Source organism: Armigeres subalbatus, chromosome 1, assembly GCF_024139115.2.
Source record: "Armigeres subalbatus isolate Guangzhou_Male chromosome 1, GZ_Asu_2, whole genome shotgun sequence".
Classification (NCBI taxonomy): Eukaryota; Metazoa; Arthropoda; class Insecta; order Diptera; family Culicidae; genus Armigeres; species Armigeres subalbatus.
Window position 1 is genome coordinate 63,062,180 of NC_085139.1, and position 120,408 is coordinate 63,182,587.

The following is a 120,408-nucleotide window of genomic DNA, read 5'->3' on the forward strand; positions in this document are numbered from 1 at the left end:
TTGAAAAATTTACCCAACTGTTTTCTTTGTGCCCAATATCACAGGCATAGAACTGAAACATCCCGAACAAAAGATTACGGCAGAATAGATATACGTATAAAAATAGAAGCATAACTCATCAATCGCAGCAAGCGGATGACGAGACACACCGTTATCGTACTTCAGCACTTGTAGGCGTTGATAATGATAATGCTTGAAAGGGAGGATTCAATAACCATGTCACGCAAAAGTTGACCATTTGAATATCCCTTCCTCTAACACCAAACAATTGATTCAAAAGTATAAGATTGCTAATGTCGTTCCTGTTCGCGTGACTAACATCTAGGTTACTTCGACCTGGCAGCCAAAGTACCGGTACTACAAGTGTCAAACCGACGTTGGTGATGAAACCAAACATGCACTACAGCATGATGCACAAATTATGGCCAGTTGAAGCTTGTTGAAGCCTAATGTTGCAAAATAATTTAAATGACTACAGCGCCATTAGCGTTCTAGTACTTATGCTTCTACTCACCGAACTTTCATTAAAGAAGTCCCTCAAAATTTTATAGACCCATGGCCAACCATTTTTTTTCCTTGAAATACATAACATAATTTATAAACGTTCCGTAAACCAATGACAGCAAAACATAGCTCCGGTCGCCATATTGTTTTTGCTTTCCTTGCGATTGAGTTGAGCCAACGAACTTCTCTGGGAAAACCCTAAATATCGTCATCAACACCGTTGTTGCTCCGATGCGACAACGACACGGGTGCCTACAGGAGAAATATGCGAGCGATAAGGGATACGGGGCCTCCAGTTAGCTTTGCGAGCAAATGCGAAGAATTGCCAATCCGGACACGGTGAGTTCGATTCTCGGATCGGTCTAGGATGTTTTCGGTTGGAAACATTCTCGATTTCCTGAGAAGATTGTATCCATTGTATTTGCCAGTGCCACACAAGATGCATGTTTATCCCATGGAAAGCATAGAAAAGCTTTAAAATTAATCACTGTGAAGAAGCTATTAGTACATTAAGTTGGAAGGCAGCACAAAGCAGGCCAAGTTCCAGTGGGAACGTAGAGCCAGAAGAAGCACTTCCAATCAGGGTGCGGAGGTACGATAAGGGTTGATAGGGTACAATCATTTATCTTGGAAATTTGTGTATTGCATGGGTGTAACAGTTATTTGTCCCCAAACATCAAGTCGTTACTTTGTTCATGCATGTAAGATTTTATTAATCAGTGATAATTTAAAAATCTATATTCATTCACCTATCAGCGATTCTACCCACCCGTAATTAGCCAAGAAACAGCCCTTTAGATACGAATACAGAATTTTCGTCATAATTGATTTGTAACTTGCAGGAAGAAATAAAAAAATCTGTCACTTATCATCTCTGTATGCACTCCCGGTGTGTAGAGTAACAAACTAATTCGTGTATTTGGGCTAACTGGTGACTGCCGCAAACGACATCAGCAGACAAATTCGGAGACGCATCGTGGCAGGAAATCGTACATACTTTGGACTCGGCAAAACGCTCCGATCGAATCGAGTTCACCGCCGTACCAGACCGATAGTTTATTGGGATTTCTGTTCCAATGGAATTAAAATGCAACGATAGTTTAATTAACGAACTTGGAATATATTGACTTTAATATGAAAAACAGCGTTTACACAGCGAGAGCGCATTTGAATTTGAAAATGGCGCAAAGGCGCGAACACTTTCCTGCTGACGTTTCCTGTGTTGCCACTGATGATTTGCTTGCAGGTATGTACACGCAAACCACACATATGAAGGGGTGGCACAACTATTGCAACTCCAACACTCCTCCTCAACCTTTGCTGCCACCACTTGTAGACAACCCCATCATCTCTGAGAACTTCCTCTGCTTAACTGTACCAAGAGGCTAAGTCAAAATATCTGCAGCCATATCTTCAGTCGGACAATACTTTAACTTAAGCACTCCATCTTGGCACAACTCTCGGACATAATTCTCCCACGTCTCAATATGCTTCGAACGTCGGCTCACACGTAGACCTGGCGAATGTTATACATATCTAGTTTTCCTCCATCACTGTTACATGTCCCTCGTTTGTTTCACCAAAATCATTGAGTAGCTTCTATAGCCATACCAATTCCTGGCTTGCTTCACTTAGTGCCACATACTCCGACTCCATCGAAGACAGTGTGACTCTCGACTGCTTTCTGCTACACCACGATATTGCACCGCCAGCATACAGGTACACAAAACCGGTGGTTGATTTCCTGGAATGAATATCATAAGCCCAATCTGCATCAGAATATCCGACCAGATCACCACCAGCTTTGTTATACTGCAACCGCCAATCCTTTGTTGCTTTTAGGTAAAGAACGACTCGCTTCGCTGCTACCCAATCCGCCTCGGTAGGCGCACTCACCTTTCGCCCAAGTATCGATGCACTCACAGCTACATCCGGCCGAGCACAGACCGCTACATACAACAGTGTACCGACTATACTGCAAAACTTATTTTGATCCAACAAAGCACTACTTTTGTCTCCCTCTTTCACGTATCCCGTTTCCATGGGAGTTTTCGACCCTTTGGCATCGCGAAGTCCAAATTTTTCAACCACTCGATCAATATATCCTTCTACCGATACATTATACTCGCATGCTTCTTTGCGAATTTCCATGCCGAGAAAATAACTTAAGTCACCGAGATCAGTCATATCAAAATGCTTCTTAAGTTGTTCATACGCCATGCCAATTTGCTTTTCGTCCACACAATCGACAAGAATGTCATCAACATACACAAGCAGATTCACATATTTCCCATCAACATTCTTCGTGTACAAACAGTTATCCGCTTTGCTCTGCCTAAATCCCAAACTTTTCAAAACATCATCCAGTCGCTTGTTCCAGCATCTTGCGGACTGTTTTAGCCCGTAAATATTCCAGAGCTGAGCAGAATGGATACGTTTGCGTGCGTTTTGACAGTTTTACCATGGGAAAACTGTCAAAACGTACGCAAACGTATCCATTTTGCTCAGCTCTTCCTCCTCCAGCGACACATCAAGTTTTGTTTGCCTTGGATCACATGTCCGGGCGGCTGCACCATGTACAATAGACCTCTTCATGTTTTCAAAAAATATCACAAATTCAAACAGTCAGCCCAGAATCACAATTCTTATGCTAAAATAAGTCTCCTGTCAAATTTTCAGCTAATTCGGATAAAATTTCGAGGTGGCTCAAGTCGATTTAGTGGTTTTGGGCTATTTTCAATTTTGGAAAAAATCTAACAAGAGACATGAACGTCGAAAACTATCGCAACAACATCTATACGGAAGCTTTTGGTGTGTTTTACAAGTCTTGTGAACATTGCGATTCGTTCCGTTCACGTTTTGTCCATGTTAAAGTGATTTTTAAGCTTTTAAGTGCATAAAAATACTGTTTCGCTCAAAAGTCGTTGTACTACAAAATTCTTCAGTTTATGACAAATGATTGTTAATTTATTATATAATTATTCCTCTTCTTTTCCTGAGAATTTGAGTTATATAATTGACCATGTGCGATTTTCCGTTAAATTCTTAAAAATCAAAAGCTGAACATTTGTCATAAATTTGCACGTTAGGATTTCTTCAAGCAAGTTGTTCGAACAAAACATAAATAAATATGATATTTGATGCTTACAACAAACGACTTCCAAATTTTGTTAATTTCATCGTATGTCTGCATGCTTTTAACATTGAGTGCATCGTAGTAACAAGTGAAATCGAAGCTTCTTTGGTTAAGCAACTTGTTTGAAGAAATCTCAGCGTGCAAAATTATGACAAATGTTCAGCTTCTGATTTTTAAGAATTTAACGGTAAATCGCACATAATGAATTATATTATTCAAATTTTCAGGGAAGAAAGAGAAATAATAATATGATAAATTAACAATCATTTGTAATAAACTCAAGAATTTTGTAGTACAACGACTTTCGGGGGAGACAGTTTTTTTATGCACTTAAAAGCTTGAAAATCACTTTAACATGTACAAAACGTGAACGGAACGAATCGCAATGTTCACAAGACTTGTAGTGCACACCAAAAGCTTCCGTATAGAGGTTGTTGCGATAGTTTTCGACGTTTATATCTCTTGTTAGATTTTTTCCAAAATTGAAAATAGCCCAAAAACACTGAATCGATTTGAGCCACCTCGAAATTTTATCCGAATTAGCTGAAAATTTGACAGGAGACTTCTTTTAACATAAGAATTGTGATTCTGGGCTGACCGGTTGAATTTTTGATATATTTTGAAAACATGAAGAGGTCTAATGTACAACTCCTCATCAAGTTGGCAATGTATGTAGGCGGTTTTAACGTCAAAATGCTTCAACACCATTCCCATTTTGCTAGCCAGCGCCAAGAGAAGTCGAAACGTCGTGTGTGTGGTAACCGGAGCAAATACCTCGTCGTAGTCCTCTCCGAACTTCTGAGAGAAACCTTGCGCTACCAAACGTGCTTTGTGTATCGTTACCTGACCATCTGCATTTCGTTTTAACTTGAAGACCAACCGGCAACCAACAGGCTTTCGTCCAGCAGGTAGGTTTACTAGTTTCCACGTTCCGTTTTCGGAGTGCGATTTCGGTTCGTCTTCCATCACAGCTATCCACTCTTGCTTCCGCCTACAAGTCAATGCTTCCTTCAGATTCTTAGGCTCCACTTCATCTTCCAAAACAATTTTTTTGGATTAAACAATGTTTGTTCCTCGTACAAACTGGCGGTCTGGCAACACTGTACCCAAAAGTTGTCGGTTCGCAAATTGACCACATGGGTACTAGATGTTAGTGTATGTGTTTTTGATGACAAGACAACTATAGAGAAATGTAAATAAACATATATTTTTATTATGCCACCATGACTCGTACCGCGTAGTTGTTTTTATTTCGTTGTCCCCGTGAAAGTTCCCGTATTGTGTTTTTCTTTCTCCCGCGGCCGGTTCCGTTTGTGTTTACCCGTTGCGCTGTGTCCACCTCTGCCCAACAAGTTTCAGCTGCCATGATTTCCTCAATCAGCCTGTTAGGTGGAACACCTTTCGTTGAACGACGAGAGCGCCGAGTGATTTCGTCCAGTGGAAATCCGGGAAACAAGTTTTCACTTTCCGAAGCACTACCATAAAACGTATCATCCAAATCTTCTTCAGACATTACACTATTTTTTTCCGACAACTCATCTATTTCTTCTTCCATGGTCTGTTCACTCGATGGCAGTAACTAGGGCACATCAAAAACTCCTCGTGAAGCTACAGGCTCCGCACGAGCGGCTTCCTTCACACTGCACAGTTCAAGAAACTTGGCATCTCTACTGATGGTGATAAGGCCTGTCTGCACATTCAAAAAACGATATGTTTTTCGCCCTTACATTCTGTTGCGGCGAACATCTCCTGAACAATTCCATTGTCCGCGAAAAACCTCCTCAACGAGCTACCGCAATACTCGCCACCTCCATCCGAACGAATGCACTTCGGGAAACGGCCAAACTGATTCTTCATCATATTGCAGTTGTCCAAATCGCTATGGACGAGTTCACCAACTTCACTTGTTCGGCTCTTCGATGCCTTTCACGCACTATTTTCGTCACAGCTCGCGAATCGCGGTGTCCCAAACGACGATGCCACAGGTGTTCACATTTCTCACTGTGTTTTGTTTCGGTCAAGAGCACTTTTTCCGAAAATTGCGTCAAATGATACAAGCCATTCTTCCGTTGGCCAACCAGTACCACCTTGTCGTCCTTGAACACTTTGCAACCGGATTTCTCGAACAACACAGTGAGACCCAAATCAGCAATCTTACCAATAGAGAGAAAGTTGCTAGCAAGCGATGGAACATGAAAAACGTTCCCGAGATTCAATTTCACTAGCGCACCATCACCATTCACACAAGAAATCTTCCCAGAACCAGCACCGGTCGATTTGATGGTTTTCCCATCCGCCAAGCAAATAGACCCCCCTGGGATCTGTCAAGCTCTTCCAGAAAAGACACGTCATGTGTGAGGTGGCACCTGAGTCAAGGTACCAAACACCTGATTTACCTGGCTTTCCAGCAGCCAAACACATTTCGAACTGCTTACCACGTTCGGCAACCACATTGGCCTTTTCTTTTTCACGGCGATACGATGCAAGCTTGCGACAATCACAACGGAAATGACCTTCTTTCTTACAATAGTGGCACACTTTATCTTTCACTGCCCTCGGCCTTGCACTTGATGGCTTACTATGCTCAGCCAGTGGCGTAACGAACACTTTTTCTTCTTCGGGATTCTTCTCCATTCGACGACGGCCTTCGACGACGATCGTCATCTGGCCGACTCTCTAGAGCCATGATCAGGCCATCATACGACGCAGGCAGACTTGACAACATTCGCGACTACGAAGGTAAATGCTTCACGCACAGTCTGACAGTTCCTTATGGGATTTTACTGTGGAGGAACAAGAATGGGTGATTGGCGGCCATGTTTCACGCACAGTCTGACAGATAGCAATGAGATTTTGCCATAAGAGTGAGTAGAGGCATTACTTTCGTATTCGCGAATCAAAGCCACAAACCAGTGATCTTTGACATCCTCTCCCAAAGTAGACAAGCGGAGTCGTAACGCCGTCATCTGCTTGAGGTGCTCAGTCATGTTCCCACCTTCTGGCATCCAAATGACGACATCCCACCTTGTGACGGTCGTTAACCGTAACATGTACTATTTGCAAATAATGAAAGGGACTAAGTACATCACGGAAGACGAGGAGTTCAAAATCACTAATTTTGCTACGTTATGCATTAAATAAAAATTTGCTTTCCTATGTAATGTCCAGATCAAAAGGTGTGAAAAAATCCATGCCAGCGATGCTCTGGACTGGCAGATATTCTACTATTATTTATTTATTTCTCAGACTAAGGAGTGGCCTGAACAGTAAATAAAACTCTTCTCCATTCAACTCGGTCCATGGCTGTACGTCGCCAGCCGCGCAGTCTGCGGAGGGTCCGCAAATTGTCTCCCACCTGATCGATCCATTCTGCTCGCTGCGCACCTCGCCTATCTGTGCCAGTCAGATTGTGGTCGAAAACCATTTTCACCGGGTTATTGTCTGACATTCCGGCTACATGCCCGGCCCGCCGCAGTCTTCCAATTTTTCCGATATGAACGATGTATGGTTCTCCCAACAGAAGTTGCAACTCGTGGTTCATTCGTCTCCTCCATGTATCGTCTTCTATATGCATAGTGCACGTTGGTCGTCCCCGAGCATTTTCCAGGTCTCGTGTCTATAGAGGACAACCCTGCCCATGATCGCATTTTTGTAACATCTGCATTTTGGTTGATTTTGTAAATTGTTTGTCAATCCTCCCCACAAACTTAATCATTTCCAGCGTACCACAGATAAGCAAGAGAGTAAACCCTATTTTACTGTTGTGCGATTAGATGCAGTAAATTGAGCTTTCTGAACGATTTACAGGCTTTTTACACAATGAACAAATTTGCGATCATGAGCAGTACCAGTCTAATGAGCGTTATGTAGATAGTCAGTTTGGTACGGCAGCGAACTCTATTCGATCGGAGCGTGTTGCGGGGTCCAAAATACGTACGATTTCCTGCCATGATGCGTGGCTGGTCAATGGCGCAGACGCATGAATCACGAGTTGTACCAAGTGTACAAAAATACAGACATCGACAGGTTGATAACATACGGCAAATTGCAGTGGGCTGGACAAGTAGTGCGTATGTCAGAAGAAAGACCAGCAAAAGTCATACTTAGCAGATAACCTGGAAGAGGACGTCGGTTCTGGGGCTGTGGCGACTGGCGGCCCAAGAAAGAGCGACCTGCAATAAAATTACATTCGGTTTTGATACGAACAACACGAAGTGTACGACAATCATTATGATAGGTATAGGTACATATTCAAGGGGCTTTCGGTAGTTTTTTATTGGAATTAAAAAAGACATCGTATTACAAATCAACAGAAGGGGTAACGAAAATTGCTGACCTGAACATTGGCACACCTATTATACAAAACTAACAAAAATCAACTCCAAACTTCAATGAATTCGGCCGGTATATCATCCCGACAATGAACGTAGCCATTCTTGGTCTTGTACAGCGTGTGTCCCGGCGGCGGTTTGATCCTCAGAACCCGATACCGCACGGCTGTTTTCTGCGGTGGATTATCGTACATGTGAATATAATGGCGACCCATTCTTTTCAGCGCCCCTGCCATGATCAGCGGTAGGGCCTTATCGTTGGTGGCATGATACAGGAATTCCGGCCTACGATCATCTGCTATCACCTCGAGATCCGCACAAAAATGAACACTATGCCCGTTGACGGCCCGAACCTCTTCGCCACGCACTTCGTACCGTCCCTTTTGGTCCTGGGCTATCAACTCCAACATTCGGGTCTTGTCAGCGCCACTGATTTGCTGCAGCACGTCGAATCCAACGAATGCTTCGGAATCCATATGTTCGGCCACTGCAGCCGAATGTCTCAGAAGCCAGGAGAATTTCTGTGGAGTCAATGGGTGGTGGGATTGCGTATTACCGAATGCACGATGCGAATTCCGTTGACGGTGGTTTCCATGTTGAGAGATTTTATTTTTATTTGAAACTAACGTACTATTCATTGTGTAATACGGGCTAAAATATAAATTAGAGTTATGTATTAAGGGAAATATATTTAGAATTGTATTGAAGTACGAGAGTCATCTAGCAATAATCGCGATGTTAAGTTTTTACTTCAAACAAATGACTTATTCAAGAAAGTGAAGTTTGATGAGCATCCCATCAGCATTTTGAGGGTTCTGACTCCATTGTGGAACTCTTCCAACTATGTCCTTAAAGGTACCAAGCGACACGATTCAACATTGGCCAATTTTATTCAAATTCAGCTACACGCGGAAACTACATCACATTGAAAAACTGAAAATTGCAGATTTGAATATAGGGTAACCTCACCCTTAATGGAGGTAGTCCGGATTTAATGAGGTTTTTTTGTAACTATGCACTTTACGATGATTTCAGTAGATGCATTGTGATATATTTGCTATGTCCAGGGAATCGAGAATGTTCATCCTAACTGGAGACCCCAGTACTATAAATATGCTGTTAAATCCAGCTTATCCTGAGATTTTGCTTAAACGAACTATTGAAAACAATGATTTTCCTTAATAAAAATGACTCCCTTGTACCTATAGGGCAGCAACTGTACCAATAATGGCGAGTCTCATAAAAATCAATGGAAAGCACTGCTATGGGAACCAAAGTTAGCTGCGAGACGGCAATCCCCCACTGTAATGCCAACAACAAGAAGAAGAGGAAATCATAAATCAACATTTTCAACTCACCCTAAAAATAAGAAATCCGAAGCGTAGATTCAATAAATTAGTGACACAGATGATATTATGATGATGATGAGTATTAAATACTGTTAGAGATTCTGTTTTGACTTTTGAGTTCTGATTGATTGCTGAATACTTATAAACTTTAGTTAGTTTCACAATTAGTGATTCTTCTCTTCCGAATTTTGAACCCGAACTGAGAGTAGATATATTGACCGGTATTGTGAAATACTAAAATAAACAACCTATGAAGTAACAACATGCTCAGCCAAAAGAGAATTATAGCTTACCCATGTGTACGCATATATGGTGTATTTGTATTTTTACGCAGGTTGACAGAACTGTGAAGATGTACGCTGTATCGACAGTGGGTTTGAATTGCACGTTTAATGATTTATGCATCGAATGTAAAAAATAATACGGCACTGTGAAAGTTGGACTTCCTGTACCCAGAAGTGCTACGATCATTTAATCCGAGCTTTACTCTCAATCACACATTTCAGAGGCAGAATGTTTGAATGTGATGTTTGGTTTACATAGCGACTTACTCTTCACAATTCGGAGCGTATAATCATTTTCCGTAATCTACTACACAGACTGAGACCACTTCAAGAGTTCATCGTTGGCAAATAGTCAATTTTTGTTAGGGTTTCGATAAAGTACAGTACAACTTGGCACATCATGATTTTCCGGCGCTACTAATTGTGGGCTTTTCAAAAATGTCCCAAAATTTTCACTACCATGTCTATTGGGCTGCAAAACGGTGGGTTGACATCAAGAAAGGAGCGCCCAACATGGCTCTGGTCCTCACAAGTTCATATCTCACGCTTCCACGGGTCGACCGATGACAAAAGACCGCCAGCTAAGAGTTGTCTACTTTTTGTTGTTGAGGAGCATGGGCACTGTTGTCCTTCTGACATCAGCTATAGTGAGAAGGTACGCCTCGAGCATCTGTTCACCAGGAGGTGCGGCTCAAACAACGTTTGTCTGGTACCCAGCGACTGATTAGGGAAACGTTGTATCGCGTCAGTCAGCTATACCTGAGGTGGCAGCCCTATCAGCGACCTCGGTAAATTAGCTTGCTAAAGCCTCTCAATTACCACGAAAAATGGAGATAAAAGAAAACGAGAACGGTATTTTTGACTACCCGGCAACGAAATAAGGACTATGATTGGAAACTCGGTACCTGGAATGTCAGGACCCTAAATAAACCTGAACGAATGAGCCTTCTGGTTCGTGAACTGCAGAAGGTTGTAGTAAATGTGGCCGCTATCCAAGAAGTCCGATGGACTAGATCCGGAGAACGTGAATTCAGAGCCGTTGACCCCATAACCAACACTGCATTCAAATATAAGATCATTAACAGCGGCGGCGAAAAAGCAGAGCTTGGAGTTGGTTTCGTAGTGATAGGCAAGCAGGTTATGAGGAGGAAATCCATTAGCAATCGAATCTGTGTGTTGATGACACGGGGAAAATTCTTCAATTACAGCCTAATCAACGTTTACCCACCGACAAACGATAAATCTGACGACGTGAAGGGCACGTTTTATGAATGTTGTCTTGATAAAGCCTATGGAGACTACACAAAGCATGACGTGAAAAATGTTATCGGAGACGCTAACGCTCAGGTCGGTAGAGAGGACTTTTTTCATAATCGGTAGGGAGAGCCTTCACTACGCTACCAATGATAATGGCCTACGGTTAATAAATTTCACTGCTGCCAGAGGGATGGCCATCAGTAGCACCTACTTTGCACGAAAGAACATCCGAAAGCACATCTGTAGACATCCAAATGATGAAACTTGCAACCAGATAGACCAGTTAGTTCTGGTGGATGAGCGCCATTTCTCGGATGTTATCGATGTGTGGACATTCAGAGGTCCGAACATTGACCGAACAAGTGCAATCAACGTTAGCGACAACATCAACGATATATATGGGAGTCGATCCATGAAGCGGGAAGCACAACTGCGCGAGAAGTGGTAGGCACTGCACAGAGGCGTCCCAGGACGGGTTGGTTTGATGTGGAGTGTCAGAGAATGACTGACGAGAAGACCGTTGCCAGAAGCCGGATGTTAGTGTCGGGTACCCGATCGCATTAGAGATCGTTACACCGAAGCAAGAGCAGTCGAAAAACGAACCGCAGGAAGAGAAAAGAATATGAAGAACAAGTGATTAGTAAGACGCAGAAAAGAATGGAGGAGAATGATATGCGGAGGTTTTATGAAATTGTCAATGGCGTGCGAAAATAGACAGCGCCATCTCCCGTCATGTGCAACGACCAAGATAAAACCGAAGTGGCTGCCAGGTGGAAGCAACACTTCGAGACTTTGTTGAATAGTGGAAGTGACGGTGCATCGGTGAACAGAATAAATATTAGCAACGATGGACAAGCTGTGCAGTCGCCTACACTAGATGAGGTTGGAAAAGCTATCAAATAGCTGAAAAACAATTAGGCTGCGGGAAAGGACCAGCTCCCGGCTGAACTTCTCAAACATGGCAGTGAGCAGCTTTATGAAGTTCTGCACCATATTATGTCGAAAATATGGGGAGATGAGGAATTGCCTGCTAGCTGGTTGGACGGCCTCATTTGTCCTCTCCTTAGGAAATGGCACATACTGGAGTGCGCTTGAAGAGTCCTTTGTCTGCGGATACCTGGCAGGTTTTTGTTAGGGCCGATAAACGACAGATCAAATGTTTACCCTGAGACAAATCCTTGAAAGATTCCGGAAGTACAACTTACAGAAACATCATCTGTTTATTGTTTTCAAGGCGGCGTACGTTTCAGTGAAACGGAATGAATTATGGCAAATTATGCTAGAACATAGTTTTTCGGCGAAACTGGCTGATTCGTACAACGTTGGACGGATCGAAATCAAGTGTAAGGATTGCGGATGAAATATCGACGTCATTTGTTACCTTATATGGATTGAAGCAGGGTGATGCACTCTCGAATCTACTATTCAATATATCGCTCGAGGGAGCGATTAGGAGAGCTGGTGTGCAAAGAAGCGGTACCATTATCACAAGATCGCATATGCTCCTGGGATTTGCGGACGATATCGACTTTATCGGGATTAATCGCCGTGCAGTGAAAGTGGCTTTTGCGCCTTTTAAGAGGGAGACAGCGAGGATTGGACTCACGATCAATACCAGCAAAACGAAATACATGGTCACTGGCAATCAACGTGGGTTCATTAGTAGTGGTGGTAGTGAAATGGTGCCTTGATGATGAAAAATTTGAAGTGGTATAAGAATTTGTGTATCTTGGAACATTAGTGACGTGCGATAATGATGTAACCCGCGAGTATACTACTATGATTCTTCCGGTGGCCTTATACGGCCATGAAACATGGACGTTAAAGGAGGTTGATCGGAGAGCTTTCGGAGAGTTTCAGCGTAAGGTACTGCGGACAAAACTCAGCGGTAAACCGGAGAGCGGTATCTGGCGGCGTCGCATGAATCACGAGTTGTACAAGATGAATAAAGGGCTGGATACAATACGGCAGAATACGGTGGGCTGGACACGTTGTTCGTATACCGGAAGAGTGTCAAGGGAAGATAATATTTAGTAGAGAACCCGGAAAGCCGCGTACACGATGGCTTTTTGCAGTTGAAAGGAACCTGAGGACGTTCAACATTCAGTTTCCTTGTTCCTTTTTCTTTTTTCCCGTTTCCTTTTTCTTCCTTTAACCATTGTTTCTCTATCTTCTATCTTCTTCCGTGTTTTTTTCCTGTTTCTATTTCTTTCAACTTTCTCTTCTATCAACCTTGTTCCATCATCCTTCTTTCTTTATCCTTCTTCCTTTTTGTTTCTTTCTTCTTCCTTCTCATACATTGTTCTCCTGACTTTGTTTTTCTTTCATTTTTCCTCTTTTGTTTCCTGTCTATCTTCTTCCTACTTTCTTCTTCTTTCTTTTTTCTTACTTCTTACTTTTCCTTCTTCCTTTTTCCTTTTTATTTCTTCATTCTTCCCTCTTCCTTCATTCTCCTTCCTCCTTCTTTCAACCTTCTTTCTCCTTCATTCCTTCTTATTTATTCCTTCAATCTTCTTAATTCATTCTTCTTATCTCTTTCTTCTTGCTTTCTCCTTTTTCCTCGTTCCATCATCCGTCTTCTTCCTGTGTCTGCTTCCTTCTCCATTTTTTTCATTCTCATTTCTTGTTCCTTTTTTCTTCTTCCTTTTTTCTTCCTTTTACTTTTTCCTATTCCTTGTTCCTTCTTCTTTCTTTCTTATTCGTTCTTCCATTTTTCTTCTTCCTCCTTCCAAATACCCTCTTCAATCTTTCATTTTTCTTCCTTGGTTCTTCTCTCTTGTTTTTTCGTCCTTATTCCTTCTTCCAGCTTTCTTCTTCCTTCTTCCCTGTACTTTTTCTTCCTTACTTATTCTTTATTCCTGTTATTCATTTTCTTCCTTATTTCTTCTTCCATTTTCTTTCTTCCTTTATCCTGCTTCCTTTTTTTCTTCTTGCTGGTTCCTACTGTCCTCTTTCTTTTTTCCTTTTTATTGCTTGTTTCTTCCTCATTCCTTCTTCCTTACTCGAATTATTTTCTTTTTTTCCTATTTTTTCTCCCTTCTTTCTTCTTTATTTTTGTTTTTTCTTTCTTTATAATTTATTCTTACTTCTTTGATCTTTTAAATTCCTTATTATTTATACTTTATTTTTGTTTCTTCATAATTTATTAACTATTCAACCACTCAACGTGTCATTGCATCGCATCTATTTCAGCCTTTCGATACATTTAAGTCTTCTGATAATTTCAGCCTTTCGAGATTGCAGCTCTTTGAGTTCAGCCTCATCTTTTCATAGCACCCCTGCTACCAAATAGTTTAGAATAGGTGTTCAATTGTTCATACATCGCGAAACAATAAATCGCTCGGGGTATGGGAATGGGATTGTGCATTTGAATTTGTACTAAGAATACAAATATTAAGAAAATAACCCACCTTATAACTCGACCCGATGGAGTGGTGATGAACTTGTATCACAGCATTAAGCACACATTTGGAAGAGTACCACGATGACAGTCAATATGGCACCAGTGGGAAGAAGGCGAAGTAGTCAAGAATACTTGCACCGATGTTATAAAAATTCTGGTAAAAGTCAGTTAAAATATTACAGTAGACGTTCGATAACTGCAAGTCATTTAACTGCAATGCTTTTTAACTGCAATTCGATAGTTGCAACAGTTTTGCAGTTATCGGACCGCTAAACTTCAAACTGATGTCAGACTCAATGACAGCTGCATTGCGCTGCACATTTAGATGCACTTTTATTGCATCTGACGTCGATTGACAACCGTTTGACATCTAGAATGCATTGCAGTTATCGAACGGCATTCGTTAACTGAAAAGTAAATATTTTGCCGTTATCGAACGGCTACTGTAGTTTTGTGTTTGAGATATTTTAAGGCAAATTTTGGGCTGTGCAACATTTCAGCACGAATCAACCATCCAAGCAACCGTCAGCCCAAAACGTCAGGCCCATATCCAGCATTTCGCGCGCGGTAATGGCTCAAGGCAATATGCAATATTAGGCAATATTGGGCTCAAGGAGCTAGACTAGACTAGCTCCTTGGTAATGGCTGCCGTTTTTTTACACTTTTTGACTTTTTGACAGACCGAAAATGTTGAGGAAGCATTTTTCATCTAATTTTAAAATTTCGAATTAAACAATGTTCCTTCCGATTTTTCAGTCGAAAGAAAAACTAACGCGTTCAGGATGATTAACTTCATCGTACCCTGAAAGAAAATCGATTCTTCATTTTAGGACCCAATTACAGGCGTACGGGGCCCTTGTATGGCATCGGCCAGCAACGGATCAATCCCACCTCTCTCCTACCAACATTCGAATGCATCGAATTGCGTCGAAAGAAAGTTTAATATTCGAATTACTAACTTGTCCACAGGATATGAAATCACTTACCGTGATAATGAACATATTTCTTCAAGGAGTCCTATTGTGACAACATCCCTTCAGGATTTGGTGGGGTGCACTTCACTTCTTCTCACAGGGCATTTAAGAATAATTCGAATAATTCGCACAAATTCGTAGGTGGTACAAGCCAAGACTATAATTGTATGAGAGTATAGCATCACTTTCATCCGTTACCACAGATATTGATTTGGGACTAATCACTATCTCTTAGATGGAAGCAATGCACTCGCTCCAATAGTCGAGATCTGTCCTGGCCACGTCCTTGCGAATGCTGAGGAAGGGGAAGGATGGTTAGTTAGACACCTACTTAAGAAAGATGCAGAGAACTCTACGACCTCTCATAGGTGCCACGGGAGATTTTGGGATTGTGTGGAAGGTTATAACAGTAGGAATCGTTTTGGTAGAACGTGAAACACAGAAAGAACTAAGATAGAAATACAAAGTAGGAAAGGGACGAGCCTGGAATTGAACCCACGACCTCCTGCTTATAAGGCAGAAGTGGTAGCCACTAGACCACCAAGCTCGTCATGCTGATGGCAAATCAATCTCCACTTTTTAAAATCAGTTACTTGTTTGAAGTGAAAACTTAAAATAAATCGCTATTTTTGACTAAAAAACACTATTAGAAAATCGGCTTTACCGGCAGAGGTAGTAGCAAACTAATAATTAGAGTGGTTCAATTTAAAATAGATTTTAGCTCAGTCGATTATGTTACATGCGCATGTTTCGGATGTCGTCCGATGGCTGGTTTGGATATAAAGGTTTGACCAAGATGAATACACCACTAGGTATTCCACTAGGTATTCCAATCTGCCAAATTCACGATTCAGCCATCCCCATAAAACATTTGACAGATGGGAAATTTGCTGGTACACCGACGAAGTCGGGTGCCGACGAAATCAACTGTTTTTATCACCGACGAAATCGGGTCCTGACCTTGGTGTCGACGAAACCAACTGTTTTTACCACCGACGAAATCGGGTGTCGTTCAAATCAACCTTCATAAATACCAACTAAATCTGGTGCCAACCAAATCATTTGTATTGACAACCTATTTAATCGGTTGGCTCATAGACATCATCTAGATCGACGTATCAATCGACAGATTAAGTAGTGTTTATATACCGATTTAATCGGGATTATAGATAATAGATTGCATTTGTTTAGTGTAGTGTTTACTTTTGCAGCTGTTGTGTTTATAGAACAAAAATTTATTATTGAAATTAGTGAATATCTATATTGTGTAAATTGAAATGTATAGCGAAGTTCAATGGCAAGTACAGGGGGAGGCAAAAAGGTTGAGATAGACAAAATTTTGTCAAAATTTGAATCAGCATATAACTTTGCTTAGCACAGTCCGATTTCAATAAAATCGAGACCATAGGACGCGAAAATTCTTCTAGTATTCTGTTCTTACTCAAAATCTTAGATCGTTTTTTGGCACCGGATGTTTTATGTTTTATGCTTTCCCCAAACTCAATATGCCGACCGATGCTAATTGTATATTGAAAATCCGTCAGATATACGCAGAGATATGGCCACCCGAGCAGCACAAGTCAGACAAAAATGGTTGCAGCAACTTACTTGTGACTGAATTCGATCACTTATGAGTTGCACTAACCTATGTGGAACATGTGTGCTACTAGGGCATCTCCATGTATAAATGTTTGTGCCCAAAAAGTATCGCCCATTTTTCCGGAACCAATCCTTAACCCGCAACAAGTTTCGACGGGAAATTCTGTTTCTTATTTAATGTGAAATTTAGCATGATAAACCAGTTCTAGACTACAACTTTTTATACAATAACGCGTAAAAAAGTCTCGCCAATTTTTGGATACTTATCTTTATACTATACTCTTTTACCTCCATCTGATTTGCTCAAAGGAAGTTGCATTCGACGAGGAATCCTATCCCATCGTTTCCTGAGGTAAAATGGCTGGATCAGACAGGGTCCAAATAAATAATGCAACAAGCACGTCAACAAGTTTCTGCCAGATTATGGAGGCTGAATTGACCAGTTTTCTATATACTTTCTGTAAAGTAAGGCCGAGGTAAGGTTAAATTGTTGTCTTCAAAAATATTGAATTTTTGTGCGTATTTGTTTTTGAACTATTGATCAATCACCTTTTAATTATTTCCGTTCGTTTTTCATCGGATTATTTTCCAACGAGTGACAACTATTGACACCAGAAGACGACCCCCATGCCTGGACCTTGCATGTTGCACTTATTAGCACATCAACGCCGGGTCCTAAGGCTATAGCCAATAGCGCCGATCAGAATCTCGGCATACTGTCAACATCTCGGTCAACATAGTATAGTGTAAGGCAGGCTCTGCTAAACAACTTTTCGCTTAATTTATTTAGTTTACATCTAAACAGAGACCACTGAATCAACAATTCGACGCCACAATGCACGGTTCGAGGCCACATCTGTCCATCCTCGAATGCGCCCCACGCTCGCCAAGTCGTTTTGCACCTTGTCTGCCCACCTTGCTCGCTGTGCTCCACGCTTATCAACTAAATCTAGTAATATCGTATATCAACTAAATCTAGTAATAAAAATCAACTGTATTAATAATAAAAATAAATGACCATATTACATCTAGCTATGATTGCTTTCCGATTTAAAGATCCGATTTACAACTTAATTTAGTAGAACAAAAACAACCGATTTCATCGGGAATCGTCTGCTATTCATTAGAATACAATTACTAATCGAGCTATTTTATTGATTTTCATCGACCGATTTCGTCGGCTATACTTTATAATTTAACTGAATCAACTAATCAATCATGCGATACTTAAGATTTTCGTAGGTCGATTTCGTCGGTTTAGTTGTTTTTTGTGCTATACTACGTTAGCCGACTAATCAACCAACTAAATTGGTTTAAATCTATTGATTTGGTAGGTCGATTTAATGTATTGTTTAATCGCTAAACGCACCTGTTAAGCTCCCATAAGCGTCTGTGCAACAAACAACCGATTAGTCGGCTACAAAGTAGGCCGATCCGACCGACGAAAACCGACTAAGTCGGGGGAAAAGTCGGTAGGATGTTTTATGGGGATCTTGGATTTTAGTATGGGAGAGCCAGCCGGTTTGTTTTCGTTTTGCACTGAAAATTAACTTTTCACCCCCGCCGTCTTCTCTCCCATAAACTTGGCAGAATGGAGCACCTAGTAATGTATCAGGGTGTCTATTCATCTGTAAAAACAAAATTCCCTGATTTTTCCAGGTGTTTTACATTAATTTCCAGGTAAAAACAAACGTGCCATATATAGATTTTAGCAACAAAATATAGCGAAAAAGTAAATATAGCGAAAATTTTTTTAGAAAAATATATAGAGTTCTTCTAGTGGAATGTATTCAACCGTCTAAGACGAGTTAAGTACTCTCCATTTAATTCCACCAATTATTTTCGATATCTTTGCAGATACGTATTTCGACCACAACTGCGTGGTCGTCTTCAGTGTCTCGTACTTGACTAGAGCATCATTATCGGTCGCGAGCATTCTAATCATCCGCGCAGCGCTGCCATTTTAGTTTCGTCACTTGTTTCCGTATCGGACACTATTTTCGGCTCTCAATTTGGTTGCTGTATTCCGTACCGGTGACGTTTGACAGTTGACAGTTCATCAAATAGCAGCGCTCTTATCGTGCTACCAAATTTGATCACCTGTCAGTCGCGCTACTGTTACAGCAGCGCATTCAATAGCGACTAGCAAAGTGTCAAATAATGATACTGCGTGGCAAAACGGCTTAAACTCACCACCGGTAATCTTGCTCTTATGTCGTGGGCTGTTTTTGGGCCATTTTATGCTTAACATCCTTTATGCATAACGTCCTTAAACCTGTTCGCGTGACCAACAACTAGTTTGTGACCAACATCTGGTTTGCTCGGACCAAGCAACCAAGGTGCCTACTATACTATCAAACGGCCAAGTTACAGGCCTATTCAGATTACGCCATTTATGATCATTAATATTATGATAAACAACAACCTGATGCCATCCCCATACATTCGTTCTCAGCTTTAACTCGATATTTATTGCGATAAATAATCTAATCGTAATCTGAATATGCTATTAAGCTTAATGGCAGAATAATTTCAATGGTTATAGCGCCACTAGCGTTCTATTACTGCTTTACTGTAAAAATCTTCGGAAAATGCTTCGGATATTCTTTTGAAACTCCTTGGGATTTTTAGGAACTCATTCAGAAGAATCTTGAGGAAAATTTTAGAAAACACCTGGAGGAGTTTTTCGGGATATTTTGTTTTTAACCCTTTATAAGGCAGACATATCTAAACAATAAATAACAAAAACAACAATAGGACATAATGCTGACATGGTATTAAACTCAAATGTATGTTTGTTATACATTAAACAGTTCAGAAACATTGAACAATTGGTGGCAATATAGTTGCCACTGCCCGTCAAGCGGGAAAACATTGGTGGCAATGTTGTTGCCACTGCCCGGTAAGCGGGGACACAGTCAACAACAAAAATAAATAACAGATTTTGAAAAATTAGGTTTTACATAAAACCAGTCAAATCAAGGCACGTTACATTTCTTAATGAAGAATCCGAGTCGGAAAACGCATTACACGTGAAAAAAAATTTTTTGCGCTTTCGTTCCCTAGGGGGGACCCTTGGAAAAAAACACAATTTCGTCAAACATCTAAAAACCAAATATACAGAAAGGCAAAACTTTTTTCACGCTAATAACGCCATAATCTAACACATGAAATTCAAAATAATTAATACAAACGAGAAAACATATATCTTTGTCTTTTTTTTAATGAATTATAAATGGAAATCCTTCTTCCACTCGAAACTTACGATCTGTTCGTAAAAATAATGTTCTCAAATTGACATTATAATTTTTTTATGGCTCAAATTCATCTGGGGGATTATTAGGTAGCCAATAAATCCACTACATAGAAAATAATAATTAGGCAATATAGTTGCCACTGCCTTATAAAGGGTTAAGAATTCTTTGAAATTCTTCGAGAATACCTTTAGAAACTCCTTTGAAAAATCCATACGGGATTCGGCTATTCTTTCAACAATTCCTTCAGCAAAAACCCTTCACAAATCACTTCTCACTCTTTTTTTTTTAATTCCGTCGGGGATTAATTATTTATTAAAGGGGAATTTTTTAAAGAAACCGTACGAAAAATCGCCCGGAAATTCGTTTTGAAATTCCTCCGGGAGTTCTTTTCGGTTTTTATGTTGGAAATTCCTCCATAAATAATTTAGAAAATTGCTAATCATTCTTACAAACACTCTTTTAGTGATTTCTTTGAAAAATTTCTTGGAAAACTGATCCCGAAATTCCTTCGGAAGTTCCTCCAGAAATTTCTTTGAAAAATTCTAACTTACTTAGTATTTTTTAATATATTCATAAAGAATTTCCGACGGAATACTCAAAAAATGTACAAAGTAATAATCCCCAATTGATTTTCCGAATAAATTCCTAGATTTCACCAAGAATAGCTTCGGAAATTGTCCAGGAATTCATTGGACGATGGCAAAACGTTTTTTTGCGGAACGGAACAGTATTAACGTTCACTAAAATTTCAATAGATTTGATTGGTATATTTATTCAAACATTTTTAATAATTTTTTTTTTATCTTTTGAAAGAATTTCACTCATGATCACCGGGTATTGAAATTTCCCTGATTATGACAGGAATTCCATGATAATTCCAGGTATTTTCCAGGTTGGGAGATATTCCCTGATAATTCCAGGTTTTCCGGGTTTTTCCAGGTAGTAGACACCCTGTGTATTCATCTTGGGTTTGACCGTGCACAGGCCCTTTTCAGGTTTGTAAGTGAGTTAATATGAGGAGGTTTATGGAAGATTATAACAGTAGGGAATCGTTAAGGTAGAACGTGAAACACAGTAAGAACTAAGATAGAAATACAAAGTAGGAAAGGGACGAGCCTGAAAATGAACCCTCGACCTCCTGTTTGTACGGTAGAAGCGGTAGCCACTAGGCCACCGTGCTCTTCAGTTCGAAAATATGAGCTATCCGTTCATATACATTTTATCCGATCCACGATCCAACAAACATTAAATAAGCTCCTTAGGGGCCATCCACAAAGTACGTCACGCATCTAGGGTGGAGGGTGGTTCAGAGCAGCGTGACGATCCATACAAAAATTTTAGAGATTTGTTACAAAAAGTTTGACGAAGGGGGGAGGGGGGTTGAAAGTGACGTACTTCATGGATCTTCCCTTTCCTATCTTGCAACCACGCACGCTCGATGTTTTTTTCTAAAACTCCCGGTCATCATAGTGACGAAGAGAAATATAAAATAACGTTATTTAAATCTTTATTTGTATTATTATAAAACAATAGTTATTCTAACTTGAAATTCAGGATGTTCGAATGAAAAAAAAAACACGGTCAAGGGGTTTACAAATTTCGAATTTTGGCTCTACCAAAAATAACCCTATTCAAATGTTCCAGTCTCATGACGATTTATACGCCGAAAAGTCCACATGTTTATATACATTCGAGAATGTTAGTTTTGAATGTTAAATACTTTCCAGAAATGAATTAACAGAGCAATTGATAATTAAAGGCGCACTATAAAATAAATCAGAGTCTAGAAATTTATAACTAAGGTTTTGATATTTGAAATAAACAGATTCGACTCGAATGTCGAGAAATATACACGAATATTGTCACAGAACGTGACAATTTTGTCAGCTTCCTCTTATAGCATCAGATTTTAACAATTACCATCGGCCCCCTCCACTGCGCCCTCCGCCGCCTCCTCCACCACGTCTTCCACCCCCTTGTCGGCCAAAGGCACCCTTTTCGCGGCTCTCGCGCTCTTTCTTGGCCGCGAATCGTTCGGCCATGCTACGGATCTCCTCCGGCACTTCTTGTTCAGCTTCCTCTAGGATTTTGATCAAATCACCCGCAACTGCCCAATCACTACGTGTGAAGAAACTCAACGAAACTCCGCTCCGACCGGCACGGCCGGTACGTCCCACTCTGTGCACATACTCTTCAATATTGCGGGGAAAATCGTAGTTCACAACGTGCGAAATATCCTCAATGTCAAGTCCACGGGATGCCACATCGGTAGCAATAAGCACTCGCACATCGCCGGATTTGATGTCCTCCAGAGCTTGTTCACGGTCGGCTTGTTCCCGATCGCCGTGTAGACTGGTGCAGTTGATACCCGACAGAACAAATTCACTGGAAAGGTCATCTGCTCGTGTTTTCCTCCCACAGAAAATAATGACTTTGTCGTTCGGTCCCATGTTCTTTACAAAATTTAAAACCCTCACGTATTTGTCTTCCTCGTCGATCATCTCGATCTGTTGGGTGACTGTGTGCGTGGCAGGCAGATCTAGCGTTCCCACGTACACCTGAACGGGATTGTTCATATAGCTTTGCGCCAGTCGGCGGACGCCCGGTGGCCACGTCGCACTGGTCATGATAGTCTGCCGATCGGGACGGATGTCCAGTAGAAGTTTTCGAATTTGCGGTTCGAATCCCATGTCGAGCATACGATCCGCCTCGTCCAATACCAGATAGGTAATGCTGGTAATATCGATGACGTTGGCGGCAACCAGATCGTTCAACCGACCTGGCGTAGCGATGATGATTTCCACACCGCCCTTCACCTGTGGTGATAGATAATATTAGATTCATATTTAACAACTGTGCATTTGTTTTGCTTTATGTATTAGGATGCAAATCGAACCATATGATGCCCAAATACTGTAATGTAACATTGCAATCAAGGTTTAAATAAATGTTAATGAGCATTATAAGATTTCGTCAGTATATAAATTAATTCATAAGCCTACTAATGAACTACTCGATTCCACTTACCTTATTGATCTGCGTTCGGCGATCGCCTCCACCGTACAAACATATTGCTTTGATGTCCCGGAATTGGTACTTGAACACCTCTTTCTCAATTTGGAGGGCCAGCTCGCGGGTTGGTGCCATTACCAAGACATTTGGACCGCCACGTGGCTCCCCCCGCGGTACCGGTTGACCTTCGATGTGGATGAACGCCGGCAACAGGAAAGCCAATGTCTTTCCGGTTCCGGTTTGCGCGATTCCGATCAAATCTTCACCTTTGAGCAGCACGGGCCAGGCCTGTGCTTGGATTGGCGATGGTTTGGTAAACCCTGCCTTCTTGATTTCCTCCAGCAGTTCAGGGTACTCATGGAAGGCATGTTCGAAGGTTTGTACCGGATTTGGGATTGGATCAGATGGTTTGCCCGTATCTTTGAAAGTTCGATCTACGACTATGTTATTGTTTGAACATCTAAATTCATTGACCTCCTCCGGCGTCATGTTGGACACTTCCGGCAGTTCTTTATAGAAATTTTTGATCATCTTTGGACACTTAGCCCACTGTTTTGCAGTGGCCTCATCGCACTGTTTATTCAGCGCATCCCAATCGATCAAATCAGGGCTCTTGGCGCGACCGTTTTGCTGCTGTCCAAAGTTATTCGAGGTGGAACCAGTCCCCCCTCCTCCGCTACCAAAGTTAGAGTTATAGAAGTCGTTACCTCCCCGATCTCGATTACGATTGCCTCCGCCAGATCCGGAATTATGGAAATCGTTACTGTCACGATCCTGATCCCGATGATCACGATTACTGCCGCCTGATCCGGAGTTGTAGAAATCGCGACTACCATAAGTGCGGTCGCGATCCCGGCCGTAGCCACCACGACCACCACCGCCACCTCCTCCGCCACCGAAATTGTTAGACCGATCATGAAACGGAGCACTTCCACCACTTTCTGCCCGATCGCCTCTTCTTTCGTTCAAAATTCCGAAAATTGCATCCCGTGCACGAGACACATCGTTGGGGGCTCCTTGAAGATGTATCGTTGAACGGCCATTACCGGGGTTCTTGTCATCTGGAGAAAACAAGCATAAGGAAATAAGGAACGTGCTATCAAGCATTTATGGATCATTAGGACAAAGTGGGAATCAATCATAGAAAGAATATACATATTAATTCTGTTATTATTCTGTTATTGTATTCATAGAAAGAATAAATTCTCGCTTAACTTTTCAAAAGGTCCTAAGTAACATTTTTTTCATGAATTAATTTGAATAGCGCAATCAACAGAACAACATGAAATCTATTGATTGCAGCATTCAAATTAATTCATGAAAAAAATGTTACTTAGGTCCTTTTGAAAAGTTAAGCGAGAATTCATTGTCATAAAATCTGCATACACAAAATTCATTCGCAAAATTCGAGTTTTTATCCGATTATCACAAAACTTTCAGGGAATAAAAAAACAATTGAATATAGTTTTAACATCATTCATTTAATTTATTACACCTTGAAATCCTAATGCGCGAACCTTGACCTTAGCCTCCAGCCTCCAGCGACAATGTTTTGTCGCTAATATTCTGTGCACTTTGACACTAAAATAAACTGACCAGATGGCCCGGATTATGCGGGACAGTCCCCTATCCAGCATACCTGTTCCGCTTTATCAGGTGTCCCGGAAAACGTCCCGGATTTTATGATAAACCTGTCAAGTCTAGAAAATCTGTGGAATCCTTAGGGAATAGAATGTCTAGAAAATCTGTAACAGATTCGAACAATCAGAAGGAAAAAATGAACTTTAGAGGGTCTACTGAACCTGGAGAATAAAATTTTGATTACACCCAGGTTTTTTTTACACGGGGTGTATAAACTTGGGTGTATTTTAAAGGATCTGGTCTACTACGAAAGGCCGAATCACAAAAAGCCGAATCACGAATGGCCGAATTACAAAAGGCCGAAAGCAAAAAAGGCCGAATGCACAAAAGGCCGAATAAAATCGGCAGACCAACAAAGTGGACCGGAGCGCGCGCGTGATTTCTCAGTGAAGTCTTGTGAAGTCAGTTTCGTTTCTCTTAAATTGGGAGAAAATGATATGCATTGAGGAACACCGCGTTACCGCAAGTTATACAGCTTTTGGTCAAAAGCATAAGAATTGAAAAAAGTCTATTTTGTTTAGCTTCTGATGTCGCAATTAGATCATGAGTAGTATCAGAACGTCGGCTCCAGGGGCACGATTTGGGAATTTAACTTGATTACTACGTCAACAAAGGAAGAAAAAAGAGAGCTCTCGGATTACTCCGTTACTTTAAAGTGATAATATTTATACGTATGTTCATGCTTTCATTACTGCAATGAAGATTGATCTATTATGCAATATATAAGGAATCAAATTGACTCTGTAAACACCGTCATACAACTTCTTTCAATTGAAAGATTGAGCTTCGACGTTGAACTGACGTTAAATACCTCAACTTGTTGTTGGTATTTTGTAGTTGCAAAATACGTGGACAAGTTTTTCTTAATGGGGCAGCATAATAAAAGTAAACGTAATTTTTTTTTTTTTTTTTTTTTTTTTTTTTTCGAGAGTTGACCAGTTGTAGTCTTAATAGACTGGTATCTCGGCTGGGCTCTCCATGTGATACACAATACTAGCAGACGACTCAAGCTATGTTGCTCACTAGGTCACTGCGGCCTGGGTTTGTATTGTGATCATACCGATACATTATTCTTTCTATCTACAGTCTGTCAATTATAAACCGAACAAATAATGGAAGCTCAACATGTACATAGATGTTTTCTGAATAAGTAGTTAACATGTAAATTTAATTATTAGTTACTTGGAGCCGACATTCAATACCTAATAGTAGTCTATGTTGACAACGGGTGGTACTGTTGCCATTTCCAAGTAACAATTTCGAATAAAGATGTAATGATATCATTCTGGTAGGGTAGTTTCAAAATAGATTAATTTAAGTACTATTGTAATAAATGGACACATTGAAGAGCTTCCCTTATTTTAACACGGTTGAGTATCGGATGTTTGTCAATACGTCGTCGAGTTAATTGTATCCTATCAGTCACAGTAATGTCATATGTTAAAGTTTCAGTAGTCTAATAGTGATCATTATACAAAATTTCTGTCCAGTTGTTCCGTAATTGCTTTTTTGGTCAAGTTCTATTCCCTTTTCTAATATTCAAACCTTTATTATTTATTAAAATAATGAGGTCTAAAGTTCAGTTATTCAGATTCAGGGTATACAATATTCAATATAATAGTGGATGAACGCATCATATGGTCTATCCTCATTTCCGTAAGTGGTCAAGTTATTAGTCTTGTAGCAATAATAGTGGTACTAGTTATTCTCTATCTTGTGAGTGCAATGGTCTCAATTAACTATTCTAAACAGAACTCTGTCTCTTGTCTTTCTGTCCACCGATGGTCATGTATTTATTTTCGTTTTTTATTATTTATTTGATATCTTTAAATTTCAGTCATTTATTTTACTATCGGTCATTTATTTTATTATAAGGTAAAGGTCATCGAATTTGTCTTAATACGAGAAACACTAAGTCATGTACCCTATATATCCGCTAATTTTTCTAACTAACCTAATAGAAGGAAAAGAGAAACAGTTTTTTTTTGCGTTGATCCATGCAGCTAGAGAGACTAAAATAAAAAGATTATCGAGAAGATATAATAGATACATTCACTATCTCCAATGCCAAATTAGTAAATCTACAAATTCTACTTTTCACTACTAAAATTCTACTTCAGCTATACGGGTACAAAATGAATTATTGTTAGCTACTACTACAAGTATAAATAGATGTATGCTATTTGGATAAGCGTTTGTTTCAGGGTCTTGTTAGTATTAGAGTTATGTTAGTTAGACCCTACTGAGCCTGCCGGCACCTCCAAATTTACCAATAGGCAGTTGTTGTTAGATCGTGCGACACTAACCATTAGTTAACTTGGAGGCATGGTACCTCAAGTGTTTGGTATAACTGTTGACCTTATTTAAGTAAGATGTGATAAAAGTTTCTCTACGGAGCTTATTTTCAAACCATTACCATTAAAATAACGATATTCTTGTGAAAGAGAAAAATGGAAAAATATCTTAATTTTTTAATTTAGTGTTGAACTTAACCTTTGTTTGAAAAAAGCACTCTATTAAACAACAAAAATAAAAATAAAATAAAAATCTTTTTAAGACACTTGAAATATCAACGTCAAGCCCCTTATCCATGGACAGGGAATAAAAGTAAACGTAAATTTGTGAATATTCCAAGTTCTCTTAATTGAAAGATTGAAACATTTTGTAATGATTCGGCCTTTTGTGTTATTCGGCCTTTTGTATCATTCGGCCTTTCGTGGTTCGGCCTTCTGGGATTTCGGCCTTTTGTGGTATGCTAGAACATTTTCGGCCTTTTGTGATTCGGCCTTCTGTGGTTCGGCCTTTTGTGATTCGGCCTTTTGTACTGATCCCATCTAGACAGTGTTCGTACACTCAGAAATACAAAAAACCTATAATAGTATAAAAACAAATCTATTTAAGTTCATGCGAAGTTTATTCTAGGCATAGTTTAAAAAGTAATCTATTCAAAATTATAACCTTATCTACCATCGACTTGGGCAACACTATGTTACTAATGCATTAATCGCCTTGTAATATTTGTTGAAGTCATATTTTTCTCCATGTGCTGCAAACATTTTCTTATTTTCGGTACCTAATCGTTTTCAGCAGAATTGGCTGAATCCGGATCTGTTTCGGCATTATTAACTGCCACCGAATCAACAATAATATTCGCGGTAATAAAATAAAATTGAATTATTATCTAAAAACCGGTATATAAGAAAGTTCTTGAAGACGCAAGTTGAAGGTAAGTTCAAAAAATGGGTTACTTCAAATATATCGCCTGATGTGCTTTGATTTTAGAAAAAGATGACACTTCCGGAACGTTGTTCATTCCAAAACGTTTTCGGTGGATCCGTAAGAGTCAACTATAAAGGTGTTATGCTGATAGTCACCCACGGAAAGACAGGAAACATCCTACGCCATCCAAAAAATGACGTGGAGCTGTCGGGATAATTGGATTTCGATGCCAGAAGATGAATCTGCGGCGCTCTGACCAACAAAATATAAATTAGTCGTTTGTTTTGTGGCGTTGGTTCACTCGGTTGCTCATATTGCATCGGCAATTTTTTTTTGCTAACACATTTAAAGTAGGTACCGTTTATCTTGTTGCTAGTATAGTTGTTGGGCTGGCCCAGAGTCTATTATATAGAGTTGCGCAAAGAGGATCTTCTTACTCTTATTCTGAATGATGCTCTTGTTATTATGTTGAAAACTTTCATTTTTGTTCAACCCTTCAAGTGACTTCACGGGAGTGATTACTTCTAAAGGTTTTTAATTCGATAACCAAAGTCACCTACAGAGTGCAAACACGTGAGTTTCTTGTTGCAACTTTATTGGGGGGTGTATTGAAGTTTTTTGAAGCTGTTTCTAGAACAAATCTAATACATTTCAATTCATGAATTTTAATTCGCCATAATAATCATCAGGCGATAACAATACTTCCGCCTTACCAACAATCATTTGTTTACTTTGCTCGATAGGTAGACGGTTTGACAGTTCAATAGGTAGATTTGGCTTCACTCTTTGCGTAACTCTATATATAATAGACTCTGGGCTGGCCAAGTATTTTCGTATACACCCAATATTTTTTTTACACGGTTGGTGTTCTTTAATTTCCCGGTTAACCTGATTTTTCACAACCTTTTAAATACACCTGAATTTTCTTTGATTTTTTTGTAAATTTTTTCATGCGGTTAACTCATAGTTTCATTAACGCTCAAGGTCGTAATCAACTAAAACCCACCCGTGTAAAAAAAGAACTGGGTGTACCCCATTGAAGAATAAAATGTTTGAAAAAAATGTTTTCCGACTGTCTGTTATTTTGGTAAACAGTTGAAAATTCAAAACAAAAATAAAATTGAGTCGACAAATACTATTTTCGATATTATCGCTTTATACTATTGCCTTATATATGAAAGTTATACTAACCGAGTATAGCCTGAACATATACGAAGACGGGGTCAACCAGGCGAATAGCGATTTAGAATGACTTTAAATCTATTTAGTATAGATTTTTCTCAGAGTGTAAGTAGAAAAGAATCTAGGGATTCTGGAGGATCAACAAAAGATAAGTTGATTTCTTAGTCTCTGGACGTAGAAATATTAGGATTCTGAAGCATGTGAATAACCTGGATTGTCTAGAGAATGCGGAAATATTAGGAATTTGTATGATCTACAGTATCAAAAATATCTGTAGATATTCTGAAAAGATTAAGTCATGACAATGATCTGAAAAGTAAGGACTTGTGAGTTAGCTCCAGAAACTGGAAGAATTGAATATCAGAATATGTGTAACATCTGACTTCAGACATACTTTAGGAAATAATCGAGTATGATTGCATACCCACCAATGCTAAGCGAAATAAAAAAAATAACTCAGGTGAACGTATGTCTGACGAAAAAAAAGATCGAAGTGAAGGTACCTATGTCTGAGTCCCAAGTAAACGTATGTTTTTCCTATCGCTATAGCAACTTGTTCGGTATGTGCATAAAGAGTCGTGTATGCACCGATAGCTTCAGTTTATTGACAGATGCGGATGGACTCGGATTGGAGAACCAGTACCAGGTTGAACAACTTTTTGAACTATCGTGGGAGCTTCTAGAAATCCTTCTAAATCCGTTAAAAAACTTACGGGTTAGGTATTTTTGTAGACATCGAGAAACCTCCATTGGGTCTCAAGAATACTTACGAAGTAAGAATTCTTATTCACTCTCTGTGGGGTTAAAGGACTTCTAAAAATAATCACGAACGCTGCAATCTTCAAGATAATCAAGATTACAATCCCCACAAGATCACATAAATCCATGCAGCACTTACAGCCCAGAAAAACATTCTAGCCATGCAATACTTTAAATATGTTGGTCTGAATACACTCAGGTCGTTTAATATTTGTCGATTGTGGCCTTTGCCAATATCCCCATGGAAAAATATAAAAAAGGTCTTGATATGGAAATGCTATTATCCAAACTTAGACGTGCATGTTCATGATATACTTAGAGGCGAAAGTATAGAATTGATAGTTCCGTTAGGATACGGCAGGCATGAAGAATGTTTTTATAGAAGTCGATTTGGAAGCGAGCGGAGGGCAATATTTGTGATGGCACATATCATATGACCTTCCTTCTGCCAAGCTCCCGTATGAAGGGGGAGGAAAGAATATCAGTGTGGAAGCTGATATATCTCCACTGGAAAAAGGAAGGTGGTTTGATTTGCTCATATGCCATCGCGTGCGGAAGGATTTTCTATCGACAAGTACTGTCTCCAAATTTCTAATATGAAATCAGCATTTTTCAGCAAAAGGTCTTGTTTGTGAAGAAGTGCCATAACTAGTCTCATATGCTGAGGAGTGCTACACCTACTCAATTTATTTTATCGAATGTTAGTTGTTTGCCAAAAGTGAATCGATTGTCTTGGAATTCCAGGATTGTTTTATTTATAAAAAGTTCAGCTACTATCAACTAGATGTCAGACAAGTACAACAAGCAATGAAACTTTATAAGGAACATCTAATGGAGTTTGGAAACATGTTTGAAGATTCCTTGGCATATTTTTCGTATGAATACTTCCACGAAGACATTTCAATTCAAATTTGAATAACACCATAGACGAATTTCGCGCCAACTATTCTATGGGGCTGGCAGCACCATCTCAGAATCGAATGAAACTTGGTGGGCATAAAGATATGGTATTTCTAAGCAAAAATTGTCAAGAGTAACATTTGATGAGGGCCTAATTTTTTTTTTCATGGATTTTTTATAAATCGATGTAACTCTAAAATGACAAGACCTACAAAAAAGTGTTGTATGGCGGACTGTCGTGAAATTCCCAGAAGTTTTTTTGGAAAAATATCCAAAAAATAAAATACCAATTTCTACACTGGAAAAAATTAGTTTTAAAAATTAAAATCGATATTACAAAAAAACCTCATCTCAGAATCCGATGAAATTTTTTCTGCAAATAGGTATTTTAATTATCTAACTTTTCTGGGAATAATGTTCCTGTGACATATTTAAGGAAAAAAAGTTTTTCTAACAAAAACTTTTTTCATGTCCATATTGAGTGAAAATTTATCAGCGTGTTTTATGCCTACAGCGCCAATTATAGGTTCAGCAGCCTATCATCGACCAACGACACATTTTGGACGTATGAAAATTTGTTTGGGAAGCAATTTAGCATAATCTAACATAATTGTGGACCAACATTTGAAAAGGGTTTATGTTTTATTTGACTTTTTGTATCGAAGTAACTGAAAAACAATTACAAAAAAATAATTACTTTGGAAACGGGCAATGTTGCCGAAACGAAACTGAAGTGATATTTAATTGTAATAGTGGAAAAGAAGATGTTGTTTTTCAGCAAAGGCCAACCACTGTACGGTGTAATTTAGAAACCGATATAAAGCCTGTAAATGATTTTGTATCGTATTTTATTGAAAAAATTGATAAACTTATAACTTATGACATTATTTTCAAACAACAATACACTTGTACTGTTAGATTTATCTGAAAATTATCCATTCATTATCCAAAATGCTGCTCAAGGTTGGAATAATTCCCACGCAACAATACATCCATTCTAAGTTTACTTTAAAAGAAACGGCTAATTAGAAAACGTTAGCTTTATTAATCAGAAGTAATGACCCATGACACAAAAGCTGTTCACTTATTCATTTCAAAATTAATTGACTTTTTGAAACAGTTGATCGATTTTACAAAAATTACTTTTGTGTCTGGGTGAGCTGCAGCACATTATAAAAATAAAAGGAACTTTGCAAGTCTGTGTAATTTAAATTCAAAACATGGCTTAGAAGCAGAATGGCACTTTTTTACAACATCGCCCGGAAAAGGCCCTTTTGTCTCAAACGAATGGCAAAACGAGCAACTCTTGCCAAAGATTATGGAAATACTATCAAGACTCCTCGGGAGTTGTACGAATGGGCACGTTTTCAATCAAACAAAAATATCACTATATTACATTTCTGTTATATCACGAATGAGCAATACCGCCATCGGGGGTGGCAATAGGTCTGGGGGTGAGAATGGGTCATCGCTCTCACCGCGAGCATGGAGGGCGTAGAGCAAAATCGTTCAAAAAGGTCTCTTATATTTTTGTCTTCTTGTCCTCAGATACATCCATTCTACAAGCATTCTAAGTAGTTGACAGAGTGACCCATTCTCACCCCCATTTGACCCATTGTCACCCCCGACGACGGTACTCAACAAAAGTATGATGAACTTTTCAAAAAAGCAAAAACTATAATTGGCACACAAAAGCTTCATTCTTTTATACCAATCGCTCATAATAAAATCCTGGCTCAAAATATTCCAACTCAGATGAAGACCCAAAAGTCTTTGAATTGTTCGACTAAATTTACAAATTAAATTAAACAAATAAAATTGAAGAAAAAATTTAAAAAATGCGGAAAATTTATTATTCTTTAAATGTGCGTTTACCGGAAATCCCCCTAATGAAATTACCTACCGAGCTTCATCGTTTGGAATCAAAATGTTTATTTGATAAAAAAAATCGACCTCCAATTTTTATTTTTGCTAAACCAATTTTAATCTTTACATTCATTAATTTATTTTCTCGGTGAACGAAACGCTCTTTTATGTTTCAGACTTCATAGTTCAGACAAATTTACAATAGTGCATCAAACATCACAATTTTGTAAATCTGGTCATTTGTGTGTAACATTGATATAAGCAATCTAGGAAAATATACGCCCTTTCCAAATGTTGGTCCACATTAATGTTAGATTATGCTAAATTGCTTCCTAAACAATTTTTTATACTTCCAAAATGTGTCGTTGGTTGATGATAGGCTGCTGAACTTATAATTGGCGCTGTAGGCATAAAACACGTTGATAAATTTTCACTCAATATGGACATGAAAAAAGTTTTTATTAGAAAAACTTTTTTTCCTTAAATATGTCACAGGAACATTATTCCCAGAAAAGTTAGATAATTAAAATACCTATCTGCAGCAAAAATTTCATCAATTTCTGAGATGAGGTTTTTTTGTAATATCGATTTTAATTTTTAAAACTAATTTTTTTCAGTGTAGAAATCGGTATTTTATTTTTTGGATATTTTTCCAAAAAAACTTCTGGGAATTTCACGACAGTCCACCATACAACACTTTTTTGTAGGTCTTGTCATTTTAGAGTTACATCGATTTATAAAAAATCCATGAAAAAAATTAGGCCCTCATCAAATGTTACTCTTGACAATTTTTGAAAAACTAAGTATGCAGAGTGGCTTATAAATACCATATCTTCATGCGCACCAAGTTTAATTCGATTCTGAGATGGTGCTGCCAACCGCTGGTCGAGTTGGCGCGAAATTCGTCAACAAGCTAGCAAGTTTTTGGAGCGGAGCTTTGAAAAAAAAATCTATTAAACATCCATCAAGGAGCTGCAGGATTAAACTATTGAGCGAGCTCTTGGAAATCCACTAGGATTTTTCTTTATGTTTCAGTGAGAAGTAATTTAGAAAATTTTCTGAAGGGAATAATTATTTTCACAAGATATCCTAAAGCATTTTCACTGGAGTAATTTCTGGACAAAATTCGCAAAGATCAACCAGAATGTTTCCTGATAAAATTGTTTTATAAACATCAGAAGGAGCGAATGTAAAACTGAAACATTTCCATTTACAAAAACATTATCCTCTTCTTGCGTCCGACTATGGTTATGGAGTATCGAGAAAACGTCTTATTGAGACCATCGCCACCTACGTACATGAGGTAGATTATATGATGCTTTAAGGACATAGTTGGAAGAGTACCATTATGGCCGTCAATATGGCACCTGACCCTCCACGGGTCAACCCCACACCTCCCGCACTCCTCTCCCACAAACATTAGAATGCATCGAACAGCTTCGAACAAAAGTTCAATATTCGAATTACTAACCTGTTCACAGCATATTTATTCACTTCCCGTGACAATGAACATGTTTCTCCGAAGAATCCCATGTATTTCGGCTCGAATTATATCATAAATCAGCAATCTTGTGCCAATTTAATAGCCGTTCGCGATTCACTGCACTTCACTTCTGCTCAAAGGGCATTGGAAAAATTAAGTTTTTACTCACTTCTTCGCACATGAGCAACCCGAAATGTTGATGGAATGCAAGTGAAACATCACTTTTTGAAATCAGTCACTTGTTTGAACCGAAAACTTTATAAAAACTGCTATTTTTGCCCGAAAAAAAACTATGAAAAACTGATCGCGGAGCGAATGTAAACACCAGCGGCACCGATAGCAGCTAACTAATAACTAGGGTGGTTCAAAAATGATTTTGCTCCGCCAGGCTCAGTCGATTATGTTTCATATTTTGGGTGTCGTTCGATGGTTTGGGCTGGTTTAAATAGGGGCTTATCGTGCACAGGTCGTTTCAGGTTTGTATGACTGACAGTTGATATGGCGAGGTTGAATTTTACATTATTCTGATTGTGGCACTCCGTCATTGGGCGCTGGCGAGGGAGGAGACCATATGACTGGATGAAATTCACCATTTAATTGTACCTTGACAGATACGTATTTCGACCTCCACAGTAAGGTCGTCTTCAGTGTCTCGTTCTTGCCCGACTAAGTGGTGGAATTAAATGGGATTGTACAAACTCGTCTTATGACAAGTGAAAACATTCCAATAAAAAGCTCAAAATAATTTTCTTAACAAAATTGATGAAATATTCAAGAGCTTTAACTCCATACACAATGCATATTGAATGGTCGTTCCAATAGTTGGAAGTCGATTTTAATCGAGGTTGCGAGTCTTTAGCATCAAGGATGTTATCGATCATTTAGTAATTTGCATTCGATCCACTAGTAACGTAGTTACAGCAATATTTTCAGCAACTTAGACTAAATGATAACGAAATTTCAATAATTTAGTTTAAGTTACTGCTACTAGCGGTGTAGCTCCGTTATTAGTTGAATTCTAACAACAAACCATCAGGCAGAGTTGTAGAAAAACCTTCGCACTAGAAGTCCACCATACAACACATTTTGAAAATCAGCTTCTGGAATAAGTTATTGACAAAATACTAAATGATCGAACGCAAATTACTTAACGATCGATAACATCCTTGTTTAGCATAATAATCAGGCTTCTCAGAAGGAATCAGTGAAACGTGTAATTCAACAAAATAGCCAGAATTTGTCTGCGATATCTGCACCAGGGGCAGATACTTCGTACAGAAAGTGTGACATGGGGGTGAGTGGGATATAAAATGCTATTTTTTGCGTAACGTAATCAATGGTTCTTTCCTGCGGTGCGAATTTCGTTCAGTGAAGTCTCTGGAATGTTGCTTTCAGCTATGTGGGTTCTCTTTTCACCAGCGCACATTGGGCCACGTCGTAAAATTAGGAGGAAAAAATTATTTTCACCATAATAATAATATTTTAGGATCAAAGTGTCTTCAGCAAAGTCAAAGCTTATTATTTAAGCTTTATTTTGAAGTTTGTTGCAATAGGGTGGCCCCACTACATTTTGAGATAAAATTTTGAACTTCTATATTTCTAATTTTAGCATTGTACGATGTTCTAGAAAGTTGTTCCTTATTTAATTTTGAGGCACTTTGCTGAAGAAACCATTTTTGTACGTCGTTTGTATCATTTGTTATGATAATTTTAAATAATTATGTTAGGGTGACCCTAAAAAATCAATATTTTGATTGTAACTTTTTAGTTTTAATTTTTATCGAATTGACGTCTTCTACAAAGTTTTAGAGCATAAAAAATGCACGTTTTGGTTACATAACCAAGTAAATTCATTGGTGGATTGCAGAGATATCACTGTTTTTCTTGAAAAAATCCGTTGTTTTCAAATGCTTGTATTTTTGAATGGGGGAAAAAGGGGGATCCATTTTTCCCTGGGTTAGACAGAGGAAGGACTAAGGATTACTCTGCATATTTTGGTATTGAGGAATTTGAGGGAATTTGAGGTTTTTCCATCATTTGAAACTTGACAACTTCACTGAACAGACCGTAATCGTAGGTTGTTTACATCACTCGTTCAATCGATTTTACTTTTAAATCGCTAGGGTGGTACGGAAAATTAGGTTTTTTTTGTGTATTTTTTATTTAATTTTTATCTAGATATATATTAGGGTGGTTCAAAAGTTCGATTTTTCTCCACACCGATCACTCAATTCTGTCCCATGTTCTTAGTGTCCTCCGCGAATTTGAGCGAAATTGGATAACAATTGATTTAGCACGAGCTGTTTCAAGTTTGCATGGGAATTAGTATGGGTAAGTGGATTTTTCATCCTACTGATTATGGCGCTTCCCCATACAGCGAAAAAAGAACCCACATGGCCAAAATCGCATGTTGATTAATCGTTCTAATAATTAGTTATCGGTTTTAATCCAGCTTGCGAATCTTTGGTTATGGTTATTGAACTTCTTCTTTTGTCAGTGCTATCTTTCGCGCCAAGAGCAGCAATGTTGCCTGTGAAGTAGTTTCGCGATAAGCTCCAAAGAACTACAACATAAATTAAAATCGATTACTAAATATTCGAACGATTATCCAAGTGATAATTCTTTAGGGCTCCTTTTGGCTATGTTGGTTCTGTTTTCGCCAGCGCCTAATTGGAAAGTGCCATAATCAGTATGATGAAAAGTTCACTTTGCCCATACTAATTCCCAAGCAAATTTAAACGGCTCGTGCTAAATCAATTCGCGGAGGACACTCAGAACATGGGACAGAATTGAGTGATCGGTGTGGAGAAAAATAGAATTTTTGAACCACCCTAATATATATCTAGATAAAAATTAAATAAAAAATACACAAAAAAAACCTAATTTTCCGTACCACCCTAGCGATTTAAAAGTAAAATCGATTGAACGAGTGATGTAAACAACCTACGATTACGGTCTGTTCAGTGAAGTTGTCACGTTGATAAGCGTTGATATTATTGAACATGTTATCCTACCAATCGGTATATTGAGTGAAGATGCGCTGGAAATATATATATATATATATATATATATATATATATATATATATATATATATATATATATATATATATATATATATATATATATATATATATATATATATATATAAGGAAGTTATGGTTACTATACACATTTTGTTTTTGACGAATTGGGCGGAATTTTCGGTTTTAAAACACTTCTAGAACTGATGATTTTGATTTCCTCGTACATAAAGCCATTTTTTCAAATGATGGAAAAACCTCAAATTCCCTCAAATTCCCCAATACCAAAATATGCAGAGCAATCCTTAGTCCTTGTTCTGTCTAACCCAGGGAAAAATGGATCCCCCTTTTTCCCCCATTCAAAAATACAAGCATTTGAAAACAACGGATTTTTTCAAGAAAAACAGTGATATCTCTGCAATCCACCAATGAATTTACTTGGTTATGTAACCAAAACGTGCATTTTTTTATGCTCTAAAACTTTGTAGAAGACGTCAATTCGATAAAAATTAAAACTAAAAAGTTACAATCAAAATATTGATTTTTTAGGGTCACCCTAACATAATTATTTAAAATTATCATAACAAATGATACAAACGACGTACAAAAATGGTTTCTTCAGCAAAGTGCCTCAAAATTAAATAAGGAACAACTTTCTAGAACATCGTACAATGCTAAAATTAGAAATATAGAAGTTAAAAATTTTATCTCAAAATGTAGTGGGGCCACCCTATTGCAACAAACTTCAAAATAAAGCTTAAATAATAAGCTTTGACTTTGCTGAAGACACTTTGATCCTAAAAAATTATCATTATGGTGAAAATATTTTTTTCCTCCTAATTCCACGACGTGGCCCACTGTGCAGCGTTTGGAGGGGAGGCGCTGTAGCTAGTGTAGTGAAAGGTTTAGTTTCACATACTAGTTTTCATACAAACTTGAACCGGCTTGTGCTCACCCAGGTTTTGTTCGATTCGGTTTTTGGAGGACACTCGGAGCATGGGACGGAATCGAGTGAGCGTGTTGGAGCTGGGTCGTTTTTTGAACCACCCTACTAATATTTTATGTTTTTTATAAATACGACACCAATACTACTACAGTATAGTTTTTATTTATTTATCTTTTTTTTTTTTTTTTTTTTCGAGAGTTGACCAGTTGTAGTCTTAATAGACTGGTATCTCGGCTGGGCTCTCCATGTGATACACAATACTAGCAGACGACTCAAGCTATGTTGCTCACTACCCGGTAAAAATCGTTTACTCATTAAGGCTCAAGACTCCGTAACTCTGTTTTGAAAATTAATGACGTTATTGCTTTTTAGTATTGGTGAGGCAACTTGTAAGAAAAAGTGACGAAAATTTGAGGTGGGTGGAAATGGGGTGGTAAAAGCTTGTCAGCTGCTGCATAATGTTGCCAGATGCAACAAAATGTTTATTTTTGAGCATTTATGAAATATTTATTATATGGAAACTTATTTTAAATTTCTTCGTACACCACTGGGCTTTCAACATACAGTGTTGGGGAAAGTACAGTAAAACACTTTGATTCTCCGAATATTTACATTTTATCCGGTAAAATTTCGTGCACTGAGCAGTCGAGCACACTGAGACAGTTTCCCAAATAAATGTAAGACGAAATTAAGTCTTTTTTATTCTTCATCCACAGACTGTTTGCTGCTGCGTGAGTCTCGTGCCATCCATCCACACTTTATTGTGCGCAGTGCAAATAGAACAGAATCGAGTTGAATTAGGCTGTGGCACACAGCCTTGAAAGAGTGCTAGCCACAGATACTGATTTATTAGTTCTAATCTGTAAAATGAGTAAGGAATAATGAAATGTATATTTGCCGGCACCAAAACCGGCTATACGTTGAGAAATTATTCTACGAAAACATTGATTGTGGGGGGAGAAAATAGTAAAAGTATGTGCTGCCGTCTGCTTGGTCGTGGCTGCTGCTGCGGTTGCCGTAGTTTTGTTTTGTTACTGCATGGTAGGACGAACGGTACGGTAAAATAAATGTCAACCATTCTTCACCCTGCCAACAGAAGCTTGCATAATCTTTTCTTTTTTTCTGATTGATTTGATTAATTCCAAACAAACCGCAATAATTATTTGATCAAATAAATCTGGCAACGATGAAATGATGATTCTTTTCTTGTATATGCATAAAGTTGTTTGCGTGTCGACTAGCATATTTGATGTATTGTTTTGATATTTCTTAGTTGCCTTGCCGAGATTTTGAGCGCACTATTTCACCTTATGCGGTAGTGAATTTGGGTTTTCCGAATTTTGCAACATTCACAATACGGCCGTCAAGTTTGTCTCTCACTTCAAATTTTTTAAAGCAGTTTTCGTTGGTTTTTCGACATGAAGTGACGAAATTGGTGTTCAACATCAAAGACAAAAGTGAAAGTTAGGTAGTGAATTATGTTTAGTTGTGATAAAATCAAGAAAACGGCGAGAAAAGAACAAGTGAAAAGCTGAGTGCATGTGTATGTGTGTGTCTCGATCGTTCGGAGTTGGTGTGTGTATAATTAGTATACGAAAATTTGTCTAGGAAAAAAGCAGTTTTAAGCGCTTTTCAGTTAATTAATTGATAATTAATTAGCTAGGTGAGTGAAAAATTCATATTAAAATACCATGAATATACGTTGACAGAGGTAAGTTGGTGAATAGCACTGAAATATTGAATTTTGGCTAAAATTGCATTAGTATTAGTGCGAATGAGAACAAAATCATCTTCATCATCAAATTGATTACGGTTTATAGAGCCTTAATGGGTACTTTTTGTCTGCTATCTCTTTCTCTCTGCTGAAAAATTTACCCATTTTGGAAGAATAAGTGGATTTACTCATTTAAATGAGTAGATCCACTTATTCTCTCAAAATGGGTAAATTTTTTATCAGAGGGAAAGAGATAGCAAAGAAAAAGTTCCCATTAATGAGTAAACGTGTTTCTCCGTGTAGGTCACTGCGGTCTGGGTTCGTATTGTGATCATACCGATACATTTCCCTCCCCGCAGTCTGTCAGTTTAAAAAACAAATAATAATAATAATGAAAGCTCATCACGCGCATGAATGTTTTCCGAATAATTAACATGTAAAGTTGATTTAATGTTTTCTTGGAGCCGACATTCAATACCGAATAGCAGTCTATGTTGACAACGGGTGGTACTGATGCCATCTCCAAGTAAAGGCCGTTCTACAGCGATTAACGCAACGGCGCATCTTGACAGTAATTCCACAGACAAACAGACGTAACACTAAAGAAATTTCCATCGACCATGACTTCAACGATCAATTTGAATTTGATCGATTGCGCGTTTCACAACTAGAGGCGCTAGCGTCGTAATCCTTCGAGTTTGACATTTCACTCCAGCGCCTTCTGGTGACAATGTCATACGAAACATTGTTTTGTGCAACATGCTCGCAAGATGGTGGTAGAGGAGATGGGCGATGGATTTTTCTGAAAAATGTTCAAACTGTTACGTCTGTTTGTCTGTGGTAATTCTGTATTCTCTGTCAAAACGCGTCACCGCGCCCACCACCGCAGCCGAGCCATAACACTCTGATGTAATGTGATGGGATCATACTAGTGGACTTTGTTTCAACATGGAATAATTTAAATGTTATCGTAAATATACAATCAATTAATTTAAGTACTATTGCAATAAATCGACATATTAATCTGAGAGCTTCCATTATTTTGGTGGTTGATCAAGATTATGGCGTCATATCCTTTACAGTACTGTCTGATATCATAAATTTTAGTAGTCAAATGATCATGTTCTATTCCGCTCTTCAAAATTCAAGTCTTTAAAGTCTGGTCCAAGATTCAGTTATCAATGGTATGGTAATGCTTCATTGCGTCTATTTCCTAGCTAAATGAATGAATTTTACGATTATGAAGCATTGATTTATATGAATAACATCATTAAAAATATGTACTACTCGTTGGATCTTTTGGTCACATAAAATACAATTATGTTGATGTGTATATGGTATAGGTATACACGATACACCTCGTTAAATTTGAATTGCTGACTATATTTCAAATAAACACCTTTCATGAAAACTTATTTTGAAACTAAAATATCGTATTAAAATTTGATGAATATCAATAATCGTCCAAAGTTTTGAAAATTATCTAGTGAAAGCAGTCGAAACTGAATCGAAAGACCATAATGGGTTACAGTTCAGAACCGTTTACCAAACAATCTTAAAAAAATTGAGCCTGCTTTTTTAACAACTACATATTTTAAACCATGTTCCAAGAAAACGCCTAATACTATCTTTGAGGACTTATGACGGCCTTGCATAGCATGGCTAAGGTCTCAGTTAAACGTGAATCTATCTCTTGTTTTACCGTCTAGTGCTGATCATGAGTTCATTCCCTATCGGTCATTTACTGTGTTATAAGGTAGTCAACTAATTTTATTTGTCTTTCAGAATACACTTAGTCACGTCTCCTATGTCCTTCAATCTTTCTTTAAATTGGAGTATGAATTATTTTCCTAACCCAAAAAAAAAAATTAAGAGCGAGACAGGTTTGTTTATACGTTGATCCATGCAGTAAAAGTAAGAGTAAAATAACAAAGATTACTGAGAAGAAATAACGGATACAATCACCGTATATAATGCAAAATTAGTAAATCTTCAGTATCTACTTTCACTACTTATTGTATACTGAACTATGAACTACAATTGGTGCAATGGATGATCGTTTGCTTCCTAGTCTTTTGTGTTACAGTCAAACCTCCATGAGTCGATATTGAAGGGACCATCGACTAATGGAAATATCGAGGAGTGGAGATGAAAATCCTTGGAAAGCTGTTTGAAGGGACCATCACAGTAACCCAGAAATATTTTTTTAGTATGGCATAATTTGCTTCCATGAGTCGATATCGAGTCATAGAACATCGACTCATGGAGGTTTGACTGTAGTATTTTGTTAGTTAAGACTGGTACTAGACCCTGCCGGAACCTCCGCAGCATATACTCAAGAAGATGTTGTTAGATCATGCGACACCTTCTCTAAGTATTTGCATGGAGGTATGATATATCAAGTGTTTAATTATTTTCTATATATTGGCAAAAAATACTCGACGCGTTTCTGTTAAATTGAAATGTTACCGGGATTAAAATACGTACTTCAGTACTGCTTATAGTGTAACCTTACTCGGATGCAATTAAATTCATCTCGTTTTCGTCTAACGGTAATGTGGTGAGTACTAATAATACTAGCAATGTGTACTATAAAACAACAAATTATTTCACAATTTTAACAATATGCAGACACTTGACTTATCAATGTTGACCCCATCATCCGTGGACAGGGAGTATATGACAGTTTTTATTGCACCAATACTTTCAAAGGTTTGTTTTGGTACTCAACCCACCTTCACCTTAATCCACTTTAATTCTCTCTACATGACTAGTACCTAAGGACGTGAGGATCGACCAATGACTTTAAAAGCCCATCATCAAATGAAAGTTTACAAAATGTTTTCAAAACAGTGAAAGTGGTTGTCGACTGTAACTGCCTCGGAGTATTGTTTTGTTTTTAGGCTATGCAGTCTGATTACCAGCTAAAACGCTATATTAATTCTGATCCGAAGTTTCGGTACTTTTATTCTCCTATTTCAATGGATTAAAATGGTTCAGCGTTTCATTGTCATAAGTGTATTGTGTATCATTGTCATAAGTGTGCATATTGCTCGAAATTTAAAAAAATTACTATAAGTTTTCAACATTGGGTTTTGTGATTTTTTCCCTGACCTCAGTCGAAATTACCTGACTTTCCCTGACATTCCAGGTCCAAATTGGAAATCCCTGACTTTCCCTAACTTTCCAGGTTTTTTTTCAGGTAGTCGACACCCTGTTGATGGATTGGACGAAGCTCGTTTGGTGGCTCGGATGGAGCCCGCTTGATGGCTCGGATGCAGCCCGCTTGGTGGCTCGGACGGAGCCCGCTTGGTGGCTCGGACGGAGTCCGCTTAATGGCTCGGACGGAGTCCGTTTGGTGGCTCTAATGGAGCCCACTTGGTGGCTCTAATGTTGCCCACTTGTTGGCTCAGACGGAGCCCGTTTGGTGGCTCGGATGGAGCCTGGTTGAGCACTCGGACCTAGGACTCAAGGTTTTTATAGTTACCCTCGCTGCGGCCAACAGGGTGATGTCAGGTGGCAGTGGATAGGCTGTGGCTCAAGTCGAGTGCCTTCCACTGTTGCTATTTCATTAAAACCGGATTGAAAATAGGCCGGTCGCGACAGGCCGCTGACTCTTTCCATGCGGCGTTTGATTCCAAAATGCACCATGAACGTGTCGTCAGTTATGAAAACTTCAAGTTTGTGGTTGGCAATGCAAAAAACAATGTTGACGTACTTGATATGCAAGCAAATGACTTCTTCAAAGCTCACCGTTTTAGAGTAAACGATAAACCACTGCAAACCACGCCCGTACGTGGATTCCATGCGAAAAATGGTATTTGAAAAAGGCCGTTATGAACTTGGATACGCAAACAATATCAACAGTAAGGACATTAAATACTGCAAGTTGTTTTCCAAGAAACAATTTATGTTGGTTGTAATGTATCCGTATTTCAGATTTTATATTTTTATTTAGAGAAAAAAGCATAATAGCGGTAAAATTAAGGGGTGCTCTTCTTGCCCCGCCCTCTGCTATAGCAAATCAACCAGCCAACCTTATATGGTTTGATTTTGTAATTTGTTTATTTTATTGGAAACGAAAGCCTGTTATTGTGACACTTTGGATCAGGTCAAGGATAAGTTTGCAGAATTTTGGATAACACAATGGATCCAGGATAAAACTAAACAAATACAAAACAATTAAAACACACGAACACTAACTAAATTAATAACAAACATGTCAAATTTAGTGCTATTTATCTTTGAGCTGCACTTTTGAAAGATGAGATTGATGGTTTCAGCTTCACTTCCAGTGGCAAGTTGTTCCAACATGAAACTCCTGCGATTAGAACACTTTCGCCGCTCTATGTCGTGTGCCTTGGGACAATGAGTGACCGCGTTCTTTATTGCTGTGCATGGACAATATGTTCTTGGACAATGTTGTGCATGGACAATATGACAATATGTACAACGAGTGGTTACATAAAGTAACGGTTTGAAGCACCGGAAGGTCCTTAGTGTATTGTATGCCTTTTGCACAACGTTGTTTACTTGGTATGACCAGGTCATGTTTTTGTTCATTTGGAGACCGAGGTTAGTCACATGGTCAGATAATGGAACAACTTCATCACAGAAAACAATATTCGTTTCCGGTACGACACATCATTTTCTTCCTGACTTTTGAACGCAATGACCACGTCGTATGCAACTTGTGCGAGAAAATCGATTAAGAATTACTTAGCTAATGTTTTTCGGTTTTTGTGTGCACACACATACACAGGGATAGAAAGAAATTTTGTTCAGCTCAAAGAGCTGAGTCATGGTTCTCCGAGCCTTCTAAAAACAAGTTAGATTTTGGAGTTAAATGATGTTGCCTTTCGGTACAACTACGAGAAAGGCAAAAGATCGGTTGTAACTTGTAGTTGTTTATCACATTCATTCAACTAATTGAATATGACTCGAAATCTACAAGCAGAGACAAGCTTTGGGCCGATTTAAACTCTAAACTCCAAAGATAGTGGAAAACTTCCACCATCCTAATAAAAAGGTCCAACAAATGTCCCAGTGGTATTGATGTTTGTGTCTAGAAAACGTAGTCTCTGAATATCTGATCAGAGCACGATTTATTTGGACACAGTATTTTGCAGCCCTGGACAATAAAAACAAACTTCTTAAAAACAGATCATTTAACTTTTTTTTCCAATTCTTTCCCACTGTTCACCGGGTTACTGTCCCGACCTACCCCATACACTTACCGATCTCAACCTGCGCCCGTGACTCCTTCCGGATCCGCTTGATGGTCGTTCCACCTTGACCGATAATTTTCGCGATGATGCGGGTGTTTACCTCAAACGAGCTCCGTTCACTCCCTCCCGAACCGCCGGTAAATCTGTCCGAATCATAGCCGCCACGCTTGGCATTCGCGTGTGGAGGGACGTAAACACCACCGCTGCCGCCACCTCCTCCTCCTCCACCGCCACCACCACCGTTGTAAGTGTCGTCATCCCAACATTCGTCCATCTTTAGCGAACTGCGGTGAATGATGTATCATCAAAAAATGCGAAAACGATACTTTCTTCGTGTAGGGTTTCTTGTGAAATTGGAAAATATACTCACCGTTCTCCTCCGGGCAAGTAGCGGCAGAACAAACCGTGAACCGAGCTTTTTCACTGCAGCTTAAAATTATTCTTTTATCACTTTCAACTCAGCAGGCTTTTCTGAAGCGTGTATCAAAAACAAGCTGCTGAGTTTGCCACAAACCGAGTTTAGTTCGACCAGTCTGCTCTAATTTCAAGTGAAAAATAATTCAATGTGGCGGCCCACGGCAGCGACGGCAAGTTTTGACTACTCGCACCAACGCAGGTTTATCAGGCCATCTCATTCACACAAATGTTAAAAGCAAATCACAAATGGCGATTTGACGGCAGATTTTTTTCATATGGATAGTGTGACGATTACTGTAGACAGAAAGAAAGAAGGCATTTTAATCGTGCGCTGGCTGACAAATAGCTATTGGTTTTTCCACAAGAGTAAATAGTGCATATAGGACTCAACATATCAGAACGAGAGACAAAGACTTTCTTTTTCTTACTTTTGTTGTTGTTCAAGTTTCGGATTTGACGAAACAAAATGTTTTCGTTGTTTTAGGAGTTCGTTCACCAAATTTATGGCGTTTGCCATACACAGCAAAAAAGAACCTGAAATTTTTTTTTGAAATATTGTCTATCCAGAACAAATTTATACCGCTTTTTATACCGAAATTGGATTTTTCTCCAGATACAGGCATTTTTCCCAACTTCGGAACTAGTGCGCTGGATTCACCTAAAGATGCGCTAAATAACGCATCAATTAGTTTGACAGATAAAACTTCGGAAGAAACTTCGGTTCGGAAGTCCCGACTTCCGAATTCTAAGTTGGTGCTACGCCGACAATACACTCAGGAAAATCGACACATACACCCAAAAAAATCTGCACGTTGTTTCCACCTGAAAAAACACGTACACTGACAAAAATCCAATCATATCCATTATGTGTGGCACACATAAATTTTGACTATAGCATTTCCCACATAACGGCTATTTGAATTCGCATAGCATATATGTGGAAACACACATAACCGTTATTAACTAATAACCTTAATGTGGATTTTCCTATAGCGGGTGGTTATTAACGCACACATAAAATTTATTTGTGAATTTCTTTGGATTTTTGCCAATAAAAATGTGTGGATTTTTATTAGTGTAGATTTTTTCCACCTGAAATTCACGTAACTTTTACCTGATTTTCCGGTAGAATTCTCATTCTACGTGATAATCAGGTAAGTTCTACCTGAGTTAGCAGATAGAATTCACTGGACACGTAACTTTCACCTGAATTTTCTGAAGCATTTTCCGTTACATGTGCACGTAAAATGTACCCGAAAATTCAGGTGGAAACAACGTTCAGATTATTTGGAGTGTACTTTATGGCAAAAATCCATGTATTTTAATATGCATATCATGCGTCGGCACATACTTAATAGGAGGTCGTCAGTTGCATTCTAGCAAAAATTCCGCTTGAGGCCCTTTCAAAACATTTTAACAACAGCCACTACACCGACAGGTAGTGGCTGCGTGTTTGTATGGTTTGTATCAATGTAATATTGCATATACACTAGTGACATCTGCTGTTCGATATCGTAAGTTTTCAATGTCTCCGGAGACGAGCCAGCCTCGGGCTGCAAGTCTCCTAAATAAAGACAAAAAAAAATGCTTTCAATGTTCCTTCCACTCACACGAGGTGGAGAACAGTCTTGAAGAAATTGAAAGTATACAGCTAGAATTTAGTATGGAGGTACAATGAAATGCTGAGCACAATGTTCCAAGCACACATTTTAAAGATTTTACTCACAAGTGAGGCACCGCGTGGCACACTTTTGACATTAGAGTGATCAGAATAGAAAATACTGGCAACATTGCTAAATTTTTGTTTTGACTTGAAACGAGTGTATAACATGACGTCACCTGACGTCATATGAGGACAATATTTACATTCTTTCGACCGCGTTTAAGGTGGTTATACAACAAATCCACAAATCGGCCATCTTGGAAACCACGTGTTTTTTCTAGTGATTTTTCAAGAGTACGAATTGAGAGAACCACAACGCCCATGGGGATGAAACATCCGTAGATCGTTTGCTTACTCATGCTAAACAATTGACTTTAATTTCAGCATTGTACGAAAATTACTACGCTAGATTTGAGTTTTTGATAATAGGAGTATAAATCGTGTGGTTAATTTAAAATTCACTACCTGGCTTGATTGTACACGTAAAAAAATAACCTTATATCACAGACAAACAGACATAACACTCGTCAAATTTCCATCGTTCACTGATTAACTGGTCAATTCAAATAATCATTAGTTGGCCAATCGATCACTCGTGGCGCGCGCGTCGGATTTGCTCTAGTTTGACGTTTGCTCAATACCGCCATCTGGTTCGTGATTTGCCCAACTAACAGAAATCAACAGATGCCGTTAGTGTTTAAATGACGATGAATTTGATGAGTGAATGTTCAATGTGTTATGTCTGTTTGTCTGTGCTTATATGTTATGGCAAAAAACCATTCGAAAATACTTATACTCTTCATTATGCCACCTAATGAATGATCCCATATTAAAAAGCTAATAACATTAATAAGCTAATGAAAAGTATAAGTTTCGGAATGTATGTGACTAATGCGATGTATAAGTTTTTTCTTATACATATCATTAGGCGCCTGCTTTGGCAAAAAAGTATTAGAAATCTTAATAATAAATAACATTAAATTTTTTTACGTGTATTATCACCTTAAATACGAGTGAATCGAGTGAATTCACACGAGGGCAATGTTTACAATTCTTTATATGGAGCATTGGGAACAAAATTATTAAAGAGAAGGAAGTAAATAAAAATATAGTGTAGATGTTTGCCTTTGTGTTTCAATGCTCGAAGTTTGAATGAGCCGATGTTTGAAAATTACAAATCAGTCGATCATGCAAATCACATATTTTCATAAAAGAAAATCGTTTTGCCAAAAGTACTGTGCTTTTGCTCAACAAGCAACAGACAACATAATATTGGCGTATTTGTTCGAAATGATACCTTTAACTGGGGAAATACGTAACGCTAAAAATGGCAGATTTTAACCCCTTTTCCTTCAATCACACTTTTTGCATGAATCATCTGAACAATTTGTATGGATCGTCACAGTTCAGGCAACCCCCTCCTCCCTCTAAGCGTTACGTAATTAATGGTGTTCCTTTGTGTCCTTTTGAGCCTATATTTTTGCCACTGCCAAATCATTAGGATATGTACTGCTACCGATGCTTATAAAGGGGAGTTTTTCTTTATAATAATTGTGTAGCAGTAATTTCTTTGATTGTGTAGCAGCGGTACACCATATCTTCTTCCGAATTACCGTTACCTGTTCCGTTCTATTGTGTGCGAGGCTCAAGGAAGCACCACAAAATGATCGCTGTTTCCGTTTGATTTCTTTGATGCGCTACAACATTTTACTTTTTGCTATGATTCCAATCCTGTAGTCGATGATTTTGATTTTTCCCCCATCACGGCAAGCACTCAAGCAGTTCAGAATTATCGCGGATGACAGGCATTTCACTCTCTTGATGTTTAGGGTGAAGCCAGAGTAAACGCGACGTGCGATGCGACGCGACGCGACAGTGCAATTTGACAGCCTGTTGATAATGATTGTTATTCTTTTACGTGAGTCGCGTCGCGTCGCATCGCACGTCGCGCTTACTCTGGCAGGCACCTTACAGTCGCTAGTGTTGCCAGATATTTCTGACTGTCAATATGACAATGTACCATACTTAAGGTGAGGCACAATTTATGGCACACTGTGGCACCAAGAATTACAAGAAGTGTAATGAACACAAATTAAACTGTGCTCAGCGACCCACCCCTTGGTTCGACATCATTCTCCGGCTAAAATGAAAAGTAGTGTTGAATATAATAATAATTATTTCCATTTTAAATGTACAAATCTCGAGCAACATATGATGACGGCCGAAAAGCCAACAATGCTGAACCGAGAAAAATGAGGTTCAAGTTTTCTAGGACTAATTTAATTCATTTATTGAAGTAGAAACACATTCCATTGCCAAAAACATGTCAATGCTATACGTAAATGGTTATATTATAACAGCAAATTTAGATTAATTGAAACACTACTCGAAATCTACAAAATTTCAGCTAAAACAAGAATCGGGCCGTTTACTCGCATTACCGGCAGCACCTCTGGCTTTTAAGCCGTTCGCTCAAAGCTAGTAATATCATCGGGTTTGTTTAGATTTGTTAGTCAGAGCAGTTCTGCTATGCACTATATTGATAACCTAGTACACAGAGAAAAAAAAAGTTGGGATTCCAACAATGTTCTAGTTTTATTTCAACAATATGAGAAACTTGGTATTTTTGACAGCTAAACCATTTCATTCAAATAAAAAATTGATTGATTTGAAAGTTTTTGTTTCGTTCAAAATTCTTATTTTCACAGTCAAAGTTTTCAGAACAATATTTTTAAAATAATCAAACAAACCTAAACTTATCACAATTTTGGCAACACTGGCAGGTAGAAGTAATGTAACTGGCAGCCAACGACTGCCTGTCAGTGACAATTGCGGGAAAAGCAGCAGTGGAAAATTTCTTCACTTGAACAGGTAATCAATTTGTTTTAATAATATTATTAATATTATAATTAATATACACACAAAAAAAAATCGTTGGTAAAAGTAAAAAAACGTTGGTAAAACTAAGAAAATTAGTTAGTGATTTTCAGTAGAAAGTATAAGATTGTTAAATCTACCAATGCAAAAATTGTCATTTCGCAAGAACATTAATAAGCGTCAAATCTTTCAAAACAACATTTTCCTCTCAAAACGAAATGTGTGTTTTACATTAAAATCAACTACACAGAGAAAAAAAAAGTTGGGATTCCAACAATGTTCTAGTTTTATTTCAACAATATGAGAAACTTGGTATTTTTGACAGCTAAACCATTTCATTCAAATAAAAAATTGATTGATTTGAAAGTTTTTGTTTCGTTCAAAATTCTTATTTTCACAGTCAAAGTTTTCAGAACAATATTTTTAAAATAATCAAACAAACCTAAACTTATTACAATTTTGGCAACACTGGCAGGTAGAAGTAATGTAACTGGCAGCCAACGACTGCCTGTCAGTGACAATTGGGGGGAAAAGCAGCAGTGGAAAATTTCTTCACTTGAACAGGTAATCAATTTGTTTTAATAATATTATTAATATTATAATTAATATAAGTATTATGTTTTAGTATTTCTCTGGTTCGTTGGCGTGAGGTAAAGGCGCAGTTTGAAATGGCCACTAATTGGACCGTTCCAAGATTGGACTTTCCCAAGAAACCAAATTGCAATACTGTACGCTCGGCCGAACGGCACTGGACCACAAACGGATTAATTCAGAAACGCCCATAAATTGGAACCACCTCAACGATTCCCACAACTATGACGACGCTGGTAAATACGATGGCCACGGAATCGGCAAAGGTGGCGGCTGCCACTTCTGGAATCATAGCCCGGCGAAAACTTCCGTCACCGTGTACGCTTCAATGTGGCGGCAGAATTGGCAATCAGTTAAATCCTTTTCTCAGAATATCAACGTTGTGCGGTTGTTGAAAGGGTGGAAAATATGAGCAAAATCAGAATTTGTATATAAAGAAATAAAAACAAAACATTCTATTTAAATACAAAACAAATTGATTTAATTATATGCATGATTTTATTTTGGCTAAATTAAATTGAAAAACCACATATGAAAATGAAAGTAATCATGACTTGTTGTTTTGAAAGTATCACTAGTTGATTTTAATGTAAAACACACATTTCGTTTTGAGAGGAAAATGTTGTTTTGAAAGATTTGACGCTTATCAATGTTCTTGCGAAATGACAATTTTTGCATTGGTAGATTTAACAATCTTATACTTTCTACTGAAAATCACTAACTAATTTTCTTAGTTTTACCAACGTTTTTTTACTTTTACCAACGATTTTTTTTTTGTGTGTAAGAATATGCATTTTAAAATAACTTAAAGCCAGATATTCAAATAAACAATAAAAAGTGAACGGCCTAAAAACCAAAGCAAAACGCTCAGCATAGTAGTTAAGGGCGCAGATCAAAGGACTTAAAAACCACTATGGTGCAAATGGTTTATGAGACGTTCACTCAATACTCACTCACGAGCTCCATCGTCGTTGTCACCAGAGGCCGATAGCAACAGAAATTCGGGATCGGAAGTGGGGCTGGGTCGGCCACACTCTACGTAGGGGCGGAAACGAAATCTGTAAACAAGCATTAGACTGGAACCCAGCGGGACATCGCAGCAGAGGCAGACCCAGAGGCTCATGGCGGCGAAGCTTCAATAAAGAAATAAAAGAAGTCGACCGAAATCTAACCTGGCAACAGGTTAAAGCGATAGCCGGGCAACGTTCAGGATGGAGATCTTTCAAGTCGGCCCTTTGCACCACCGGTGGTGTACAGGATCCATAAGTAAGTAAGTCACTCAAAATAGCAATGAAAGTGTTGTTTAAGGAATATCAAGAAGGGATTCTTACCTACACACTCAGTTTTTATTTCTGCAGCTCGGCAAAAATCCGCACAGCCGTGCGCCAGCAAAATAAATAACTGATATTCCGGCAAAAATAGCATTTGTTAGCTGATTTTCGGCAAATTATTTGCTGATTATCAGCAATTTTGACAGAAATCTCGGCAAAAAACATGTTTGCTGGGGCACGGCTGTGCGATTCTCGGTAAAAGTTCAACATTTTGCTGAGATCCCAGTAAAAAAAATTAAGTGTGTAGCATGAAGATGCATTAACAAGGCAATCGTTAATGCTAGAAAACGAAAATCATGGTTTTGGTTTATAAGCCGTAATCATATATTACGCGAGAAATAAACAATACTTAGAGCAAGATTACCGGTGGTGAGTTTAAGCCGTTTGGCAGCGCAGTATCATTACTTGACACTTTACCGGTCGCTACTAAACGCGCTGCTATAACAGTAGCGCGACTGACAGGTGACCAAATTTGGTAGCGCGATAAGAGCGCTGCTATTTGATGAACTGTCAACTGTCAAACGTCACCGGTACGGAATACAGCAACACTAATAAAAATCCACACATTTTTAATGGCAAAAATCTAAAGAAATTTCCAAATAAATTTTATGTGTGCGTTAATAACCACCCGCTATAGGAGAATACACATAAATGTTATTAGTTAATAAGGGTTATGTGTGTTTCCACATATATGCTATGCAAATTCACATAGCCGTTATGTGGGAAATGCTATACAGTGAACGTTCGCTAATTGGGTTTTTTCTAGTTGGGGCGCTTTTTAGTTGGGGGTTCGATAATTGGGGCGGAACCCAATTAAAAAGCAGCTAAACGTCAGAATGTGATGTCAAAAACGCGTTGACGTCTTGTTCCCGTGTTTGGCGGGATCGATATTTTCTGGCGCGTAAAATTTTCTTTTGTTCAATGCAAAAAGTAAACAACATTGACGCTTGTCAAAGCGCCCCAATTAGCGAACGGCATTCGCTAGTTGGGGTGAGGTCGTGCCCCAATTAGCGAACGATCACTGTAGTCAAAATTTATGTGTGCCACACATAATGGATATGATTGGATTTTTGTCAGTGAACCAAATTGAGAGCCGAAAATAGTAACCGATACGGAAACGAGTGACGAAACTAAAATGAAAGCGCTGCACGGGTGATTAAAATGCTCGCGACCGATAATGATGCTCTTACTGAACCGCAAAAATGAAGCAAATATTGTGGTCGTGTTGTTCTCGCCTATTTTTATCTCTAACGTGTGACTTTTATTTGATAGCTTAACACAGATACTGGATTTCCAGCAATAACATTCCTTTTGCTGATTTTCAGTAAACCATTTTATTGATTGCTGGATTCCAGCAAACAAGTCTATTGCTGGTTTGCAACCAGCAAACTATTTTGCTGGAACGAGAGATGGAAATTTGGTGAGTTGGCTTTTCGGCCCTCACCATATGTTGCTCGAGATATTTTTGATTAAGCGTGTAGTAGCCATAAAAACTCGTGAACGGACACCATAATCTGACATTTTCCCAGCCTTGTGTGCGTGACAACCGGCAAATCAATTTGCTGATGTGGTGGTGTCAGCTTCTCTCTCCGCGAGATCGAAACCGGACTCGTGAAGAAGCCGCAAACTGCTGAAACGCACTTTGCTTTCAAGCCTCCACCGCGGAAGAAGTTCTCGTTGTTGACGGGAACCCAACAGTTTACAAACAATTTCCAGTGGCAAAACGCAGTGAAAACTTTAGAATTTTTGTGTGCATCACATCGGACTGCAACTAAAGGTAAGAATTATCAGGAATCGTTACGTATTTGCAGAGAAAATCTAAGTTTTTGGTGGCTGGGAAGCAGTTTTCTTGGAGCGGTGATGCCACCGGCCACCATCTTTGATTTCGCTGGCTTTCATTTTACATGGTGCAAAAAATGTGCTTTCGGTGCGAGGTTGAAATTAATTTTCGTTGTTTCCAGTTTAATCATGCCAGACTGGAGAGATCGTGACGAATCCGAGCGCGGATACGGTGGTGGCAGCTCCGGCTACGATCGGGAGCGTCGGGACTACCGTAGCGGCGGCAGCAGCTACGGAAGCGGTGGTGGCGGTGGAGGCGGTTATCGCTCGGGTGGCAGCGGCGGCGGTGGTAGTGGTGGTGGATACGGCAGCCGCGACGGCGGATACCGCTCGGGCGGTGGATTCCGCAATGGTGGCGGTGCCGGCGGACCCCCACGTGGACCACCAAGGATCGACCCGGCCACGGCCAAGACGGAAACGTTCGAGGTCGACGCCGAGAAGGTGAAGTTCATCATTGGACGCGGCGGCAGCAAAATCCGCGAAATTCAGGACCGCTGCCGGGTGTCGGTGCAGATAGGTAATATTCTTGTTTGGTTTTCCGTGGAACGGTTGAGCATTTTTGGTGGGAGCTTTTTTGGGGGCCTGGCTTACTCTGCTGATAAGGATGAGAAAAAAGCTGTGCTTGCTTGCTCCCCCCAACGGCGCAATGCAAGCTGATGATTGAATTTACGTTTTAAACCGATTAAACGCCTGAATTGTAAGCAAAGTTCGCAAAATTTTTACAAGAGCAGTCATTTTTATAGGACGCTGGTATAATATGGGTTAAAAATTAATATAATTTGGAAAATTTCGGGCTCGGTTGACCTCGGAAGCCTTGCAGTGACCAATAGAACGGCTTAAACTGCGAGGCTGCAAAGTCTCAGATTAATGAGAACAAAAAAGGGGTGACCCAATAAAGTTACATATGTAATGTGTTTCCTGATTTTGTTTTGCAATTAACAATTCTTAGTTTCGGATGGGTCGGTTGCAAACATGATGACCGTTTTTTGGTCTTTTATTTGTAGGAGACTTGCTATGGAAAAATACGATCAGGGTTCCTCACAATTTTACGGAGAAAATACACTTGACGAAATCTTTGACCTTATCTTAATTTTCGGTAACTAGCAATTAAAGGTTATTGATTTTGACCTTCGACTTTATCCTACCAGATTTCATAAATTAATCAAAACAACTGAATTGATTTTATTTTCGGTTAGTTGATTGCTTTGAAATCAGGTACTCAACTATATTTTGTCAACTCAAGTTCCCGGTGGTGCTTTTAATGACTCAGACCTTTTTTGAAACAACAACATTTTTGTAGTCTTATCATCAGATAAGAATTGCTGGGAGATTATCATAAACCTGGAGAACCATTCCCTGTGGATTCTACTACTTAGTCGCGTGGCTACCAAGCAAACCGATATAGACATGGTTCTATTCCCGAATCATCAGAAACTGACACGTTCTGACGGTTTGCCACGACCAGCTACAAACAGCTTTTGCTGAATTAAAGGAAGGATAGAACGTTAGACAATTTGGTAACGCACCTTGCTTATAATCCCAGGCCGAAAAAGGATTAACAGAGAACAAACTTAACGGCGTCAAGCGTCAAAAATACATTGAAAAAAAAAACAACTGCCGTCCTCGGTTTTCAAGATAGTAATGTTTCGGAAGCCTATCGTAAACATTAGTAAATTATTCAATCTGCAATTAACGTCGTTTGGTCATGCTTAACATAAAATTGGACTCCGTTATGTGATTGGCAAAACACTCTAATATCCTATTTTGCACCTCCCATCCAAACGCAGACAAGCAGCGCAACGAGAACGGCCAGAACAATGTGTCGGTGATGGGAGATCAGTCGAACATTGACCGGGCGCGAGACATGATCGACCGGATCATCAATGACGACCGCGACCGGGAGGAACATCACCGCGACTAAAGTGGATGGAGGTGGGCATGTTGTTCATGTCATTCGTTCAACCACCCCTCCCCAATCCTACCCAGAGCGGGAAAGTGGTTCAACGTTCAACGTGTGCGATCTGTGGTCCGTCGCCTAAACTCAAAGGCTTAGGTTAAGAAAGAACAGTTTTAAAATTACAGCAAACGACAAAATAGGTTCGATTTAACAAACAACATACAGCTGAATAACAAGGAGGAGTAAAAGATTTGCATTTATAATTTCCCATTACCCTGATATAAACATTTAAACCAGACGCAGAATTCGGACGGTGTAGTACCTGTCGTCACGAAAACTGGGGACAGCTTCCATTTAAACTTAAACTAATCGAAAAGATTGAAAACTCGAGGACGACGAAGAAGGAATTGTGTGAATCACTATGTGATTAGAGGTACTTCTCGATATAAATTGTCTGAAATATTATTTGTGTTTGTCACCACACCTTTAATGATGATGAAAACGACGAAGGATACAGTCAGAAAAGTACTGGGCGCGATATCTTAAACGTGTAGGGTGACAAAATGTAAATACGATTTTTAGAAATTTATATTTCTAAGACTACCGCTAGTAAACAGAGAGGTTAGATTCCGTTGAAATGTGAATGCGGCTCATGGAACGGTGTATTAAACAACGGAACAAAACGGATAACAACACTACTAAACTACTTGAGCCAAGACTACTAAGCAGCAAACTGAAACGCGTTCAATGACGGTTCGACCTGAATGCAGCAGAGAATTAACGGTCGACCATACACACATAACACGGCAGGAGTAACACAGCAGAAGAAATTGATGTAGAATACAAATGTTCATTTTTTACTTTTAAGGAGTTGCAAAACCATTAAAGCTGAAACTGGTCGAAAAAATCTACAAAGTACACGATTGAGTATGTATTTTACGCGACCGAACATGATGACTGCCTCGTTCGATTAGCTGAACGCAAGGAGAGAAAATTGATTGTAAGTGTCCGGGATTCGAACCAGAGCTTGGGAGTCACGTTTGGAACACGAATAACCTTGTACACCATAGGTGTAAGCAATCTGACAATGTTTTAGACTAATTCTACGAATGAAAAGAAAAAGTCGAGGAGTAGTTGACAATTGTATGTCGCTCATTGAAATAGGACAATTTCAAAATATTAAGAAGCAGTAATCTGCGACATTAGGCTAAGAAATTGTAACATAGGCACTTAAAAACATTTTACTTCTTCAATCCATCATCGAACTTATTATTCTTATACACTCCTAATTGATCTAAAGCTATTAATAAACAAACTGTTCAACTGATTAGGCGTGTTTTTTTCTGGTTGCCTGGTCGCTCTATAATCTATGGTTATGGGCCCAGATAGTTGTTCCGAATAAAAAAGTGAAAAAGCAGGAATTACGCAGATTTCTGGCGAAGGTTTGAAACATGGCTATCTTGGGGTTGAAACCCAATTGGCAGCGCATGGAGTAAGTAAAGAAGGCGACTGTAGAAAAACCATTATCAGGCGAGGCTACGGTGTTGGAAAAGCTGAAGCCTTGATTGTGCCTATCCTATATTGCTAACAGTCATCTAGATAGAACATGTTCGGGATATGAACTCGACAAAAAAGATGTGGAACAGTTTGAAGAGGACCTGCGGAAAACTGGATTTGCTGCCTTGAAATGTCCATCGTTGCCTACATAATCTTCGGATGCCAGAAGAAGGATCGTCAAAGAAGGATTTTTTTTTCAAATTTGATGAACTTATTCGCGCCATTTGAAGAACGCTGGATCGGATATGTGTGAAAAGGATGTCAAGTCAGTAGTTTATGCCATTACCGGACGTGTATGAACTGTTTTGAAAATTTCAAACATGAATAGTATAAAATAAATGTGGTGAAAGCTAGATTATTAATGGCGAACCAAAAGAGAGTTGGAAGGGAAGAAGTTCATGATCCACGGCACCCATCCCCAAGAATAACATCCCATCCCGGTGTTAAATCCTTATTTCGGTGGGAGGTTTATTAAAACACTTGTTTTCCAGTTCACAATCCAAAGTATACAACCACTATATTTCTCCTATTCGGTTACATCACCTTTAACCTACGCTCTCTCTTCTTACTCTCAATTCGCGCAGTTAGTCCTCGGGTGACCGTTCATTTTACCGAACTGAACTAAATTCGAAAGAGGTATTCTCACACCTCTACAACTCCTTCATCCTTAAGATAGAAAATCATAGGCATTCAGACAATTCAAATTTATACTTTTTAACAGAAATTGTTCAGATAGCACTAGCAAAACTGACATGCTTAATCGTAAATTACACTTAATTTCTGATATAACTTCATTATTATTAAACTATAAAGAACTAGTAATACACATAATCCGATTTGTTCTTTTTAATACGTTTTCTCTTCGAACGTCGATTCTCGTTGATCGGCGTATGCCTCGTATTGTTGGAAGGACCGACATCCTCCCCCGAAAAAATGAAAGAATCGGCCGCAAAACCGTAGAAATCAGAGCTATCGTCAGTGCTGCTGTAATCTTCGTCTCGCCTTCGCTTCCTGTTATGCGCAACCGCTGGCGTGTCGATATCGTCCTCCAATGCCATTCGATCTACCCCGATTGGCAAAATGGCACTCTCTCCTTGAAAGGCAAAACGCTTGGAGACCTTTTGGCGAGAGACTGGCACAACCTTAAGCTGGCGTTTGTGTGCCGAGATAACTCTGCCCGCCAAAGAGACCTGCGAAATATTCGTGGAAATTCGTTTCAAAAACTTTGCTGGCAACCATTGTCGAATATCAGTAGGGTTATTATTTTTATAATAAATCAGGTCTCCGCTTTTAAGGTTAGAAAAAAGGTCAGGGGATTTACCTGTACCAGTACTAACATCATGTTCATGGCGATCATCATTTACCTTTGTCAAATTATGCTTATAACTACTCTTTGGGTTAATTAGATCCATCAGAATTTTGGGTTTATATGAAAGCATTCGCTCAGAGGGAAATTTACCATCATCTTCCAGGCAAATATTTCTGTAATTTATCAGAAAAAGTGAAACCTGTTCCTCCGTATCTAGTTTTCTGATTTCCTGGTCTACCATAAACTTTTAAATACATCCTTTATCAAACGAACCATGCGTTCAGCCTGCCCATTACTTTCTGGGTGATACGGTGGACTTTTTAACACCACAATACCCTGGTTCGTGAAAAAATTGGTGAATATTTCGGAATTGAAAGGAGGGCCCCCGTCTGTCACTAACACGTCTGGTAGCCCAAAACGCGCAAAAATATTGAGAAAACCTTAATAACTTTCTTATGATCCGTACCATATTTCATATGTTCAATTTCAATCCACTTTGTAAAACTATCCACCACGACTAGAAAGACTTTTTATCAAAATGGAAAAATCCGCATGTATCCTGCTAAAAGGCTTATTTGTACGCTTCCAAGGTGAATAAGGCGGCTTTTTAGAAAGCGCTGTTGTTTCTCTACACGTCCTACACAAACGTACAAACTCCTCGATATCTTTGTTCATCCCGAACCAGTAGACTGTTTTACGAGCTAATTGTTTAATTTTGTTTATTCCAGAGTGGTTCATGTGTAGCATTTTCAAAACTTGCAATTTCATAACATCAGGGATTATCACCCTATCCTGAAACAGGATACAGCCATCAACTTCCTCTAAATCCTGATGATGCGAGTAAATGTCCAAAAACTTCTGTCAATCCTTTTGGCCAACCTTTATTTAAAAACTCCAGTATTTTAATCAAATACCCTTTTTTCTGGTTTCTTTGCCACTTCTTTATAGTCAAGCGGGAATGTATTTGTAAAGTTCAAACTTTTAATGTATTCACGAGTCAGTTCATGTGGTACCTCTTGGGCAATAGGAAACCTGGAACAAAAATCGGCGTTACCCATTTTAGAAGATTGCCGATAAATGATTTCATAATCATATATGGATAATTCCATTACGTAACGCTGCAATCGTGTAACCGAAAGCGCGTTCTTCCTTCCTTTCCAAAAATTCCGATAAGGGGTTTGTGGTCTGAGTAGATGGTAAAACTTTTTCCATACAAAAATTTGTGGAATTTTTTTACAGTGCTAACGACAGCTAAGGCTTCTAGATGCAAAATAGGATATTTTCGTTGTGCTTCATTCAAAGTAAACGAAGTAAAACTCACAGGTCTTTCCTCTCCGTCAACTACATGAGCCAAAACTAAGTGAAGTTTCTTTTTACAATCTTCGTAATCCTTCCCGGCTATTAAAACGTCGTCAAGATAGCACGACACATATTCCAATCCTTGAAGCACCTGATCCATGACTTTTTGGAAGATTGACGCGCTTGACGAGGCCTCCTGTGGAAGTTTCATTGTAGGCATAAAGCCCTTTGATAGTGTTTATGATCATAAACTTTCTTGACCGTTTGGAAAGAAGCAGCTGTGTGTAAGCACCTGTCAAATCCAGCGAACAAAAAACTTTGGAACCGGCTAATGTAGCAAAAAGGTCTTGCGCCAAAGGCAAAGGATATGAATTGGGGACGATCACCTTATTGATTGACACTTTGCAGTCAATTACTAAACGTATGTCTTGGTTCTTTTTAATCACTACTACAACTGGTGACGCCCACTCGCTGGCTTCTACCGGGGTAATAATACCATTGTTTTCTAAATTATCCAAATGCTCTAATACCAAGGGGTGGGACGCTGAGCACAATGTTCCAGGCACACATTTTCACAGTGTATTGGAACAATGTGGAACAACCAATTCACAAACTGTGGCACACTGTTGCACACTTTTGACATTGAATTTTCTAAATGTCAAAATTCGGCAACCCTGCCAATTATTTGTCATTCTTCTTCTTCTTGCTTTTTTCCAACGATGTTGATATCGTTAACATGTGTTTTCATAAATAGACAGTTTAATAAATTAACAGATTTTCAGGGCGAATCACCCGGTTTTAGCAAACGGGGATAATTTTTCGAGTCTTCAAAGATGTAAATCACAACTATCGAGTATTGCCATGATCAGCGGAAAAACTAAACGTTAGCGTGTCGATTCTAATCCGACGGAAAAACAAATGGATCGTGTTGGGGGATTTGTTGACAAAGACAAAGAATAGTTCAATAGGATTAATTTATTGCAAGTGGAAAACGATTTACACTTCCACCTCTTAAATCCTTCAGATATATTGGTAGGAATTTTCTTCCAAAGTAATTCCTTGGAGTTTTCTTACAAAAATTTGAAGACCTGTACCTTTCGAAACTAAATATTAGCGAACGCGATGCTCTTTGATTGAGTCGCCGTTTCATTAAATTGCGTTTGGGGCCTATGTTTGGGGCTTATGTGTTGGCGGTTCAATTCAGCTGATGTTGATGAATGGAATCAGAACCAGCCGGTGGGAATATTTTTTCATGAGGATTATAATCGGGTTTCTTGAGATGATGCGAAGCGGTGCTAGCTCAATCCTACCAAATTGTAGCAGCTCATATTCTAGCGAAAGTTGAATTTACTATTTAAAACTGCTTCCCAAAATTCTTCCGGTAAGTGATGCTGTCCAACGCAGAACGAGCAGAACAGAAATAATCACGAGCTTCTTCGAGCTGCTCATTTAGGTAGCATTCTTGTGGTGGCGGGCAAAATGAAAATTTGTTCCCGCATATTTTTCACTTTTGACAGAAGTCACTTGATCTATTAGGCTTTCAGCGATCGTGTACGTACACGCACGTTTCACTCACACTTTTACTCGGTTTGTTTGCAACCACGAGCAGCTGTCACGGCAAAATTAAATGGGATTGTTTGCAACCACGAACCTGCGTTCGTGTTGATGAGAAATGTCGGCGAGACCCTAATTGATGTTTATGTTCGAACAGTGATGCCAAATTTTGATATTTCGTCAATTAAAAATATGGCACATCGTGGCACAATATGGCACATGAATTTAATTAGGCACGAATTGTACTGTGCTCAGCGTCCCACCCCTTGTCTAATACCTTCTGTCGTAAACGAAGCGGAACTTCATACGCTCTCCTAAAAATTGGTCTGTTATCCTTTAAAACCAAATCTCCTTCAAAACCTACTATCGGATTAGATAAATCCTTGTCGAAAACCGATGGAAACTTACTTTTCAGCTCAATAATAGCGTCGTCGTCATTTATCGAATTGATCCTGTCAACAGCCGCAATGGGTTTCTCAAAAGTGCTTCTCCAACCAACGTAAAAAACATCCAGCCAGTTACGCCCCATCAATGGGATGAAATCGTTTTCACAACGCAAAATCACCAAGTACAATTCCTTCTGGATGTCGCCTAATTGCACCCGCACTTGAACTTTTCCAACAACTTTCAGCTTTTTCCCATCAATGACAACCAAACGCTTATTGCAGGCCTTTATGGGGAGATTTTTTAACTTTCGCAAAAACAATTCCTCGGAGATGACACTTTCGGCCGATCCACAATCTATTTCCATGGTCAATCTACGGTTTTCTATCGTTGCATCTACATAACAAGGTTCGCTGATTTTATTTGCAGATGAGATCATCAAACACGGCATATCATCTTCAGAATCTGTTTCCAAATCTTCTTTTAAGCGTTTGAACAACCCATCTGTACCGGAACTAGAAGGCTTTGGAGAACTCAAAAACTTTACACTAGTTTCAGGTTTACGCGGACTTTTACTTTTTAGACGGTAGCAATACTTTCGAGTATGACCTCGCTTCTTACAGTAGGAACACAAAAAGCGGTTTTCGGAATAGCTGTCTCTTTTGTCGTCGTAATTTCCACCATATCGATTCCTAAACTGACGATTATTACTCCTACTTCTATTCCTGAATCTTGTCTCTCGATAAGCACGGTCTTCTTTACGACCTAAACGAGCTACTATTCCAACTTTTTTTTCATCATCATTGCTTAAAATCTCAGTTCTATCTGAAGCAAGCTCTTGGTTGACAATGATCTTTTCAGCTTTAGCCGCCGTTAGATCGTCTTCATCGAAAAGCCTCTTCTGTAAATTACGATCATTTAATCCAATTACCAAAACGTCTCTAATTGCTCTGTTTTTGAAATCTCCAAAGTCGCACTGTTCAGCTAAATGTTTTACATCTAAAACGAAATCAACTGCCTTTTCGTGTTGCTTCTGTCTACGCGTCCAAAACCGATAGCTGTGAATAACATCCGAGTCCTTTTTGTCATAATGTTGCTTTAATCTATCGGTAATCTGTTTGTAAGACAAGTCTCTTAAGCTCTGTCCCGGGAACAAAAGCTTCAATTGTGAAAACACCTCCGTACCGCAAACGGCAAGAAATGATGTTTTATATCTGTCTTCGGCATAATTATTGTGTTCAAACAACCATTCCAGTTGTTCAAGATATTGAGAAAAAGGTATCGTTCCCGTAATGAACGGCTCAGACGTCCCAAGCAACCAGAAGTTCGGATAAGAAGGGCTATTTTGGCTTAATCAGCTCTCATTTTAAGTAATTTTTTGTATGTAACGGAACTTTAAGTGAACTTTAAAGTTCCGTTAAGGATGCTTGGAACTTGTTGTGAACCATAGTGAACCAATTAGTTCGGTTAAGAGTAAATTTAAGTAAAATCTGAACTTCTGGTTGCTTGGGGTTGGATTAATAGACATCCTTGATATAGAAAAACAACAAATAAAATATGCAGAAAAAATATCTATATAGTTTTTTTTTATCAATGCACAAAATCAAAATCTCACTGCAAAATATGAAAATAAAATCACATACCTGAAATACCAGGGCTGTTATAAGGGCAAACACCCTAGGCACGATGCAACTGCACCGTCCAAACCAAACCAAAAACAAAACAGCCCGATTTCCTGCGGTGGTAACTCAAACCCACAAACCGTTGACTCAAAATACACAGACAAGATCCTCTCATCCAACAGCAACAGCAGCAGCAAATTCTTCCTTCGTCGGGGCACGCCAACAGCAGACAGCAACAACAGCAACAAATAACTCCTTTGGAAGGCTTTCGCTAGCAACACCACACCAACAGCTACTCTTCACTTCACGAGATGCACTTCTATGCATTCACTGCACCCGGTTGTAAACAAACGGCTTGTCGTCTAGCACACTCACTGGAAAGCCACTCACTTCGCTTCCTTTCTGACACTTAGGGTGAAATGCTCAACATGAGTCCGGTGCACTCAACTTGCAATCTATGACGATGTCAATGGCGTTTATCGGTGCTCACTATGAAACAAAAGGAAAACGCAAAATGGTGAGAAACAAAAGCTGTCGGACATAAAAGAGTCTCTAACAAAGACTCAATGGCGTACTCGACAAAATGCTGTTCTCTAAATATATCTATCCACACTTTTTCAGCGAGTAGAAAAACTATGCACTACGCGTTAGGTCAAATGATTCAGCGAATCAACTACCTTAAACGACTTAAATCAAGCTGAAGCGGGAAAAAAAATCAACACGAGGTGAAACAAAATACGGCAAAAACCACTTACGTGATACGGCCGTCCGAATTAAAATTGCACGCAATTAAAAAAATCACGTATTTTCACACACACGCGGTAAAGTTTCTTGAAAAAAAATTACTATTTTATCCTTGTCGTCACTGTTAAATCCTTATTTCGGTGGGAGGTTTATTAAAACACTTGTTTTCCAGTTCACAATCCAAAGTATACAACCACTATATTTCTCCTATTCGGTTACATCACCTTTAACCTACACGCTTAGTTCAGTTCACCCAAATATAGGTAAAAAGTACCTATAATCGCCAAAAAGTGCACATACGTATTTATGGGTGAATTTACATTTACCTAAATATGAGTAGATTGATTTCACCCATATTTAGGTACTTGGAGAGGGACGATTAGTAGGTAATTTATACCCAAATTTGGGTGATTTTTTTGGTTGATGAAATTTTATAGTTTTTTCAATATTTTTTTCTAACATTTATATTTATTCAAATAATTAAAATTTTCCGAAATAGTCATGAATTTATTAAAACTCAAAGCGCACAAGGGTATAAAAATAAATCGTCTCCAACAAAATCAGGACTGAGATCAGGATGAGTGGCATACTGGCTTCAGGGCACGTATGGACCTGGAGCTGGAACAACCGGATTACGCCGCGACTGGCACCCTTCTGGATATTTCCGCTTCTGCGCCGACATAGTGTATCCTGACATAGGTGGCATATCTGGGCCAACGGATGTTGTCAGCTCTGAAAATAATGAAAGAAACATTGATTATTCTACAAGCAGATTTACATAATTTAAAATCCGGAATTTTCGTGACAGAAGTTAATTTTCCCTACTTTACTTCGGAAGCGCTGTGCTTCGGAGAATAACAGCTGATTCCGTAGTAGGATTTAACATGCAGATTCGATTCTCAGTTGGGAATAATTGATTGAAACTTACCTCGACGGTACTTGTAAGGAGGGGTACGGGGACAACTGATTCTGTGGGTGTTAGTTTCGGACCCTTGTATCGCTGTTCTGGGAGTTAAAGCACTTAAAGGTGGGCTGCATCCGTTGCTGTAAGGCAGAGGCGAAGACGAAAATGTAACTGTAGGTTGCTGCATTATCAAAAATGAACTCACCTGTTGATGCAACTGGTACAGCGGTTGGTTTTTAAATTACATCGGTTCCGGAAAATACCACTGAGTCCGTGGTTCCTTGTGAATTTCACCGGTATCTGCCAACAGAGAAAAAATATATGAAATAAGACAAATCTAGGAACTTTTTTCAAATAGGCCTAACTGTATTTGACCTTGAAATTTGAATCGACTCATACTCTGTCTATTCACCAAATTTCGTTCAACTGACGTTACTACCGGATAGTCCGCAATCTATTCTTTCTGTTAAGTACATTAGTTGACCAAAATAGTCTGAATTAAGAGTACAATCGCCGTTCCAAAAATCAAGGTCAGAATCAATTACGCCCATTTGAAAAAAGTTCCTAGAAATATCCATTATTCAAAAAGCTTTAAATCACTTACCATTATTATTTGATAGTTTTATTTTCGGAACTGCCGCACTTATCAGAATGCACTGATGGAAACAAAAACAAAGACGCTCAATTGTTTTCATCCAAATATGGGTAAATTCAATTACCCATATATTGGTAAATCCACTTTACCAAAACCAGATTAATCCACCTACAGTGAGATTTTGACCCTTCCTTAGTTAAAAGAAAATGTTTTCCAGACTCCAGCATTTAAAACGAGATAAAACTACTCAGCTTCCCACGGCGATTTACCATGAACGTAACAAAATAATTGCCTACCCAAAGGCGGATGTCATGGGTTGAGTGACTACTCAACGAATGATAACGTACTGTACTTCATGCTGCCTATCTATGAGGCGCTCGTCGGATTGAATAACTATTTTGACATGGTTAGTAATTATCGTAACGCTAGTTGCATATAATGTACTCGTAATTTCCAGAGACATTGATATTAATTAATCCAGAACTAACTAAATCAGTCAATGATCTGAACGAAACTCAATAGCGTTCAATAATAACATATATTTCGCCTTATGGATGTCTAATTTGATAAAACCAAACTTGTTCAATACCTTAAAAATGAGCTAGATTTTTCTGGTAGTAAATTTCAGAATTTGCACACATACGCACACATACATGCATACAAGTGATCTATTAGTGTCTCAAAACATGCTCCCATTTGCTATCTAGCTTCCACTGAAGAAATTTTTGAAATTCCTTTCAATTTTTACGTTTTTGCTTTTCTGAGAAGATTTTTTTGTACATGCTTCTATATGTTCCTCAATTAAAATCATTTGTTTCTTTGAAACAAATCAGTAAAATAGGCATAATTCCATATCATATCATTTGTTATAATTATATTTTCAATGTCAAAGTGAATTTGTTTCAAATACCATACATTTTATTTAATAATTCACGAGATTTCTTGATGGATTAATACGTAACACACCTGCGTCACGCATACAAAGTGAAATTATAGACACTTCCGAAGGAAGGGTCAAAAATATAAGTGAAATTCACCAATAAACTCAGTAAACTTTACCCATAATATTAGTAAAGATTACATTACCTAAATATGGGTGAATTAAGTACCCATAAATAGGTAAATCAATCTAAGCGTGTACGCTCTCTCTTCTTACTCTCAATTCGCGCAGTTAGTCCTCGGGTGACCGTTCATTTTACCGAACTGAACTAAATTCGAAAGAGGTATTCTCACACCTCTACACCCGGGATGTCTCAAAGTTCTGACCAATTTCATTAACCTCTTGTGTCTCTACGGTGCTGAGTTTGGTGAATCCGCGGCCAAGAGAAGCCAAGAGACTAGGGGGAGAAGGCGGAGCACTGAATCCCTACCCCAACATGTGCGACATCTGGATTTGGTTCTAAACTGTAAACAACAGTGTTAATTCTCTACCACCTTTTTGTTATGGCGAGGCAATTTTTATGCACACTTTTGTTTTCGATATTTTATCAAAATTAAACACTCAATCATGCATCAATATAACGATGTGATATGCTTGAGATACCTGTTTGATTATAGGGACTCGAAAAAGAATTTATTTGCAGTAACTAACCGAATATAAAAATGTTCACATTAACGATTGCGCCCTAACACCGGTTCTAAGCTTCGATGCAGAGTACACGAGCTTTGTTCGCCAGTGACAGGCGTATGAGGTCCTTGCAAGAGACAAATTCGAAGCCGAAGGTGGTAGGTTCGGTTTCCGCCAACAAGCGTTCGGCCCTGGATACGGGACGGGCACATATTTTACCAACCCGGCAGACATGTTGCAGAACGCCGTTGTGGACACTGAAGTAATAGCCATTAACGATCCCATGATTATCTTTAGATGGGGCCCTCCTTAGCCGTGCGGTAAAACGCAAAAATGGTAACTTGGCTAAGAAACCTCGCAGTTAATAACTGTGGAAGTGCTTAAGGAACACTAAGCTGCGAGGCGGCTCTGTCCCAGTGTGGGGATGTAATGTCAATAAGAAGAAGATTATGTATAGATACAGGGTGGCCACTGAACCGGGAATTAACCGGGAATCGGATTGAACCGGGAATTTGATTATCGCTGACTTTTTTCAGTTCTGTATCGACGGACTATGTAAATAAGAGATATAATTAACTAATTAACTTCTTGTCTGATTAATTATCTTAGAGCGTCTTAGGGGAAATGCTACAAGGTTAAAAGACTATTATTCTTCCATTTACTTCCACTATTACCTTTTTTATGTATCAACAAGCAGATACGTATTTCGTTTCCTACTTGGAAACTTCTTCAGTGTTTGTTATCGACTAATCGATATTTAATAAATTTGAGCATAATTAGTTATAGAAAATCCCCCTGACAATAATAGAACATAACCTACTAAAGCAGGCATTTCCGCTATACCTGATTTAAGGAATTATTTTTGGACTCATAGTGGTCATGAAACCGTTAGCAATACTCCATTTCTTATAAAATTCCCCAAAAACATCAAGCATTTTGAAATTCTGTTTAAATTGTTTAACGCGAATGTCAGCCGGGTTCGATCAAAAGTGTAAGATTTAGTGTAATTCAAGACAAAATTTTCAAAACGACTTATCTGCTTTTGTAAACAAAGATTCAAACGACGAATTGACGAATCTGATAGCTCTCCCACGCAAACCAACACCACCAATAGGAAGGTGAAGGTTTCCGCTACCTGTTGATGGTGTTAGTTTGCGTGGGAGAGCTATCAGATTCGTCGAATCGTCGTTTGAATCTTTGTTTACAAAAGCAGATAAGTCGTTTTGAAAATTTTGTCTTGAATTAGTTTAATTATTTTTATTTTTAGGCATCAAACGTTAGGAGCATGTTTTTCACCGTCGCACAGCCCAGGAGAGGGTGTAAGCTCACAACGGTATAGTGTAGGCCGTCCTCGATTGGGGTCCTGTGGGTCGCATGTAGTGGCTGTGCTCGGGGCAGTTATGTGTTGAAAGCGGTTTCGGGGCAGTTAGGATTGAGTTTTAATATAAACAGATGTAGGATTGAACAAAGTTATAACCTTCAAGGTTCATATTGTGGAGACTATTGACAGCCAAAGCGTTGAGGATAAGCTTTTAGTTAGGAACTGAATTAATTTATCCGATTTGGAATCCTAGATTGAATAGCAGGTATATATGGACAATAATAGAAAACTATATACAGCTATCGTTTTATTAAGTATTGTGGAATGTTTTGGTTGTTGAGTATCAGATGGGCATGTGTGATATCCATTAATAAGACAGAATTATTAGAACTGTATTTTTGTCTTTGTAGTAAGATTAATTACTTACTAATGTTTTGCGGGCCGGCGAGTGAAAGCGGCCCAATTCTTTTATCTACCTCTTTCCAGACGACCAGTGATGAAGAAAATCTTATAGTTCCGGTATCAGCAGTGGTATTCATATTCATAACAACCACCGTCAATACAGGAAGTCTGTGTTCACAACGTGATTACTTCAAGGACAATCCCAACATCTTCTGTGAATTGCAGATAAGTATTGCGTTTATATTTTAATTGCACTGAGCTCGTTCTAATCTGATCGATGAATGAATTTACTTGTCACTAATCAATATCATTAGTAAATTTAAATATTCCCGTAGATTAGAAAAGCAAGTGCATATATTTCTATTTTATGGCAACATATCACAACGAAACGGACCCTTGGGAGCCTTAAGTAAGATCTCGGTCCGGTTGCATCTAAGGAGATCTTAGTGCAGTGCACACCGGACGTGTTGCCCAGTAGACGTATAGCTCAGCGGTATTTAAATACAACGCAGATAGGCTATGGTCAGAGGGTGCGTTGATATTACAAGATTACAAGATTACAAGATGAATAGTATAAAATAAATGTGGTGAAAGCTAGATTATTGGTGGCGAACCAAAAGAGAGTTGGAAGGGAAGAAGTTCATGATCCACGGCACCCATCCTCAAGAATAACATCCCATCCCGGGATGTCTCAAAGTTCTGACCAATTTCATTAACCTCTTGTGTCTCTACCCAAGCAACCAGAAGTTCAGATTTTACTTAAATTTACTCTTAACCGAACTAATTGGTTCACTATGGTTCACATCAAGTTCCAAGCATCCTTAACGAAACTCTAAAGTTCACTTAAAGTTCCGTTACATACAAAAAATTACTTAAAATGAGAGCTGATTAAGCCAAAATAGCCCTTCTTATTCGAACTTCTGGTTGCTTGGGTACGGTGCTGAGTTTGGTGAATCCGCTGCCAAGAGAAGCCAAGAGACTAGGGGGAGAAGGCGGAGCACTGAATCCCTACCCCAACATGTGCGACATCTGGATTTGGTTCTAAACTGTAAACAACAGTGTTAATTCTCTACCACCTTTTTGTTATGGCGAGGCAATTTTTATGCACACTTTTGTTTTCGATATTTTATTAAAATTAACTAATTAACTTCTTGTCTGATTAATTATTTTAGAGCGTCTTAGGGGAAATGCTACAAGGTTAAAAGACTATTATTCTTCCATTTACTTCCACTATTAACTTTTTCATGTATCTACAAGCAGATACGTATTTCGTTTCCTACTTGGAAACTTCTTCAGTGTTTGTTATCGACTAATCGATATTTAATAAATTTGAGCATAATTAGTTATAGAAAATCCCCCTGACAATAATAGAACATAACCTACTAAAGCAGGCATTTCCGCTATACCTGATTTAAGGAATTATTTTTGGACTCATAGTGGTCATGAAACCGTTAGCAATACTCCATTTCTTATAAAATTCCCCAAAAACATCAAGCATTTTGAAATTCTCCGAGAAATCTGACAAAAACATGACTCATATAGAGATGAGTGACGTTTAACGCTCGCACACTGATGTGCAATTCGGCTTGTGTAAATACATGTTTGTTTTCCTTCTGCTCATAACCTCAAAATTGATCGAGTCATCACAATGGTTGCGAAGGAGTCAAAAAATATATGGAAATATACTAATTTTTACCCAATCTTTGCTGAGTAGCACCATCTAGGAGTGTTTGTTTTCCTTTTATCGCCACTCACACATTCGGACGTGAGAATCTCAATTCCGAACACTGGCGTTTTAGCGCTCAAAAACTGAAATTTCCATCGGTTTTCCACTCTGAGTCTAGATCCTCACATTCAAGATCAGTGTTGGTAGAATCATGCTCAAATCTCACTCACCGAAGCCTCATGCACGAGCTGATTTGCTTGCGATTCTGCATGGAGAGCATCGCGCATGTGTTTTTCACGCAGAATCGCATCGTCTCGCTCATTCGCCGAAAAATGATTTCGCTCCAAAAAGTGTCAATACCCAATCGAAACGTATTTTGTGTTTACGTATGGATTTGTTATTCATTGTTTTAAGCAAAGAAAATTATTCCGATGAATTTAACGAAGAAAAACACGCAATGATGCAAATCGCGAGGCGAATCATGGACGTTTGTCTCGCGCTTGATTTGATTCGTAGATGAGATTTGAGAATTTGAGTTTTTACCAACACAGGCTGTGGCAATCCGCGAGGGACTCGAAATGCGACGTTGCAATCATCTCTGACCCATACGGGATCCCACCAGGAAACGGTAATTGGGCATCAAATGAAGCAGGAACCGCCGCTATGTGTACGGTAGGAAGATACCCTTACCAAGAAATTGTGTATCGTGCAGTTTAAGGCTTTGTGATCGCCAAAGTTAACGGAATCTATATATGTAGCTGCTACGCACCGCCACGTTGGACGATTGACCAATTCAACCGGATGCTGGATAAGGTAGCAGAGGAGCTTATCGAAAGGAGGCCAGTCGTCATTGCTGGGGACTTCAACGCCTGGACAGTAGAGTGAGGCAGCCATTGCACTAACCCTAGAGGTTGGACTCTACTAGAAGCACTTGCTAGGCTCAATGTAGACTTGATTAATGAAGGTTCGACGAGTACATGTCGAAGGGATGGCAGAGAGTCCATCATCGATGTTACCTTTTGCATTCCTGCCTTAGCAAGGAACACGAACTGGAGAGTCTGCGAGGACTATACGCATAGCAACCATCAAGCGGTCCTATATTGTGTCGGAGGGAGGTCACATTCGGAACCAAGCGAGAGCAGTATCTAAAGGAGCGAAAGTGGAAGACAGAAGCCTTTGACAAGGATGTGATTGCGGAAGCAATGCGATTCGAGCGCAATCTGCAAAATCTGAGTCCAGACGAGCAGTATTGACCCGAGCCTGCGATGCAACCATGCCGAGAAAGGTACAGCCACGGCACAGACAAACAGACATAACACTTGGGAAATTCTCATGGTTCACTAATTTACTGGTCAATTTAAAAAATCATTAGTTGGCCAATCGATCACTCGTGGCGCGCACATCGGATTTGTTCTAGTTTGGCGTTTGCTCACTATCGCCATCTGGTTCGTGATTTGCCTAGCTTAGTGAAAACAACAGATGTCGTTAGTGTGTGTTCGAAGATGAATTTGATGAGTCAATGTTCAATGTGTTATGTCTGTTTGTCTGTGGCCACGGTATGCACGTAGACCAATCTATTGGTGGAATGAAACGATCGCCGAATTCCGTCACAGCTGTTTTCGAGCAAGGGGGAGAATGCAGAGAGCCCACAACGATGTAGAAACAGAAGAGCGCAGACCGGTGTTTAGGGCGGCTGTTGGACGGTGCTGGCGCGGGGTTGGTGTGGTGTGGACGCGTGTTAGCTAATGACGGTTTCTGTCTGCATTATGCTGGTGTTGTCAGATATTTCTAGGGGCGATACTGGCGCGGCATTGGCATTGGCGTGGTGTTGTCGTCTGCTAACGGACATTTACATTATGCTAGTGTCGTACTAGTATTAGGTATTTTACACGGAAACCTGAATATACTCTTTTAGAACTATAAAGTACGCATAATCTTGGAAAAGTGGAACTACAGTGATCGTTCGCTAATTGGGGCACGACCTCACCCAAACTAGCGAATGCCGTTCGCTAATTGGGGCGTTTTGACAAGCGTCAATGTTATTTACTTTTTGCATTGAACAAAGGAAAATTTTACGCGCCAGAAAATATCGATCCCGCCAAACACGGAAACAAAACGTCAACGCGTTTTTGACATCACATTCTGACGTTTAGCTGCTTTTTAATTGGGTTTCGCCCCAATTAGCGAACCCCCAACTAAAAAGCGCCCCAACTAGAAAAAACCCAATTAGCGAACGTTCACTGTACTCCCAAAAGGAGTATATTCCGTTTACTCATTTATGAGTATGCTGGTCATACGTCAAAATAGGCATACTTTTTACTCCTTTTCTACAAGTCAAAAGTGTGTAATTTTCACTCCGAGAAAAGAAGTAAAATGTGTACTTTTTACCCCTACAGTTCCATACATGGATTTGCTTTTAAAAGTCGGTAAGGTTTCTTAAATTCGTTTTATTTTCTATAAACATACATAGCCTACTCAATCCAGAGGAATTTTTATTCTAGTAACTTCAAAATAACTACACAGTTACTAAAAATTTTACGAATCTACTTTCGATTCCGTCGCCCCTGAGTTCTCAGATTCTCCCATGTCTTCACTTCCCGGCCGGCTCTTCAAGCTTAACTCGGCTTTCTTGAGGGGGAGGGGGCAGGCGGCAGCTTTTCTTCGTTGGAGCGGGTCGCAGAATGATACTGACATGTCACATAGCATCTCGGCGAAGATCGCGGCGGAAGCGGTTAGCGATGCTTATGGGTTACTTTAAAGGTGGCTTTGGTTGATTTCATGACCGCTCGTATATGACCGTTGTGTCGGATGCCCTCGTCGGCTGGAACGATTCCCATGACTGTCATGGGTCTGAATTTATTGTATCGGAATAAGCTCAGGTTTGTGTTGGACGACCTCTTAATTCTCGCGAATCCCAATCTAAAAGGACAACAATGATCATTTTTACTGATTTTAAGAAGCTTTGAAAAAATACTAACGTTTTATACCTGCTTTATAGAATAAACTGTCCGTATCACAAACGTCCGTTCTTCCACAACTAATTATGAAGTAACGCGCATGAAAATTTTCTTTTCTTGCCATAGACTTTTTTTTACGCATTTCTCTATTTCATCCGCAAACTACGAAAAGCGTAAAAAAAACTCCCCCATCAATAGAGATGAGTGACGTTTAGCGCTCGCACACTAATGTGCAATTCGTCATGTGTAAAGACATGTTTGTTTTCCTTCTGCTCATAACCTAAAAAATGACCAAGTCATCACAATGATTTCAAAAGAGTCAAAAAATATATGGAAATATACTCATTTTTACCCAATCTTTGCTGAGTTGCACCATCTAGGAGTGTTTGTTTTCCTTTTATCGCCACTCACACATTCGGACGTGAGAATCTCAATAAATAAAAGTACGCATAATTTGACGTATAGGCGATATTCTGAAAAGTGAATAAAAAGTACTCCCAATGAAAATAAATACTAAGGTATGGAAATCCATATACTGTGTGCGTGCTTTTCGTGTATGGCGAAAAACTTTCCACTACTACATTCGAATGAGCTCTCATAAGAAGCCGTGCAAATATGTACGTTACCATTTGCTGTTTACATTTTCCATCATCCACTAATACACTTGCATTTGGTCTTCTTCCTCACCTTTTATCTATCTCATTGAAGTACTCTTAATAGGCCTTTTCATGTGACACTGCCGAGACTGCACTTGTTTACAACCGCTGAACAGGCCTGCAAGTCCGAAGCTGTCACTTTCATAGAAGAACTGTCAATTGACGATGAAATAAGCTGTTTTTAAACGTCTCGTGAAAAGGCCCATATGAGTATTCCTATAGCCACGGAGAAAAAAGTATGGTAAAGACAACCATAATTTAGTTTAATTCAACCAAAGCTTTAGGTTGATTTAGTTCCAAACAAAATTTTAGTTTGAAATGACATTTTGCTATGGTTGAAACAAACTAAAACTTAATGTTGATTGTTTTTCGATATTTAGGTAAAATCAACCAAAATTTTGTTTGAAACAACCATTACGTTAGCTGTTTCAATTTGACAGCTTTACAAACGAACATAAATTTAGGTTGTTTCAAACATCGAGTTTAGTTTGATACAAACAAAACTCAGTTTGAAACAATGGAAAGAATTTGTTTGAATCAATCAAATTTTGTAGGTTGGTTCTATATAATGATTATTCAAACCACACCCCTCCCCCCTCTCCACCCGTCATCACTTGGATAACCCCTCATTATCGTAATTTCCTTCTATTTAAATAATACGAAAAAATGTATTTGGAAATTGTTTTTATTATGGTTTCATATTTCAACACCAATGTATTGGTCTATGGACCAAACTATTACTCACTTACATTAGCAAAAAAGGATTGGTTTGCGCATCACAGACGACAACGATTATCTCCGTACATTGCTGCTCCATTTCTGCACGCGTATTTCCTTTTCTCGATGGACCTATAATGGGGGCAATTGAAACTAATATTACCACAACACCTTGCATATAATTTTCAACTTACCATAACGATATTGGAATGTATTATTCTTTTGTTCGACAATGAAAAACACTTTTTTTTAGATTTTTACGACACGAAATCAAGTTGGTACTTAAGACACAAACCCAACACAGACTGAATAAGATGATATGAACAATTTCAACATTCAGTTCAATTCGAACTATAGTTTTGGTTGTTTTCCTGTCAAGCAAAGTAAACATTTCAATCAGCTTGTTCCTTTGGTTGAAGCAACCTAAAATTTCAGTTTGTATCTATTGATCTTTGACAATAAATGAACGACCCGAATATTGATAGAAATAAGCTAATTTATAGTTGAACTAAACAAAATTAATAGTTTGAAATTAATATAATCAAGGTTGACATGACATAAAACAATAGTTCAAAACGACCAAACAAATAAATTTGTTCCAAACAAAACTACCATATTGAAACAACCAAATTCAATGTAGAAATAACCACTTTTTTAAGTTTGAATTTCAACCAAATGGTTGGTTATTTCAAACTGGACTGTTTTATGTCCGTGAGATAGTGGAATATATAGATGAGCGAAGATAAATCCTCTGTCTCCAAAAGAACTGTCAAACGTGTCTCCAAACGAGCATGACGTCACGATTTCAATGGAAACGTTAAGGGCTGTGACGTCATATGTGCGTGTGCACGGGCAAAAAAATCGACTCAGCCATGCTTTCGCTCATCTATAGATTCTACTATCTATAAGTATTCCTGATTAGCCGTGTATGAGACATTTCGCGGCGGCCCGATTATTTACATTTTATGTTTTGTTTTGGTATGATTCTGCGTGAACTTTCCGTTAGGTCCAAACACAAAATAATTTTTTTTTACGTTTTACTTATAATCCATGTTTTCTTCAGTATTTTATGCGTGCTGAAGTGCAAAAGTGATTCTAAATTGTTTTCTTCACTACGAAATCCAGCCCAGAAACGAAGAAAGTACTGAAAACAACAAAGTTATTAGTGGTACTAGAAGGTGTTATACTTTCACACTCACGCCCGTGATCGAGTCACTCAGTCGTTAGTAATATTATTTATCCACCGGTTCGTTTTGCTCAGTGCATTCACACGTCCGAATCGGTGCTGTTGATTCGAATAGAGCAGCAAGTCCTGGTGCGCTCGGCAGTCTCAAAAGCCGAAAAACTGCAGTTGACGTGCGAGACTCTGCTTCGACAACGGCTTTGGTGGAGGTCCATTCAGTGCGCATCCACACGCTTCATCTGCGGCGGCGCTGAAGAAGGATAGAGTAGTGTGTCTCGTTGCGTTTGGTTATATCAAAAGCTGAAACATCGATCGACGCGCATGTCTCTGGTTCGACAACGGCCTGAGTGAAAGTATAGGGTGAACGATAAAGGGGATTTGTATGAACACACTGTATTCGCTTGGACACAAGATTGTGTGTGATTTTATACTGCCTTCTAGCTATCACATTAATTTTTCGTTGTCGTAGGGAAATCTATTCTGGGTTGGCTTATTCTGTGGGGTAGGAGATAATTGAAAATTATGGATGCATGTAAAGCGTGCGCTAGGAGCTTTGCGCGGTAAAACAGAAATGTTTTGTGCAGTGGGTCTTGCGGAAGGGTTTTTCATCCTGGCTGCGTTGGTTTGAATGCGACAAACTTTAAAGCATGGGCGGCGAACGTTGGACTACTCTGGTTTTGCGAAAACTGCAGGGTTAACTTCCACCCCAGCGTTATGGATCGAGAAGCTGTGATTTTGAAAACTATGAGGGATCTTTTATTACGCATCGATTCAATGGACCTACGAGTCGGTCAATTTGGTGAAAATTTGAAGACGCTTAATGGCTTAGTGTCTATCTCTACAACTGTCAGGCGTGATTCGAATTTTTCTTCAAGTCTGCAGCAGTTTGCGATGTCCGGAACGGCAATTCATGGTCCTACCGAGTTCCACAATACCATCGATCGTTTCAATCTCGATCATTCGCTCCGCTCAAGTGCTGCCAACAATACTATCGCTGACGCAGGAGATCTTGATGTTTCCTTGGATAATGATGGCCAAAACACACCGAATCATCCAGAAGTCTGTTTGCCTACTGCTTCTTTTACCGGAATGAATGCTAGAACTATCACCGAAACCGAGACTTTCAACAATGCCACTGCCCCTGCCGCCGCTCCAGCACCGCACTCGCCACCACCACTACCTCAACCACTAGTCGAGTAATTGCCACCACGTCCACCGCCAAACCAGCCACCGTCACTTTCTCCGCTGCTGCTACCTCAAATCCTGCCTCCACTACCACTACCTACGCCAGTGTGATTTCCAGGACTACTGCTGCTGCAAACACTGCTACTCGTCCTGCTGCTGTTGCAAATACCGAAATTCGCTCTGCTGCACCATCAACATGTGAAGTGCCACATGACTGTCGATTAAAGGTAGTTAACAGGAATGGTCCCCCAGTGCGCCAAATACCTACCGAAGAAACTATGAAATCATTCTACGTCACACCGTTCCACATTGAACAATCTGAGGAAGACATCATCGAGATCGAGTATCTCCGCGAGACCATTAATATCGACAAATCTTCGCTTAAATGTGTTAAACTCGTCCCGCGAAATAAGGACATTAATGCACGTTAATGTTTCAAAACTAGACACAATTTTCAGTGTAGTTTCAGAAATCTCATCTTCAAATCCCAATGTTCTGTTGATGGGTGATTTCAACATTGATCTGATGAAACGCGATTCAAACAAGACTGTGAAACTAATTGATTATTTAACATCATTTGATTTCAAACTTGTCTCTACTCATCAAACTTGCCATAGGCCCGGTTCTTCATCGACCATTGATCTGTTTACAGGTAATTGCACGGACAGTTTGAACAATGTGTACCAGTCGTCATTGGGGGGAATCAGCGATCACGATTTTATTTGTGTTGATTATAAGTTTAGGCTATCTAAACCTTCTACTGATTCTTATTGGACTCGCGAATATCATAAAGTTGATAAAAACTCGTTTATTGCTGATCTTCGTTGTGTCAATTTCGATAATGTCTACAACTGTGTGGGAAGCAACGAAAAGCTTCGGTGTTTCAATGATTTACTTTACTCCGTTCTTAACATACATGCCCCACTCAAGAAAAAGACGACCAAAGATCCGAGAAATCCTTGGATCAACAAGTATGCTAATCGATTGATTAAAAATCGCTCCGAAGCCTATGAGTGCTGGAAACGGGACCAAGGTAACCAGAATAAATGGAAAAATTTCACCTGCCTTCGTAACTTGGCCAACCGCGAAATCAAACGCACAAAACGAGAATATTTTAACTCTCAACTTAGTGCTGATCTTCCTGCAAAGCAGTTGTGGAAAAACATTAAACGATTGGGCTTGAAACAAACGAACACTCATGTAGGTGGAGGTGACGTAACTGCTGACTCCCTGAATATGTTTTTTGCAGCACACTTCCCGCCCCTTAGTTTCAATCAAAGTGAAGATGTTGAAACACAACCAAAGTTTTCATTCAGATGTGTAACTAGTGATGAAGTTTTAGCTGAGTTCGCCACTGCCTCATGCGATGCTGTAGGAAACGACTTTATTCCATTGAATGTTTTAAAAATTTCTTTAGGTGTCACTCTTACGTACATTACTGATATTTTCAATTGCTGCATTACATCATCCGAATTTCCTGTCGATTGGAAAATTGCTAAAGTTATTCCAATTAGTAAGATTGATAATCCATGTATCGAAAAAGATTATCGTCCAATAAGCATCTAATATTGAAAATGACATAAGGGAAGCACTAGATAAAAAAATGATCACTATCCTTACGCTCTTAGATTTTAGTAAGGCATTTGATTCTATTAACCACCGACGATTATGTGAAAAGTTGAAACACAATTTCCACTTAGACCATTTCTCCTCAAGTTTAATTATATCCTATCTTTCCAATCGGTTGCAGTACGTCGACTACAATAATCATCAATCCGAAATTATTGCAGTCCAAACTGGGGTACCACAAGGCTCAATACTCGGTCCATTACTCTTCTCGATGTTTATAAACGACTTACCATTGAGTTTATCTTTCTGTAAATTTCACCTATATGCGGATGATTGTCAGCTGTACATCTCCGGAGAACCTAGCACCGCACCTGAAATCGTTTGTCGGATGAACTCAGATGTTCAAAATATTTTAGAGTGGTGTGAACAGAATGGACTGATTCTTAACGTGAAAAAACACAGACTATAATTTTTCACACTAAACGTGCAACCTTACCTTTTGTTCCTCTAATTAAAGTTGGAAACGATTTCATCACGTATTCTAATGTGGTTAAAAATCTTGGCATTCTTATGGATTCAAATTTAAATTGGACAAACCAGACAAACGCTGTTTCCAGTAAAGTCTACAACGCCTTGCACTCCCTACTTTTGCTGCGGCATTGTACTCCTCAACACATCAGGATTCAACTTGCCAAGTCACTTTTAGTACCTCTATTCGATTATGGAGACATATTGTTTGGTCTTGTATCAAAGACAAATCTCAAAAACTAAACCAGGCTTTCAATGCAGTTGTAAGATACGCATACAATCTAAAAAATATGACCATATATCTGCCTATAAGAAGTCTTTACTTGGTTGTGATTTTGTGAATCATCTTAAGCTAAGAACATGCATCCAAACATACAAAATTATAAATGACCCCCCAATTTACCTCCGAAACTTCTTCAAGGTTGCCCGCTCTTCTCGAGCATTACTACTTATTGTTCCAAGAGCCCTTTCTAATAATTTTAGAGATTCTTTTCGTGCCCGTGCTGTCAAAATTTGGAACGAATTACCTCGTAATCATAGAAGCGAAACGACATTTGTCTCTTTCAAACGAAATATGAGCATTCACTTCAATTCCCAATAGTACTTTGGTATGAAATTACTTATTTTATTGTGTTAGAAAATAGTACATAGTTGCGTAGCTTTGAAAACTGTTATGTGGTTATTTATGCGATTATAAAGATTATGTAGATAAATAGAAATAGAAATAGAAATATATCAGCGGTGGTATTCATAACTAATACTACCTACAACCACATTCAATACAGGAATTCTGCGTTCAAAACATGATGACTTTAAGGACAATCCCCACATCCTCTTTGAATTGCAGATAAGTATTCCGTTTATATTTTAATTGCACTGTCTAATCTGAGAGGTGAATAAATTGACTTGCCACATATTTAGACACATCGTGAATAATCAATATCATTAGTAAATTTAAATATTCCCGTGAATAAGAAAAGCAAGTGCATAAATTACTGTTTCATGGCAACATATCACTACGAAACGGGCCCCTTCGGAACCTTAAGTAAGATCACAGTCCGGTTTCATCTAAGGAGATCTTCGGAGATGAGCCAGCCTCGGGCTGCAAGTCTCCTAAATAAAGACAAAAAAAATCTAAGGAGATCTTAGCGCAGTACCCACCGGATGTGTTGCCCGGTAGACGTATCGCCCAGCGGTATTTAAATCATAGCAAATAGGCTGTGGTCAGAGGGTGCGTTGATATTACCAGATTACAAGACAAGATGACGTACCCTATTTTGTGTCGGTGTTGATGCTGGCTACGCACTTCCCCAAGCTTGCATTGTGAGGCCAGTGCAGCTCTCAGTTCGTCTTTTCTCGTGATCTCGTCCAGGTCTCTGCACTCTACCCCTGGTTCTTTTGTTAGAGCTTTTACGTTTCCGTCACTGCCCAAATGAATTGGCCATGAGCTCCCGGAAGGCTGAGCCCTTGGTCAGCTCGAACAACAAATCCCCTTCTGGGTACGCCTAGTTCTCACCACTTTCTCACCCAAGTCTTTCAGCTCCGGGCCCTCTCTCACCTTCCTCAGGATCGCTGCGTACGACGTTTTATTCCTCGCTTCGACGATCAGGGCGTCACCTTTGACTCTCTCCCGAGGCGAACGACGGTTTTCTTTTTTCTTCTGTCCTTTCCTCTTTACCACATTATCCTTCTGGTTCTTCCTTTTCTCCAGCTGGCTTTCCACGATCTGCCAGTCACCATCCTTGACTCGTTCCTTTAGCACGCTGGCAAATTCTTGCACGTCCCGCTGCCTTTTCGTGACGTTCTACGCATGCTTGTACCAAATTCAAAAAACAACAAATGAGAAAATGGCATTTGAAATTGAATCCTAATTTTCATTGCTGAGGTATAACCTGAATGAAATATAAGATTATTACATCACAGAACCATTCAGAAGACTTAATTTCATTGAAATCATTTTTTTTTTCACCCACAAATAGAATTTGCGACAGCGATCATGAAAATAGTTTGGCGGGACAGTTATGCCGAGAAATGGAGCACTTGTTTTGTGGTTTCTACGCATATTAGCCCCGTTTAGTGCATGATTTCGTGAATGGCTACATACTGTGATTGACATATGTCTCCACCAGGGTTGTAAATATTCGGCAGCTCTGGATGAAGGTGATGTTTTTTTATTTCATTTTTTTATTTTCTTCCTGCTTTGAAATCAACCTCACATTCCCGGAGAGGCAGAAAAGTAAACAACAGAACTCACATCACCCACTGCGCCGTGAAGATGAAATTTACCACAGCAAAATGTACACATTCACCCAGCAAATTGAAAAAAAAAACCACGCGTTTAAATGGGCCACTCACAGTCATACGGTAAGGCACGAACTGAGCAGCATGTCAGAGCGACTTGTGAGTGGCTGAATGCGAAATTGAATGGTCGGTGTTGGAAATGATTTTTCGGCTGCACCCAGTCGCACTCACCACGGCGGCGATGAAGGCGACTGCAGATTATACTGAGATCCATGTTTTTCACTGCATTGACTGTGAAATATTTCTACCCTGGTCTCCACATGCTTTATCTATGGAAGTGAACCATCCACGTGGTTGAAGTGATCATGTTGCTTAGAATGAGTATTGTACAAATTTCCCTCTATTAACCAGTGGAACAGGCTAAGATTGGAAGATCTAAGCAGAAAATGCTATTTCAATGTGTGTTGCTCCATAGAATAACAGAATCCGCCATAATGATGAATTTAATCACCGCGAGACAATTATGCGTAGAAATTAAGCAATGGGACAAATAGACTTGATGTTATTTTCAATGATTTTCCGAACAAAGTTCGAAATCTGTTGTTTTCTAAAAGTATACATCAAAATAGTCTGCTCTATGATGAAAAGTTAAAATCCACAAAAACTAACATGGGACAATTATGCGTAGAAGGGCAGTTCAGCTGCGTCGAATCTCTTTTTTAGCGCGATATGTTTGTGTCGGCTGTTTTAACGGTCACTAGAAGCTTGATCTTAGTGTGAACATTGTGCTTGTCCTTCACGAAGTTATAAAGCTCGTTGACTCGCTTCCGCACCCTCATCAGGTCAGACTTCCCAAGCTGTAGCTCACTCAGAGTAGTACTAGTTCCCGATTTTGTTGTGACCATACTTTTCTCGGATCCTAACTCCTTGTGGCTTCCCTGATCCACATCAGTCTTCTCCAAACGTCTGCGAAATCATTATACAACATTGGCATTGAGCGATTCGCTCAAATTCGTAGGTGATACAAGCCAAGATTATTGTATGAGAGTAGCATCACTTTTATCCGTTACCACAGATATTGATTTAGGGCTAAACACTATCTCTTATGGAACGGACACACGGTCAAGCAGTTTGACCAACATTGACTCCACCTTTCGTTTATTCGAACATCCATCAAGTTTTACGAACAGTTGAACACACGGAACACACGCAGTTGAACAGTTGAACACACGCGGAACAGACAAAACTCGATTTTCCGGAGGAAAAGGCGCCAGCAGGAAGATCGAGACCGTGAAGAGATGGAGCAACTGTACCGCGCTAATAACACACGAAAGTTCTATGAGAAGATAAACCGTTCACGTAAGGGTCACGTGCCACAGCCTGATATGTGTAAGGACATAAACGGGAACCTTCTTACGAACGAGCGTGAGGTGATCCAAAGGTGGCGGCAGCACTACGAAGAACACCTGAATGGCGATGTAGCAGACGAAGATGGCGGTATGGGAATGGACCTGGGAGAACGCGCGCAGGACATAATCTTACCGGCTCCGAATCTCCAGGAAATCCAGGAGGAGATCGGCCGGCTGAAGAACAACAAAGCCCCTGGGGTTGACCAACTACCAGGAGAGCTATTTAAACACGGTGGTGAGGCACTGGCTAGAGCGCTGCACTGGGTCATTACCAAGATTTGGGATGAGGAAGTTTTGCCGCAGGAGTGGATGGAAGGTGTCGTGTGTCCCATCTACAAAATGGGTGATAAGCTGGATTGTAGCAACTACCGCGCGATCACATTGCTGAACGCCGCCTACAAGGTACTCTCCCAAATTTTATGCCGCCGACTAGCACCAACTGCAAGGGAGTTCGTGGGGCAGTACCAGGCGGGTTTTATGGGCGAACGCTCCACCACGGACCAGGTGTTCGCCATTCGCCAAGTACTGCAGAAAAGCCGCGAATACAACGTGCCCACACATCATCTATTCATCGACTTCAAAGCCGCATATGATACAATCGATCGGGACCAGTTATGGCAGCTAATGCACGAACACGGTTTTCCGGATAAACTGACACGGTTGATCAAAGCGACGATGGATCGGGTGATGTGCGTAGTTCGAGTTTCAGGGGCATTCTCGAGTCCCTTCGAAACCCGCAGAGGGTTACGGCAAGGTGATGGTCTTTCGTGTCTGCTATTCAACATAGCTTTGGAAGGGGTAATACGAAGAGCAGGGATTAACACGAGTGGTACAATTTTCAATAAGTCCGTCCAGCTATTTGGCTTCGCCGACGACATAGATATTATGGCACGTAACTTTGAGAAGATGGAGGAAACCTACATCAGACTGAAGAGGGAAGCTAAGCGGATCGGACTAGTCATTAACACGTCGAAGACGAAGTACATGATAGGAAGAGGTTCAAGAGAAGACAATGTGAGCCACCCACCGCGAGTTTGCAACGGTGGTGACGAAATCGAGGTGGTAGAAGAATTTGTGTACTTGGGCTCACTGGTGACTGCCGAAAATGACACCAGCAGAGAAATTCGGAGACGCATAGTGGCTGGAAATCGTACATACTTTGGACTCCGCAAGACGCTCCGATCGAATAGAGTTCGCCGCCGTACCAAACTGACAATCTACAAAACGCTCATTAGACCGGTAGTTCTCTACGGACACGAGACCTGGACGATGCTCGTGGAGGACCAACGCGCACTTGGAGTTTTCGAAAGGAAAGTGCTGCGTACCATCTATGGTGGGGTGCAGATGGCGGACGGTACGTGAAGGAGGCGAATGAACCACGAGTTGCATCAGCTGTTGGCAGAACCATCCATCGTTCACACCGCGAAAATCGGACGACTGCGATGGGCCGGGCACGTAGCCAGAATGTCGGACAGTAACCCGGTGAAAATGGTTCTCGACAACGATCCGACGGGCACAAGAAGGCGAGGTGCGCAGCGGGCAAGGTGGATCGATCAGGTGGAAGATGACTTGCGGACCCTCCGTAGACTGCGTGGTTGGCGACGTGTAGCCATGGACCGAGTCGAATGGAGAAGACTCTTATATACCGCACAGGCCACTTCGGCCTTAGTCTGAATAAATAATAATAATGTAAAGCAGTCATGAAAGGATGTTGCGTTTTGTGCGTATTAATGGATTTGTGTGGATATTGGTGGTGGCTGGCCCAATTATTACTTCCGGTCTTTTACTATACTTAGTATAGTAATAGTCAAGCATTCGTTCTGCATATTACTAATATGGGGGTAAGCGTGGTGAATTGTTATAGAATTTAAAAAGAAAACGAATGCTAAGACCAAGTGCCACTGGATGACTCCAAACGGGCCAGTATAATGTGGGGTAGTCAGGGTTTAACTAAATTAGCTAATAGTATAACTTATTTTGCCACGCACCAATTTCAGTATAATTTGTTTCTACGAATCAAATTCCTAGAAGTTAGGTTTTCAGCATTACTTAGCGCAAGAGAGAGTTTAAACTCTGTGTTAAACTGAATTTTATTCGCCGATTCGGGGCGTTATCATGAGTGATCAGCACTCATGGAACACATTGTTTAACGCGAATGTCAGCCGGGTTCGATCAAAAGTGTAAGATTTAGTGTAATTAGTTTAATTATTTTTATTTTTAGGCATCAAACGTTAGGAGCATGTTTTCAGCGTCGCACAGCCCAGGAGAGGGTGTAAGCTCACAACGGTATAGTGTAGGCCGTCTTCGATTGGGGTCCTGTGGGTCGCATGTAGTGGCTGTGCTCGGGGCAGGTTTGTGTTGAAAGCGGTTTCGGGGCAGTTAGGATTGAGTTTTAATATAAACAGATGTAGGATTGAACAAAGTTATAACCTTTAAGGTTCATATTGTGGAGACTATTGACAGCCAAAGCGTTGAGGATAAGCTTTTAGTTAGCAACTGAATTAATTTATCCGATTTGGAATCCTAGATTGAATAGTAGGTATATATGGACAATAATAGAAACTATATACAGTTATCATTTTATTAAGTATTGAGGATATGTTTTTGGTTAAGTTGAGTATCAGATGGGCATGTGTGATATCCATTAATAAGACAGAATTATTAGAACTGTATTTTTGTCTTTGTAGTAAGTATTATAACCGGCAAGAGCGACTGAGGTAGACGGAACCGAACGGAGAATACTCGCGGAGGAACGATTGATTAATAGATAAGTGTAATAATACTTGATGGGTTTCGGAGCTGTTGTAGAAGAGATGTTACTCGCTTGGTGGTTCGTGTTGAAAGAGGCCGACAAACGCCGGTTCATTTATTCGATGACGCTTGACATACGTCAAGCGTTTGATATAAATATTGTTTATAATGGTTACACATTAAACTGAGGTAACTCATTTTAAGGTACATAATAATCCTTCCCTTTTTATAGATGTTCGATTATCTTTTATAATTGACAAGACATGAATTAAACATTAACAGCAATATTAACAAACTTAACTTCGATCTTTGAAAATATTTGAATTTACTTTTCAGATTGTTGCATCGCGTTTTCTTCGAACGCATTGGCAGGCCATCGAGCGCCAAATTAGTAATCATTCGTTTTCGATTCGGCTTCACCGGCAGAAGTTCGTCGTTTCTTCGTCTTAGCAAATCGCTCTCCGGGATTCCCCAGAAAGAGTCCTCGCCAATCGTACTACATGGTGGTGGTAATGGATCGGCATCATCGACATCATGATCGACATGTACCACCATCTTTCTTCGAACCCGGCCGTCCTCATCATGCACGATCTTTATTTGACTTCTGCGCGCCGTAGCTGTAGTCTTTAAAATATTTTTACAAAAACGTTTACGGAAATTAGCTTTCAACCATTTAGACAGAGGGTTACTGTTTCTGTACCATAACACATCATCAGCCATCCGGCTGCCTAAAGGATCTTTACTAGGCGTTTTGTCAATATCGTTACTATATCTCGTCGACAATTTATCATTGCGATTATCACATTTAGTTAATGGTACATTTTTATCGTTTTTGTTTAGTATTACTTTAATCACATCGATTAACAATTTAAAATAATAACATAAAACATTTCGAGAAGAAATAAATCCTTCCATCGTCATATTATTTTTAAAATGTATTAAAACTAGTCCAATTAGATCCTCCTCTGCGTATAAGTACTTTGGGTCAAGTAGAAACAATCTAATTACATCTTTAACCATTCGAACTATTCCCTCCGCCTTGCCATTAATAGCAAGATTATACGGATGACTGTTTAAACCCCATATTCCTTGCCTCTCAAAAAAGTGAGGACTTAATAGAGGACCACTACTTGACATTCTGTCTGGAAACCCATATTTAGCAAAATATGCTAACAGTAGTTTTATCAATTCTTCACATTCATTTTTATTTTTCCTCCGTTCAACTTCCATCCACTTTGAAAAGCCATCAGCGTTCAAAAACCAAATGTGATGCTTATAGTAGAAATATTCTTGGTGTATTCTATCAAAAAGTGTTGTGGAAGGAGTACATTTCAAATTATTCAACTGTTTTGGTTGCTCTGCCATAACAGCAGAAGCATCACAAGCACTAACAATCATTTCCAAATCAGCAACTGACTGCTCCAATGGGAATCGCAAACAAATATCAGCACTATTATCCCTTATTGCATCGGGAACGTCAAATGCTTTCCTATAAATAGGTGTGTCAATTTTAAAACCAACTCGGCTTCATTACCTTTAATAGGAGTCAAAAATCTTTAATGAATACATCAGACAATTTAGTCCTGACATAAATCATTAAATCGTTGTTCTTGTGTATACTTATTCTGTTTCCAGTTACTTGTTTTTCAAAACTGTTACGCCAGTTGGGAAAGAAAACATCCAACCAGTTTCTCCCAAATAAAGGAATAAAATCATGATCACTATCCAATACTAGAAGTTTCAATTTTGCCTTTATATTCCGAAATACTACCGAAACAACAATTTTCCCAACAATTTTCAATCGAGAACCGTTTACCACTATCAAACTATTGGAACTTTTTTCAAGTGGAACATCGAATTTAGCCAAAAATAGCTTCTTACCAATCACGGAAACGTCGGAGCCACTATCAATCTCCATCTGCACATTGATGCCTTGAATACCCAGTTCTAGTAAACATGGATGACTTTTGCCAATGGAGGAAACATGCATGCACTGTAATTCACCTGGATCCGAATAATCACTCTTGTCTTTCCAACAACTCATCATATTCGACAAATTATCGTCATTTTTCGCACAGGTTTTTTCAAAGTTGATGTTGTTGATCGGACTCCTATTGAATTGTTCCAGCTTCGGGCACCTCCTGCGAACATGTCCTCGAACTCCACAATAGTAGCACACTCGCTGATCAATTGCTGGTTGTTCATCGCTCTTCAGTTCCACCGGATGAACCACTGCATTCAGATACCTTCTTCGCTGTTCCTGGAGCCGCACTTGTCTAACCCGTCCGGTCTGCGAACGATGATTCACATGATTGCTGTACCTATTGTAGGGTTTTGTGTTAGGCTCGTCATCACCTGAAAATTTTCTAAAGCCTACTCGGCTCTTCACTGGAACATACCTGTGATTTGAATCTGTCAAGCGTTCAAACTTACCACGACTTCCAACAATAGAAGCGATTTGTTCAAAAGAATTGTCTTGTGTTAATGTTTTGGCATTAGAAGCAGCAAACTCCCATGTAGAAATAATTTTCTCAACTTGAGCGAGATTCAATTTGTCCCCATCTTCCGCTAATAACTTTTGTCTCAACTCAAGGCGTCATCCGACAAGCCAATGAGAATTCGATCAAGTATGCGATCCTGTTTATCACCTTTAAAGTTACAATACTCAGCTTGGAGTTTAAGCGAAAAAAGAAAATCACTGGCTGTTTCACCAGGTTGCTGTACTCGGGACCCAAATTTAAAACGTTGGATTAAGGCTGAATCCATTTTGTCCAATTTTCGCTTAAGTTTTTCGATTAGCTCTTCAAGTGGTGCCTCATCAAGCAACCGCTCACTAAAGTACAAATTCTGAGCCACTTCAAAAAGATAATCACCTCCAAGAAGGAACATGTGGTCTTTCTTGTTGGCATCTGCTACTTTGTTGATACGAAAGTGGTACCCTAACCGCTTAAACCATGATGCAAAAGATTGTCCCTTACGGTACGGATCGATGTTTGATGCTACGTACGACATAATCTCTATAGCTATTAAAACCAACCAATAATTAAAATTTTATAAAATAATAAACCCAAAATAATTCGGATTAATGTTTCAAAATAATTTGTTAAAATGGTACCATATAAGCACCTTAAATTAAATATCTCAATTGGTTTTAAATAATTTGCGCACAATTTATCAAAAGCAACATACTTCCATTGATCATCAAGAAAAATAAAAAATCACCAAATAAATATATCAAAACCGTTTCAATTTAAGGCGTATCCGCCATTAATGCGATAAACGGGCTTTTGTCTAATTGTTACTCAACACAATGCACTTTTTCACGAGCAATGTATACCAAAATAAAAAAATCACTTTTCTCACTATTTAAATATGAATTTCAAATAAAAGAAACAATATCACGGAAACAATATCACCACACAACTTACCACAATCCAATAATACCAAACCCGAAAATTTATTGTGCTCCGGTAAATACCCTTCCGCGGACTTAAGTTTCAAAGGGGAAAACCTGTCCGCCGGCAATCGCCGCTATCTGTATGGAATATAAAGAAGAAAAACACTTATTAATCACTAACTAAATAGTTTTAAAAACTTTTCACTTTTCTTTTGTTGTTCCAATCCTTTGTTACAAAAATAACACAATAGGCGTAGTTTTAATTAAGCATAATTATCTCATACACTACTAAAAATCCACACATATTTATTGGCAAAAATCCATAGATTTAACTTATGATGTATATCAGCGCACACATAATCATTCTCCATGCGAATCACTAATAAAATATATATCCAAATAAACTTTATGTGTGGTCTCGAATTAGCAATTATTCAATTTATGTGTGGTTCTATATCAATTATATTAGAGTGGAGCTATTGCAAAAATTTATAACGGCGACACATATATCTTATATAGATATTTTTGGCAGTGTAATAAGAAAAATAAATCTTTTTTTCCACTCAACAAAAAATCTTTTTCAAAACTTTGTCTTTTCCGTGTTGTCGTTTGTTTTGTTTCGATGAAATTAAATCACTATTATACACCTCATACACCACAAAATGGTGTTTCACTAGCACAAAAACGTGCTTTCACTAGCTTTTTCAATCCCTTTATACTTCACCAATACCGCTTCTCCGGAAAATCCCAGTCGGAAATGTTCCGATATCTACCACCTGCTCTGCAACCAGTCTAAACTTTTTGTACCGCTGCTGTTTAAATCGCGCTCCGCCCCGGAGGCAAAACTGCACACTGCCTATGCGGCAATCGCCCGGGGAACAGCACTTTTTTTCTCACACGCGCACTTTTCGTAGATTTTCCTCGTCGCCAATATTATAACCGGCAAGAGCAACTGAGGTAGACGGAACCGAATGGAGAATACTCGCGGAGGAACGAATAGGTTATTAAATTATAATAATACTTTAAGGATTTCGGAGCTAGTTGGAAATAGGATGTTACTCGCTTGGTGGTTCGTGTTGAAAGAGGCCGACAAACGCCGGTTCATTTATTCGATGACGCTTGACATACGTCAAGCGTTTGATATAAATATTGTTTATAATGGTTACACATTAAACTGAGGTAACTCATTTTAAGGTACATAATAGTAAGATTAATTACTTACTAATGTTTTGCGGGCCGGCGAGTGAAAGCGGCCCAATTCTTTTATCTACCTCTTTCCAGGCGACCAGTGATGAAGAAAATCTTATTGTTCCGGTATCAGCAGTGGTATTCATATTCATAACAACCACCGTCAATACAGGAAGTCTGTGTTCACAACGTGATTACTTCAAGGACAATCCCAACATCTTCTGTGAATTGCAGATAAGTATTGCGTTTATATTTTAATTGCACTGAGCTCGTTCTAATCTGATCGATGAATGAATTTACTTGTCACTAATCAATATCATTAGTAAATTTAAATATTCCCGTAGATTAGAAAAGCAAGTGCATATATTTCTATTTTATGGCAACATATCACAACGAAACGGACCCTTGGGAGCCTTAAGTAAGATCTCGATCCGGTTGCATCTAAGGAGATCTTAGTGCAGTGCACACCGGACGTGTTGCCCAGTAGACGTATCGCTCAGTGGTATTTAAATACAACGCAGATAGGCTATGGTCAGAGGGTGCGTTGATATTACAAGATTACAAGATTACAAGATTAATGGATTTGTGTGGATATTGAAAGTTCTGATTTTAAAATTATGATTAAAATTATGATATTTGAGGTAAGTTACCTGGTGGAATTAAATGGAGAGTACTTAATTCGTCTTAGACGGTTGAATACATTCCACTAAGGCTGTGAACCATTCCACCGATTCGTTTTACTTTTAGTTAGAATTTGACAGTTCGATGGTTATTTCGCCGTGGTTAAAAATAACCCTGCTCCGGAGCATGGTTAGATTTGACAGTTCGATAGTTCAACTTTGTTCGCGAGAAAATTGGCGCCAAATCCATTTCGTTCCAAATAACTATCAATCTGTCAAAACTCAAACGGGTCGGCTTCGGAGTAAAATTTTAACCACGAATGGATAATAACCATCGGAATGTCAAATTTTACCTAAAAGTTAAACGAATCGGTGGAATGGTTCACAGCCTAAAAGAGCTTTATATATTTTTCTGAATATGATATTTGAGTTCAAAGAATATTTCAATCATTTTATTTTTTTAGTTCAAAAATGTTAATTTTCTCTTCATAAACTAATCTCTGGAATATCTGGTAAAGAAAATATAGGCGTTCTTTCTATAGTCAAAAAACCACAGTTTTCGTTAAAAATGCAAAGACATTGAGGTGTTTTTGTTGTTCTTATATAAAACGATTTTCTTCTCCAGCCATAACCCTAGAATGCACAATAAAATAAGATTTATCACCTATCATCAACCATACCTACTATCTAGAAGGGAATGAACGGCATAGGCACTGTATTAAGCCCCACCAAAGTGCTCTGTTCAATTCAGTGCCTTCACCGCTTTCTTGGCAGCTTCATCGAGATCGTGCGCAGATTCGATCTTCAGTCCGGATTCCTGCAGAATCTTTTTGGCGGCGTTCACATTGGTGCCCTCGAGCCTCACAACCAGCGGAACTTTCAATCCAATTTGTTTGGTGGCATTCACGATTCCGTTGGCAATGGTGGCACAATTCACTATTCCCCCAAATACGTTCACCAGGATGGCTTTCACATTCGTGTCCGATGTAAGGATCTGGAAGGCCTTAAGCACTTGGTCCTCCTTTACATTGCCACCGACGTCCAGGAAGTTGGCGGGGCTTCCACCGTTCAGTTTGATGATATCCATAGTGGCCATGGCCAAGCCGGCACCGTTCACCAAGCAGCCGATGTTGCCCTCCATGGCGATATAGTTGAGATTGTACTTGTGGGCTTCGATTTCCTTCGGGTCGGTATCCTCCTGAACGTCCATTGCGAAAATATCCTTCTGGCGGAACTGAGCATTATCGTCAAAGTTCAGTTTAGCGTCAACGGATATCACGCGGCCATCGTCGGTTTCTGCGAGGGGGTTGATTTCGATTTGGGTGGCATCCACTTTTACAAAGAGTTGGTACAACTTCTCAATTTCCGAAGCGGCTTTCTGTACTAGATCGCCTTTAAACTCAAGAAAGCGAGCCACTTCTTCCGCTTGGGCATAGGTAATTCCATTCGTAATGGACACCGGAACGGTTTTGATTTTTTCTGGCGTTTCTTCGGCTACCGCTTCGATATCCATGCCGCCAGCGGGCGACGCGATAAGGACAGGGCCGTTGTGCTCCCGGTCCATCACAATCGAGACGTACGTTTCGCGGACGATGTTGATACTGTCCGCCACCATGACCTTCTTGACCAGAATGCCATCCTTGGGGGTTTGCTTAGTGATCAACCGATGGCCGACCATTTTCTCCACCAGTGGAATCACCTGCGAACGACTGTGAAATAAGAAAAATGTAGGGTAATTTTACATTTTAACGCTAATACTAGTTTTTAAATGTCTGATTTGCGCATAACTCGAATGTAATAGGAGAACCGAAAGTCGATTGTTGGTATCTGACTAATATTTAGCTGGTTAAACCAATGGGGAAATAGGTACATAAAAAATGCTCTTAACACTTAACAATTGGACATAATGAATTTTTTGGAAGAAATATTTTTAATTGCATATTATTCGGCAACACGGCCGTACGAAAACCATTTTTTTTGTTAAATATCTTGGCTGTGCATATGCACAGCACATGTTTCGAAATGGACAAATTAGCATTAGCATTTAGCAGTTCGCACAAATTCGTAGGTGGTACAAGCCAAGACTATTGTATGAGAGTAGCATCACTTTCATCCGTTACCGCAGATATTGATTTGGGACTAATCACTAGCTCTTAGATGCAAGCAATGCACTCTCCAATAGTCGACATCTGTCCTGGCCACGTCCTTGCGAATGCTGAGGAAGGGGAAGGATGGTTTGTTGGACACCTACTTAAGAAAGATGCAGAGAACTCTACGACCTCTCATAGGTGCCACGGGAGGTTTCGGGATTGTGTGGAGGGTTATAACAGTAGGAATCGTTTTGGTAGAACGTGAAACACAGAAATAACTAAGATAGAAATACAAAGTAGGAAAGGGACGAGCCTGGAATTGAACCCACGACCTCCTGCTTATAAGGCAGAAGCGGTAGTCACTAGACCACCGAGCTCGTCTATGTTTCGAAATGGACAAACTGATATGAAATTTGTGAAAAAGAATCCACGTGTCTTGGAGGGACTCGAACCTTCAACCTCCTACTCTCTAGATAGTCGTGATAACCCCTACACAACAAGACCACTTAACCGTTAACCTTTTGTCTGTGCTCTGGTGTCAATATGACCCCAGGCCACTTTGAGTGGCTGCCATTTTTTTAGTTTTCAACCGATTCTCCTAATTTTTGGTAGTTTGGTAAAACTCGCCGAGATCTGTCTCCTAAGTGCATTGCTTAAAAATTCTTGAAAATATGCGCTACAGTGTACATTTTTCAAAAAACTTACGTTGTCTGTGCTCTGGGGTCAAATTGACCCCAAATTGAAATTGCTATAACTTTTTCAATGTTTGGCCAATTTTGGATTTTTGGGGCTGTTTCGAAAGATAATTTAATCATCTTTCAGATCGTTACCAAAGATTGACTATAGGTGGGCGGGTACATCGCGGGGAGGGGTTTTCGTAAAAAAGGGTACAAAAACAGTGATTTTTTCATGCTTATTTTACTTATATCTGAAAATCCTACCTATTTTGAACTGCAGCTTTTCAAGAAGGTTATGCAGAAGGGCGTGTGCTTTGACATGAGGCATTGATTAGTTTAGAGCTTGGTCGCTAGGTGGCGGTATATTTGAATTCATTATTTTGGACTACTCAAGTAATTCCGATATATGGAATTTTCCTCATTGTAAATATTCTTATCGCACAAATTTAAAAAGTGTAAAGATGACGTCTTTAACAAAGTTCGTCTGGTGGGAATGGACTGTCATGTGACGGAATAAATAATAAGGAAATTTACAAATAGGCGGCGCTAGTGTACTTGCAATATTCTTGCATATTTGAAATATTGCTTTAGCTTGAGATCCCTCATATCTACACCCAAGTTGTATTCGGCAACATTGTTCAGGATGTCCAGGACTACAAAGCGGTACTAATATAATGAGCACTTCTTTCAAGATGCGGCGCTAGTGAGCTGTTATATTTGAGTAAATTGCTCCATGTGAGATCTGATGTATTTTGGTTTGTAGCATTTTTGGCAAACATGAATGTTGTGGTAGAGTTCATCAAAAGTTTTCTTTGTATTCAACCTGCAGCGATGCTGCAGATAATAGAATGTGTTCACAGAATATGTTTTAGGTCATCCAAAAAAAAACACTGGAACTAAGGTCTCTGGGTCTACATGCGTAACCAAAGATCAGCCATTTTGCCGCCTATTTGTAAAATTCCCAATTATTACTTCCATCACAAGACAGTCCATTCCCACTAGACGGCCTTTGACCAAGACGCCATTTTAACAAATTTTAAATTTGTGCGATAAGAATATTCACACTGAGAGAATTCTGTATATCGGAATATCTAATGTAGTAAGTAAAACTATGAATTAAAATATACCACCACCTGGCGGCCAAGTTCTAAATTTATCAACGTCACATGCCAAAGCACACGCCTTCCTGCATAACCTTTTTAAAAAAGGTGCAGTTTAAAATGGGTAGGATTTTCGGATATAAGTAAAATAATCATGAAAAATCACTGTTTTTGTTCCCTTGTTCACTAAAACCCCTCCTCGCAATGTACCCGCCCACCAATAGTTGGTTACGACCTGAAAGATGATTAAATTATCTTTCGAAACAGCCCCAAAAATCCAAAATCGGCCAAACAATAAAAAAGTTATAGCAATTTCAATTTGGGGTCAATTTGACCCCATAGCACAGACAACGTAAGTTTTTTTGAGCACAGACAGAAGGTTAAAGGTCACGTTTGAGGAAAAGCCATCAGAATCCGAGTACCAACCTCCACCGCGGTTAGCTCTCTTTTTTGCAAATTGAATATCTTTCGGATGCTTGATTTTTGTCCAATCTCCACATGTGCTTTACTGTTGTAGGCGTTGTCGAAAAAGTGAATAACGAAAACTTGATGGTGACGAAATTCGGAAAAGGAAATTCGGAAGTTTTTGAAACCTGCCTCGAAGGTAAGCTTACTCGGAAGCGCTTCCTCCAATGTTGTAGAAAGAAAAGTCGTAGAATATTCTGGAACTGGCAATATCACGTCAAGAGGTAATCGGGACTTTCTGAGTTTGATCGATGACTAAAGCCGGTTCACGGTCGTCTATATGCTGAGAAAAAAATTCGGAAGCTCAAGAGAAGGTGCTGGAGTACCTAGGCATTGTTCTGCAAAAACTACTTCGAGAGGAGGCCTGTGAGTACGGCGGTGAGTACATAAACATTGATCTTATTGTGAAAGTTTTGATCCCCGTGCATGATTTTATTATTGATATATTTGCATTAATCGACGAGTATAATATATTCTCAATCCAGTTGAAAACCGGAATTGGGGGATAGCGAAGTTGGATTTTTCTCACAGTCCGTTTGGATACTTGAATTGAACAGGAAATACAATTGAAAAGCATTTTGGACCAAGTTTCTGGGGAAGTGAGTACTTCAATACGCCAAAGGCGAAACACAGAGTAGACTGTAAGAAATCACGTATAATTTTTGTTCATGACTAAGATATCTGAACCGTTTTTAAATAATAGATACTCGGAAATAGAGATTGTGAGTTTGTTTGAATTTGAAATAAATTCTCTCATATGTATGCAGGCAAACTATTTGAGGTTCAAAAAGGAATCATAACGAACACGTTTGATCCAGTGTCATTTTCGATTCTATTGAACCAGACACTAAATGATGGTCTAACAAGCAAAGCCGTTGAATATTCAACGTACTTTTAAAATTGATTTAATTTTTGGATCTTTAAGCACTTATCAAAAGAATTAAGTAATGATGAAAACTGATCTACTTCAAAGTTGACATTTATTTGTCAACCAACGCCACCAAACTTCCGATAGACCCACTCCAGGTATTGTTATATCTTGATCTGAATATAGGTCCGGAGTTCGTTTTTTTCTTGATATGACCTTGGTCCAATCGCTTTTCCTACCTTCTACCAATTCTCTCCAAAGTTAAAGTTTATTTCAAGTCCAGAAGTTCTTTCAAACCACCGACTCTAATGGCGATTCCGAGGTCATTCGATCCACTTAGAAGTAGGATTCCTCTTGATGCGACTACGTCCGATCCACTAGTGCGTGAATTCACAACAAGAAAGCCTGTTATTTTTTGTCGGTAACACACGCACTATTGGATATAGTTTTTTTATTTGCGTGGGTTTATTTAAAAATCGGAAAATCGGTAAAATTTATAGAAAAGGGAGTTTTAGAAATCTTCTTGTTTTTTTAATAATCCTTACCTCCTTTCCTACTTATTAAAACATATGCCGGTTATAGAGGCTTAAGGAATTCATAAAGCAAATATTTATTAAATCCACCACAAAAAAAAAATAAAAAAAAAAACTATCATTTATTTGGAAGGTTTATTTGCCGTTAAGCGCTACAGCGCCAAAATCATGTTTTAATTGCAATTTTTCAAGATTTTTATTCACTAATGTTAGTTATGGGGACGACTCGCGGTTTAGTTATGGGTTATGGTTATGGAATACAATAATTCAGTTGGAAAGGAAGGGAATTAATAATGTTTGAGTAATAACGATGCTGATGTTCACATAGTTGCCATTCTTAACGACGTGTCACTTCTGTAACGGAACGAACAAACATTTTCTTGGGAGACAACAACGAGAGGAATACATATGGAAGGGAAACGACAGACATTAAAATGGACAACAAGAGGAAGACATTCGTGATTGGGTACGGCAGGCAAGTGGATGGGCGGACATGATTACAGTTTTACATCAGTAACTCCCAAAAATTGGTGAACAAGGGACATATAATCGAGATCAAGTCCCACCAACAATTTCCTAATAAGCTTTGGTTGTTTTCCTCGGACCCGGGGATGTTCCATTAGCGCAGTTCTGGGACCACGCTCACGATGTGATCAATATCCTGATAATCCTCGCAGCAAACACAGAAATTGCCTTCCCAGAGCCTCACTCTGAAAAGATGTGCATTTGGAGTATAGTGATTGGACATTAGACGACACACAGTTTGAATGAAGTCTTGTCCCATATTCAATTTTTTGTACCATGTACTTTTCGACATCTGCGGGCGAATTGAATACAGCCATCTACCCAATTTTTCCATCTCCATTCATCGAAGATGATTTTCCGATTGCAAATAACAGCTTCCAAAACACCCACCTTAATCAAAGAGCCCGCTTTCTCAATTCCGTGATCGAGCAATAAAAAGGGACCCAGGCCAATTGATTTTAATCTCAGCTGATGATGTTTGTTTTGAACACGTATGAAAGTAAGGGGCGCCTTATAACGGTTTCGCCAAGGGCGCTGGGAGTTCACGCTACGGCTCTGCTTATGTGAGTTTTTTTCTATCTGCCATTTAGATTTGATCTCGTCGTCGTATTCGATGTCGATAATCACCTTTTGAAACATTTCAGCCTACATTTTATAATAAGATGATGAGATGATTTCAAGGACAAACGGTGTTGAGAAAATGGATATTTCGTTACTGTGTTCTATAAAACCAGCGAAACCTCCATTTCCGTCAACATTATTTAGAATAGGTGGTGAAGAACAGAGACGTTGTTTATAATACCATAGTCTCTGGTGAAGAATTCCTCGCGTTGATAAAGTGTATTGGCTGAATTTCGAGCGTCAATATTTCAAGAATATTGATCGGTTTCGCACATAGATTTTCTTGGTGAATAATACAATGCGCGGGGAATTATAACAATGTCACTGTGATTATTTTTCCTGTCTTGGAAATGTCACGATGCCTGCGTTCTTTTCTGTTATTGTCGATGCCATCAATTGTAAAGGCTGCTTAAGTTTTCAAAGGTGTGCGCAAGCTCCTTCATACAAGTCTTAACAGTTCCCCCCAGGTCTTTTCCGGACGTTCCACACATTGGGATCAAAGCTGTCTATTCCTCAGTGATGTAAAGATGACCATCAACTTCCCTTATGAACACAACTACACAGAAAAAACAAACATGGTTCCATTAAATATTTTGTCCTTTTGATTTAAAAAGTATTCAATTTTAGTGAAAATAAAAGTAAAATTTTTAAGCGTGAAAATGATATATTTGTTTAAAAAGTGTTTTTTCACGATTTAGTGTGTACATTTAAAAGTTGTAAATTTCAACACAAAAATTGTACAAGTGTCAGACCATTGGAATTTTGTTTTGTTTTGTAAGTGTCAGAGTTCGTGTTTGTTTTTGTCTGAGATCAGGTTTTTGATCTCAGATTTTTGTTTGCCAGCGCTGCAGCTGTAACGCGAAGTCTGGAAAGGATCATATCTGGTCCAACATCAGTCGATGCGAAATGACTCTCGGGATGGATCTCGGTGTGGAATATTTCCCCAACTGCCTCTAGCAGAATATTGGCGCAAGTAAGTTTTTCCAACATCCTATCATTTACCAGCGATTTCTTATCAGAATTCGATTTGTATACATAATGAGCTTACGTATCTTTCCAGCAAATTGTTTGCCGTTGCTAGATCCGGCCTGCCATGGATTTCTTGTTTGGTCTTGCCTACAACTCATCATTGTCATTCCAACGTTTTTAAACATGGGTCATCTTGCTGCCATCCTGGACAGAGGTAAGTTTTCGGAACATAATATTCAATCTTGTATTCATTGGTGTTTTATTTGCACATGAGCTTTACTGATTCACCATCAAATTTTCGTCTACTTTGTGTACCAGATCCTGTACCCGTTCGCCCATTACCGGATTAGAAATGGCTCTCACGCATCTATACTGATATGTATTCGAAATTATCATCAAATTAGAGGGCATCAGAATCATCGCATCGGTTGGAATGGTTCGACAAGGCTAGCTCTTCCCTAAATAAGGCTATAACAATAATCTCGACAGTAATAAATGTTTTCTAAAAAAAACAATTTTTTTGGTAAAAAGTTAATTGTCTGGAAAACCAGAAATATAAGCTGGGTAGAAAAAACGGGGTGGGAAAGGGGGTGGTTTTTGGGAATTCTCTGAAAAAATCAATCTTTATTCTAACAGTGTCATTATTTAGGTTTGACAGTTTTACAATTTATTTCAAAAGTACATAAACTTTTATTTCAGGGGTTGCGTACCGAGTGACTATCAACTTTTTTTTAACAGTTTTCTAACTTTTGCTCTAAACATACACAACTCTCTACGAAAAAGAACCAATGCAACTTTTTATTTTTACCAATGTTTTTTTCAATAATACCAATGAAATTTCTTTCTGTGTACACCCAACCAGCGGATGACAGATTTTAATACAGCTCTGCATAAGAAGCTTATATAAACTGTATAATAATTTGGCATATACAATTTCGGAAGGTTTAAAACAATTGTTGTATTGAAATCTTACAAATTTGTATTATTTTAATACAACATCTTTATAAAAAGCTTACAGAATTGTATATGCCAAGATTTTATACAATAGTTGCCAGATTTGTTTTATGGGTGTACCTGACCTGCACTATGTTTTAACATCAGTATTATCATCGATTGCGAGAGAGAAGAATTTGAAGCAGGCAGCTTTTTCACATAACGTAGTTTTCAAATTTTCTGCATAAACTTTTACTGTTCATATGTTCCGAAACAAGCTAAGGAGAGAAGACTTTTTCCTTAGGACACACAATGCCGTTATTAGCAGATATGCATTCCTTAACAAGTTCTCCGAACTGGAATAGTTATATTCGTTTTGTCAAAATCTCACAGACAGCAAAACTGACCCGTACTTCATTTCCCGGCTATGTTTTGTCAGAGTGAAGAGAGTTTTTTTTGCTGATAATCCACTGTTTTACCAATAATTTAAATTAATAATGGAAATTTAAATTAAATAAGCACCTTATCTTTGAAGCTCTTTTAACATTCGTTTTCTTCCTGATTCAGTCTAAATTTTGATCTTGTAGAATGCTTGGTTTCGTAATGTGGTTTCAGATCATACTCCTTAAACACTGCAACACTTTCCGATGAAAATAGGCAAACCAGCTTCCTTTTGTTCAACGTGAAAACGCGATGTTCCACATCAACCTCTCTCAGCTACCCACTCTATGCAGACATTTTAATAGGGGTAATGACGGCTTTGGCAGGTTTTGTTCTATTATTGGCAGGGGGTTTTTTATGACTGATTATGCTGAAATTTGGCCCAAACATTCTTTGCATATCAAAGAATATTGTGGCCAAATTTCATAAAATTCGGTCGACAAAAACCCCCCTACCAATAATAGAACAAAACCTGCCAAAGCCGTCTGTTCCCCTATGTAAAATATATTTTTTTGTTTCGAATTCAAAAAAAGAGCTGTTGGAACACAATAAAATTAAAGGACTCGATTAACAGACCTTACTTTTTTTAAACCAGTAATATCCTACAGTATTATGTAATAAATATTATGCATTCCAAGATAAACACTCAGATCGTGATCATCTCAATCACCCTCAGTTGAATTGCGTTAGAGCGCGCCCATTTACTTTACACACGGAGGCTGTTCAGTCATGGCAACCCCATTCGGCTGCTGATTAAATTTAACAGCATCCCAAATAACAATTTTGGTGCTAAAAGCTTCAACTTCTAGCCTTCTGCTGTATAATATTCGAATAAAAGCAGCCAATGCTGAATAGAAGAAAAGCCTCCGCAAATAATCCCTTAAACTTAACTTGACTATTACCCAAATATCTATCAGCTAGTCAATTTGTGCCAAATATATAATATATCTTTTATCGTTTATGCAGCTTTTATATAGTCATAAAACAGCTCTGTCGGAATTAGCAATCCAGCTTATTGGTTAATCGCTCATGTATGCAATTGTGTTGCTTGTTAGTAACTTCCCAGATTACGGCGAGTAGCATTCACATTGAAAACGTTTTCGCTCTTGTTATAGCACTAACAAAATAGCTTAAGGGCGCTATAAATGAACTAACGAAGCTTTTAGGAAACTTCTGTATCTTTAAAGATTGCACAACGTTTAAATAAACCTTATACTGCTTATTTTAATAGCTTATCAGTATGGAACGTCAAAACCGCAATGTTTACATTCGATTTTTGTTGCCGGAGCTGTGTATGAGCTATTGATTTCTGTAATGCAGCTTCAAAAGTATTCGCCTGCTCTTATAGCAACTGACAAAGCACTGTCATTGATGCTAGCAGATAGTGTAAGAAAAGAAGCCATTTAGGCTGTGAACCATTCCACCGATTCGTTTAACTTTTAGTTAAAATTTGACACTTCGATGGTTATTCTCCCATCGTGGTTTAAATTTTACTCCCGAGCCGACCCATTTGAGTTCTGACAGATTGATAGTTATTCGGAACAAAATGGATTTGGCGCTAATTTTCTCGCGAACAAAGTTTAACTATCGAACTGTCAAATCTAACCATGCTCCGGAGCAGGGTTATTTTTAACCACGGCGAAATAACCATCGAACTGTCAAATTTTAACTAAAAGTTAAACGAATCGGTGGAATGGTTCACAGCCTTAGAAGCAATATTTCTGTTGACGGTTACTGTTATAGGATTAGCAGCGGATGCTACTGTATGCAAGTCGAGAAAATGTTGCCTAAAAACAATTTCAGCGATTGATGATGCATAAAAGTTAGCCAACAAAACATGCTGATAGATGTTCGAATAATAGTTGAAATAATGCTGACAGTATAATATTCAAGCTTTTGTGCTAAAAGCAGCACGTAGGACTCTATCTAACGTTTATACAGCACGAAACTGAAAATAGCGTTAGTAAAACCAAGATTTTTTTTATGTACAGGTTATCCGACTTCGTCAGTAGATGGGAATAACCAGCGCGGGGGGGGGGGGAAACATACATTTTCAGTGCAAAACGTAAACAAACGAGCATAAATTCCATACAAAAATCCAAGATGGCTGAGTTGTGGATATTGACAAGTCGGATAACCTGTACATAAAAAAATCTTGAGTAAAACAACGTATTGGGTATGCGAAGAACCACATCCATAATTTTCTTTGTTATTTACATATGTCAAAGTCACGGTGATGAGAGAGCAGCAGCCATTGAATCAGGAGATCCGGAGTTCGAATCTAGGTAGCAACAAAATTGGTATTTCCGTTGTCACAAAAAAACATTAAATCAACTCCGAAATTTACTCTTCTCCAAATTATATTTAATCAGTGAATATTCAGTGGCTGTATAAAACTTATTTAACAGAATCAAAAAATCTGAATAAACGCGCCATTGAAGCGAATTATATTACTGAATGGTTTAGTAAAGATTGAGAAAAAATTGTATAACATGCTGTAAAGTTGTTGTGCAGGCACGTCAAAAACAGCTGAAAAGCTTCGCCAGATTTGCTGGTTTTAAGAATTGAATAGAAGTTCTTGATCATATGTATAGCACACATATTCAGCTTGAAGTCGTATAGACGAGTTGAAATAACATTTACATTGTCATTAAATGTTAGTTGGGTAGACTCGCACCCTGTGGAAAAGCTTATGGGCACGCTGCTGCGCAATCTTTGCTTGCGCATTACCACCGCGAAGAACTGAGGGTTTAAGAAGAGCGCGACAATACTAAAAAACCCAACTTAATTTACCGAAAAGTGATACTGCCTTTTTCGCATTTAGCCAAGACACCAACTTTATATGGTTCAATCGAAGGTTCAATGATCCATTTTCTTAATAACTTTTGAACACAACGGCCGATCGTCACAAAATTCAATAGTGATCTACAAGGCCTTACCACCTTTCGAATGCTTCGAATGCGAATGCTTGTTGCGAGAAAATCGGTTAAGGATTACTATATGAAAAGTTGTCTAATGTTTTACTTAGCTTTTGTGCATACACAATACACATACACACGGACAGACAGACATGTGCTCAGTTCGTCGAGCTGAGTCGATTGGTATATAACACTATGGGTCTCCGTGGCTTCTATAAAAAGTTCGTTTTCGGAGTGAAATGATAGCCTTTCGGTACAGCTTTGTTGTACGAGAAAGGCGAAAAGAAGCTTTCCGAACCACATAGAGAAGCTTGTGGGCCGGATATGAAGTATTTTCTGCCACGGTAAGCGGGCCACAAAAAATGAAGCCGAGGGCCGCATCCGGCCCGCGGGCCATACGTTAGGCAGCTCTGGTTTACAACGACCGGAGTTGTTCTGCTTTCGTTTAGTATGGTTAACATCTGCGGTGAGTTGCTCCATCCAGTTCCGAAATTCGAAGCCGCCTGCAGAGTGTACCTGCTTAATTTCTTGCGCCAGACGAATGGCGCACTCCGGAGTTTCGGTGCGGAACATAGCATCATCCACGTAGTGGCGTCTCTTTATAACATCAGCTGCCTCTGGGAACTCTCATGAAAATTGTTCCGCGTTGACATTTTTAACGTACTGGGCGCTAGCAGAGACTTAGATTTCGCCTGTTTCGTTCTTCCAGAAGAATCGAAAACATTGTTGATCGTCTTCTTGCATAAGGATCTGGTGGTACATTTCCCGTATGTCTCCGGTTATGCCAACTCGGTATTCACGGAACTTCAGCAGAATTGCAGAAAGTGAATATTGTCCAGTATCAATTGCCGTGTTTATTGGGGTTGAATACTGGAAAGATAGGCAAGTACCATACTTCTGAATAGTGCTTGTTTAGGTCTTCATCTGAAAGTTTGCCTACGTATCTTTTTCCAAGAACCTATTCGGAAATCTATTGCTGTATGGCACTGGCTAGTTCTGGGTCTTTCTTCATTCGTCTCTTGAGGCCGTAGTACCGATGCAAAGCCATTTATTTTGCTTTCGGGAAGGCGAACTTGGACAGCGGATCTTTTTTGACCTTCGTGATGCCCAGACTGTAAATCGAGAAGTATTCCTTGGCCACTTTATGTATGTCTTCGTCGGATTATTGGCTGCACTCACAAACGTGAAACGTGTAGTGAACGAAATTCGAAGCCTCGCTGTGGTGTAGGAGTCGATTTTAGGCAGATTTCGGCAATGCGGATACTTTTGCATCATCTCCTTCTTGCTCAGTGTTTGATATGGAAGCATCAGCTCTTTCACCGTTCGAACATCACTTAGCTGGTACACTTTGGCGTAGTTTTGTGTTCCGGTTGTTTTCAGGTTTACCACGCGCGAGCTGTTCTCGTTTCGTTGGGTACCACCTGTCCATCGAAGGCAGAGCGAGTTGACAGGACCCTCTAGCTTCAATTGATCAGCTTGAATATTTTCACCATCAACGTTGATCTTTTCAAAGTTTCAATGAGAATGACTCGCAATTGCAAGCTAAGGGGATGACAAACATATGGATAACCTAAACCAGTTACGTAAATTTAATTCATTAAATCTGTACACGATTCTAGAATAGACTAAGCTTGATATTCCTGAGGATAATACAGGGCGATTTTGTCAGTTCTATTCTGCTTAAACTGTACATCCAAAATTTCATTGCGATAACACCTTATTGCCACGGTTTGCAATCAGAGTATTGAAACAAATTAATTTTTGTTTGTTAAATATTCCTACTCATAATTTGAATCAAGCAATAAGATACAGTTGAATAAGTAGCAATATATGTAGCTCAAATAGCCCATGATCGTTTCATTCATTCTGTCTGTATTACCTCTCCACTCCGCATACCTACTTGAAATTCAGCTAATCTATCTAATTGGTATTTGTGGTTGTTGTTTCTATTTGATTTGTTTTGTTTGTAAAAATGCACTCATACTTACTCCTTAGTGATATGGACGCCTCCTTTAAAGCCGTTATCAAAATGACCTTTGCCCCGGCCGCCGGCCAGAATCTGTGCTTTGATGACATACTCATTCACGTCTGCCAGAGGAGAATAGATAACAAGCATAATAATAATTGTTGATATGAATAGCGAATTTTTAACAATCATATACTTACTGAAATCTTTAAGAACACTTTCATCTTTCTTGCCTTCGAGCACCCGGAACGCCTGTATGGCAACTCCACTCTCCGCCAGCAACTTCTTGCTTTGGTACTCCAATAGATTCAAATGGCGCACGGATTGGGTCACTGTTTGCAAGAACGGTTTCCTGGAGAGTAGTTTCGCCGAAACCTTGGACAGCGCTACCGAAGTCATCCTTACTCAATCACCTGTGGAACGAGAATGCAAGATGATGATAACAAGACAAAACGATGTGTGCGGAAGAGAACTGACTTATTGATAGAAAGCTCCAAAGAGCAGATTATTTTAAACTCTGTCAAAATTCACAAATCAAATCAAACATCAACTTAAGGATGAGCTCATATTATAACGAAGCATCCTGCTGTTAGGGATTATATTGACGTTGATGGATATTTTATTTAAAAAAATATATTTAGGATGAAAGCCTATTCATGATAAACATATGATAAAGAGTATCTTCATGTAAAAATTCTCTCATTTTATTTTTAGTTATTATTTATAATGATATCAAGTGATAAAACTCATAATCTAAAAAGTATATCTTATTAGGAATTGTGAAACTTGTATTGTCCAGATGATCATAATGCATAAAATGTATTTTTTATTCATAGTTTGTTTAATTTATTGGACACGATAACCTGTTAGTCACTTTTTATTAAGTAATATAAGCCAAAACAAACTTTGTGTTCTCATTTAATTTAATTTCAAGGCCTACTTTTCACTTCAAACAACTTCATCAAACTCATCAATGTTATAAAATTATCACTTCCTCAAGGTATATGTTTGCTTTTAGTCCATATGAATTTTACGCAATTACACTTAGGTAGGTATAATTGTAGCATTTCATTGTCGTTTCTTCAAATTAGACTTGCATTTTTAAGAAAAGCGAAAGTATGTTTTAAAATTCCGTTCCAATACAGTAGGTATGAGGAACTCAAAAGATCACTTTGGGCGGTTAGTTTATTATAGCGTTGATAGCACGACAGTGTAGATCGGAATCTGGAATAATTTTCTTATCACCTTGTATCATTATTCATACAATTTAGACTATGGACTTTCAACATGTTATTCAGTCTTGAAGACATTTTTCTAATAATTGATTGTGATTCAAACTGATTTTTCCACCTTCTAGTTTTGTGTAGCGTGTAGCTAGATTCTTGAAGTGAAATAGGCGAGTCACTTGAAGTAAAGACGATTCGAGCGTATAAACAGTGTGAAATTAATCGAATTGAACTGATTGAAATCTGGGAAATTGGAATTTCTTGCCACTAATCCAAAAGTATATCTACTTCAACAATATTTTGGACTTCAATTCTAAGAAAAACGCGAATGTTGATTTTTTTAGACATCTTACTATGCCGGCATTTCATCACTACCATAGAAATTGTTACGAAATCATTATTTTTGTGGAAGCCTCAAGCGAATGATTCGTTATCTGTGATTGATTACCCGATTGTTTATGTAATCCTTTTTATTATAACTTCTATATACGCACGATAGATTCCACTGATGATTAGCGAAATTAATTGAACAATATTTTACATGTGCAAAATAATATCACACTACTCTCACCTTTGGAATTACAAATTACCCTCAAAACAAGACACCCAAACGAACAAAACTCTGCGACACTGATGTGGTAGCACAACATCACTATAAAAAAAATACACGAGAGGACCGTGTGTTCTACACATGAATTTGCGCATGTTGTCAATACAAATCAATATCACGTGTAAAACAGATGACATGGCTCATTCAAAACTGAGCATTTTTTTATAAACAAACCACACGGTATTAACGTGTAAAGCAAATCGAATTCGGTTGCTCGAATTGTCATAGCCGCTTGTTTGATATATGATATCTAAGAATAATTGTGTTGATTTTCATTTGAATTGTGAGTGAATTTCGTGTTTTCTTTCACATTTTAATAATGATTGCATATCCGTCCGGATTCCGATTTCCGTCATCGGATCGAAATCCATTTCAAGAAACATAGTTTTCCTATAACTTCGACGAATCAACGGTGGAAATATAGAAAAACGTCTCGTTGGTTTTCGAACCTCTGACGGAAATTGATATCCGGACAAATCAAGTTGGTAAAAATGTAATATCCACAGTGGGTGGTTGCATTTATTATTTTAAAAGAAGTTGAACCACACCAACTAATACTATTTTACGAGCTGAGGCCGGCGATTTTGTCTTTGAACAGGTGAGTGCTTTTATTTTCCGAAATCTGCAACCGGTAAATAAGGTTTTTATTATCCACACAGATCACAAAAAAATCAAGTTACCTACATCTAAAAGAGCTGCTGCCGGAGAACATGATCGGTTCGGTGCTTATTCCTGCTAGCAAAAAGCCGCCACGAAGTACATACGTCGCAAAGGATAGTCGGAAGAGGCCGGTATTGACGATGCGTCTTCGCCGTTTTGAGTATAATTCCATCTTATTTGATCCTGCTGCTGCTAAAGCAGGAAGGGAACATGCAATCAATTAGAAAAAGTACCAAATTAGTATGCTCTGATGCAATTCAACATAAACGAGGAGCCACAGCAGGTCAGCCAGATTTTCCAGAGCAAGAAAATTTATTTTAAAATATTAATATATATGTATTAAATTAATGGGATTCAACCGTATAACGAAAGTCGCATTCCGGATGGATTAAATTAAACGAAAACAAATTATTAAAAGAAGTGAAAAATCTACATTTCCTGTCGTTTAATTACAGTTCCGAAAAATATGGATTAATTTTTTTTTTTGGGAATTCCTTCGTAGATTTATAGACGTTTATAAATATTTTTTTTCAATTGGTTGAATCAAACATTATACTATACTTGTGTTTACTTAAGATAGCAGGTGAACTTCACTTTTTTCATTTATTTGGCAGGGTTGCATGTTCCACACATCTTCTGCCCTTCCGGTCACTCAACAATAAATAATGTCTCCTTTTTTATTCATAAATTAATAAGTGCAAATTAATATAAAATCAGTTCACAATTGATAATTGAAAAATGTTGCGGCCTTTCGAAACATGCATGAACATGTGCGTTTTTATTGAAATAATGACACATGGAGGATCGTCTGAATCGTCTGAATGCATACTCAAATTCGTTTGAATTAATTCATAACATGTTTCTGATAAACATATGGCATCGTGGTGTATCAATTATATAATTTGCTATAAACATAGTCATTTGAACTGAGTTTGTGAAGAACATCTCAGTGATGTGAAATACATCAGACTTGATGGTGTAATTTGGAATGAAATATCAACATTCTGAAACACACGAGTCGAACGTGTATTTGTTATGGTTATTCATGGATGTGCATATCATATGGTAGTGTATCAATAATGAATTTGGATGTATACAATGACATTTGAACTGAGGATGTCAAGAACATCGTAGTGATGTGGATTGCACTAGAATTGATGGTGTAAGCTGATTGAAAATATCCATATTCCGAAAAACATGAATCGAACGTGTATTTTTTTATCAGTGTACGGATAACGAGAACACTCACTACTAGCGAGGTTGCAGCTCCCAATGGCGACATTTGGAAAAAGTTTAGTGTGAGTGTAGAACGGCGGTGTTATAGATACACGGAACATAAACGAAGCGTATTTGAAATTGGTAAAGCCAAGGGTAAAACTTGGTAAAATTGGTAATATGTCTGCTAATAAACTTATAAATTTGATAATAATATTTGGCATTGATATGGTGAATTTTGTGGATTAACAAAAGTAGCAAGAATAATTATTTTTTAACTAAACATACTTCTAACATATATATATTAGAGTGGGGCGCAGTTGTATGGAAAAACGCCAACTTCGTCCGATCAAGTGAGATCAAGGTTTTTCTGACTCGTTTTGGGACCCCAATCAACTGTGCAAATTATGGGCTCGATTGGTTGCAACCTCGCATGCCGCATCGCGTTTTCAATTTACATGGAGATTAGTATGGGAAAACGTACTTCTTTACATTTTTGCTCTTAGCGGCTTCAATTTATCATCAATCACGTGACTCAATACGTTAGCATCTAGTCTGGAAGATGCTGAAAGACTTTGCCGAAGAAGGTACGTAGCTGAAAGGTCTACAAAAAATGTTATTACGTTTTGAAAATTGATTGTGTAAAGCATATGCAAGAAATCAATGTTTCTGCCAGCACTACCAGACAACCTATGGTTCTCGAAGGGCAAAACCCCATCTTCCTTCTTGTCGGATTTTTTTCTTTGTGAAATGATTCCGGATAGCTCCCATTAGCTCTAAAGCCCTATAAGATCAATTATTTTGAAATAATACTCAGTTAAATTATTGGTCTACGTAGTACGGCAGTGCTGGCATAATAAACGATTTTTTGCATATGGTTTGAACACTCAATGTTCGAAGCATTATAACTTTTTTCGTGGTCGTTCCAGCAACGTGCCTTTTTCAGCAAAGTTTTTCGGCATCCTTTGGGTTAAACTTTAACGCAATGTGCCACTTGGTTTACGATTAACTGAAGCCTCTAGTAGTAGAAATGCAAAAATATACGTTCTCCCATACTAATTTCCATACAAACTTCAAACGCGATGCGGAAAGCGAGGAAGCAACCAATCGGTCCCAAATTCTGCCCAGTTGTTCAGGACCCAGAATGGCTTCGAAAAATCATTGATTTGAAAAAATAACCATGACGCCCCACTCTAATATATATATACCGACCAAGGATGTTATCGATCATTTAGTACTTTGCGTTCGATCATTTAGTAGTTTGTCAATAACTCATTCGTGAAGCTGAATTTCAAAATGTGTTGTATGGTGGACTTCTAGTGCGAAGGTTTTTCCACAACTCTGCCTAATGGTCCTTTGTTTGAATTCCAGTAGTAACGGAGTTATAGCTATAGTTTCAGTAACTTAGACTAAATGATAACAAAATTCCAATCATTTAGTTAAAGTTACTGCAACTAGCGACATAACTCCATTATTAGTTGAATTCTCACAACGAACCATTAGGCAGAGTTGTAGAAAAACCTTCGCACTAGAAGTCCACCATACAACACACTTTGAAATTCAGCTTCTGGAATGAGTTATTGACAAACTACTAAATGATCGAACGCAAATTACTAAATGATCGATAACATCCTTGACCGACTAGCTACATGTACCCGGCTTAGCGCGGGATTAAAATGTAAATTATGCAATACTTCACACATAGGTATGTAGATAGATTCGTTGAAAGATAAATCGATACGTTAATTTACAATGTTATGAAAACTCATATGTGAATATGTACGTTATGTGGAAGATATTGATTTGAAAAATGTATTGGAGGTAACCACTTTCCCTTCGATGGGACTCGAACCCATGACCCTACAGTACGCTAGACTGGTGCTTTAACCAACTAAGCTACGAAGGACCTCCGTCGGCCTTCGCAACCTAGCGGCTACTGAACGAGCTCGAGATTCCCAAATTGGACGCATAGTCAAATCACTCGCAATCCATTTATCAAGCCAATACTTCCACATGTGTATTGTACACGTCCACATTAGAGGAGCGAGAAGATACATTTTTCAAATCAATATCTTCCACATAACGTACATATTCACATATGAGTTTTCATAACATTGTAAATTAACGTCCAAGTCGGGTGGTTTAATCCCCGGAAATAGGCAATTACCTTTGATTGAACTGAACTTGAGTTGCGTGCTTTTGCGTACGCAATGCGGTCGGGTCTGAGCTTGACGACCGACTGGCAAATAGCTTACACAACCTCACTTGATCAGTACCGTTGCTGATGAAGAATGTGTATAGCCGCCAGACATTCTAAATACTCACGCTCCTCTAATGTGGACGTGTACAATACACATGTGGAAGTACTGACTTGAGAAATGGATTGCGAGTGATTTGACTATGCGTCCAATTTGGGAATCTCGAGCTCGTTCAGTAGCCTCTAGGTTGCGAAGGCCGACGGAGGTCCTTCGAGCCTTGGTTGGTTAAAGCACCAGTCTAGCGTACTGTAGGGTCATGGGTTCGAGTCCCATCGAAGGGAAAGTGGTTACCTCCAATACATTTTCCAAATCAATATCTTCTACATAACGTACATATTCACATATGAGTTTTCATAACATTGTAAATATAACAATTGTTCCGTTCCAGGTCATCCAAGAATTTCCTGGAGACAACACGCGTAACCAAGGACCTAAGGTCTACAAGCGTAGCGAGAAAGCTGTTATCTCTTGTAAAAAATGGCTTATGCCCTATTTGATAAATTAAACCAAATTCCGTTCCAGGTCATACAAGAATTCCCTGGAATATAGGTCTTGAGGTCTACCCGCGTGGCAATAACCGATGGGCTGTTATCTCTTTTTTAAAATGGTTTATGCTCCATATGATCTATGAAACCTAACTCAATAAGACTTAAGCAGCCGTTCCTTTCCTGGTCATCCAAGAATTCCCTAGCCGCGGATTCATACCAAATATGTCTTTCGAATATTTGTCTTTCATTTGCGTCTCAAATCCACACACATGAGATGTAGTACTTTTAAAGAGGATACTTAAAATGAATAAGGGTACTTCACTAAAGGGGTTCCTCGATCAAGAGCGGTGAAATAAAATAAACTGTTTCAGTTGAGGTTTCAGAACAGACTGACTATCTGGTTTTATTAATTATATACTCGAGCCCTTCGACTCAGTTCGTTTGTCCGAGCGACAAACGTCAAATGACATTTCAGAGCGCATAGGGGTGCGCAAGTAACTATAACAATTCTTCCCCTTTTACTATGTTATAACAATAATCGGAACGCGAAATAAATTCACGAGAGTTCAAACAATTCAAGAACAAATATCGAATTCAAATCATTGAGAAACTAAATCTAATCCGAAAATTTCCAAAATTCAATCATAATGATAATCAGCACTACGGTGTTCTTTCCTAGGGCGTTTCGATCTTCGGAGCTCCACCACCCGACGACTTTCGGAAGTTCGACGTTTTCTTTCCTCCCTCCCTTCGGAGCCTGTTCCTCTTCCACTTCGCCACTGGCCAGTGGGCTATTCGTCACATCGCCAGTGGGCGGCTCGTCTCCAGGGTACTCATATCGTCGTTCATTCCGCTGGCTCGCTCCTCCCTCGTAATCAAAAACATTCGGCCCTCGCCATTGAGTTGTTGCTTTAGAGATCCTGACCTGTGATCTTTGCGCCATTATCACCACGTTTCCAACGCATATCTGTAAAACATGTTGAGAGTACTTTTAATAAACGTGGCTTTAATCCATCTGGTCTGATGTTGGGGACTATTATTTTTGTACCACACTTCATCCCCAGTCATCAGATTGTCAATAGCATCATGGTAAATTTTAGGAGAAATTCTATTCTGATGTTCTGTATGACCTTCATCATCTACATGTGGTACTTCCATATGACGTTTAAAACTATTTTTAGGATTAACTAAATCTAAAATAGTCTTTGGTTTATATGAAAATATTCTTTCAGATGGAAAATGTCCATCTTTCGTTAAATTATTATTTCTAAAGTTGAATAAAACAAATTTATCTGGTCTTCCAGATCCAACTCCGAAATCTCTGGGTCCATTAGAAACCTTTTAAGTACTTCCTTTACCGTTCTAACCAGCCTTTCTGCTTGACCATTACTTGATGGATTATATGGTGGGCTTTTCATTACTTTAATGCCTTGCTTTTCTAAAAAGTCAACAAATGTCTTGGAGTTGAAAGGAGGACCATTGTCCGAAACTAAGACGTCCGGTAGACCGAACCGCGCAAAAAATTCTACCAGTTTTTTTAACACTTTGTTTCTATCCGTACCACGTCTCATCAATTCAATTTCGATCCACTTGGAGAAACTATCAACCAATAACAGGTAAGTACAGTGTTTGTAAAAGAAAAAATCAATATGAATCCTGCTAAACGGTCTCGTAGTTGGTATCCATTTAGATATTTCTTTTGGCTTATGAACTATTGCCATACTGTTACATGCCTCACAGTTAGTAACATATTTGTCTATATCTGCATTAATACCATACCAATATACTGTACTGCGTGCTAATTGCTTCATTTTGATAAGTCCTGAATGATTTCCATGCAACAGTTTTAAGATGTTTTTTTGGAACACCTGGGGTATAATGACTCTGTCCCGAAAAAGGAGACATCCGTCTACCAATTCTAAATCCAAAAAATTTGAAAAGACATCTGAAAATTCTTTGTCTATTCTTTCGGGCCACCCATTGACCATAAAACATTTAACTTTCTGCAGGAACGGGTCGTTTTTTGTTGCTTCCGCTATTAACTTAAAGTCGATGGTTATTTCCTTACTAAAATTTATACTTTTAATGGCTTCTGTATCCAAATAATCAGGAACTTCTTGTGGTAATGGAAATCTTGAACAGAAATCAGCGTTCCCTAATTTATTTGATGGTCGATAGATAATGCTGAAATCATATATAGCCAAATCTAAAACAAATCGTTGCAATCTCGTCACATAAATCGAGTTTTTTCCTTCTTTTCCGAAAATTCCCACTAAGGGTTTGTGGTCTGTATAAACAGTAAAACTTTGTCCGTAAAGATATTTGTGGAACTTTTTAATAGTGCATACTAAAGCCAACGCCTCCAAATGTAGAATAGGATACTTTCTTTGTGCACTGTTTAATGAGAATGATGTAAAACAAATCGGTTTTCTGTTCCATCTATCACGTGGGCTATTAAACCCCAAGACCGTAGCTCGACGCATCCGATATTACAACAATCGGTTTTTAGGGTCGTAAAACTCTAAAAAATTGTTTTTATCAGTAAACTTTTACTCTTGGAGAAAGCTCTCTGACAATTGTCATCCCAGATGTATTGTACTTTATTTTCAATAAATTATATAATGGAAATAATTCAGAAGATAAGTTGGGTATAAACTTGTGATAATAATTTAGTAAACCTAAGTATGATTTCAACTCTGACTCATTTTTAGGAGCATTTGCTTTCTCTATAGTTAATATTTTATCGGGACAAGGCTTAAGCCCTTTGTCACTAATAATGTGTCCTAAATGTTGAAGCTCCTTAACAAAAAATTTGCACTTTTCAAAGTTTACCTTTATGCGAGCCTTAGCTAAACGTTCCAATACTAACAAGAGCTTGATCTTACAATCCTCAGCTGTCGTTCCAGCAATTAAAACGTCATCCAAATAACAAGAAACATTTTCGATACCTTCCAATACTTTATCCATGACTTGTTGAAAAATAGAGGCACTCGAGGATGCCCCTTGTGGCAATCTATTGTATTTGTATAAACCTTTCATTGTATTGATAACCACGAACTGCTTGGACCTCTCCGTCAATTCTAATTGGGTGTATGCCCCTTCAAGGTCAAGGGCACAAAACACTCTACAACCAGCCAGATTAGCAAAAATATCTTGTGATGTAGGTAAAGGATATGAATTAGGTATCAGAGCTTTATTAATAGAAACTTTACAATCTATGACTAGACGGATTTCATTATTTTTCTTCATTACTATGATGATTGGAGAAGCCCATTCACTAGTATCAACTCGAGTAATAACCATTTCTTTTTCTAATTTGTCTAAATAATCGGAAACTTTATCCTTCAATCTATAAGGCACGTCGTAAGCTTTTTTAAAAATAGGAGTTTCGTCCCTCATAATCAATTCTGCTTTAAATCCATTGATAGGGGTGGTGAAGTTTTTCGTAAATACGTTTTTGAATTTGTTTTTCAAATCATCAACGGCAATTCCGCCGGATTCATCAATTCTGTTGATTTGTAAAGAATTTGTAAAAAAATGTCTCCAATCGGGGTAAAACATGTCCAGCCAAGTTCGACCAAAAAGCGGGTAAAATCATTGTCACAATCTAACACTAGTAGCTGCATTACCGCCTCTTTGCCGTTTATTTTTACCAAAACCCTTGCTTCCCTTCAATTTTCAATTTTGTTCCGTTAACAACCATTAATGGTTCATTGTATTTACGCAGTTCATTGATAAAATTCGACGAATATTGTCTTTTACTAATAACAGACACAGACGCGCCACAATCAATTTCCATTTTCAAACATTTTTGCTCTATTTCCACTTCTACTAAACAAGGGTTACTAATTTTGTTTATAGACGCCACCATCATACATTGAAGATTACCTGAGTCGCTGTCGTCATCATCTTCGTCGTCCCTAGTACGCATTCTCTCCAACAGCTCCGTAATGTGACGGTCAGCGGAGGGTCCTGGTCTATACGATTCAACTAGGTTGACTGCATCACGGTTAAGGTTCTTTAGTTTGAAGCACTTTTTACGGATGTGACCTTTCACACCGCAAAAATTGCATATCATTTGTGAATAGTCAGGTCGTGTCCACTGTCTTTGTCTTCCAAACTGTCCTCCCTGCTGCCGAAAATTCCATGCCTCCGATCCTTGGATTCTGTGCGTTCGCTCTGCCGGTCGAAACCCTAATCTGCTCCTTACAGGCCCTCTGCTATTGCTTTCCCTATCATCACTTCCTTCTTGGTCTTTCCGAACGAAATCATAAACCTTGGATAATCTTGTCGCCGCCACGCCCATGTGTACATTTGGCCTATTTGCAACTGCGGCTACCATAGCTGGATGCACTAAGTTCGGTTGATTAGCTGTCCCTGCATTCGCTCTAGCTACTTCCCATGTAGCGATTATTTTCTCTGCATTTGCTAGATTTAATTTGTCTTCACTTAATAGGCGCTGCCTAAGATTGTTATCAGTAATGCCGGCAATAAGGCGGTCGAGTATTGCGACCTCCTTAAAGTTCTCAAAGCAACAAAATTCTGCTTGAAGTTTCAAGTTTAAAATGAAATCTTCCGTTGACTCATCTGGGTTTTGTACTCTGGTACCAAATTTGTACCTTTGTACTAGATCAGGGTCTGTTTTGTCCAGACGATTCTTCAACTTGGACACAATATCATCTAGTGCTGCATGTTCAAAGTTTCCCCCCGGAAAAAGAAGCTTCATTTCAGCGAATATTACTGGACCACTCATGGTGATGAAATAGGCCAGTTGGTCTTCTTCCTTCACCTTATTCACCCTGAAGAAATATTTTAACCGGGTGAACCAATCGTTAAACGATGTTCCCCTACGGTAGGGTTCTAGTGAGAAGGCTACACTGGAGCTCATTGTACGAACTACCAAAGCCAACAAGTTTCTTTTTATGTAAAATATAGAACCAAAGCCAAATATTTAATAAAAAAAATATCACAGTATCATTCAAAACAAATTGTCAATTCATTTAGCAATACGTAATCACCGCATATACAATGTTCAGCATAAAATAAAATAGAAATAAACAAAAAATATCACATTAAATTGTCTATAAAATCACGATTATCTAGCCAAAATTATTTGATAAATTACGACACATTAACATGAGGACTCACCCTGAAATACAATTAACCAGTCTGCGGCTTGCTTTTAGATTCCGTCGAACACCACTAAATTTCCGTGAAAACCAAAGGGACTGAATTCCTCAGCGGATGGAGAGAATTATCTCGAATCCAGCTATCCGACTCCGTTGAGCCCTTTTGCCTGAAATACCGGAACGAGGCTCGATGCTTAGCACGCTGCTTAAAAAAACCTTTATTCAATAAAAGAGAATAACTATTAACAATATGTTAAACAAAAGACAACACAATAAAACATTTGTTCTGTCAATGCGAATAAAGATTTTTATTCTGGTCACCCTATTATTTCCAATCACACAATACAGTGAAAAGGCCTTTTCGCTTCTTACCACCGCGATTACCAAAATGACGCTATCTTTCCACGCTTTTAGCTATTCGCTGAAAAGAAAACTTTTCTTTTTGAGTTTTCTTTCAGCTACACACTTTACTTACGATTCAGCGACGTCTGCGGGTTTCGGATGATTGGTTGTAGAATAAACTCAATATCTTAATTCTCGCCGGCGTTAGGAGATAGTTCAGCACACAATGGCTACACCAACGATGTGCGCGGTTGGTAGTTTCCGATGATTATTCGCTTCCAATTTGCACCGTCGCAATCAATAAACTAGTGGGTTTTTAGTCACTTTTTGCACACGCGTTATGTTCTTCTGCTCGTCGCCACTTTTAAAGAGGATACTTAAAATGAATAAGGGTACTTCACTAAAGGGGTTCCTCGATCAAGAGCGGTGAAATAAAATAAACTGTTTCAGTTGAGGTTTCAGAACAGACTGACTATCTGGTTTTATTAATTATATACTCGAGCCCTTCGACTTAGTTCGTTTGTCCGAGCGACAAACGTCAAATGACATTTCAGAGCGCATAGGGGTGCGCAAGTAACTATAACAGTACGATCTCCAAATCGTCCTGGAGTTTGAATCAAATGGTCTGCCGTATCAACCAAGGCCTCCATGATATCTCCAGCCGCAGTAATAACCCAATTATATCCTCCGAGTGTTTGTCGTTCACTGGCGTCTCAATTGTAGGCATATAAGTTGTTCTAAGATCTAAGAGCACATAAGTGGGTTATTACCACGGCTGGGGACATCATGGAAGACATTGTGGATTCGGTAGATCATTTGATTCAAACTCCAGAACAATTTGGAGATCTTACAACATCTCATATGCCTGGATTTGAGACGCAAGTGAAAGAAAAATACTCGAAGGACATAATTGGATTGATACCGCGGCTGAGGACATGCCTTGGTTGATTCGGCAGACCATTTGATTCAAACTCCAGAACAATTTGGAGATCTTACAATAACGAATATGCCTGTGTTTGAGAAATTAGTAAAGGACGAATACTCAGAAGACAAAATTGGATTGACACCGAGGCTGAGGACATCGTGGAAGCCTTGGTTGATTCTGTAGACCATTTGATTCAAACTCCAGGACAAATTGCAGATCTTAAAATATCCCATATACATGAACTTGAGACGCAAGTGAAAAACAAATACTCCGAGGGCATGAGTGTTGTAGGGTTCAGATATTATTCTGATACGTGCATGACGTCATAAACCAATCACATGCACTAATACAATTGAACGGATAAACATACAAGACCTGGGAGGCAGGGACCTTGGGGGAGAGATGACAGGGAGGGGATGGGAAAGGAGAAGTAGAGGGACGTGCAAGGAAGAATCCGGATTCTTGACGGTCGCTGGATGCGGGCCGACGCTAAGCACAGGAGGACAACGATGGTCAAGGATACTACAAATGGCGACGAGGATTAAAACGTGAGTATTATTAAATTGTGCATTTCTTTATATAAAATTGTTGTATGCATTTTGGCAAAGTGAATAAAAAACGGAGGAGATGGATTCTGCATACAACAGCAGATGTTCACAGTGTGGCAACTGAATGCCCTGTTGAAAACCAAACTGGGAACATAACGAGTATGCTCGCAACTGGTAATTGTGCACTGGAGAGAAAGCATTTGAATCGTAATATGTTCGGTTGGTGTTGTATATTTGGGGGAATTTATTGTACTGATTTGGGAATCAGTAAACCATTTGAATGCCAAATGAACCAGTTGAGTTGAGTGAGACTTGATGATTGCTGATTCGGGAATCAATGAAACATGATTTGTGCGTCATATGATCGAGAGTCAATGAAGACTTTGAGAACTGTGTGCTGATTTGATAATTCGTGAATATGGTGAATCAGTGTAGAAAAAATCGATGCTTGCCGATTTAAGAATCAGTGGCGGATCAACTAAAAAAAAAAACTTGGTTCAGGAATTGACTGACCTTTGCTGCTTGGAGAATCAGTGAAGGTGGTCAATCGGTCGAGGAAGAGTCGATTTGGGAATCGACTGATGTTCACTGATTTGAGAAATCAATGAAAAGGTAAAAATTGTGATTGAATGCGATATGAGAATCGAATCATTACTGATTTGGGAATCAGTAGAAAAGGTGTGTCAATTGATTGATTGTCGATTTGGGAATCGACTGATGTTTACTGATTTGGGAATCAGTGGAGATGTATAGTTGAATAAAAGTCGATTTGGGAATCGAATGATTACTGATTTGGGAATCAGTAACTTGGTGTGCCAATTGATTGATTGTCGATTAAGGAATCGACTGACATTTACTGATTTGGGAATCAGTGGAGAGGTGTATTAGGTGATTAAGAGTCGATTTGGGAATCGAAGATTTGCTGATTTGGGAATCAGTAAAAGTGGTAAGTCAAATAAATGACAGTCGATTTGGGAATCGGTTGAAACTTGCTGAATTGGCAATCAAGTGAGGTCAATAACCAAGAAACGTGAAAACTGGATTTCGATGCCTTTGTAAGAGTTCAGGCTAGGCTAGTAATGTGGATTGGTCGTTAGGAGAAGTGAATGCTGGAAAATGCTGGTATCTAAATAATGAATATATCGAAATATAAAAAGGATAAACGTATGAACTGAATTGAATAAGATATGAATTGATAAGACTAAGAAAAACTTAAATGTTCGAGAAAGGCAAACCATCGAAATAGTGAAGGATATACAAAGCATTGCCGTGCAGAGTCGACTGTATGTATGTTTGATATGGGCATGACTGAGAATCAGTAGGAGAACTGATTTAGAGTCGATTTGGGAATTTACAGGTGATTGCAGATGTTGGAGTCAGCGACTCGATTGGTAAATGTTGCAAGTCGTTTTGGAGTGGACTGGATTTGGATATGAACATTTGTGGAACGGTGATGATATGGATATTTGTCAGGAGATGGTACGGTACATGCCAGGTTTAGGGCTGCTTTGTTTGCGGTGTGCTGTTGTTTCGGTTCTAGTCTGGAGCTGATGGAAGATTACTTCAATTGGTGGAAGCATTGGATATATGAGTAAATTACGTGGAGTTTATGCTCGATATGGTTGTGGCTTAGTATTTAATGGGGTTGGAAAGTGATCAAGTGTTGTCAAACTACGAGGTGTCGAGTGTGAATTTGATATAGTTTGTTGACCAGTTGACAATGAATGTCGTTGTATGGCTTGGCTTATTTGTGCATATAATATAAATGTGGACTAGGTGGTGAAGTTGTACTAATAACACACCACTGGTAGTCATACCAGGGTACAAGTGGAAAATCTGAAACTCATCATTCATTCTGATTAAAGTTTGTTGGAAGGATGTACCTATGTGAGGCA

At 38.9% G+C, this 120,408-nt stretch overlaps 7 protein-coding genes and 2 long non-coding RNA genes across 15 annotated transcripts in view; 3 read left to right on the top strand and 6 right to left on the bottom strand.

Annotated features, from left to right (window-relative positions):
• Positions 1-12, top strand: part of LOC134226200 (dual specificity protein phosphatase 10) — a 78,593-nt gene extending 78,581 nt beyond the window's left edge. For both annotated transcript variants that reach the window (XM_062706817.1, XM_062706821.1), the window contains exon 4: positions 1-12. This exon is cut by the window's left edge and continues 2,059 nt beyond it. The gene's annotated coding sequence lies outside the window, so the exon portion shown is untranslated.
• A 7,855-nt stretch (positions 13-7,867) lies between these two features.
• Positions 7,868-15,275, bottom strand: LOC134206706 (probable RNA 2'-phosphotransferase). Its single transcript, XM_062682459.1, has 2 exons — positions 15,251-15,275; positions 7,868-8,622 (listed from the first exon to the last, which is right to left on the bottom strand). The coding sequence occupies exon 2, from the start codon at positions 8,607-8,609 to the stop codon at positions 8,016-8,018; it is 594 nt and encodes a 197-aa protein (XP_062538443.1). The 5' UTR covers positions 8,610-8,622; positions 15,251-15,275; the 3' UTR covers positions 7,868-8,015.
• A 6,309-nt stretch (positions 15,276-21,584) lies between these two features.
• Positions 21,585-45,712, bottom strand: LOC134226212 (probable ATP-dependent RNA helicase DDX43). Its single transcript, XM_062706833.1, has 4 exons — positions 45,437-45,712; positions 45,076-45,350; positions 23,122-24,167; positions 21,585-22,910 (listed from the first exon to the last, which is right to left on the bottom strand). The coding sequence occupies exons 2-4, from the start codon at positions 45,338-45,340 to the stop codon at positions 22,011-22,013; spliced, it is 2,211 nt and encodes a 736-aa protein (XP_062562817.1). The 5' UTR covers positions 45,341-45,350; positions 45,437-45,712; the 3' UTR covers positions 21,585-22,010.
• A 7,850-nt stretch (positions 45,713-53,562) lies between these two features.
• LOC134226222 (keratin, type II cytoskeletal 1-like) lies at positions 53,563-56,599 on the top strand. Its single transcript, XM_062706843.1, has 3 exons — positions 53,563-53,722; positions 53,907-54,301; positions 55,572-56,599. The coding sequence occupies exons 2-3, from the start codon at positions 53,914-53,916 to the stop codon at positions 55,703-55,705; spliced, it is 522 nt and encodes a 173-aa protein (XP_062562827.1). The 5' UTR covers positions 53,563-53,722; positions 53,907-53,913; the 3' UTR covers positions 55,706-56,599.
• LOC134226230 (uncharacterized) lies at positions 55,781-63,882 on the bottom strand. Its single transcript, XR_009983424.1, has 2 exons — positions 63,428-63,882; positions 55,781-58,428 (listed from the first exon to the last, which is right to left on the bottom strand). It is a non-coding gene; the product is annotated as an uncharacterized LOC134226230 (long non-coding RNA).
• A 748-nt stretch (positions 63,883-64,630) lies between these two features.
• Positions 64,631-65,767, bottom strand: LOC134206790 (uncharacterized). The gene is made up of 4 exons (XM_062682544.1): positions 65,659-65,767; positions 65,260-65,354; positions 65,079-65,194; positions 64,631-64,882 (listed from the first exon to the last, which is right to left on the bottom strand). Exons 1-4 carry the CDS (start codon positions 65,659-65,661, stop codon positions 64,746-64,748), a joined length of 351 nt encoding a protein of 116 aa, XP_062538528.1. The 5' UTR covers positions 65,662-65,767; the 3' UTR covers positions 64,631-64,745.
• Positions 65,768-91,562: 25,795 nt separating this feature from the next.
• LOC134226331 (succinate--CoA ligase [GDP-forming] subunit beta, mitochondrial) lies at positions 91,563-107,025 on the bottom strand. 3 transcript variants are annotated; one of them, XM_062707052.1, is made up of 4 exons: positions 106,910-107,025; positions 105,313-105,525; positions 105,135-105,234; positions 91,563-92,715 (listed from the first exon to the last, which is right to left on the bottom strand). In XM_062707052.1, exons 2-4 carry the CDS (start codon positions 105,509-105,511, stop codon positions 91,749-91,751), a joined length of 1,266 nt encoding a protein of 421 aa, XP_062563036.1. In that variant the 5' UTR covers positions 105,512-105,525; positions 106,910-107,025; the 3' UTR covers positions 91,563-91,748. The 3 variants fall into 3 exon arrangements, with proteins under 3 accessions (XP_062563036.1, XP_062563048.1, XP_062563041.1); XM_062707064.1 differs by having other exon boundaries at positions 106,929-106,950; XM_062707057.1 differs by having other exon boundaries at positions 106,787-106,925.
• LOC134206867 (uncharacterized) lies at positions 98,602-99,369 on the top strand. Its single transcript, XR_009978323.1, has 3 exons — positions 98,602-98,858; positions 98,946-99,068; positions 99,173-99,369. It is a non-coding gene; the product is annotated as an uncharacterized LOC134206867 (long non-coding RNA).
• A 5,376-nt stretch (positions 107,026-112,401) lies between the features above and the next one.
• On the bottom strand, positions 112,402-117,534 carry LOC134206910 (uncharacterized). 4 transcript variants are annotated; one of them, XR_009978338.1, is made up of 4 exons: positions 117,174-117,534; positions 117,071-117,119; positions 116,718-116,914; positions 112,402-112,536 (listed from the first exon to the last, which is right to left on the bottom strand). XR_009978338.1 is itself a non-coding variant. In XM_062682683.1 (2 exons), the coding sequence occupies exons 1-2, from the start codon at positions 116,455-116,457 to the stop codon at positions 112,481-112,483; spliced, it is 1,056 nt and encodes a 351-aa protein (XP_062538667.1). In that variant the 5' UTR covers positions 116,458-116,561; the 3' UTR covers positions 112,453-112,480. The 4 variants fall into 4 exon arrangements, 1 of the variants encoding a protein (XP_062538667.1); XR_009978340.1 differs by lacking the exon at positions 117,071-117,119; XM_062682683.1 differs by lacking the exons at positions 116,718-116,914; positions 117,071-117,119; positions 117,174-117,534 and adding an exon at positions 115,458-116,561 and having other exon boundaries at positions 112,453-112,536.
• Positions 117,535-120,408: the final 2,874 nt, after the last annotated feature.

Bases quoted from the DNA above. Each gene is read 5' to 3' on its own strand.
- LOC134206706 (XM_062682459.1), bottom strand. From the start codon at position 8,609: ATGAATAGTACGTTAGTTTCAAATAAAAATAAAATCTCTCAACATGGA.
- LOC134226212 (XM_062706833.1), bottom strand. From the start codon at position 45,340: ATGGACGAATGTTGGGATGACGACACTTACAACGGTGGTGGTGGCGGT. The intron at 24,168-45,075 runs GTAAGTGTATGG...TGTTTTCTCCAG, and splicing joins ACGGGCGCAGGTTGAGATCG to ATGACAAGAACCCCGGTAAT. The intron at 22,911-23,121 runs GTAAGTGGAATC...CTATCACCACAG, and splicing joins GCCGAACGCAGATCAATAAG to GTGAAGGGCGGTGTGGAAAT.
- LOC134226222 (XM_062706843.1), top strand. From the start codon at position 53,914: ATGCCAGACTGGAGAGATCGTGACGAATCCGAGCGCGGATACGGTGGT. The intron at 54,302-55,571 runs GTAATATTCTTG...ATCCAAACGCAG, and splicing joins CCGGGTGTCGGTGCAGATAG to ACAAGCAGCGCAACGAGAAC.
- LOC134206790 (XM_062682544.1), bottom strand. The intron at 65,195-65,259 runs GTGAGTTCATTT...TCTGCCTTACAG, and splicing joins TGTACCAGTTGCATCAACAG to CAACGGATGCAGCCCACCTT. The intron at 64,883-65,078 runs GTAAGTTTCAAT...CATTATTTTCAG, and splicing joins TCCTTACAAGTACCGTCGAG to AGCTGACAACATCCGTTGGC.
- LOC134226331 (XM_062707052.1), bottom strand. From the start codon at position 105,511: ATGACTTCGGTAGCGCTGTCCAAGGTTTCGGCGAAACTACTCTCCAGG. The intron at 105,235-105,312 runs GTAAGTATATGA...CTCCTCTGGCAG, and splicing joins AAGTGTTCTTAAAGATTTCA to ACGTGAATGAGTATGTCATC. The intron at 92,716-105,134 runs GTAAGTATGAGT...CTTATTTCACAG, and splicing joins GGCGTCCATATCACTAAGGA to TCGTTCGCAGGTGATTCCAC.
- LOC134206910 (XM_062682683.1), bottom strand. From the start codon at position 116,457: ATGAGCTCCAGTGTAGCCTTCTCACTAGAACCCTACCGTAGGGGAACA. The intron at 112,537-115,457 runs GTAATCTTCAAT...CATGTTTTACAG, and splicing joins TGATGACGACAGCGACTCAG to ATATGCGTTGGAAACGTGGT.